The following is a 127,500-nucleotide window of genomic DNA, read 5'->3' as shown; positions in this document are numbered from 1 at the left end:
TGACAGTTATCTCATAATCAAGCACCAGTATTTAGCCGCCACCTCACACACCAGTCAGACGCCAGATTGTTACGCGTGTACTCACCACTTGCCAGCAGCACTTCGGATTCCTGCCTGCCTCTTGCCTGTACTTTTGCTGTGGAAAGACTGGTAACCTACCTGACCATTTGACCAAGATTAGAACCTGATCCTTACCTGCACCGCTGCCGTGTTCACCTGATAACGAAACCTTGCCTGTCCCTGGATTTTGATTCTGCCTGCTCTTTTGGTGCTCACGTCAGAGAGCACCTGTGTATAACTCTGCTTACCTTGCCTTAAGTTACGTAATAAAGACTGTCACCTCTTAAAACACCAACCTGTCCACGCTGTGCATGTGGGTCCGATATCTGCAAAGGCCTGTCAATTAAAGCAGCAGTCCTTTTTTTTTACAAAAATTTGTAGTCAGAACTGCCCATATGATTTTTAACCAATGTTTATTTACTAAGTTTAAATCTGCCAACTCACAAAATCTTCAACATCTTCAAGGCTGAACTTTATAGAACATGTGAAATGTAATATTATCTATCAGCATAGAAACATATAAAACAATGGCTTAATTATTTGAAAACAAGTTGCTAAAAGAGCTACAGACTGTTTTCCTCAGATCAGGATGACAGATGAATCAGAAACAACAGTGCATCCTGGAACACTGTGGGTTCACCTCTTAAAATGCAGTCCTATGACCTATATGAGGCAGAGAGACAGTCATCATTGACACGAATGTCCTCTTTTGGCCAAAATCCCTTCCACACCCCAGAAGAACAACAGCCTGCAGGGCTATGACTTGGGACTGCAATACAGGAGGTGAACCCACAGTGTTCCAGGATGCACTGTTGTTTCTGATTCATCTGTCATCTGCACATAAGATGTTCAATGCAAGGTATGATGACTACTAAACCAATACCGAAGGTAGGTGGTGGAAAATAAAAACACCCTGTGCAGGCACTCATCTGCTCTGTACATACAGTAACACCTTGTTGCATGACATATCATCTGATCACACACACTTTGCCACAGAATCTGCCTCACAAAGATGATGCGATGCAAATTAGGGCAGTCATGGCTCACAATGAGTTCAGTTATTGTGAGGCAGGTTGAGTGGCTGTTTTTCTCCCGCAGGTAAAGCAGGCTCTGAGACAGGAAGTCCAATGATGGAGCATGTCTAAACAACAGCAATAAACTGTAATAAATCACTGTTTAGAATACTTGCAAAGATATTTTACCCACTCAGCGAAACACCTGCTGAGAAACCCACTCTGATCATTGGTGACTCTATAGTCTGAAATGTGACGTTAGAGAATCCAGCGGTCATAGTTAAGTGTTTGCCTGGGGCCAGAGCGGGCGACATAGAGTCTTATCTTAAGCTCCTGTCTAAGGATAAACGTAAGTACGCTAAGATCGTAATACACGCAGGAGCTAATGACGCCCAGTTACGCCAATCGGAAGTCCTCTCTCCAATGTGACCAGCGATGACAAGTATAGCCGGCTGTCATTGCTCCACCGCTGGTTGTCTAGGTGGTGTCCTGCAAACGATGTGGGCTTTGTGGCTAATTGGAGCAGTTTTTGGGGAAAACCTGGGCCGATTATAAGAGACGGCGTCCATCCCACGTTGGATAGAGCCTCTGTGCTCTCTAGTAACATGGACATATTGCTTAAGAATAAGAATAAGAAAACCTTTAATAGTCCCGCAGTGGGGAAATTACCTCTCACAACAGCAGTACAGATGAGCAAGAATACAGGTACAGAACAGTTTGTGTTGGCACAGTACAAAGCAGTACAGTACAGTTAGAGTGAGTATGAGGTCATTGCAGGGTTATTGCACAGTAATGGGTATAAGATTTGTACCGGTAACAATATACATGATTGTTCACAGATTTACACAAATATTGTGCAGAGCAGGTTGCTATATAAACCACTGATGCAGTGGGTGAGTGACTGTGGTGGGATGTGGTCAACAGTTCTGATTGTACAGTCTGACAGCAGCAGGTAGGAAGGATCTACGATATCTCTCCTTCACACAGCGAGGGTGGATCAGTTTGCTACTGAAGCTGCTCTCCAGAGCAGGACAGTGAGTCCTCCAGTGGGTGAGAGACCTGGTCCATGATGGATGTCAGTTTAGCCAGGACCCTTCTCTCACCCACCCTCCTGCACCGTGTCCAGAGTGCAGCCCAGGACAGAGCTGGACTTCTTGCATGATTCTGTCCAGTCTTCTTCCTGTCCCTCGCTGTGATGCTGCTGCCCCCAGCCAGACCACAAACCGTACAGGATGGCTGATGCCACCACAGAGTCATAGAAGGGTCTTCATGAGTGGCCCCTTCACTCCAAAAGACCGCAGTCTCCTCAGCAGGTAGAGTCTGCTCTGACCCTTCCTGTACAGTGCAATCCGTGTTATGAGTCCAGTCCAGTTTATTGTTCAGATGCACTCCCAGGTACTTGTAAGAGTCCACTCTCTCAATGTCCCTTCCCTGGATGTGCATCGGTGGTATGACAGCAGGCTGCTGTTCTGCGGAAATCCACCACCATCTCCTTCGTTTTCCCTGCAATTGATCAGGAAGGTGGTTCCGCTGGCACCATTCCACAAAGTTCTGAGTGAGTCCTCTGTACTCTGCATCGTCATCATCGGTGATCAGTCCGACGATCGCAGAGTCATCAGAGAACTTCTGCAGAAACACCAGAGTCCGTGTTGTGTCCTGAAGTCTGACGTGTAGAGGGTGAAAAGGAAGGGGGCCAGTACAGTCCCCTGTGGGGCCCCCACACTGCAGGTCAGAGTGTCAGACACACAGTCCCTGGCTCTCACAAGCTGAGGCCTGTTTGTGAGATAGTCCATAATCCACTCCGTCAGATGAAGGTCCACACCAGCCTCCTCCAGTTTGTGTTTCAGAAGCATCGGCTGGATGGTGTTGAAGGCACTGGAGAAGTCAAAGAACATGATCCTCACAGTGCTGCCTGTCCAGGTAGGTTCCCACCGCAGAGCGGAGGTGACCCAGGTCCAGTCTCTCCAGTGTCTTCATCAGGTGTGATGTCAGAGCCACTGGTCTGAAGCTGCTGGGGTCTTTGGCGTGCGGTGTCTTGGGCACTGGTACCACGCAGGAGGTCTTCCTTAGCTCCTGTGTTTTCTTATATCTTTTCTATCCAATGACCTCCCATCATTGTATCCTACAGGTATCATCAGACTCAGTGCTTTGTGTCTAAAGCTTCACAGTGTTTGTTTGTTTTGATGTATTTGACGTTTTCATTATGTGTGTGTGCAGCCAGTGTGGTATTATTATTTGACATTATGTCATCCATTAATTTATGTACCTGTGTTTTTTTCTTAATGATAAATGCTTAGTGTGTTACGTATATGTTGTAGTTTGACGGTGGATTTTGGTGGATGACATAAGAAAATAAGGAGCAACACTTAGCCACTACTTACTAGGTCCAAACATTAAATTGATTCCGTCTTACACTAGTGAACTTGATAGATCGATAGATCAATTGACAGACAGACAGACAGACAGACAGACAAGCATGTACATATTTACAGCTCAGGCGTGTAGTACACAAAGTCCTTGATGATTGACTTGTATTCTAGCTCGTTCCCCTTTGACACAGCCAACGATGGCCAAGTCATTTGAAAACTTCTGGATGTGAGCTGTTGGTGTTACATGTGTACATGTCAAGTCCGAGGTGTAGAGGGTGAAGAGGAACGATGAGAGCACCGTCCCCTGAGGGGCCCCAGTGCTGGAAACCACCACCCAAGACACACAGTTGCGCAGCCTCATGTACTCCCGCCTCCTCCAGCTGTACTTCTTCTCATAAGTGCCGGCCTTATAGTGTTGAAGGCATCGGAGAAGTCAAAGAACATCACCCTCACAGTGGATCCAGCAGTCTCCAGGTAAGTCAGCGCCCGGTGCAGCAGGTAGATGTCAGGGTCATTCACCCCGTTGTTCGGTCTGTAGACAAACTGCAGCGGGTCCATCGCTGTCTCTACCACAGAGCGAAGGTTGATGAGGATGAGCTCTAGTTTTTGGAGGGGGGTACCTGCCTCTGGCTCCGTCCATGTGGGCTGACTGGATCCTGGAATATGAAGTAGAGATGCTGGTGCCCGAGGTAGAAATCAGACTTCATGATGAGCAAGAGCATGGGGCTGGAGTCTCAGTTCCTGTTTTTGTAACATCTCACATGTTTGTGTAATTTATGCATTACAATTAGTGCTTGGTACGTGCACAGTTTATTTTCATTATTAATATTTGGAAAGTCTGTTGCTCACTAGCTCTAAAAACAAATACAAACAAAGAAAGGGACAGTTGATAAGTACTGGCCTAAGATACGCTTCTCAGCCAATCAGAGCCTTCCTGGGGGCGGGGCCTAAGCCGATTGCAGCCCTCACTGAACTGGAACCGAATAGAATAAAAGGTGTCTTACTTTGACATTATCAGTTTAAATCTTTTCCGAATTTCGGAGTTTGTGGAAACAAGTCCTCGCGGTAAAGCTGACCCTGAGTCAGCCGAATCATCGTAATACTTTGAGTTTTAAGTATCACTTAAATGCAATACATACTGTTGATGCCAGCAAATCCCCCACCTAAACAAACAGTGGAGGGAGACTTCGGCAGACTACATTGAATGCAGCGTGTGGGATAAACTAAAGCAAGGCAAGCTAACAAATGTCATAGCTAAGTGGTTAGCTACAAAATGCAGGCGATTAGTGTTGGAAGATGTCAGTCTGAGGAACGTTAATAGAGTCGTAACGAATGACGGCACCTGTGAGCCTCCATCAAGATGCACCATCACAGGAAGAATACACGAGTTGTATGAAAAGGGGAGGAGTAGTTTTAAAATAAAAAATGAGCAATATACTACCTTTGAATTCATTACTGAATGCTTCTCATAATAATGCGTTAATCACGATTCATCACAGAAAACCCATGCAGTTAACGCGATTAAGGTTTTTAATCGCTGCCCAGCAGTAGTTACAATAAAATGTTTCAACATTATTCTGGAAAAAGCCTCAGTGGGAAATGTTCACCATCACTGAGGCTGATCTATCATTCTACTGATGAAGGCTAACAAAGGCTGTGCTCCATCAGCCCCTCACAACACAACCTCTGCCAAGGTCGGAGTACAGCACGCTAGAACAACAGTGGCTCAGTCCTCCTACAAACCAGAATGCTCGTTCTCCTAACGACCGTCCAGGCTCCACATCGATTTTCTTATAATTGCTGTGGGAGGAAAGCAGCACTGGCTCAGAGGAAAGACGCAAAGCTCCCCACAGAAAGCTTCAGAGGCGTGAATGTCACTGATCCAAGCCTGGGATGTTGATCAGACATAATCCATATTCATCAAAAGGTGCATCACAGATTGGACTGAAGGGACTTGTGTGTTGTTTAACATGCTTAAAGGCCAGAGGACGCTTTGACAACCAAAACACAGCAAGACCTCTTAGAGGAGGCGATGAGCAGAATCGGTGCAGATCAATGTCCTGGAGACGAATCACAGCAGCTGAGACCCAGAGGCAGGTATGGATTTCATGGGATGAATTATAGATTAGTCCCATCATACCAGAGTCCTGGGTTTCTGCTGTGCGGCAGATTGATGCCTGAGCGTGACCGGACACTGTAATTATTATTGAAGCTAAACACGGCGTAAACTGCTACCACTGCTGCACATTTACACACCCCCTTCCAACCCTGTCGACCTGCAGGACTCCGTTCGTTCGTTATGCAGCGGCTGACATTACTAGGGTGTGTCTGGGAGCGTTACAGCCTGTGACTGACGTTTCCAGGCCAGTGCTGCTCCCTCTGCTGCCTCAGAGCCACAGCACCATCTGCTGACGTACCAGCTCTACAACTGCAGCCTCGTGTGCGGGGGTGTGGTCGGCTCATGATTTATACTGCACAGAGGCGACAATCAAAACCCAGTCTGCATGTCTACAATGTCCTCAAGGTGACAGTTTACCCCATTAACAGGCTCAGAGGAAGTAGAATAGGAAGATGTCTTGCTGGCGTGGTTGGCGGTCCTGTCTACTGACATTTAGCCACAGTGACACTGGAGCTTATCTTAGAGACCTGCTGTTCCTTTATTGTTTTCTATTCATCTCCTGATTTGTTCAGTGCAGACACGTAGCAGGGCAGCGGTTTCTGAGGCAAAACAGTCAAACTGTACAAGGAAGCGGTGAATCATCTCACATCCATTGACTAATACTAACACCGAAACAAACAACAGTGTCAAATTCAAATGAACCTAGAGCTCCTCTACTTTCAATTCAAACAGGGTGACATTAAATTGAATAAATGAATAAATACAGTAAAAAGGTTAGATATTAAAAAAAACATGTTTGTTTGGATTCCATGAAGGCACATAAACACACTGGTGGGTGTAACTTTTCTGGCAGCCATCTCTCCTGGGATCAACGACCTAGGGAGGAAGAAGAGATGCTGTTATCTGGGTGGGGGGGGGGGCAACTATGTAACATCTGCTTCTCAGACAGTTAGTCTTTCACATCAGGACGTTCTCCTCCAGTTGTGGTTCTTATTTTTATACTGTTACCAATACTGAGCTCTGTCCTACACACCACAAATGCTCACCAAGGTTAAATGCTTCACAGATTCACAGCCTAAAGCCAACATGGCCGACACAAGAATAAGGGTTCCATTTCAGGCCGTTGGAACCACATATAATTCACCTGAAGTGGTTGAAGTAGATGGCCGCCCATGAAGAGCCTTTGCTTTCACTCGCTGCATGGACAGTGGAGCGTGAGTGGATGAAACAGTCACACCTCTTACAGCTTCTCCCACCCAATTAGAGAGGAGCAGAGTGAGGAGCAGCCTAAATGCTTTTTGAGGATAGCTGAAGCAGCAGCATGAAACAAATTGTGTCCAAGGCCTCCACCTCAGAGAGAGTAGACTCCTCCATGTGCAGGTCGAGCATCTCTAATGCCGCACGTCCAGTGGACATTGTTGGTTCTTTAGGATGAAGAGAAACAGCTGATTCTAGCAGCGGCTTCGAACTTTATCACGCCATTCAATGGTCGTTATCAGTGGTTATCAGCCCATACGTATGGGCCGGTAGGTGCCCATCTACCTGCTGGCAGCGGTGAATAGGTGCAGTAGGTCTTCATCATTTATCCGTAAGGTTGATCACAGCTCGGATGATTTAACCAGCAGAGTCAGTAGGGGCGCTGTTGAACAGTTGTTGTTCAGACGGGAGGATCGAAGTTTTTGATTTTAATTTATTAGCGAGCATAACTTAGCACGTAGCTAGCTGTATTGTGTCCGCTAACTGCAACCTGAACCCCCCACCCGTTATCCAGCCCTAACCCTAACCACAATAACCTCTAAAGCTGCTTAACATAGCAACTTAGCTAGCTGCTAGCTGTTCGCGAGGAGGCAGAGCAGGCACCTACTGGCCCGTACGAATGCGCTGATAAGTTCCGATCAGCCCATTCGTTATGGCTGATAACATCCGAAGCGCGTGATTCTAGTCACTGGACTGCAAACCTTATACAGCTTCTTCTAGTGTACAGTCATTTCAACATTGACTACTACAGTCGCAGCTGTTATGTAAATGTATATATAAATAAGCACCTCATCCCTCCCCAATACCAAAATAGTTTCACAGAAGTCAAATTGGATAATTTTAATGTTGGATTAAAGCATCCACTAGCCTCAACTTCATGAATAAATGGTTCTTCTGTAGGTATTTTCCATTGCTTAAGCAAAATAAATGCGAAGACTTCCGGAAGCTCAAACCTATCGACTGGGGAAACTGCTTGTCATGTTATTTTACTTTTTAATAAATTTCATTTATTAAACGTCTTGGCGTGCGTTGTCTTGGGCACTAGTAACACGCAGGAGGTCTTCCAGAGCTGTGGTACCACCCTCAGCTTGAGGCTCAAGTTAGGGACATGCTCCATAACTCCACACAGTTCGCCTGCGCAGGACTTTAGGAGTCTGGAGCTGATGCCGTCTGGTCCAGCTGCTTTCTTGGCCTTGATCTTCCTGAGCTCTCTTCTCACCTGGGTGCTGGAGAAGGATAGGGGTTGAGGGAGTGTCTCAGTGTGGTGTGAAGTGAGGGGGTACTGTTGGGATGAGTCACCAGTCATCAGGGCTGAGGGTAGAGGGCTTTGTGTAAAGGTGTGAAGGGCTGTGGGGGCTGGTAATCCAGTGGTATGAGGTGACAAGAGGTTTGGAGGCAGCTGCTGGGGGGGGGGGGTGAGTGGGTGCTTGGTCAAACCTATTAAAGTATGAGTTCCGCTCGTTGACCCAGCTCAGGTCCCCCTCAGCCTCTGGGTTTGGAGCTTTGAGATGATTTTCAGGCTTCTCCACACCTCACTGACATTGTTCTGCTGCAGCTGCTCCTCCATCTTCCTCCTGTAGCTGGACTTCCCCTCACGGATTTTCCTCCTCAGCTCCTTCTGCACCCTCCTCAGCTCCTCCCTGTCCCTAATTTAAATGCTCTCTTCTTCTCCTTTAGTAGAGCTTTAATATCAGGGGTGACCCACGGCTTGTTGTTGATGAAACACCAAACCCGCCTGGTGGGAACAGTGTAAGTGTTGAAGTTGATGTAGTCCGTTACACAGTCTGTTATTGCGTTAATGTCCTCCCCATGTGGGTCGCAGAGCTCCATCCACACAGTGGTGTTAAAACAGTCCCTGAGAGCCTCCTCGCTCTCAGCTGTCCACCTCTTCACTGTGCGGGGCACCACCGGCTGCCTGTGTACAACAGGTTTATACACAGGCAGGAGATGCAGGATGTTGTGGTCAGCTCTGCCCAGCGGTGGGAGGGAGGATGCAGCGTAGGCCTCTTTGGTGTTGGCATAGAATAAGTCCAGTGTTTTATTGTCTCTGGTGGGGCAGGTCACATACTGGGTGTATGTGGGCAGAGCAGCTGAAGGAGGTGCATGGTTAAAGTCCCCAGAGATCAGGAAGAGGGCCTGTGGGTGCTGTGTTTGCAGCCTGCTGGTGACTGAGAGCAGGGTCTCAGAAGCTGTGTCAGCGTTAGCGGAGGGTGGGACGTACACAGCAATTATCATGAGTGAACTCCTGTGGCAGGTAGAATGGCCTCATGCCCACCGCTAACAGCTCAATGTCTCTGTTACACGGCTTCATTTTGACAGTGCAATGTCGTGGCATACACCACCTCATGTTCACAAACACAGCCAGACCCCCTCCCTTCCTCTTACCGCTGTTCTCCGTTCTGTCCGCACGTAGCAGATGAAAATTGTCCAGTGCGACAGTCAAGTCCGGGATGAGTGACGTCAGCCAGGTCTCCGTGAACAGCAGGACGCTGCTCGTTCTGTACTCCGGCTGGTACCGTGTGAGCGCCGCAAGCTCGTCGATCTTGTTGGCGAGAGATCTCACGTTCCCCATGATAACGGAGGGGACAGCGGGCCTGAAGCGTCTCGTTTTCTCCCGTCGTAGTTTTCCGGCGCGGCGCCCACGTCGGGACTTCACCAGCACCTCAGCGGTGATCTCGTGTCTGTCTCTGGGCAGAACTACGGCGCTGCGCAGCGCGATCAGCTGCTCCGCGGTGTAAACAATGCGAGCTCTGACCCCGACGCACATCGTAGCTTTAAAAACAGCGTTTGTACTGCGCCAAACTTAGAAAAACTATATAAAAGCTGTGCACAGGTTGTGTACAATAATGCAACTAACAAAACACTAGAGAGATAAACTTAAATAAGTGAAGAAACTAATAAATAGAAGTAAGAGGACAGGAGCTGTTGTGACTAGCAGCTCGACCGGCGCCGGAGAAAAAAAACGTTAGTTTCACGTTGACGTTAGTTACTTTAGGTAGAACCCTTATGTTTATTTGCACAGATTCTAGATGTTACGTTAATAGAAGCAAGGAAACAGTCCATCAGCACAGTCTGGAAACTGGCTCATCTAGAAGTCACAGCCCATTCAGGGCCATCAGACCAACATCTGGAAGGTAAAAAGGCAACTTCAATCCAACTAATGTTATTGTGTGTCTGTGGATGACGGCACCAGTGGATAAAACAAAAGACAAACACACGGAAAGGTATTTTGTAAGGAAACTTTTATGTGTGCTTTGTGAAACTCACTCATCATTAGAGACAGAAGGCGTTGCAGTTTCCAGTACAGCAGATAAGGTTTGATATTAAAGAGTACAAAAAAAGGAAAATCACAATTCCAGAGCTCAAGCCTTTCCAAACTCGCAGGAAAATAAAGAGGAAGAAAACAGAAACAAGCTTTTGGTCTGAGATGTTTTGTTCTCAGTTCCTTCCCAGCCCCTCCGCCCGTCTTCCTACTCTAACCTCGCAGCCAACTCACTGGAGAAATCTGTCCTTCTCTTTAATTTGATCCACGCCCACAGCTTCTGCCATGAGTCTGATATTGAACACATAATCATTGCATAGGTTTTTCCACCGTTTGTATTTTATATATATTTTCACGTAGCTGAACGTGCACATAAAGATCTTTCCCTGATCCTTTCCCTTCCTTCTTTCTTGTAGTAAACGTCTGTCTCTTGTCTTCAACAAAAGATGAAGGAATGGAAGGATGGGGGAGGAGGAGGAAATGGGAGGGGGGGGGGGGGGGGGGGGGGGGGGGGGGGCAGGGCTGTAGCCACCAAAAGGCAAATTTTATTTTTTAAGAGGAGCTGTCCACAGTGCTGCTGCCTAAAAATCCTCGAAGAACCTTTATTCAGCCAATCAAAGACGTGTGTACAATAATGTATAGAAAACTGCTTCAACGTTGACTACTACAGTCGCAGCTGTCATGTAAATGTATATTTAAATATAGCACCTCATCCCTCCCCAAGATCAAAATAGTTTCACAGAAGCCAAATTGGATGTTTCTAGCATTGGATTAAAACGTCCACTAGCCTCAACGTCATGGCTACATTGTTCTTCTGTAGGTATTTTCCATTGCCAAAGCAAAATAAATGTGAAGACTTCCGGAAGCTCAAACTTATCGACTGGAGAAACTGCTTGTCATGTTATTTTACTTTTTAATAAAGTTCATTCTACTCCACCATACAGTAAAGCCTGCGATCGATTATGCTGTACAACTGGGATTTAGCTTGTCATTCTTCGCACTGAAAAAATAAGTTTGCACAGCACTGAACCCACTCCCATGCGCTCCGAACCCCCCCCTCCCTCCCGGACTCAAACCCACCATGTAAGAGAATAATCCAGAAAAAAGTCAGGAGGAGTAAAAGAGCTGAGGTTAGACAGGTCATCTTATCCAGCAACACGGGAATCGCAGGTAAATTTCATTTCATCTGTTGTCCCCCACCATGAGCTCGGGGTTAGGGCTAACCCCTAACCCCCGGCCACATCAAAGCCAACACCATCCACCTGACACCTTGAACCCTCCCTGGCAAGACAAAAGAAATCATCATAAAAAAAAATGAAATTAGCATAAGTATCAGATCACCTTGTGCCAAACCCCCTCCCCTCCCCAATGTGACCCCTGTTAAAGGCAGAGAGGGTGAAGCTAACAACCTGCACAACAGAGCATCTGCCCCCCCTGTAGTAAAGGGGCCTTGGACTCCAGCACACACAGGGGACCTTTACCACCAACAGCAGACTCCTGGAGTCATCTCTGTGCACAGCACAACTCTCTACCTTCCCCTCCCTTATTCCTCCCTCATATATCCAGCCCTCCTCTTCTCGCCTTCATCTACAGGTCACTCTCTCCGTACAGGGCGGTGGAGAAAGACATGTAGTCAAGGGCTCCAGGTATGGTGTCAGGGCCTGTGTAAGGCGCCATGCGAGCGATGCAGTACTCTGCCTGGTCAGGGGGGAGCTCCCTCCTCAGCTCGTCGGCTGTGATGTAGTTCTGAAACAGTGAATGAAGACAGTTTATACATCTTTTATAACTTTGTTTTGATGTCCTGAACCCAATTATCCGATATCACAGACAGCCCCATCGCCGTGCACGCTCAGTCTCACCTTGTCAGCAGCCAGGATCTTGAAGGAGGCGATGACTTGGTCTGCAGTGTCCGTGTCTGTTGTTTCCGTGGACATGAAGTCAATAAAGGCCTGGAAAGTGACTGCACCGGTACCGTTGGGGTCCACTATGCCCATGATGCGAGTGAATTCCCCATCGCCCTGGCAACAGAGACACAAAAAGGGTTAACCCAAAAAATACGCAGACAGTGATAACAGAACTTGAAGTGAGTAGAGCAAAAAAGACAGGAGAGGAATTGTGATGGTGTTCCTCATATACGTCACATTTAACACATGCAGGATATGTTAGTAGGTTACGGTCACAGAGGACAATTATAATGACAAATGCAGCCCCTCACCAACTATGGCAGACTGCAGGAAGCAACACAGATGTGACAAGACGAGAGCAGGCTGTCTGCAGGCCAGATTTACAACCACGTAATGATTGTTAAAATCTCTGCAAATGGGAAACACCCATGACTCTAAACGGCAATAAAAACATGAACCTGCAGACACCCTGTGAGAGCATCATGGCAGCAGCAGTACCAGGCTGTTTCCTGTAGAAATGAGTAGAGCCCGGAAATCATCCGAGACCATCTGTCCTGATCGCTTCTGGTCGCCATAGCACAGCAAAGGGCGAGAGGAAAGAGAGAAAAAAGAAGAAGAGACAGATGAAGAGAGTGACAAACAGGAATAAAGACACAGAGGTCCAGGGAAGTGAGTTATGTTTAGAGAAATGGAAATACAAATGATAAAAATAAAAAAGCACAAACAGTTAAGCCCTGGAGCACAGGAGCAGGGTCAAGCTAAGCCGTACAAAGCAACAGAGACCCCTGGTGGACAAACAGAAGCACAACATCTCTCTGCCCTTCATGCTGACAGACTGAGTTCAGAGTTCATCAGGAGACACGGAGCAGAAGCCCCAACCGATCACTGGCTTCAAAACCAGGGTTCCAAAATCAAAATACACAAAAAAAAGGTAAAGTAGCAACCCAACCCCCAAAACGGTAAAGGGTTGAAATGTAATCTGCTGCAATGTTTGCGTAGTTTAGTTTGGCCAGTTTTAGAGAGTAATAAATAAATTCAAGCTAAAACAAAGCTGACTGGCAGCGATCTCTGCTCCGCTCTCCTGTTGGTGCTCTGACGAACTCCAACTCTCTGGAGCCTCCTACCTGCTTGTCGCTTTCCACATCATAGCCCAGACTGATCAAACAGGCCTTGAACTCCTCGGCCATCAGGGCACCACTGTGGTCCTGAGGTTGGCCAAACATCATGACAGGTCATGAGGATGAAGCGCAACACAGGAATGGAGGTGGATGGCGTGATCCACCATGCAAGGAATACGTGAGGAGGTGGAGGATGGAGGGACAGACAGGTTTGGTAGACAGGGAGACAGACATTCAGGGATGTTTAACCTCAGCACAGAACAGTGGCTATAAGACCCACACACCCACATGCATGTGTCTGTATGAGAAAACCGATGTATAAAAAAAAAAAAAAAAGTTGTGAAGGATCTGAACCAAGTCAGACGCACGCACGCACGTGGTGCTGTGAGATGGTGGTGAACCCCTCACGTTTATGAATATGGGTCAATTTTCGAACGTGAGAATAATTACATTATAACATTATTTTGATGATTCATCACTTGAACCTAGCTCACACAACCAGAGTGATCAGAGACTCCTACATAGACACTTCAGGAGGCTCCAGCACAAAAAGATGCACAACACATATTTAACCTATTTACTCCTTTACTTAACATTGTACTTTATGAACAGCTTCTGCTCCCAGCTGTAACACTACACTCCAAGAGCACAGTGACTTATGACAAATACGGAGAAAAGCAGAAACCTGCTCCCTGGAGGAAATCGTGAAAACCTCACCAACATAGGAAAAATGTTATTTTTCCTCCTGAGAGCAACTTGACCTGACCTTGTCAAAGTGGTTGAAGGAGGCACGGTACTCGTACAGCTGCTCCTGGCTGATGCCCTTGGCATCACGTGTCAGGATCTGGTTTTCAACCTCATTGATGGTTCTGGCAATGGTGGTGAGTAGTTGCTCCCAACCCACACGAAGATGCTGCAGAGAGGAAAGCAAGGGAGAATGTAGGAGCAGGTGAGACTGGGCCTTGAGCAGCTCAGAGGCAAGTGAGGGTGTGCTTCATGTGCATCACCTCCATTGAGTAGGAAGTGTACTGGTTGTCAAAGATGAGTGCTTCCTGGATGTGCTGGTGGAAGCCTTCCAGCTTGTTAATTTCAGGCATGTAGGACATGATGGTCTTCTGGTATTCCTTCAGGTGGGTCAGCTGGTCCTCCAGAGTGCCATTCATTTCAATAGATATCCTTCCAACTTCCTGCCAAGCCAAGTGCAGATCACCTTGACTCAAGTCCACATTTATAAAAACCTGTTTACAGTTGCTGCAGCAGCAGGTCAACATCAAAGTTGTGCTCCTCACCAACTCTGGAACACGGAGAAACGCTCCCAACCGGTTTTACAATGTTTGTGTGAAAACTGTGGCAAACTTTAAGCAATAGGCAACAAGCAAGCTGAGGCTCAACCATTACCTCCATTTTCTCTTGTATATAAGCACCGACTGCGTTAGCCTGAGTGGCGAACTTGGCTCTCAGGGAGTCATTGGAATTCTGCTTGTTGAGCTCATCCTGCAGGGCGGTGTCACGCAGTGGCACCATGGCCATTGCCTACAAAAGAAGAAACATGCACATGCGGTCAATTTGAAACACTCAGCACTAACTAAACAATAAAAACCTTTGTAGAGACCAGGCCCCACCTTCTCCCACTTTGTGTCAATGCTCTCAGGTGTGATACTGGTGTACGGGTTGCCTCCACTCAGCTTGATGCCGTTGCTCTGGGCGATCTTCTGCACTTGGGCCTGGATAGATTGGATGGCCTCACGCTCTTTGTTGGCCTCTGGCAGGGTGGACTTGAACTGCTCGTGGGCTGTGATCAGACCCTGAGGAAGAAACCACATGTTTGGTTTTGTCTCCATCTCTTTACCGCCTACTGTTAATTTATCTTAGTTTTAAATGCTTAGTGTTGCATGCTTGCATAATGTCTCTGAGATGCTGTGCAGTTACCTGAATCTCCTCAATATTGTGGACAATAAACATGTCCTGCAGGTCCTCCATAGCGCCCTCCATCCAATTGTTGAAGGGTGCTGCTCTCTTTGCGTACTCAAGGTAAAGCTCATCTATTGTCTCCAGCTGCTTCTCTGTCCTCTGTGGAAAAGAAACCAGAGTCTCTGATTATGTTAGATTTGAGCCCAGTAGCATCATATACACACACGCTGAGCAAGCGAGCGAGCGAGCCGTACCTCCAGTGACTCCTTGCGGCTGTGGGTGAGGGCTCCCAGGACGTCCCACTGATCACAGATCTTTTGACAGCGTGCGTTGACGCTGGCCGAGTCATAGTAGTCCAACTCACTAAAAGCACAGGAGAGGAGTAAGGTGTCATGGCCACAAAGGCACAACGTCTCCCTCCCAGTGTTACTCTACGTTCTGTTTATTCTCACTTGAGCTCCTGTGCAATAGCAGCGATCTGCTCAACTCTATCCTGATGGGCCGCCAGGTCACTCTCGAAGGCCTCGTGTTTTCGTAGCAGCGCCTTGACTTCTGATAGGGTGGAGGTCGCGTAGTCTTTCTGGGTCAGCATGGCCTCCTTACCTGCATACAAAGTAAAGGCAAATTAAAAAAAAAAACAAAAAAACACCAGAGTAACCAAATCCATCCTTTGTGCTTTTGTTTGCGCACCGTCGGTCCAGCACTCATGGATGGCAGCCTTCTGGTGGAATTTCTCAGCCAGATGTTCCAGTCTCTCCAGACGTCTGATCTCACTGAGGATCCACTCCTCGTAGCCCTTCTCTGCTCCCTCAAGAGTGTGCCATGCTCCGTTAATATCCTGAGTATTTGGGGGAATTAAAAAAAAAAAACAACACTAAACACCAGTGTACAAATAATTATTTATTAAGTCTTTAAGTCTAAGAGGAATACATACGCCCATCATGCGTCCCTCTGATGGCATGAAGGCAGGTCTGTTGCTCAGTCTCAGTTTAGTCTGCAGAGTGTTGAAGCTGATCTCCAGCTGACATTTCTCTTGGACCTGCAGGGACGGATTCAGTTTACAGCATTAGGGCACAAAGGTGGAAGAGGGCAGAAAGGAAGCAGAGGCAGTGCTTTTTTGAACCTTAGGTGGTTTGTGGACACAGCGGTAGTCTCTGAAGTCCTCCTGCTTTGCCTGCATATCGTTGACCGTCTTCTCTTGGGTTCTGTTCTCCAGCCAGGGGATGGTCCGACGGATCCACTCCAGCAGCTGGAGGCAGAGAAAGTAAAGGGGGCAGCTTTATAGAAAAAAATCATCTGCATAAACATGTGGTGAAAGTCTTTGAAAGTGTTGCTGGACTCACATCACTGGCGAGTTTCTCGTAGTCCTCCATCATTTGCTCGTTCTCCTGGTTGACAGCCAGCACTTTGCAGATACGATTGGCGGCTGTTTCAGCCTATCAGAGAACACACTGATGAGTGACCCACACAGTCCACTCAGTGTCCAAAGCTTAGTGAGATCCACAGGATGCTGCATGTTAGATTAACTCTTTATTAACTGCGTGTCTCATTAATGCCCTGTCCTAAGCTGTCACTACGGCCAGAATCTGCTGTTCTTACTGGTGTGTACAGCTTCACACACACACACAGGCAGTGAACTGGAGTTTAACCATAGTAAAACATGCTGCTGCTGTTTAACGTTAGTTCAACGTGTTTAAAGCTTCATGCGTTTCCTGTCACAAGCCAGGGGTCGGATCACACGTATATTTACAGGTTCACGTAGCGCTGAGCTCCACATCAGTCTCTAGACATTACTCTACTGAACCACTGCAAGAAAAAAACAACAGCACAGACTATGACAAGCTGATTTACAGCAAGTTATGCATTTGTTTTGCCACAAATACTAACAAACATGTTCCTTTGGAAAGTATCACAATATTTAAATCTACAATAATTCCATAAATCTAAACTGTCAAAACAAAGACCAAGAAAAAAAAAGTGTGAGTAGGTGAAGAGAAAGTACAGATTTAACATTCTTCTCTTATTCTCAAGAGTGATTGTGGTGGAAGTGTGAGAGCATGTGAAAGTATGTTGTATCTTATTCAGTCCATCTGATAAATACAAGTACACATGATTCTTAGATGCAACATACTGTGTAGCGCTTCAACTCAGAGCCGACGGCTACAGTGCTAATATGAATTTGGGAATTTAAACATAGTCAGGACCACAAGCAGCAAAACAGAAGCATCAGAAAAGGCTTTTTTGGTTTTCCTCTTTTTACTTTCCTCATAATGCTGATCTGTAAACACTTGTCGTTGTATTCACTGATGGATTTGACATGGAAAATTGAAGGAATATGAAAATCCTTGCTGAAGAGAAGCATTCATGTGAATCAGAACCATGAGCTCACCTTCTGTGCGCCAGAGAAGGCGTGATAGAAGCAGGACACATAGGTCATTATGGCCTTCTCATCCGGCCTCAGCGTGCCCACGATGTCTATGCATCACCCAGCACCAAGCAGACAGGGAAAGGTAAACACAGAGAGAGAGAGAGAGAGAGAGAGAGAGAGAGAGAGAGAGTGAAGCCAAAGCTGCGTGTTCTTGCTCGCTACAGGAGGCGAGAGCAAGGAGGAGACGGCTCTCTCTTCAGAGCCACGGCTTCAAATTCCCACCGTTCCCTCACAAATAATGTGAAGAGGACGGGCCTCCTACCAAAGAGACACTAGCGTCCCGAGTCAACATTGGGACACAAACACACGGCATCTACTATATCAAGCTAAAAACTAGCTAACGTAGAGAAACTACTTTCGTCTCATTGTTACCTTTCACCATTTCACAGGTGTGCTGTTTGCTGATCCTGAGTGTTTGACTCTAAGCCTCAGGGCTGTGTAATCATCATCGTCCTCACAAAACCAACACATTAAGTGTTTTACTAACTTTTCAAAAAATGTTTGACATCATTTATTTAGTGCTTTGAAAGTTTAAGGATGTGTAACGCTGGCAAAAGCAGTAGGTTTAGAAAGTTTAGGCCTGAAACTTTAGTGTTCACTACAAATCTAAACTTTCTCTGCAGTAGTGACTGTAAAAAATTTAAGGTCCAGAAGGAGAACCGGCTGGACATGGAACATGCAGCGACCACCTGCAACACAAACAGATTCTAAAAGAGCCAGACGACAAAGACGCTTTGACTGGATCCCGTCTACAGCAGCAATAAAGACTTGCGACGGGAGGAGAGTAAAACAGAGAAAAATTCTAAATGACCTGAGATTTTTAATTTCTTTTGTTTAAACTTTGGCTGAGTACAAACAAAATGAATGTAAACACACATTTGGCAGTATCTCAGCCACACTACCTACTGCATTTGCCAGCTCTCTTACATCCAGGCTGCACTTGCTAGTGTGCTAGTGTGTTTGTGTCCCAACAAATCCTGTGTCTGTGTTGAGGCCCGGCACTTAGCAGCACTGTGGAGAGAAGGAGGCCATGCTGGGCAGGAAGCAGCACCTTGTTAGTAACAGGGGGTTAGATGTCAGGGTGGTGAGGTCAGAGGACAGGGGGTACCTTCTGTGCTCCAGAGAAGGCATGGTAATAAGAGGATACGTAAGTCATTATGGCTTTCTCATCCGGACGGGCAGTGTTCACAATGTCTACAAGGGGAAGAACGTGGTTATGAGGACATCCACAAACAGGAAGGACAGAGGACACAATGTCAATAAACAAACAAGTCACTGTAGCCAGGAGCCATTAGCAGTCAGTCACAAAAACAGTTAGTAAACCTTCAAAAAGTTTCATTAACATTTTAAATAACAAAAGTACAAATTCTCTAATGATTTACAGAGCAAATAATCAATATTGTCACACTACCCATTTTTATAACAGACCATTGCACAAAAGAGACCAGCATAGCCCAAACATGGCACATTTGGTGATCATTGGCCACAACAACACTACAAGGAGAACGGGATAAAGGTTCAGTCAAAAGCCTGATTGGGGTTTTTTGGGTCTCTTTTACACAGTAAAAGAGACAGTCAGTTAGAGTAGTTGCTGGGGGTGAACAGCAGCTGACTGTCTGACCTACCGTCACCTCGTGTGCATGCATCAGCACGGTATCAGTTACAAACAAACGTCTCTTCTAGACAGTTCAAGCTTACCTTCTGCATCCAACATCTTGGGGATGTCCAGGTACTTCTCAGCCACTTCAAACGCATTGTTGAGATTGGTCACTGGGTCATCCTAAACAACCATAAAGACTCTATTCATTTATGAGCTTTGAGTTTTTCTGTTATCAGTCAGTCACTTCAAACTGGGATAAAAGTAGTGCAGGTCTATTCATATTGTTCTACCTTTCTAAGACTGTCGTAGTCAATGAGATCTGGTCTGTGTCTGTGGATCAGAGCGTTGAAGGCGAGACCATCCTTCCAGCTAAGACATCAACAAGTCAGTTTACCATAAGGCATCGAGACAAACAGAAACAGGTCAACATCACTTCTGCCATTACCAACAGGTTCCATTTAACCAGGTGAAAAGGACAAAGGACAAACATTTTCTAACACATTGACCCTGGAGTTTCCCTCAGTCCTGAACAGTTTCACAGGACGCAAACTTAAAAAACAATTAATAGCACAGATTGTTGGATTAAAAGTAAATCTGAGTCCAGACCAATGGATGTTACCTGATGTGAAAGTTCTGCACATTAACATTCTTGTAGGGAGCAGTCTTCCTCTGGCACCACAGGAGAAGACCCTCCTTCGCAGAGGTCTCTGCAGAGGAGAAGAGTCTTAGCAGGGCCGCTAGTTTCGATTAACGCTCACACAAACAGACAGAAAAATATGAATGTGCTAAGTATAGACTCTTTCAAGTCTCAACAGTAAAAACATGGAGAATGTTTGTTTTCTGCAACTGCCCAAAGAAACATGCAACAGCTACTGTAGTAGAACAATACTGGATATCTTATGATCTAATATTTCTTGTGGGGATCCAAACTCACAATAGTTAAATTTAGCACAGACAGATTTAATTAACCATCAGTTATTAGAGCTCCAACAGAGAAAATGGTTCTACTCAACATTCATCAACACAAACTATTTGCAGAAATATAGATCATCCTGGAACTGGAAGTGACGATGCGTAAACAGTGTTTATGATTAATATGTCAATTGGCTCATTGTCAGAGCATTTCTACTGTAAATAATCTAAATGTACTACCCAAGAAAAAACAATCAATTCATAGAACTGATTATGTGCACTTATACCAGTAAAATGTAACACTAAAGTGCCAATAACTGGCAAGAGAAATCATGTAAACCCAAGCGTTTTTCTGTGGGCTGTATTCCAGCACTGTGTGTGTCTAGTCTCGTTACTTCCACTCTTTCCCTCAATGCATCCTCAACCTGCTCCACTGCCACCAGGGAGTCGCTTTTGCTTCTGCAGGTTGTACCTTCTACAGAGATGTCCTGAATGGCAAAGCGGAGGATGATGGTCCAGATCATTCCCAGGGTCATCTTTGCATTCCCATCCACGATTTCTGTCCAACACGCAAAAAAACAACAAAAAAACCCCAAAAACAATCATTAATTAGAACCACAATTTCTTTCTTTAATGCAGATCCACTTCCTCTCTATTCCTGGTTCTACAATTTTATGTTTTTTTTTTTAAATATAATAATGCTAACACACCCACACAGCTACACTTAATGCCCCCCCGCTAATCCGCCAGTATTTCCAAGAAAAGTGTAATGTCGGAACAATGCAAAGCTTTGTCTTGATTGTACTGTTTCTAACAAGAATAAACTAGAGAACTTGTCTTTAGAGAAGGGACATTGGCATAAAATCATACCTTTCTATTCCACACACACTCACAGCTTTGCTCACCTAACATGCTGGAGGATGCTTCAGACACTATAATAATTTGTATGTGACCAAGAACCAACTGATGCTGAGGTATATTATGAGCTAAATGCATTTTACGCCTTACCAAGCAGCTTTAGCTGGTGATTAATGTATTTACAGCATGATACATGGAAAGCTGACTGTTCCTGTTATGGTTATGTAAACGTTCCTACTACAACCCAGAAAGAACAAAGACAGAGTCACAATAGAGCAGCAGTCTGGGTCAAATTCCACTCATAGCGAGACTATTAGTGCATTCATTCCTCACCTTCACCTCCAAATGATCAGATACAAACTCTCAACTTTCACCTGCAGGTTCACACAGCACAGACTAAATATACAACTAGTGTTTCTTTGTTTCACATTCCTGTGAACAATCCTTATATCCTCCCTGTTAACCGCTCGGAAGGGAACAAGCGTAGGATGCTCTCCTATGTTGGCATTTTTCATTCTTCCCTCTGTCCACTAGTTGACAACCTTTAGCTCCTTCCACAGAACTGAAAATAATGAGCGTTCCAGCATGAATGCATTCACATCCTGTAGAGTGTGTGTGCGTCCTCGTTGACCTCAGACTCAGTAATGCCATGCTGCATGAATGTCATGTTTGCGCTGACAGAGTAGGAGAAAGGTCATAATGAAAGTCTTTGGTGAAACATTTTCTTTGCAGGACTGAGGACTTCAAGGTTTGTTCTTATCTGCAGGTCATGAAGAATTTGTCTATGTTTAATGTTTATTTCCCAGTTCTGCTTGTGTGAATGCTTACCCTCTGCTCCAATAGAGACCAGTTTCACCCCCTTGCTGGCGATGAAGTCCAGAGCTTTGTTCACATTGTTGATCTTGTGGACCCTCATCTTGCCTCGCTCAGGCTTAGGTAACCGTTCGCCTGCAGACGTAAACAGACACAGTACCTTAAGACAGTGAGGACATTTCCACAGGCTCAACAGAACAATGATCAGTTACAGGGACCAAGTTACAGCTGCTCATAGCAGAAAATAATTGTGAATGTGAAAAAGGAATCTGAAGGCAAGTCTGGATTCCAGCAATTCAAACTGCGCCATTAGGAGCAGCTTCCCCTTATACAACCTGTAATTAAAGCAAGGAGGAATGCTGCCGTGCACAGTGACAGACTCTGCTCCTCGTGTCTTGTGGCGGAGGAAATGGCCACGCCCGGCTACGGGCGAGCTGCACATCTGTAACATCTGAAAACAATCAGGCCAAAGCTCAAACGACTGAGTGTCAGTGTGTATGACCGAAGTACCTGCAGCTTCTGTGTGAAGCCTCTCACAATTTAGACACTACAGCAACTGCTTTAATTAAAACCTCATTTTCTGCAGAAGTATTCGGTTAGTTACCTGAGATGACCTCCAGCAGCAGCATGAGTTTGAGCCCATCCCTGAAGTCCTCCTCGATGTTTTCAATCTGCGTACCAGCTTTCCGCAAGTGGGAATTGCACCAGGCCGTGAACGTCTGCACAGTGAAACAAACAGGACCCAGTGGTGAAATTGCAGGAACTGGGGATAATGTTTTTCTAGGTTTATGCCAAGAAACAACTTTGAATAAAAACAAATAAAACCTGAAAATGAAGCTGAACGGACAGGAAGGGAGGTGCTCTGCAAGACAGGAAGTAGTAGGGGAGAGTAGAGAATCACTGTACTATACAGCTTTTATCTCAGATTGTGTCAGCCTCTGTGCTTCTCCTGCATTTTTCTACAGTAACACAAGGTTTCACATGCAGACAGAAACACATTGGATGAACCCAGCATCACCAAAAGCGAAAACACACACAAACCACACTCCGTCACGCCAGCAGCTACCAGAGCAACTCCACTCCAGGAGTAAAGTCTGAAGACACTTATCATCCTGAAAATCTGACAAAAATCTAAAACGGCATCTGTTATGCATGTAATTAAAAATCAAAATGGTCGACCAAATCATAAACACCGGCATCTGGAAAAGAAACTTCACACATCAGTAGCCGTTTGTTTCTATGTTTCTGTGCTTGTAGTTACGGAGCATTCTTCAGAAATCAGTTTTGAATCATTTTATTTTAGTCAGGTTGGCACGGGGATGTGGACAGGCCATCACGCTGCTCTGCAGAGAACCCCGGTTATGGCACATTGTCCGTCAAAGTAACAGAAACACTGAAACAATTTCTGACAGATTCAGAATGTGGTGGAAATACCAAGTGAACAGAAAACGAGAGCCTCAGTGCAGCCACAAAAGACAAATGTAATGCAAATAAATTTCATTTACATTTCCACCGGTAAATGTCATTGTAACAGGTAAAAAGGATCATGCAAACATCTTTCCCTCGTTCACTTCTGCACACAAACATTATGACTGGGCACCACTCGCTGCCCAGCACAAAGCGCCTATTGAACCTCACTGATAATGGCACCCTTCAGCCCCCTGCACTCACTCAGCCCAATAACAGCCCCCAAGCCACACGCATTAGAGGGCAGGGCTCCCCCTCCCTGAGGTAGGACACGCGCACGCATGATTTCAGGCCATGACTCCAACCACTAGACGCTGTAGCACAAAACATTCCTGCCTTTTTATTTGGCCATTCCAAGTTCAAACATTTTTAATTTAAATCACAAATTCCTCAGAGTCATCACTGAGCAATAAATGCCAGTTTTATGTTTAGTAGTGACTTGTGGGTTACGTATGCTCATTTCAGGCAGAAGATCATCAGATGATGCAGAAGATCGTCAGATGGTGTGGACCTCCATCTGACGAAGTGGATTATGGACTACCTCACAAACAGGCCTCAGTTTGTGAGAGCCAGCGCCTGTGTGTGTCTGACACTCTGACCTGCAGTGTGGGGGCCCCACAGGGGACTGTACTGGCCCCTTCCTCCTCAACCTCTATATGTCAGACTTCAGACACAACACTGACAGCTGTGTTCTACAGAGGTTCTCTGATGACTGTGCGATCGTCTGATTCATCACCGATGCAGAGTACAGAGTACTTTTTGGACTTTGTGGACTGGTGCCAGCGGAACCACCTCCTGATCAACACCAGAAAAACGAAGGATATGGTGGTGGATTTCTGCATATGGCAGCCTGCTGGCATCCCACCGATGCACATCCAGGGAAGGGACATTGAGAGAGTGGACTCTTACATGTACCTGGGTGTGCTTCTGAACAATTAACTGGACTGGACTCATAACACGGATGCAATGTACAGGAAGGGTCAGAGCAGACCTGCTGAGGAGACTGAGTCTTTTGGAATGAGGGGGCCACTCCTGAAGACCTTCTATGACTCTGTGGTGGCATCAGCCGTCCTGTACGTATGTTCTGCTGGAGCAGCAGCATCACAGTGAGGGACAGGAAGAGACTGGACAGAGTCATCAACAAGTCCAGCTCTGTCGTGGGCTGCACTCTGGACACAGTACAGGAGGTGGGTGAGAGAAGGGTCCTGGCTAAACTCACATCCATCCTGGACCAGGACTCTCACCAAAGAGGACTCACTGTCTGCTCTGGAGAGCAGCTTCAGTGACAGACTGATGCACCCTCACTGTGTGAGATCGCAGAGCTTTCCCACCTGCTGCAATCAGACTCTACAATCAGAACTGCTAACTGCATTTGCTCTATTATGGGTGTGTATTTGTATGGTATGCATGGTTTCTGTTTTTCTGTCCTGCTGCTGTTGTGAGGTGCAATTTCCCCGTTGTGGGACTAATAAAGGCATTCTTATCTTATTCTTATCTGTGTTTAAGCAGGCTGCTTGTAGACACAAGCTGAGACTTGCAGAAGATGCCTTCACATCATACAGTTGATCACAGAAGGGGTGTGTACCACAACTCAGGTAGATAAAAGTTCACCACAATGCTTTGCACTGCTGAACACTGTTGGCTATTCATACTGGAGCAGTGAAGCCTCGGTGTGGTGCTGCTGTGTGGCTGATACCGGCACAGACACACACTCAGAGCCTGAACCATGTGGACTAAGCGGTGGAGCAGGAAGCATGTCATGATGCAGATCAGATGCTCTCATTCATTTACAGCATTTCTGACCTGAAAGGCAGAAACAGCAAAGCTGGATGTAAAAGTTTAGATGGTTTAGATCAGGGGTGTCAAACTCAAACCAGTCCCTTGGTCGTTTTCCAGCTCTCCCCTCCCCAGAGCCTGCAGATCACCATGATCAGGTGTGTTCAGTCCATCAGCAGCTGGATAAGATAACTGACACACCTGTTCAAGGTGATCAGCAGAGACACCGGCCTTCAAAGACCGCAGTTTGACACCCATGGTTAAGATTTTAAGCATCAGGAGCGGGCTCTTATTTAGTAGTGAAGGAGTTAAAGTGTTGCATCTCTGCCAGAAACCTTGTCCGATGTTTCAACCTTTAACACATCATGTTGTTGACGTGTTTAAAAGCTCTCAGGTCATATGTGTGTTTGGAGGAGGACGAGTTAATTTTGCATCATTATCTTTACATAACTGTGGCTTTGAAGAAAGTGGATCACAAAAAAGTTGACTCCAATCTGGCATGACCAAATGAAAAATCGTTAGCCACTTACATTTAAGTGGAATCCATTTCAGAGTAATTTTAACCAGGACCAAGTTGGTCATTATCTGTGCAGAGAAAACATTATAGTGTTCTCCTCATTATTTTCTCACACATGAGCCCAGTGTTTCCCTCACTCCTGTAGTAGGTATTATGGGAAGATGTGTGAGCGGGAATCTGGGCTGTCTGAGTTGAGGGGAGTGTCTGGGTGTGGCTATGTTCTATACACATGGCAAACATACAGTGGTACCAAGTCTGTACCCTCTTGGACGATGACCATCTTTATACATACACCCATTCCTCAGTGCACAGGCAGTCGTCTCCTACACGTGCAAGCAAATAAAAACATGCAGATGAAGGGTGTGTCGTCCTTCACCTGAGGAAGATGAGTTATGCTGAAAACTATGTTCCTGCTCAGCTGGCTCTCTGCATGACATCATGTGTGGGTGTGAGCATGTTCTGGGTGACACACCCTCCTTTTTGATGAGCTCAAGCCACCACACACACACACCACAGACAAAAAACAATTTTTTTTTTAAATTTAGTGCTAAAGACAATGTGTCTTTAGAGACTGTGCCAAGCCGTGAACATCACACTAATCTGTGTGCCTGTCACAACAAGTCTCACACCTTGAAGCCATGGATCCTATTTTAGGCTTTCTCTATATTCTAGATGAGCTGTATTCTCAGCACGTGTCACTTTCTCACAGCCAAGGTCCATCCATCTATTAACCACACAAACACAGGGTAGATGTCAGTTACTCAGATGAAAGATGCAGCAAGGTAAGCTCAGGACAAAAAAAGACAAGCTGGCCTGGCTGGTACACATGCGATGAACTGCTCGATGTCTCAAATGTTCCTATGAAACTGTCACTTAGTAGAGTCAGAGCATTGTTTAAAATAATCAAGCAGCTGTGTTTCTGCTTTCACAGTACACATCTGACTTTTAAAATTCAGGCATAATAACCAAGAAAAAAAACAAACAGGGAGTGGTTATTAAGGCACCGAATAGAGGAAATGCAAAAGAGGACGTACCACAATGGTGAGGTTGCGCCGACTTAGGTAAATACCAAAACAACACTGTGGTAGGTAAAGGACTTATGGGAGAACCTGGTAAATACCAAAACAACACTGTGGTAGGTAAAGGACTTATGGGAGAACCTGCTGGCAGGAGAAACAACCCAGGAGACTTTGAGAGAGTCTTACAGGACTGGACTGGCTGCACCAGACTCGGCTCAGCCATAACCATGCAGGCCTGGCCCGTTGAACAAAGCCCAGCAACTAGTCTGCTCTGGCATGCAGCAAGTCAGGACAGTGTCATGTCAGTGTCATACTCACAGCTCCTTTACAAAGCATCATCACTTGATGTTGTGCTTATTGGCAGTTAAAGCTTCTAGTTCCCCATTTTACAATCATGCCTACACCACGGGAACAAAAAACTTCATGGCAGCATATTCTACAACAAGTTCAGATGTGGAACATGTTGAAACACACACGTACACCGAAAAATACATGGCTGTGCTTCTCATTCAGCCACTGTGTACTAGTACAGAACTGGTGTAACGGGATATGCAGCCTGCTACAGGTTAGTCACAATGCAGGAATTTGAAACTGTGGGGCTCATGGCAGAGCTGTGTGTGCGTTTGAACAAAAGGAACCAGCCTGGAGTTAAACAACTGAACAGCTGTAAGGTCAACACGCATGCACGGACGGACAGCAGCTTCTCATACAGAGAAATAATAAATGATAGACATGAATGTTCAGAATACTAGTGGTCACCAATCATGAGTAAAGTTACAGAAATCTAGAGAATAAAGACAGAGCAGGGATCTGCTGCTAGAGCCTCGACAGGTGATCATTAATGTGCACAAACAGGGAGACTCCCTCTGCTCATGTGCTGACAGGTAGTCAGTAAAGGAGTCTTAAGGTGAGGAAAATCTCTCCACGCACCCGCCCCAGTGGAGCATACAGTGGCTCTCAAATGACTCTGAGCCAGTCAACCGCTCACGACACACATACAGCAGCTCCCTGGAGAAGACTTAATATAGCAGCTAAGAGAAACAAAGGAAAGGGAGGCGCAGGGGGGAGGAGGGAAGTACAAGGGGAGGAAGTTTGTAGTTCACGACGAGGAGGAGGAGACAAGAGCAGAGAAGTGACGAGTAAAAACAAAAAAAAAAAAAAAAACTGGTTAAAAAAAAACTGAATGACCTTCAGTCTCATATGTTGGGGAGAGGAAACAGAAGAGGGAGGGAGAAAGTGAGGGAGGGGCTAAAGTGTCAAGCAATGCGGGTGCTTGTTCATTTATTTATGCGCCTTCCTGTCTTTGTTGCTGGAGGAGTCGGGCCCAGGGTCAGATTGCAGTGCCTCTGACACAGAGCCGTGTGTTATTCAGTAGCTGGAGCCAAAGAGTTTCACTTCTATATTGTGTAAAATCTGTTATTCTTTTTGCTGGTTGAGAAAAATGAAGCTGGGAGATTTTTAATGCCGCTCCAACCCCATAAAACACACTTCTCCCATGTTCAGGCTGTTATGGCTCTGCCCACCTACTGTACAGGTCCTCCTGCGGGTAACTCTGAGGCTTATGGCTCCACATCATAAAGATCCAATGCTGAATAACTGTGTGTTGATGCTGGCCACCACAAAAACACCACGCTCATTTCTCAATACACTGCGTTTACACTTTAGGCTTCCAGCAGTAAAAGTTGTAGTTTGTCTCATCCTTAATAACAGATGAATAATCAGTGTAAAATGCTGTTTGTGGATCACGAAGAGGAGCAGTGAGGCGAGGCTGCGCAGAGAAGATCACAGAAGCTGTGACTCCAAGACAGGAAGAGGAAGGGGTTTGTGTGCCCTTTGATCTTCACCTCAACATGAGGGGTAGGTCACACAAAGACAAAAGCAGCAGTACAAGTCCTTAAAATAAAGACCAACACAAACTTCTAATGCCTGTGTAAGGGAAGTCAAAGGGCCTTCAAATTTTTGTTACTTTTCCCTTCTTTTACCAAGTTGCAGCAGACAAATCAAAGCACTTAGTTATCTCAGGAAGCTTCAGCTTAGCAAAACAACCCCAAACGGGTTCAGAGACAGAAATAGTTTAGGTTACGCTAACAAGGAAAGCAAATGCAGTTTGTGTCCGGAATTGCGGACATCTAAAATCTGACTTTGCTTCATCTCTGTTCTCTCTCTCCTTTACCTCAACACACAGGCTGAAGACATAAGGTAATGCAGCAAGGCCTAGAGTCAGCTTGGATTTACCTCAAGGAAAAACCTTCTCATGTTTTCACAGGGTAAGCATGTAAGGTGAGCACAATTCTCAGGTCAACTTGTTTATTTTTGCCCTTCAGTGATTTCAGGGCTGCTTTCATAGGCTTTAGCATGAGACAAATGAGTGTACTACAAAAAAAAAAAAAATACTGTCACACATTCCTCCAACCCAGATAAGAATATGTGGCATATGATGCCCATCACACCAGGTAAAATATTTGTAGCTACAAGAAGACAGATGCTATCGGCACAAAGATGCAGTGAGAGCAGGCACAGAACCAGGACAAAAAGTTTGTGTTGTGTCTGTTACATTTTCTCCTCGCCATTCAGCATCCAGCAAATCTACTTTAGGGGCAGAGGGCATCTATGTTAATTCTGAAGGAATGCAGCAAACGGGTCCAAGTGTAAGATGTAAAACACTGAACCCTGAGCAAAGGGTGAAGACTGAGAATTTACAACTGGAGGTCCCGTAGGACGAAGGTCGGCCACACCGCAAAAAGTCCATCCAAACTAAGGGGACTCCTGGTGAAAGCTGAGTCAAGTCTGAAGGAAGTTAAGTAAGGTGCGGCTGAACAGCCTACAGAGGTCAAAGGCCAGGTAGTACCACTGTGTTCATTGAGCAAAACTACAGCAGGAAAACAACCTATATTAATGCCACCCATAAACAACAATTCTGACAAACGAGAAGCATAATTAGTATTATTCAGAAATTGAACCACTTCCTTGAAATAATCATATATCACATGATTCTTTCATTACATCAAAGGTCAATGTTTTCATGAAGCCCAAGAACTAAACTCCTTCACATATAAGCCACGCCTCAAGAACTGAAAAACACAGAATAAGTGTGCAACCGAAGTAACGAGGACAGGTGTCGCAATGCACCGTTTTACAATCAAAGAATTTCAATTCCACCCAAGAGCTGCAATAAATGAGTCATTTCCCAACCACCATGTGAGAGTTTGGAAACCTTCTCACATTTCTGAGAAACTAGAAAAAATAAAAAAAATAAAAAAAAACTGTGTCACGCTTGGTTTAGGCCAACAAGCAGCGCTGTGGTTATTACAGATCAGGAAATTCTAACAAATTCTCTAAAATGAAACTCAACCCAGTTTTTTTTAAAAAAGGAACATTTTAAACAAGCATTTCCAGAAGAAAAGTTGATGGATGCTGAGTGCAGGGAGAAAGGCTTCGTTAAGACGCAGACAGGTTTTTGTTTGTTTTAGAAACCTTTGACTTATTTTGTTCTGAATATGTGGTTTGCGTCCGAGTCATGAACAGAATCGCGATGGAGAGAAGACCTTGACTTCATCATCAGAGAAACAAAACCAAACAGCAGACAAGACCTGATTAAGGCCACCAACGTCTCCTAGAACCTTGATGTGAAGTACAAGTGGCTCCTTTCTGGTCTCACAGACTCAAATGCAGGAGGTGGTCAGGGCAGCCAGAACCAGTAGCCAGCGCTGCGTTTCCCCTCCTTCCAGCAGCATGGCTCACTCAGCGAGCTGAGGTCATTATTACTACTCACCCACTTCTGTGTGCATGTGTTTTTACAGTCCCCATCAGGCATTTCGTAGGTCTGATAGCAGCTGGCAGAGCAGAGCGTCAGCTGTTCGTTTTGCTCTTTCAATGAAAGAGCGGCTGAATCTTTCCAAAGCTGCCCTACAGTTTTGCAGTTCTGTTGTTGATCATCTCATGCAAAAGAAGCAAAGTGACTAAAGCAAAGAGTTTGTGCACCAGTCCAACAGGCGACACTGTTGGGACGAGACAAAACAGACCACAGGAGCCAGTTATGAAATCCACCCTGGACCACTTGTTGTGTTGTTTTAGTTAATAGTGAATACTAAAAACAGCTACATCTACAAACATTAAACATCACCTTGCATGTGTCATTCTGAGACTCTGTTCATATTTGAACACTGAACTGTACAATGTAGTCTGGCTTCATTAAAACCATTCCTACAGATGCACAGACAATAAATGTTGTATAATGTAAAAATAAAACAACACTACAGCTACTGATTGTGGTGTCTTTGCCAACAATGACATAGAAACCACCTGAAACCAGCTTGCGGCTGCTGGAGGAAGTTATTGGTGAAAACAGGGAAGTCATTATTGTTAAATGGATGCTTATTCACAAATCATTTAAAAGATTCTGTAGGGAAATGAAACTATGACAACCATATGCAATAATGTTTTAAGGCTGTAACTTAGCAAGCTGAACGCCTGCCACTGTGTGACTAAACACATCTACAACCAGAAGGAGGAGGCACTGGGTTCTATTTATTAAGGGAAAAAAAGTGTCTTTTCCCAGAAGCTCAGCTGGCAGCAGCGCCTCACCTGCCTCCCTGGCAGCTCTGGTCGTACACAGCAGATAAAGCATAAAGCCAAGGCCACAGCAGGTTGGCATGGGGGGAATGAGAATAGAAGAATGGAAAGAGGAGGAAAAGAAAGGAAAAACAAAAGAAAGGAGCAGCGTGCGTGAACAAATATAGCAAGCTGCAAGTGTGTGGAATGACAAACACGCCATTTCAGGAGATGCTATAAATCTTCATTCCTGACATTCCCCACTAGTGCAGGAGTCTGTTGCTTGTGTGCCACTAATCTCTCCTATGACCACAACCAACGTTCATGCACGGGGGTTAATAAAGAGATAAAAAAAGAAACAAAAATATTTCTTGTATAGTAAGTCTTAAATAAATAAATTACGTGGATTGAGAAATTAGTAAGATAAAGAAGAGAAAATAAAAAGCAATGTGTGTGTGTGTGTGTGTGTGTGTGTGTGTGTGCGTGCGCGTTTAAAATGCAGCCAAACAGGAGTTTCAGGCCGTCCCAGTTGCCCAGCAGCATTGTCGCGGTAACAGGCTCTTCCTGCCCCTCCTTCTGTCCACCCACCTCGTGTGCTCTTACCTTATAAGGCAACATATTTTACTGGCTGTCACAGCGGCAGTGATGGTGTAAGAGGGCAGCAAGGTGCACGCAATCACGCATGCACACACACCCTTGTACATCCATTGAAGCAAGGATCATCATTGACATAATGCCTTCCCTAGCCCCTCACTCTTACCATCACAATTAAAGGCAGACGTCTATTCTTTGCTATATTCTGAACCAAAACTCTAACCTCAGCCCTAAAAATCACATATTAACCCTCAAACATGCCGTCAAAGAAGTGAGGACCGGTCAAAGTGTCCTCCCTTTGGTAGGAAAGTACATTTGAGGTTACCTCAAGGAGGATTTGAGGCAAGGTGAAGCACACTGCTTATTCCTGTGCTTCCGCTTGTTGTTGATTCATATATATAATACACACAAAAATGGCTCTTATCCCCTCCGCCCAGCTCTCACACTCCATAGCTCACCCTTCACGGTCTTCATGACTCATGACCGTACTCCGCTGATACATGCACAGCCGAGCGGATGCCAAGGCAAAACAGCATGCAAATAGAAATTAAATCAACCACAGAGTGTCACAGAGATGGGATCGCTACGAGTGGCGCTCTGGGATTAGCTCTGGAACAACTGGGTTACTATGGAGTGTTTTTACTTTCTTAAATATTCTGTTGGCTAAAAGACATTTCATCTATAAGATAGGCTTGACCTTTATTCTCCTACATGTTTGACTAAGATTTAATTACGTAAAAGTTGGTGATCATGACTGCGCTGCATATTTAGACGCAAACACATTCCTCCCTCACTAACCTAAAACCTTAACTTGATTTAATGCAGTGATCCTCGTGCCCTAGATAGACTCTTAAAACACACTCCCCCATCGGAGCCCCTCCAGGTCCAAGTCTCGCTCATGGAAGCTACCACTGAGCCATTCAGGGCTGGGGGTAACCAGGTCACTGCTGCAGATCAGTGTAATCCCTTTAAAATGACTTTTGAAATATGGTCCCTCTCCTCTTTGCACATCCTGCCTGCTCCATGTAGACAGTGAATCAGTGAGTCTGATCCTCTCAATCACTTTCACTCTGTGTACAAGCAACTAACAATGAGACGACCATCAACATCTCATTCTCATTCTGTAAGCACAGAATGAAGAAAAATGTGTTTGCACATCAGCTTCATTTTTGAGCATTGTCAGGCTCTTCCTGAAAGCTTTGAGGGCCCATATATGGTCAACGCTAAATGCAAGGAAACTGAAATGCTCAACTTCCTGCTGCACAGCCACAGTGTGGTTTAAATAACCTTTCCTCTAAATATTGAGTTTCCTCCACTTCCGATACTGGTGCAAGAACAGCCAAGGTCTAAACCTGCACTGGCGTCTTAACAACGTTCAACAGGATATTACACACATCAGAAATAACGGATCTACATCTGTGCGTTTCTCTTGCACTTCACCAGCCGCCATCTTCTAGTAGAGGTGCTTTTATTGCATTCAGGCCTTTTGCAACCACACGTGAAAACAGACATTGGTCTACACAGCAGGATGCCACAACAGCTTCACAACCCTGCTTCAGGGCTGTTGCTAAGCAGCCTAAGAGCACAGCATCTTTTTTAAAATGCATCTTAGCACCTGGTGTTTGTAGAATAAACCACTGCATGGCTCCTTTTGTTAAAACCACTGTTTACTATCGCACTCCCCCTCCATTAGAACTCTGCAGACCATTATTAGTGGTGTTTCTTCCTCTTACTCCTGCTTCTCCGAATCATTTAGAATCAACTGAAACCAGGTTACGTTGTGTGAACATCAGACTGAAAACAAAAATAAACCACCAGCCATTAGCGCAGAAAAATGGTGCTGAAGGTGACGAGCTCAGCAGGAAACACTTGAAGCGTGGTTCTCACGGAGCAATGACGAGCCAATACGTCTCCAAAACCAGTGCGCCGAGATGATGCACACGCCAAAGACAAAGCTGAGCTGGTTCTGAAGCTGCTGCAGCACACAACTCCCTGCAGTGCTGCAAGTCAGAGGAGGCACAAGGAGCCTTTGTTAACTGGGGGAATGGTAGCTAAATAATCCTCCGCAGGCTGGCTTTGATTGGATTAGACAGGATAGTGGGCTTGTGGTTGTTGGTGGAGAGGGCAGAGGACTTCCCCGACCCACATCCACAGCAGCAGTAGCACAGAGAAGGGTCATGCTTTGCTACAACAGCTGGTTTAGCGGCATTAAAATCTAAAAACTATTTGAAATACTGTAAAACCTACAGGTTAGATGGTTTGAAATGCACCACTCTTTAAAACTGTCCTTTAAAATGTCCTGCTTCGACCCTGCAGTTATCTGTTTATAGTAACTGAAACTGTCTATAGTGAAACTAGTGTCAAACACATTATTAACAACAGTTGGAGACAAATCATCCCTTCATCAGTAAACAAACAGGGCAGGCATTCCCTAGTCTTTGGCTAGACATCTGGTCCATTAAGGCGGGGGTGACACACAAACCGTGATCTGTCTGTCTGTTCAGTCTGACTCAGAGGGCTTTGCTGGACTGTTTGCATGTGTGGTGACTATATTCATTCCCAGATTTAAATCTAAAGGGAAAAAAAACCCACAAACCTCAGAGCCGTCTTTTCCTTTTCTTCTACTACTATGACTTTGACTCCCAGGGAAATACACATTGCCTGCAGTCACTGCCCAACGCCACCTCCTGAGTCACACTAGTCTATTTTCTACTTCTTTGATGAGATAAGAAATTTCTCAAAGTGCAAAGAAAATAATACTTGTACTTTCGACTTTTATTCCAAACCCTGAGGCCAAGTGTTTGACACACCTGTTTTTGCAGTTGCATAAACTGTTGGTAAAGCTGCAGTGTTAATATCAGACACCTGTCTCATGTAATTGCGCCCACTGTAGTAAAGCAAATAATAACCAATGATATCATTTTATTTTGTTAAGGTTACACAAACAGATTTATTGTTTTTTCTTTGTGTGGTAGGACAAGATCTTTTCATACATCCCAGGTATTGCTATAGAAAAGCTCTGGACTAACTCAAAGGAACAAAACAAAGAGAGGAAAATAGTTATGAACAGTCCTCAGGCTGGTCTTGGAGATCCCTGACCAGCAATGTGTCCAACAGTACAGACAGAAACCAAATAAACAGACAAAATTTTCAGCTTTTCAAAAATGCCGTGGCCAAACAAAAACAGAGCAACAAATGGCAACACACTCAGTAGTTTCTGTCTGAGCCTGTTGACTTCATAGGTCAAATACTAGAAGCTAATGCAGAAAAGAAACAAATATGGACAGTGAGCGACTGACAGAAGGAGTGATACGTGGGATTCTCTGGTGAGCAGAGCATTGCTGCTATGAATGAGAACAGAGAAACCTGAAGGCCCAACACAATCATTTAATGCTGCCTTGAAAGCAACATAACACAGACTCTACCCATAACCCACAAAAACGCTCTTGCTTCAGGTGCATTGTCCTGCACGCTCACATATTCACATTTAAGCCAGAAAAGGTTGTCTCTGTGCTCTAATTTCTTCTGTGATGTGATGGTCCATTATTTAATGGTGCTCAAACTGCGGCACTGGGCAAAGAGGAACACAGGCCTACACAATTTAAATTCTGGCAGACTGGCTTGTCGTCACCTGTGTTACATTTGAAAAGCCACTGTAATACAAGCCATTTGTCTGGAGACCAATAGGCAACATCTGCCAGTAGTCTCATCAGGTTAAACTCTGATCCAGGTACCCGGCGTGTAAGATAAAGGCTTTAGCATCTGAGCGCAGCCTTTGTTACCAGACAAGCGCTGTCTGGTTGGTTTTCTCTCGTTCCGTCTCTCTCACACACCCACCTCAGAGGAAGAATAACCTGTCTAGGTGTGGCCTTGCATGCAGACACACATGAGGCTGTATTCTAGTTTTACCCTCATGAAACACTGAAGGAACCAAGTGTGAATATATGTGTTTACATCAGTTATGCATCATTCAGCTCCATGCTAAACATCCTGGAGATTTTGATCTCTGGAGGCTGAGCCTATGCTGGTTTTATTTTCTCTCCTGCTCTTATGGGCATGAAATGTATCTGCTGGGATCAAACAGATTGAAAAAAAGACTACAGGTTTCAAAACAAGATTTGTTTAATGTATAACAAAGGGACAATGAAGTGTTATCGTTACATCCATCCATTTTTTGATTATTGCATCAGAGTCTCTGTTCCATGCTACCTAACTTTCTGATGACTCAAAGTCAAACGTGTGAGATCTGGATCTAATCTCTCATCTGCGCTGGGATATAATCTGTGGGAGACTACAGCAGTGGTGCTGCGGTCTATCCCACTCTGACTGCACAGCTTCAAGAGCATATGACTAGTTGGTGTCTTAAACTATTAGAGGTAGACCTGAGTCTACCTCTGACAAAATTGAAGCATTTTAGGCAATCATCTTGTGATAACTGTTAATCCCTGGTATGGACCAACCCCCAAAAGTCTGTTGATCCTTAAGTGGCTGTATCAAGGACTAACCGAAGGCAAGTAATTAGGAATAACACTTGGCCAATAAAGTGACAAGTGAAAACTGCTGTGGAACAAATGTTTTAGGATCAATGAAGCATCTGCTGTACAATCATCAAGTTAGACCTTACTGACTTGTTAAACAGGTCAAATCAAGGGAAATACACAAAAAACAAAATAATAAGATATATAATAAGATGAATGAATTACAGATTTAAAAAAAAAGTCTAAAAATAGGAACAGCTGGTAAGAGTCAGGCTCCCATCATAAGTAGATCCCGAGCTTCCTATCAAGTTACCTGTAAGGTATCTTCTCCCTCAGACCTAGCGTGGGTGATGTGGCCTTTGGACCAGGTCATAAAGACCGTCCGTCCACCTTTACTGTTACCAATGTAATGAAAAGAAGTCTGCAGCCATGCACATACTGTAACAACGGCTTTTGTGAAACACATCCATCAATATGCCGGCCTACAAAGCAATTGGGTGCGTTGGTCTGCTTCAAAACCAGAGGTCAGCAGTAAACATGAAAAAGGGCTTGTTTGTTTTTCTATTTATGTGATGTATTCTTGCTGAAATTGAACTCTCGTTCTCTGTCAGATGTAGAACGATGGCACTGTTCTAAAGTAGTGTTTCCAAAAATACAGAGCGCTGCAGCTTCAAAGATAGAGTAGATGTGCGAACGCTGACTGCACTCTGCAACCATGGATACAGAGCAGGGACGCACAGTCTGTGAGGAGGCACGATTGCAGAGTCGGTTTTTCCTGTAGATTGTTAATATGATCATGTCTTCCTGTCCTCATATTTCCATGTCCTTACTGCTACTGCAGAACTCACTGTTTTTTAGACAGTGATTGCAGCGTTTCCCCATCACTCATGTATCAACAGTGGGGGTGTGATGAGGTTACAGTAATCCTTCCATTTAAACAATGCCATGCTGTTTATGAGGAACTTGCTAAAAAATGAACTGCAGATTTTCAATTATATTGTTTTGTCTTGTTTATATTGTTATAAGTGTTCCTTATTTTATTTAACTTTTTTTATGCTAAATGGACCATAGAAGATGGACACCAAGCTCAAACACACTGTTAGCTTTACCGGACAAACCCCTGGTGGGGACGCTCGAACCCTCTTTGCATGTAAAAAAACAAAAACAAAAAAAAACAAGCTCTACAACATTGATCAAGGAGAAAACATACGTCTGGTCAGTCACCAACATTAGCGCTGGGAGTCAACCAAAACGAAATTCTTAGTCCCTATTGTTGCCAGTTTCAATTTTTCAGTGGGAAATGCTATTTACTAATCCCCATAACTACACACAGCCAAGAAAAGGCTCAACAACAGCCACAATTAGGAGGGAGGGCAGTAGTTGTGTCAGCCATGAAATAAATCCATAAATTCAACTCGCCTGGGTCCTGCTTGCAGTCTAAACTGCACAAAGAGAGTGGGAGCTCAAGGGCAAACATCTCAGCATAAGATACTTTATAGAAAAGATTAGCGAATTAGCGTCACGACTTTTAGAATCAGCTGAAAACGTTTCTTCACACACCCAGAGGAGGATTTGCTTTCTGAAGTCCTGCAACTCCCCCTCCCAGCCTTTTGTCTACTGTCAAAGAAAGAGGACAGCCCACCCCCCTTTAGAAAACACCCCCTCCCGCAGCCTAGAAAGTTTTTGCCACCAAAGGAATGTCTCCTCCTGTGTGCTCCCTCACCACCGCTGAGGCAGAGCAGTGGAGGGAGCAGAGGGGGTTACATTCCTGTCTGCTCTGTCCTCACATTGGCTGGGTTTCTGTTTAGATCCACAAGCTGAGTCTGTGAACAGTCAGCTGGGGTGGAGGGCTTTCCCCACAGCTGACCTGGAATCAGCTGGCACTGAGGGACCGCCTAGAAGCTGCATTCACAGCCACGTCCCAAACTGCACACAGACAACGAAAAGCTTGATATGCAAAACTTTCCTCCATTAAGTGACTTTAATGTCACAGACCAAAACGCTCTGAGACCGGACAGCTTATTGTCCATCTAGGCGACAACAACACGTTACATTGTTCCAACCATTTGTCCTGACAAAATGTCAGTCACAGCTCATCAAGCCAGACCAGGCAATGTGAACCGGCTTCGCCTGCTCATCAGCTAGTCACAAAGAAGCATGTGAAAGTGGGCGGCAAAAGAACAAACCAGCATTGTGCCCAGCTGCCCACCTTCCCAATATGAGAGTGTGAGTGTGTGCGTCTTGGCGCTGTGTCGGGGGAGAAACAAACTCTGCTGACTTTGTGTTCACTGTACATATGTACTGTTCTGTACACTTTAGTTACAAATAACTGTAACATTGTACTAAAGGGCCTCACCTTGGGTTGGGTGACCAAAAACACATCCTGATATAATGCACTCCATCTCCCACAGTGACCTCAGGAGAAAACCTCCAGCAAAATCTGACAAACTTTGTTAAAGCATAATTCATGACAGCGATGCTGCATTTATGCTTTATGAGGAAAATAGCCTAAGCACTAATCACTCATGCAAAAAAGAAAATGTACCTCCAGTTAATTCTAATGACAGCATCAACTTTCAGATTTCTAATAATCAGAGTTTAGCTCCAATCACTGCAAACAGACTGTGACAGCTGCTTGTATAGGAAAATAAAGCGAGATAAGCATCAGATCCAGAAACCACAAGTGCTGCAGTAACAGCAGATTTATGAGAGGAAACATTCCACAATTAGTGATACACACGCCTCATAGAAGCGACGGAGAAACTTGACAACTCTGATGTGATTCCAGGAGGAAATTTCTCCCATCGTATTCTTGGGAGCACATCTGGTTTTCTGCAGATCCTAAAGCTGCTGCGATTTGCATGATCATATCAGGTTATTTACTTGTTTGCATATGACAGTTGGATTCTTCAGCGTTTTTTGAGACCTAACCAAAGATTACTGCAGAAAAACTAGGAAAATAGACAATGAGACTTCAAGCGTCCTCCCTGACAGATAAGAACAACCAGTTATCTGTGATGCCTCCAGGCTCGTTGGCTTCCGCCCACCTCATGGCCTAACTGCTGCTGCGAGCTGGCTCGGCTTGTACTGTGTAAACCTGCAGACTGTCACAATGAGAACTACATACTTTGACATGTTCCAACATGCAGCAGTGACACAGGCCTAATAACATGTTTGCCTGGCAAGAAGCTTTGAATGCAACACACTGCAGTTAACTGGACACGCTGGGTTCACTCAGTGAACCAGAGGGCGAAACCCTGAAAGTGGTACATAAAAATGACATTTTGTTTAGACTTTGCAGTGTTGTAACTGACTGACCCTTCTCAATCAAGTCCTGTCCCACAAATTCCACATATTTCTTTACCCACTTCTTTTACTCTCAAGAGTCTATGACATTACACTACCACACATCTTATCCACTTGCTCTCAATCCCCCGGTGAGAGACATTTGCTCACTTTTGTGCAATAACTGGCACAGTGAGCATGAATACACAGCTGGAATTTGCTCTTGGTTCCCCTGCATCTCTGAGCCAACAGCTTTCAGAGTCCACTACAGATTCAGCACCGAAGAAAAACAGCCCATGTTTGCACAACAGCCACACTCTGTTAATGATTGGTTACTGGGTTTATTCAAACACACAAACTTTGACCTTTGTTATCTCGGCAAAAATGCTCTGCGTCCCCACAGTCGACTGAATGGCAGCAGCTGACACCAGAGGACTGGACCTGCCAGGTTCCACAGAAATCAATGGCAGGAATGTGTGATGGTGACGACTAAACCGCTGAGTGGCCAAATGAAAATGTGTGATTGTACGCTTGGCATGCTGTCACACCACTAGAAGGAATGCCAGTCATCTAGGCTAGTTAGTGACTAAAGTCGGGTGTACAGTCTGGCTGGGGCTGCGCACACACCCTCTTCATCATTCTGTCAAAGAAGGAAGCACACAAGAAATTTCCTTTTCATCCATCCCCAATTCAAAATCAGCATGAATGGCTTCTAGAAGATAATTATTAAGTGTGAAAGGAGTTCAGCCAGGTATTCTGTACACTAGGATGACTTTCACTGGGGTCCTTGGAGAAAGTTGCACCCAAGCAGCCCAAATATTGGCAGAGCCTTCAGCACTGAGCTTATCTGCTGAAAGATGTCAAGAGAACTAGGGGTCAGACACTGGAGCACAGGGACCAATAACAGCGGTGTAGTGTTAGACTTGATGCTCCCTATAGTTCATCCATGTGCTTTAAAAGCTGAATAAACAGCATGCGGAAGTTTCTTTCTGCTCAGTGAGATGAGAAACGGTAATTTCTTAGAGATGTGTCTAGATCGTAATCACAGGCGCAAGTCATAAATCAGACATGAATCAGTGAATAATAATCACCCAGACATCAGGTCTCCACGTCTAGGACACTCTTCTAGCACTCATGTCTAGTCAAGTCGAGTCAACCAACACAGTTTAAGATAATTTAAGAATGCCTTTATTAGTAACTTCCTCCACAACCCACACGATCAGACGCGACTGTGCGCCACCATGATACTAGTTTTTACAACAACGTGGCGTCCTTTTCCGCCAGGTAAAGCAAAAACTAACACGTTTGACAGGGTGGGAGCAGCAGCTAAGGTTACACACGCAGCGAAGACTCAGAGCTGAGAGGCGGCCACGCTCACAGGAAAGTGGGCCACTGTGTGAAGCCGCGGGGATCCTAGGCCCCGCAGCCGTCTCTGACCTCCACTCCTCATCCCACCCGGTCCCATCCCTCCCCTGCCATTTTCTTTCTGCCCGCCGTCTCATTCTCTCAGTCCGGCTCGACGCGGCCCTGTTGGGCCCTGCTCCGGTTCTGCTTACCTTCCTCTGCTGCTTCTCCCAGGCCGGGTCCAGCAGCAGGTCTCGGTCCCAGGCGTCTTCCTGCCCCATGTAGGTCTGCGCCCCGCCGGCCGAAGACTGGTTATTGGCAGCGTGATAATCTACCATGACGGCAAATGAAACCCGAGCGCGCCACGGAGAAGCTGTCACAAGACAGAAATGTACAAAAATAAAAAAATAAAAACGGGAAGAGCAACGACGGCCAAGAGGTTTGACGGGGAGGGATACACGACGGAGGAAAGCGTCCTGTTGTCGCCGCTTTCAGCCGCGAGTGTGTTTTATGTAATGAATATCCGGTGTGAGGAAATCCGCGCTACCGCTGCTGCGAGAAGAAAAGCTTCGCTGCGGACGTAGTGGCTGCTGGGAGGAACCGGCCGCTCCTACTCCTCTGCTACTGCCGCTCCATCGAGCGCCACGCCGTAGGGAGCGCCGTTTCCGCTGCTGCCTTTCAAAAGAAAGCCTGAGTACAGTTTAATGTGGCGAGCACATCACCTGCAGCGTCTGTCAGTCAGTTAGCTTTCAAAGAAATCTTTTTTATTTTTGTTGATCAATATTATTTACATTTAACGCTTGTTTGCCCTTTTACCATCTTATACTTAATAGCAAATAGGTATTCGAAATAGGTCAAATGAAATAGGAAACATGTTTAATCAATACACTGAGTATTTATTGTTTATGCTGTAATTTGAATGGGGTTCAAACGATGATTTAAGACTATAAAAGTCATTTTTTTCTGTAAGCCTGCTCCTTACTAGGTTATTAATCTTATTTTGAAGGCGCCCTGGTTTCTTTTCCGCTGTGTCTAGCTCACAGACAGTTTATGAATATTCCGACTTAAACGTGAACTGATGAAACGACGCCCTCTAAATTTGGAACAACCAATATGTTGGAACTTTATAAACTGATTTGTTCTTTTACTTTATTTTGTGCAATAACCACAAAGTGATATAGTGAGCTGCAGTTTATTTATTTATTTTGTGTACATAACTATAATAAAAATTGTAAATAATTTGTGTTCGTGCCACAAGAAGGAACAAAGACGGATGTTTTCCCGAGTATGGCTTCATCGCTACAGGCAAGTTATATTATATTTGTGTACAACGTGTACAACTATACCTGCTAACCTTTTTGTAAAACATGCTGCTATGTTTAATTAACCTCTTCTATCTAATACTCTAATATCTAATCCATTTGGTTTCTTTTCTGTCCAGTGTGGACATTAGCATAACAATAACGCTTGAAGTTTAACCATGTTTCAATTTAATTTCATAAATAAAGGACACAAATGGCAGCGTGGAACAGAAGCAAACAGTTGCCATTTACAGGCCACATGGTTTTCACTCACAATTGCACAATTAGTGCTCAAAATCCAGGCCCTGAAATGGGAGCATGCATTCAGCACACAAAGACCTGTGGTTAATCTAGACCAACCTCAAATAAGAGCCTTTAATAGGAGCACATTGTTATTAACTATGCAATAATGGTAAACCCATGGCTAGTTATGAACCTGTGGGTTTGGGGTCAGATTATGAGGAAATTATGTCAGGAACAGGCGAGTAGCAACTTACTAAAGTAGGTCATGCTCTGGTTGTCCTGGTTGATTAGCATCACAGTGGCAGCGGCATGTAGACTGGAGCAGTGCTTCTGCCGTTGGGTTGCCCTATACAGTAAGACAGCTGTGACGCCAACAGCTGATTGGTCACAGCTGTCAATCGTTTACATACATTTATATGAGAGTGAACCCTAACCCCAAACTATAAATTGTTGTTAAATGCAATTTGTCTGTCATAAAGGTTTATTATCAATAACTGGGGCCATAGCAACATATCCGTTGCTCATAATGACTTTGTACTGAATGTACTCCTCCAAAAGAGTGATCACAAATTTTTATCAACGGGAGATGTTTTTATGAAAATAAAGATGCTATTAAAACATTTAAATGTTAATTTCAAAGCAGCATAAAATAAATTCAATTCACAGAGGCAGGAAACATCTGCAAAAGCAGAAGTACTGTAATTTCACCAGATTTCATCATTGCATGTAAATCCTGTGTGTCACAATGGCACAACGGTGGAAGGACCCAAATGCACAGCGGGGCTTGAGTAAATGAGTGTTTTAAATAAGAACGTAGTCAGGCAGGCAATGGTCATACATAGGTTGGCAAAAACAAGGTCCGACAAGGCATGGGCAAGGACGTGGTCAAAAAACAGGCAGAGGTCAAACACACTAGACTGGACTATCAGAGACTGGGCTAGAATCAAAACGGTATTACCAAACTGGGTCATGCACGGGAACTGGAGACTCGACAACGCTGGAATGCTGGTCATGGAATGAACGCAGACAATCTGGCAAGGTGCTGGGGTGAGAGGTGGTGATTAATTACTGAACTACTGATTACTGATGATGTGCAGGTCAGCTTAGCAAGGGCCGGAAATAAAGCTGGACTGACTGGATATGGGAGTTAAACAGGAAGTGGTGACAAAATAAAACCGGAAATGACTAAGACAGTGAAGTAGTTGACTGAGGTTGTGACAGAACCCCCTCGTCTAGGACAGATTCCTAGACGGCCCAGGGAGGTCCGGGTGAGCTTGGTGGAACTCTTGGATGAGGCTGTGGTCCAGAATGTCCCGGGCGGGAACCCATGATCGTTTCTCCAGACCGTATCCCTCCCTGTCCACAAGGTACTGAAGTCCGCGGCCTCAGCAGCGACTGTTTAGCAGGGAACGGACGGTGTAGACTGGACCGCCATCGACTAGGCGGGGTGGAGGTGGTAGTGGAGTGGGCGGTACCAGTGGACTTGACAGGAACGGCTTGATTCGGCTTACGTGAAAGGTAGGGTGAATCCTCATGGTCCTGGGAAGAGTGAGTCTGACCGATGTGGGATTAATAATGCGTTCAATGGCAAATGGTCCGATGAATTTCTGTGACAACTTACGTGACTGGGTTTTGATTTGCAGGTTCGAGAGGATAACCAGACCCGCTGGCTGACGGTGTAAGTAGGTGCTTGGGATCGATGTTGATCTCTTGTAGCAAGCCTGGGACTGAATCATGGTTCTCCTGGCCTGGGCCAAGTATGCCGGCAGCGTCTAAGCAAGGCATGAGCTGAGGGGATGATTACTTCTTTCTCCAGGGATGGAAACAGAGGAGGTTGGTAGCCGTATGCGCACTGGAAGGGTGACATTCCGGTGGATGTGCATGGTAATGTGTTGTGTGCATACTCTACCCAGAGGAGCTGCTGGGACCACGTAGATGGGTTGGTTGATGCCAGGAGACGGAGACCGGTTTCAAGTTGTTGGTTAGTGCGTTCGGTTTGGCCATTGGACTCAGGGTGATACCCGGATGTCAGGCTGACCTGGGCCCCCAATAGGTTGCAGAACTCGTTCCAGAAACGTGACACGAACTGTGGACCTCGGTCAGACACAACATCTTTCGGGAACCCATGTAGCCGAAAAACGTGCTCCAGGACTGCTTGGGCTGTCTGCTTAGCTGTGGGAAGCTTCGGCCTCTGGATGGGGGAAGTCCGTCACGAAATCCAGGGCGATGTGGGACCAAGGACGATGCGGAATGGGAAGCGGCTGGAGGAACCCAGGAGGTGGTCTTTAAGAGGGTTTGTGGACTGAACAGACAGGACAGGCGGTTACATATTCTCGAACATGACAATGACGAAGGCAGTCCGCTGGACCCCAGGGTGGCAACTGAAAGAGGATGTGTGGGCCCTGTGGACTACCTCCCCCCGAAGCTCCGGAGGGACGAACAGCCGGTTAGGTGGACAGGCTGGTGGAACTGGCAGACCCCTCGTCGCTTCTTGGACTCAACCTTCTATGTAACTGCCCCTACTAGGCATGACGCGGGGAGGATTCAATTCAATTCAATTTTATTTATATAGCTCCAAATCACAACAAAGTTATCTCAAGGCACTTTACAAAGTAAGGTTTAAGACCTTACACAACTAAACCCAACAGATCCCAAATACAGCAAGCCTTTAATTACAATTAGACAGCAACAGTGGAGAGGAAAAACTTCCTCTCTAACGAGGAAGAAACCTCCAGCAGAACCAGGCTGGATGTGGGCGGCCATCTGCCTCGACCGGTTGGGGTGAGAGGATTGAGAGAGAGAAAAGCACAGCAACAACAACAAGCAACAACAGAGCACAGGCAGGATGGTTGGACCAGGGACTGGATACAGGCAGGATGGTTGGATCCGCAGCTGCCCATCACAGACACCAAACTTTGAGTCCAATGATACCTGTAGGTGAGGACAGAGTGGAGGAGAGAGAGAGAGAGAGAGAGAGAGAGAGGGAGAGAGAGAGAGAGAGAGAGGGAGAGAAGCACAATTACTGGAGAGAAAGAGACAAGGTTAGTTAAACATGGGACAATGATGGGAGGTTATTGGACAGAAGAAGTAGAAGGAAACAGAGGAGCTCAGTGTATAAATTAAGTCCCCCAGCAGTCTATGTCTATTGCAACTTAACTAAGAGATGGTTCCTGTGACTAACAATCATTGCCAGTGACCTGAACCATCTCTAACTATAAGCTTTATCAAAAAGGAAGGTTTTAAGCCTAATCTTAAAGGTGGAGAGTGTGTCAGCTTCTCGAACCTGAAGAGGGAGCTGGTTCCAGAGGAGAGGAGCTTGGTAGCTAACAGCTCTGCCCCCCGTTCTACATTTAAACACTCTAGGAACCACAAGTAGCCCAGCGCACTGAGAACGAAGTGTTCTGCTGGGAGCATAAGGAACTATGAGGTCTTTAAGATAAGAAGGAGCTTTATCATTGAGCACTTTGTAGGTGAGTAGGAGAATTTTAAATTCTATCCTACACTTTACAGGCAGCGAAGCTAATGTAGGAGAAATGTGATCTCTCTTTCTAAGTCCTTTCAGAACTCTGGCTGCAGCATTTTAAATAAGCTGTAGGCTTTTTAAGGAGCTGTTAGGACATCCTATGAGTAAGGAGTTACAGTAGTCCAGCCTAGAGGTAACAAATGCATAGATCAGTTTGTCTGCATCACTCTGAGAGAGGATGCTTCTGATTTTAGCTATATTTCTAAGATGGAAGTAGGCGGTTCTGGAGATTTGTTTAATGTATGATGTAAAGGGAGATCCTGGTCAAAGATGACACCAAGGTTCCTCACAGTAGAATTTGAAGCTAATGTTATGCCATCTAGGGTGGCTATCTGACTCAATAGTGTCTCTCTCAGATTTTTAGGCCCAACAATAAGAATTTCAGTTTTATCTGAATTTAGTTAAAGGAAGTTTTGGGACATCCAGGATTTGATGTCTTTTAAACAACCCTGAATTTTGACTAGTTGATCTGTTTCATTTGGTTCCAAGGACATATATAGCTGAGTATCATCTGCGTAAAAATGAAAATTAATAGAATGCTTTCTAATAATCTCACCTAGAGGAGACATGTATAGGCTAAACAGAATTGGACCAAGCACAGATCCTGTGGTACTCCATAGCTAATCCTTGTGCATGTGGAGAATTCCTCATTAACATGAACAAACTGGAATCTGTTCAACAAATAGGATTTAAACCATCCCAATGCTGTTCCTTTAATCCCGATTCTATGTTCTAGTGTCTGTAATAGAATGTTATGATCAATTGTATCAAATGCAGCACTAAGCTCTAACAGGACAAGGACAGAAACTAGACCATTGTCCGAAGCTAATAGAAGATCATTAGTGACTCTAACCAGAGCTGTTTCTGTGCTATGATGTTTTCTAAATCTTGACTGAAAATCTTTGTACAGGTTATTCCCACTCAGGTGGTCAGATAATTGTTTAGCCACGATTTTTTTAAGAATCTTGGAAATAAAGGGTAAATTTGAAATGGGCCTATAGTTGGCTAGTTGTCCAGGGTCAAGGGTTGTTTTTTTCAATAGAGGTTTGACCACAGCCACCTTAAAAGCCTGTGGTACATAGCCTAGTTGTAAAGATTGGTTGATTTGATTTAGTATGGACGAGCTCATTAAAGGTAGAACTTCTTTGAGTAATCTGGTTGGGATTGGATCTAAAAGACAAGTGAACGACTTGGAAGAGTTGATTGTTGAGGTTAACTCCATATGAGTTATGGGGAAGAAGCTGTCTAGGTAAGACAGAGGATTTGGTATATTTGAAGTTGATGGATCTAGACAGTGCTCTCTGTCGTTTGGAAGAAGTCGCTGCTGAATGTTTTTTCTAATGATGATAATTTTATTAGTAAAGTAGTTCATAAAGTCATTGCTGCTGAGATTTAAGGGGATAGTAGACTTAACACAGCTATGACTCTTTGTCAGCCTGGCTACAGTGCTGAAAAGAAACCTAGGGTTGTTTTTGTTTTCTTCAATTAGGGAGGAATGTTTTTCTAGCAGCACAAGTGCTTTTTTATATTTTATTAGACTGTCCTTCCATGCAATGCAGTTTACATTTATTTTGTTGGAACGCCACTGTCTTTCTAGTTGTCTAGTCCTTTGCTTTAGGCTGCGGAGCTAACCTCCTCTGATTCCCTGCCTTCTTCTTCAGAGGAGCCACTTTGTCTAACATTGTACGTAGAGAAGCTGCAGCATCATCTAAAAGACAGTCAACCTGTTCATAAGGATTAAGGTGACTGTTCTCTGTGTATCTACAAGGCATTGAGGCAAAAGATGATGAAATCATCTGCTTGAATCTGGCAACAGCGTTGTCAGATAAACATCTGCTATAGTAACATTTCTTTCGAGTTATTGTAAGGTCAATTGTGCTAAATTCAAAAGTTAATAAGAAATGGTCAGATAACAGAGGGTTTTGGGGAAGAACTATTAAATTATCAATTTCAACCCCATATGTCAGGACAAGATCGAGGGTGTGGTTAAAACGATGAGTGGGTTCATTTACCTGCTGTGTAAAACCAATAGTGTTTATTAAGGAGTTAAAAGCAGTGCTGAGACAGTTGCTGTCAACATCTACATGAATGTTAAAGTCTCCCACAACAATGACTTTATCTGTGCTAAGAACTAGGTCAGATAAGAATTCAGAGAATTCAGTTAAGGTCAGGAGGACGGTAAACAATACAAAACACAACTGGCTTCTGGGTTTTAGAGTCTGGGTGAAAAAGGCTCAGAGTGAGGCTCTCAAATAAGTTTTAACTATGTTTAGGTATAGGAGTAATTAATAAATCTGATTTATAAATTGCTGCTACTCCTCCACCTCTACCTGTACATCTTGGAACATGATAGTTTATGTGACTCTTTGGAGTCGACTCATTTAAAGTAACATATTCATCCTGCTGCAGCCAGGTTTCAGTGAGACAGAACAGATCTATGTGATGGTCACTTATCAAGTCATTTATTAACAAGGATTTAGATGAGAGAGATCTGATATTTATTAAACCACACTTTATTAACTTACTGTTACTTTGTTCTGTAAGTGGAACTGTTTTGATGTTTATTAAATTCTGGTAAGTCACTCCTCTTTGATTTGCTTGTGACTTGTATAGTTTAGGTGGTCGGGGAGCAGACACAGTCTCTATGCAATAACTAAGACTAAGAGTGGGTGGCGGCTGTAGAGAACATGCAGAGAGGCGTGTAAGACTGCGACTCTGCGTCCTGGGCTCCACTCTGAGTTGTCACGGAGTCGGGAGACTAAACAACATGGCCATGTTACTAGAGAGCAGAGAGGCTCCGTTCAACGTGGGATGGACGCCATCTCTTCTAATCAGCCCAGGTTTTCCCCAAAAAGTGTTCCAATTAGCCACAAAGCCCACATCGGTTGCAGGACACCACCTAGACAACCAGCAGTGGAGCGATGACAGCCGGCTATACATGTCATCGCTGGTCACATTGGGGAGGGGTCCAGAGAAAACTACGGAGTCCGACATTGTTTTGGCGAACGAACACACCGACTCAATGTTAGTTTTAGTGACTTCCGATTGGCGTAACCGGGCGTCATTAGCTCCTGCGTGTATTACGATCTCAGCGTACTTACGCTTATCCTTGGACTGTTGTGACTCGGCTTCCACGCCACCAGGGGCAGCCTGGTTTCACCCTTTTGGTTTTGTGTCCTTGTTTTTGTCTTGTGTTTCCTGTATTAGTTTGATTGGGTTCACCTGTCTTGTCTTGTATTTAAGGTCTCAGTTTGTGCACAGTCTTTGTTGGTGCATTGCGTGTTACGTGTTATGTGTTACGTATTACGTGTTACGTGTCACAGTGTCATCGTGCTTTTGTGCTCTGTCCAGGTTTGTGTGTTTGTTCACTGTTTGTGTTAGGTACTGTTGTTTGCATGTTTGGTGTTCTTAGTATGGTTTATTTAGTTTCCTGCTCAGCAGTGATCTTCAGTTGACCAGTGAGTACTCCTGTTAGTTTTGTGCTACTTAGGTTTTGAGCTTAGCTACAGTTTGCATGTTTTATGTTTTTGGATGGTAATTTAGTTTCCTGCTCTGCCGTGATCTTTAGTTTACCTGTGAGTTATATGTGTTAGTTTGCATTATTTATTTCCGGCCTATCCTGCATACGCAGCGTCCTTAGTTTGTATTGTCCTCTGTCTGTATGTTCTATTTATTTATTAAATCATTTATTGTCAGTCCTGTCTGTGGGTCGTGCATTTGGGTCCTCCCTCCAGTTCAGTTTGTAGGCCATTGTAGTCTGTCTCCCCGCTCAAGGAGCGTGTTTTAGAATACCGTTCAGTCTAGTTTGACCCTCGCCCGGTAACATAGACAGGAGCTTAAGATAAGACTCAATGTCGCCCGCTCTGGCCCCAGGCAAACACTTAACTATGACCGCTGGATTCTCTAACTTGACCTTCGGACTATGGAGTCACCAATGATCAGAGTGGGTTTCTCAGCGGGTGTGTCGCTGAGTGGGTAAAATCTGTTTGAAACGTGAAGCTGTTGGTGGTGAACCGTGGGCGCCTGCCTAAAGCTACGTTTCTTACGAGCGGTCACCCAGTCGTTACCCAGCTGCCTGGGACCGGCCGGGGTACTGGTAGCAGCTAAGCTAGGAGGCTCCGCACCGGCTAAAGGGACCTGGCTAGCTGGCCTGTTTTCTAAAGTGCGAAGCCGAGACTCTAAGTCTTTAGTCCATCACTAAAGGAGGCAGAGGATAAGCAAAACATAAGACACACGAGCACCGAACAGAGCGAGAGGGAGAGGAAAAGGGGGGAGCCATAGCAGGAAAGTAAGCTAGGAGCTACGCTAGCGGAGAAAACACTTGGATAACAGTGAAAATTAGCAGGACGTTTAATGAAAGGAAAGGATGCTTGAGTGTTACAAGCTTGTTTTGCAACAAATGGTGGTGGGTTCCTTTGCTTTGGATTCGGCCTCATGAATACGGGACAAGGCATCGGGCTTGGCATTTCTTGATCCGGGGCGATATGACAGGTGAAAGTTGAAACGGGCGAAGAGTAGCGCCCACTGGGCTTGTTGAGAGTTCAGACGTTTGGCGGTGTTCTTGTGGTCTGTAAACACGTGAAATGGCTGTTCTGCCCCCTCCAGGCACTCCTCCAGGGCCACTTTGACAGCCAGAAGTTCCTTATTTCCAATGTCGTAGTTTCGCTCGGCAGGGGACAGTTTCCTGGACAAGAAAGCACAAGGATGTAATCGCCCACCTTCCATGGTTCGCTGGGACAGGACTGCTCCGATTCCAGAGTCCGAGGTGTCCACTTCCACCACAAACTGCCTACGAGGGTCCGACATCCGAAGGATGGGTGCTGTGGTGAAGGCTACTTTGAGCTGCTGGAAGGCGGCCTCGGCCTCTGGCGACCACTGAAAGGTGACTCGGGATGAAGTCAGAACGTCAAGAGGTGATGCGATAGTGCTGAACTGATGAATAAAACAACGGTAGAAGTTAGCAAAACCAAGGAAACGTTGCACATCTCGGCGACACTGTGGTTGTGGCCAATTTGCTACGGCCTCGGTCTTGGCTGGATCCATCTGGATTCCTTCGGGAGATACAATGAAACCCAGAAACGAGATAGTGGAGACGTAAAACTCACATTTCTCTGCTTTAACATAAAGGTTATGTTCCAGGAGTTTTTTCAGAACTTGACGGACATGGCTCTTGTGTTCTTCTTCGTCTCGGGAGAAAACCAAGGTGTCATCCAGGTATACAAAAACAAACATATTTATCATGGGACTCAGGATGTCGTTTACCATGGCTTGGAAAGTTGCTGGAGCATTGGTGAGGCCGAAAGGCATGACAAGATATTCATAACGTCCGGTAGGGGTGTTGAAGGCTGTCTTCCATTCGTCGCCCTTACGAATGCGGCCCAGATAGTAGGCGTTTCGAAGGTCGAGCTTGGTGAATATCCTTGCATCTGCAAGGAGTTCGAAAGCCGATGAAAGCAAAAAGTAAGGGATAAGAGTCTCGTACCGTGATGGCATTCAGTCCCCGGTAATCGATGCATGGGCGGAGTGAACCATCTTTCTTGCCGACAAAGAAGAAACCAGCTCCGGCGGGTGAGGACGAGTGCCGAATGATCCCTGCAGCCAAGGACTGCTCGATATACTCCGACATGGCCTTGTGTTCTGGACCTGAAAGGGAAAACAGTCTCCCCTTGGGGGGTGTGGTGCCTGGGCGTAACTCAATGCAGCAGTTATATGATCGATGCGGTGGCAAGGTGGAAGCCCTCATCTTGCTGAAAACACTGCTAAGGTCATGATAACAGGATGGAACTGTGGATAGGTCGATCTCCTCCTCCAATGGAGCAGGGTCTGGGCTAGACGGGGGCTCTGAACTTGACGAAAAACATGAATCTTGGCAGGATGCTCCCCAGCCCGTCACCTCCCTGGTCCTCCAGTCGAGGGTGGGGTTGTGACGTCTAAGCCAGGTATACCCCAGCACAACCGGAAATGCAGAAGACTCAACCACGTGGAAATGGATCTGCTCGGCATGAGAATCTGGAAAGATGGTAATTTGGCCGGTGCTGTGTGTTACCTTCCACAGGTGATGACCATCTAGAGCTGTGGCCTCCATTGAAGTAGGTAAGGGGACCAGGGGAACTCCCAGGCAATTAACCAGGTCAGCGTCCATGAGGCTAGCATCAGCGCTCGAATCCACGAGCACCGCCTGCTGGACAGACTGGTCACCTACAGTGAAGGTGGCAACAGGTAACGGTCGAGCGGAGGCCTTACACATGGCTGACTGCCTCACCACTATCCTCCATGCTAGTGGTGAGCGTTGTCTTTTACCTGGGCATTACACGGCGATGTGACCAGGTTGGCCACAGTATAAGCATAGGCCTGAAACTCTTCGTTGCTCCTTGTCTGTGTTGGTTAGGCAAATCCTTCCAAGCTCCATGGGTTGGGCCGCAGGGACAGCGTCAGCTGACTTCGCGGTTACTTCGGCTCGAGCGTGGAAAGGCGGCGTTTGTTGCCGGAAGGATTGCCCGGTGGTGTGTTCAGGTGTGCTGGGAACTCTGGACATTGACTGTAGCGCAGTTCTGGAGCATCTCGATGACGCCGCACGTTCCTCTTTGCGGTGTTCACTGACGCTGATCCACAATCGTCGATCGACTTTGATTGCAAGTGCGATTAACTCGTCTAAATTGGCTGGAGGTTCAGTTGCTGCTAAACTGTCCTTGACACAACAAGACAAACCCTTGATAAATACGTCAAATAGTGCGGTGGAGTCCCAGCCTGCCTCCGCGGCGAGAGTGCACTCAATGGCATACGCTGACGCAGACCGATCTCCTTGGCGGAGACTCACCAGTCTCTGGGCTGCTTCTCTGCCTGGCGACCTCTTGAAAAATGTGCTTTAGTGCCGTGGAAAAATCATCGAATGTTGCTAGGCAAGCAGATTTATTTGGCCATTCTCCCGTGGCCCAGGCCTCAGCCTTTCCGGCCAGATGAGACGCAGCAAAAGCAACTTTAGCTCGCTCCGTGGGGAATGACGGAGCGTGAAGTTTGAACTGGATTTCGCATTGGGTTAAAAAAGCTCTACAGTCACCTGTGTCACCGGAGAAGTGGGTTGGAGCTCCCAGTTGGATATGAGGAGCAACTGAGCTTGGCGTTGGTGCGACGGTGACTGCAGGTGCTGGCGCTGGCTTCACACGCTGGGTAAGTACGGCTAACTGCTCCCCGTACGCCGTCATGAGGTTTTCCTGTCGGGCGGCGTATCTGAAGAGCTCCTGTAGCATAATAGTAGTAATTCATTCCTCCTGTGTCCGGATCCGTGCCTCCTCGTGCAACTCGGTCTTAATCGACTTGGCGCCGGCTGGGTCCATGTTTGGGCAGATTGTTCTGTCACAATGGCACAATGGTGGAAGGACCCAAATGCACAGCAAGGCTTGAGTAAATGAGTGCTATAATAAGAACGTTGTCAGGCAGGCAATGGTCATACACAGGTTGGCAAAAACAAGATCCGACAAAGCGTGGGCAAGGACGTGGTCAAAAAACAGGAAGTGGTGACAAAATCAGACCGGAAATGACTAAGACAGTGAAGTAGTTGACTGAGGTTGTGACACTGTGTTAAAATAGCTCCGGTTTCATGCTATGTTTTGGTCTAAAGTTTTGTACTGAGAACAAAATGTGTAACAGGAACTTTAGTAATACAGAGTGGTGACAGACGCAGGACGAGGGTGTGGCTGATATGTGACAGCATCACTTGTCAACAGAGGCATTGTCAGTAAACACAACAGGATATTAAGGACAGATGCTGGAGTGTATGTAACAGCTCTTCGTGTGTGTTCTGTGGTCAACCACATGATTAGGAACAATGACCAGACACCAAACAAGACATGTGGACATTAAATAAGACATGAACGTGAACTTCATATAATGGCGTAATTTTAATTTCAGCATTGATGGCGTGAATTTTTATTTATGTCCCAACGTGTGACTTTACTTGCATAATCACAAATACAGCACAAATCACAGACAAAAGAAACAAAAGTAATCATTCTAAAACAAAAGAGTGAAATGTACATGGCCTGCTGTCAGATAAACTGGCAAGATGATCATTCCAGTGAGTTATAAACACATGTGTGAGAGAGCTTCATCCTAATTACTGAACCATCTTGGAGAATGCAGCATAGATGTTCAGAGTGTACTGCCCCAAACTTAGGACGGTTAGAAATCAATGACGAACAGGTTGCATAAGAAAAGGCTTTTTGTGGTGTGAGGGAAACAATAATTTGAGCTCTGACACCTTATTATCAAGAGTCATAAAAAGCTTCACATTACGAAAAAAACAAACAACAAAACCATCAAAAGAGCAGTGTAATAACAAATGAAACCCATCTCGGTGGCTCTGTCCGACTGGACCGGTCTGCTCAGTTGTACATGGTCATTTGAAGCCACTGAAAGCAAAGATAGAAACAAAATGATCAGCCTGCACTGCTAAAGTTCATTTGTTGCATGTGTCAGTGTTGTGTGCAGACCTGTCTGTAGCTGACAGTGATTGTTCCCATTCCTACCACGTTGTATGCATGAAATCTGGCTGCAAACAAAAACAACAACGTTGGATGTAAGTGAACTTTGATGCCCAGGGTCCTGCCTGTGATAACAGGGTGGTACTAACAGCATCATTTTATGGCTTCAGACTTCAATTGTTCTCTCCTCTAAGTCGGGTTTATCAGGTTATTACAAATGTTAAATATCATGTTGAACTAAAATGTTAAATCTGCAGATTTGCTGTCAAAGCCAATTTTTATGTTGTGGTGAGAGATTTTGACAAGACATTCCATAAACTATAAAAATGATCTGTTCTCTGTCTTCTTGTACACAAAATATTCCAATCTATTTTCAGCTTTTCTTGTTTCTCTATTCTGTATTAAGTTGCACATACAAACATTTGACCCCTCTCTCTTATCTTTTCATCTCACATCTCCTCAATCATTTCCCCATTTTCCCAAGGCGCCTCTGTCGCTCCTTCTTTCTCCTCCCGTTTCTCCTCTTTTGTCCTATTGCATATCCTCCCCTGCTTCTATCTGTGACTGTTTCACATGTTCCCATCATATCAGTGATGTGACACAAACTCCATGTAACTACAATGTACGCACAATGTAACTAATGTTATTTTATGTGTTTTGTATATAATCATAATCCTCTTTCTATTCAGCCTCTCTCCCCTTTCCCTTTCTTACAAATCATGGTCTCTAGTTTCATTAGCAGGTACAGGAAGCCGGGATAACTGATGGTCATGTCAGGCTCAGTGTATCTCAGTCCAACCAGCTGCATCACCAAGTCATCCACCATGATGCCTACAGCAAAGAGAATAAATCAGAAAACATCATATTATCTAGGTGGAAAAAATGCAGGACATCTCTGGTGACACATCGGACTGTGTGTGTGTGTGTGTGTGTGTGTGTGTGTGTGTACTTTCCGTTCAGTGACTGAATAACTTGTGTTTTACACAAGTTTAACATTGATCTACTGAAATAATAGCAAAGCAAAGTGTGACTGTTTAGGATTAATTCTTACTGGATTTTTAACTTTGGAAGTGTGAGAAAAAGAGTTTGCAAAATTAAAACAAAACCACCAACCTAAAAAGGACCTACGGTTAATCTCCCACTCCGTTCATATATGTATATATGTATGTATCCTCAGATGACTGAAAAGGTAAACTGCATTTTCTAAATTTACTTATCTTATCTGTATGTTAAGGTGGTGGAAGAGGAGGCTGTAAAAAGGTTTGGCTCCCTCTGCTGGTCAGAGGGTTCTACTAAACCTACCTATTTGATTTATAGGTGTAAGTTTTGAATTCCTTTGAATCGCAAAGGAAAATCTTTGAAAAAAACTTTGATGAAGAATTGAACTGAACACGGTGCGTCTAAAGAACAGAGCCTGCAAAGCTTAGTGAATAGAGAGTTGGACTTTTTGTGTCAATTGGCCTTTCGCACAGCTAGAGGCACTCTTGTTTGGCTCCTCCACGTTCTTAGTTTTGTTTCCTGAAGTCACTTTCTGTTTGAGGTTTGTAATTAGTTCAGTGTGATGCACCTGTGTTGTATGTATTTAAGCCCAACTTTTGTTTGTAGTGATTGCTGGGGAAGAGGTGTTTTTGGCAGAGGTGGTAGTTGACCCAGTTCGAGGCGGGGTTTTGCAAACTCCTAGAAATCAAGGTCAGCCTGTCTTCCGGGTTTCATCCCCAGTCCAACAGTCAGACCGAGAGGCTAAACCAGGAATTAGAGAGGGGCCTGCTGACCGTGTGTGTTGATAGCCCCTCCTACTGGGCAGAGTACCTGACATAGATACAGTATGCACATGTATTTATGCACATCAGCGCTGCCATAGAACATGGAAGACAGCTCGACAATACCTGCTGAGAAATGTTTTATCGTATGAAAGACAGACGAATAAGAAAAGGAGACCTGCTCCTCGTTACCTTGTCGGTTAACATGTCTGGCTATCCACAAAGGACGTTCCACTATGGGTAGACTCCTTCAAGTTGGCACCGCGATTCATCGGCCCTTTTCCCATTGTTAGAATCATCACTCCAGCAGCGGTGCACATCAAATTGCCCAAGACTTTATGGGTGCACCCCACCTTCCACATATCACGCATCAAACGTGTCATGGCCAGCCATTTGTTTTCACCTGTGGTTAATTTTCCTTTGCACCTAATCTCCTGTTCTCCCTCCGTTACCTGCCAGATCGTCTGCCATTGCCTTGCGAAGCACCTCCGACACCAGGTGAAATTTTGTTTACACGGTTAGTGAGGTTTTCTAGCTGGTGTTATTTTTTTGGGAAGTTTTCAGAAAAACTTTGCTGTAGGCGGTACTTGTCTGATAAGGCGGTCAGTGCGGTTTTTTGTCTTTAGACAGGAAACCTTACTGTCCTTGACTGACTGTTGCTATTGTCACGGCGTGTCTCCCCTGTGCCTTACAGCCCTTCTGTAGTGCACTTTCATGTGTTAGGAGTTTTTTGTTGCGTGCCATTAGGAACTGTGTGGTTTCCGAGCAAACCTCCTTCTCCAGCGATCGCCTCTTTGTCTCTAAGGAAGCAAGAGACTGCATGGCGCTTCAACATGCTATACAGACTGCATGGCGCTTCAACATGCTATACAGCAGCGCAATTCTCCGTATGAGGCGGGTTGCATGTTAGCGTCAAGATAACTTTGACAAAAAGCCCGGCACCAGCTCTTGCCACACTTCCTGGAGCCATCCCCATAACTTTTAGTTATACCCCACTAAACATTTAAAATGAGCACAGCTTGAGTCCTGCATCATTAAAGAAGCCCTTAGTAGGTTAAGAATATCAAAAAGAATGTAGGGGTAGGTGGAGGACTAGGTGGACAGGGAAGAAGAGAACAGGTTATTTTAAGTAGATTCAAGAATTAGACACATGTATTAGAATAGCACTTTACGTTTCATGGGGAGACACGTGGATGGGAGGTGAGAGATTTGTGGTGAGGTGAAGGAAGTGGAACATGTAATAATGGAGTGTGACAAGTATAGGAGGGAAAGGGAAGGAATGGTGAGGAGGAGTATGAGGGAAGCAGGAATGAAAGATGTGTGCTTGAGGAGTGTGCTGGAAAGTGGAGGAATAGGGAAAGAGGTAGAAGCCTTGTTTAAGTTTTTAAAGGTTACTGGGCTGGGTAAAAGAATATGAGGGGTAGAGAAATTGATAGGTGGTGGTAGTACAACAATGTGGATGCAAGCTGCCGTTAAACACAACAGAAGAAGAAGAAGAAGTAGTGATTGCTGGTGTGTTTTAAGTTGTGAGCATGACAGTAACAGCCCACGTTAAAGAGAGGAGTTTTGAAGAAGTGGAGTTTTGGTTTCTTGGTGTCCTGTCTTCTGTCCTTGAGGTCTGTACTGTGTTTTGTCTTCTGTGTCTAGAGATTTAGTTTAACCTGTAGTTTACAGTGTTGCGTTTTAGGATTGTTGCTTAGGCTGTTAGTACAGAGCGGTTTGTGTTTCATGTTTCATGTTTAGGATTAGGGTTCCAGGAGCTACACAATAGCTTCAGGATGCCCGGAAGAAACTGGAAAAACAGCCGGGACAGAACGATTGAATGAGCCTCGGTGTGAACAGCACTTCTTTATTTTCTTAATCACAAAAGCAGGGTGACAACAGGTCTCTCAACAGTCTTCAATCACCCGGAACTACCAGAAACAAAACTTCCGCCTCTTTCTCCCGGTACCCTTCCCCCCCAGAAGCACACCTGACGTCACGGAACTATATGCGCTTCAAAATAAAACAGCCACATAACACACAACACGAACTGGAACAGTCAACCAAACTCCCCCCCGATCGCTACACAGCCCCCCGCCAAGAGGTTTAAGTGTGCCCACTAACCTCAGTCCCGGTGACAAAGTCCATTAAATGATCAGGCCGGCACCGTTGCCGCACCGGCCTCCCCCGATCCCCACCCCCAGGGTCCAAAATTGTCCCAAGTCCATTAGTGTCTCTGTCACTGTCACCAGAAATGACAGGTTGAGAGTTGTCCTCACCCATGTCATTATCTCCAGTCGGGGCAAGCGGGTGGTAGGGTGCCAGCCGATCCCGGTGCAAGACCACCCTCCGCCCAGGCATCTGGACCTGAAAAACCACCTCCGAGAGCCGCTCCAACACTTCCCCCGGCCCTTGCCAGTGGTTGCAGAGCTTTGGTGAGATCCCCCTCTTCCTCACCGGGCAATACACCCACACTTTGTCCCCGGGTGTAAATGTGTGCCCTTTGCAGCGGGCGTCATATGCTCTTTTTTGTTTGACCCCAGCGTCCTTCTGTGCACGTCGGGTCAAATTGTGCACCAGTCTGAGTCTCTCTCTCAGGCACCTGTAATAGTCCATCTCCGGGCCGCCAGCTATCTCCGGTTCTGGCAGTGATCCAAAGACCAAGTCGACTGGGGTGCGGAGCTCTCATCAGTGCAGCAGGTGTGCACTGGCTGGACTCCTGTACAGCAATCCTGTATGACCAGAGGACCAGAGGCAGGTGCTGGTCTCAATCTCGCTGGTGATGGCTGGTCAAAATGGCAAGCTGGGTGGCCAGGGTTCGGTTGAACCGCTCCACCAGCCCGTTGCTCTGTGGGTGCAGTAAAGTGGTCCGTGTTTTCCTCACCACTATCCGCTGGCACACCTCACCAAACAGCCGGCTCTCAAAGTTACGCCCCTGGTCACTGTGGAGCTCTGCGGGAACCCCAAAACTGGTGAACATCTCGTCCACCAGTTTCTGTGCTGATGTGATGGCACTCTGGTCCGGCACCGCATACGCCTCTGGCCACTTAGTGAAATAATCCATTGCAACAAGTACGTAGCGGTTACCGGACTCCGTGAGGGGAAACGGCCCTAAACGTCCACCCCGACCCTCTCCATCGGGGCCCCCAACAGCTGCAGCGGACCCTTGGAGCGCTGACAGGGTCCTTTCTGAGTGGTGCAGGTGTCACAGCACTGGACGTGGAGCTCCACATCCTGTCGACAGCCAGGCCAGTAGAACCTCTGCCTCAGACAGCGAATCGTATTGGTGTTGCCGTAGTGACTAGCCCCTGCCTTTCCATGGACCAGCTGGAGGACCTTGGGCCGCAGGGCGTGAGGAACCAGAAGCTGTAGTTTGTCCAATCCTTGGTCTGGCGCTCGCCACTGCGGTACAGCACTCCGCCGTGCAGCTCCAAGTTGCCCCACTGAGAATAGAGGACCTTCACCTCAGGCTCCTCTGCAGACACTGCTGTCCAGTCTGGACGCTGCAGAGCTTAAACCAAGGCCGCCTTAAGTTGCTGGAAGGCAGTGGTGCAGGTGCTAGACCACTCTAACCGCTTGCTCTTCTCCGTTAGTCGATGTAGTGGGCTGGCGATAGTGGCGAAACCCCGAACGAACCTCCGGTAATAGAACTTGAGTGCGTTGGCCTCAGTGCGCCGACGAGCCCGGCGTCCCCTGGGTTTGACACTCCCTCCCCGGCCCGACTGAAGTGGCACGGTCTCTGTGCCGAAGCATAGGGCTAGCCCCGACACATCAACACACGCACCCCAGCAGGTTAAGAGGTCTAGGCCGATGATGCAGTCGTCGCAGATGTCAGCAAGCCAAAACTCCACTTCTCAGTAAGCGCTCCTCAGGTCCAGGGAACTGAACCAGCATGACCTCGCGACATAATCCAGAGTGTCATCGATGCGGGGTAGTGGGTAAGAGTCTTTCAGAGTGACGGCGTTAAGGCGTCTGTAGTCCACACAGAGTCGCCAGCTACCCGGTGTTGATGTAGTGTTGCACCAGCCCTGTTTTGTTGCAATCTTCGTCACGTGCAGCGAAAATGTCCACGAACTCCGCTAACAACCGCTGTAGCTGCTTTGTCTGCTGCTCTCCCAGATGTGCACTGCTCCACTGACCCAGCTCCCTCACAGCGTCGGTGGTCTCTGTTGTCGGGATGCTGGCTAATGGAGGTGACGACTTGAGTGCGTTGGCCTCAGTGCGCCGATGGTAAAAGCCGTTTTGGCTCGATCCTCCGAGGCCAGCTCCACTTGCCACTAACTGCTCCTCAGGTCCAGGGAACTGAACCAGCACAACCCCGCGACATGATCCAGAGTGTCATCGATGCGGGGTAGTGGGTAAGAGTCTTTCAGAGTGACGGCGTTAAGGCGTCTGTAGTCCACACAGAGTCGCCAGCTACCCGGTGTTGATGTAGTGTTGCACCAGCCCTGTTTTGTTGCAATCTTCGTCACGTGCAGCGAAAATGTCCACGAACTCCGCTAACAACCGCTGTAGCTGCTTTGTCTGCTGCTCTCCCAGATGTGCACTGCTCCACTGACCCAGCTCCCTCACAGCGTCGGTGGTCTCTGTTGTCAGGATGCTGGCTAATGGAGGTGACGACTTGAGTGCGTTGGCCTCAGTGCGCCGATGGTAAAAGCCGTTTTGGCTCGATTGTCCGAGGCCAGCTCCACTTGCCACTAACTGCTCCTCAGGTCCAGGGAACTGAACCAGCACAACCCCGCGACATGATCCAGAGCGTCATCGATGCGGGGTAGTGGGTAAGAATCTTTCAGAGTGACAGCGTTAAGGCGTCTGTAGTCCATACAGAGTCGCCAGCTACCCCCTTTCTTCCTCACCATCACCACCGGGGCGACGACTTGAGTGCGTTGGCCTCAGTGCGCCGACGAGCCCGGCGTCCCCTGGGTTTGACACTCCCTCCCCGGCCCGACTGAAGTGGCACGGTCTCTGTGCCGAAGCATAGGGCTAGCCCCGACACATCAACACACGCACCCCAGCAGGTTAAGAGGTCTAGGCCGATGATGCAGTCGTCGCAGATGTCAGCAAGCCAAAACTCATGGCTCACCTCTAGCTCCCTCACAGCGACCAGTCTTTTCCCTAGTAACAGTCACTAATTCTGTTGTAGTGGGGGTCCACCCCTCCGGGAGTGGACCGGTTGTCCCCGGGAGAAACCCTGTTTAATGGAGGTGACGACTTTAGTGCGTTGGCCTCAGTGCGCCAATGGTAAAAGCCATTTTGGCTCGATCCTCCGGGGCCAGCTCCACTTGCCAGTAACCGCTCCTCAGGTCCAGGGAACTGAACCAGCACGACCCTGCGACATGATCCAGAGCGTCATCGATGCGGGGTAGTGCGATGGGGGGAGAAACCCCCGTCGCAGCAAGCGGATGGTAGATCCTGTATCCACCAGGGCATAACATTGCTGATTCTCTATAACACAGTCCACATATAGTCCTTTAACAAATCCACAGCGACCCACTGTGTGAAAGTTCCCGGAGAGGGGTGTGTCTGATTGGAGTGAGTGTCCCCTCACCACCTCACTCCGCTCCCGTTTCCCGATGGTGACCCGGCCTTAGCTTTCGGCGAGGGGGCGGGGCAATCACGAGCAAGATGTCTCCGTTCGCCACAACGGAAACAGCCGCTGTCCTCCCGGCGAGGCCAACACGCCGGAACGGCAGCCAGTTGGGCTTGGCTGACGTTCTCCTCTGACGCCTCTGTCTCATCGCTGTCGATATCCGCTGTCCGAAGCGTCTCTTCAGCGTCGGTGATCACCGGTAACTCCTGCCGTTGCTCCGGTGCGACATCAATTAGCACCTGCAGAGCGGGACCCTCCAGAGCCAGGGGCAGCTGCGTCGCCATGTCTTTGCCGCTCCAACCGCCATGCAGCGCTGCAAGCTGGACCTGAGCAAGCTCGGGAGCTTGTCCGGTGTTTTGGGTGTCGGGCTCGGTGCAGCGCTTTCCGGGACTGTCTCTGTTTGTGACGGTTGTTCATCACCACGGGCTTTGCTCGTTTTATGCAGAGGAAACCTGGTATGCTGGAGCGATCGGGTGGGTCTGGATCGCGGCCGCCCCGCGTTGGCCTCGCCCGCATCAGGTTATGCGGAAGGAGGCTGCTTTCCAGCACAGCTTGCTCCAGATCCCGCAGTTCTCCTTCCATTGCTCCTCTTTCTGGTCTTACAAGACAGGTTAAAGATCTTCCGACAACAATGTTACGAGCCTCGGTGTGAACAGCACTCCTTTATTTTCTTAATCACAAAGCAGGGTGACAACAGGTCTCTCAACAGTCTTCAATCACCCGGAGCTACCAGAAACAAAACTCCCGCCTCTTTCTCCCGGGACCCTTCCCCCCCGGAAGCACACCTGACGTCACGCAACTATGCGCTTCAAAATAAAAGAGCCACATAACAATATTACAATAATTGTATAATATATAATCACGAGCTGCTGTTTTAGACTGTTAGAAGTAATGTTAGCTTATGTTGCTAACACTAGCTTGTGTATGTGCTCCCAGTGGCTGGCAGCAACTAATTCAATACTACTACTTCATTTTGTAGGTAATATCAGCTTCATCGCTGCAGATTCGTCTTGGGTGAAGTGGGGAATCTGCTGATGAGAGAATGTGTGTGTTCTGGATCATTAGTTTAAACAAGCAACAGTCAAAGTAACATCAGAAGACCAAGGACAAACCAGAAAAAAACAGCCGGGACAGAATGGTGGAATGAGCCCAGGGTAAGGAATGTATTCGACCGTTTACTGTTTTAGTTTGCTCTGTGAAGTTTGAGCACTGTTACAAGCTGCTGCTTCTTGTGTTGTGGACTGTTGGGGATAGCATTAGCTTGCGTTGCTAAAGTTAGACTGTGTGTGTGTTAGCTTGGCTAGCAGCAACCCTAATACTAATAAAATAATTAATTTACGACTGGATATTGTGAATCCTCAGACTCCGTGAAGGGACAACCGTCTTGTTTTGCCAGCCACTAACAGCAGATTAAGAAAAGAAGAGGGTTTTGGTTAAATAAAGAATCTGTGGCTTTCTAACAACTGTGCTTTGATTCCAAATAAAAAGCTGCTGAACGATTTCTTTACGATGTCTTTATTCAAACACACCTTTATATATTATAACCTTTTGTCTATTAAATTCTAAACATCACGTGCGTGCTATGTGCTGTGCTTTCCATAGGGACAATATGTTTCTCGGGATCTCGAGATAGTTCACCTATTTTTTTTCCCCCACTATTTTTTTGTCTTTTCAGGGGCTCCGTATAGCAGAGATTTTCAGTTTTTACATTTTTGTTAGAGCTTTAGCCCTGCCTTGCAGTGAGTTTGTGTTTTATTTGTTACCTGCTTAAATGTAGCAGTGAGTTTGTGTTTGTGTTTAATAAATCATTTCATCTTTACTTTACTTCCTTTGTGTTCGGGTAATGCAAATGGTTTCTTCCCCCCTCCATATTCCCCTGCGACCTGGTCAGCGGATGCAGCCAGGGAAGCATATAGGTTTAGTGCTAAACCGAGAGTTTTTAGTAGTGCGACGTGGTCGCAGCTGTGTGCAACAAGTGTTGTACCTAAGCTCTGTGAGAGTAATAGTTTCCTGCTTGGTGCGGGCGTGCGTATTACCGTTCCGCCTCCACATCATCTTCTCTCCTGTCATGACTAACATTTAAAACTCTTTCTCCTTATTCTTACTGTAGATGCAGTATAGGAATCAGATCTCAAAGTAATGCATGTGCGAAGTGATGTAAATCAGATCTGGGAGTCACCAAAGACTGATATGGTTTGTTTTCACATATAATTATGATAGATAACTGGCTGATGGCTCATGGATGAGAAATTTGCAAAGCAATGTACAGTAGATGGTGATGTTTCAACCAGCAGTGTCTGTATACTTATGAAATGTTAGTATTTATAGTGGAATGTTGCAAAGACTATGTCTTTACATTTAAGTGACTATGTGTTCTGGTTCTACCTGCAGCTCCCAGAGCTGGGCCAACCTCCTTATACTCAAGTTGGTGAGTGTTGTTCTTATCAAACACGAGGAATATATCCTGGAAAGAGGGTAGAGACAGCAAACTGAATGCATGAAGGACACAAAGTCTGCCTCACTGAGAAGTAAGACTGAAACTTTATACTATGATACTCATTCTAGCTACAATCTAACAAAAACCTTAATGTTGATGCTGAAGTAGTTCTGTACTGTACTGTGGTTGATTGACTGAATATCTTGTTGCCTGACATGAGATGCAGCTATGTTTACCGTCCACCTCTTGATCTTGTCCCACAGATTCTGGAATTCTAGCCAGTTCAGCTGAGCGATGTCTTGGCTCTGGGGAAAACAATGAGGTCAAGAAAAGACCTAAAACTCACCACTAATCTGACAAAGGCAGAGTGATACGCTGTTCAGGTTTGCATAAATTAACACATTCATTCTGAACAAGCTGCATAATTACTATAAATAATTAAAAAACAGCAGCATCTTGTATGTGGCAGGCCACAGCAAAAGGAAAGAGAAACTTTAGAACCCAGAGGTAGAGTATCAGGACTTTAATCTGAGGGTTCAGGGTCCTAGAGTTTTGACATGCTTTCCCAATTGTCGTAGAAAATTGTCGATAAAAAAAGTTTAAACGCTGCTTCCAGTGCTACTGTTCTTCTTATTCCGTGCTTGGCATTTAAAGCTGCTATGCCATTTAGAGTCACTTTGACACTTTTATTTGAGTTGTTGTTGTTTAAGGATACATCCATGAGCACCACCAGACTCTTGCAGTGCTCCAGAGCCAAGTTCTTCTCACTGCCAGCCAATGCTGAAGGTAAAAAGAAACAGTATTAGTGGACAAATAAATAAGAAATCATAATGTGAATACATTAAAGAAAAGTAAAATGATGTGGTGAGCTATAATAGATGCAATTATTACTAATGCAGGGGTTGTGCTTGTGGTAGACTATATAGTATGTCATGTCAGTAGTAGGTCTGGACGCCAGTAAAAACTTCACAGACAACTTATGACAACAACACTGTAAAAGGGACAAGACTGAACAAGTCTACCGCACCCACCTCCTCCCTTTATGGCCTCGGTCAGCAGGTGGTGGAGATGAACTGGTTTGCAAAAACCCTTCTGATGACACAGAACAAAAAACATTAAAAACACAACCGTCTACAATGCAACCACAGCCAGCAACAGTATTACACCAGTAATTACAAATAATACTAGAATTTGTTCAAACTTAGGGTTGTAGAAAACTTCCTGCAGCCAGGCACCATAAATACAGAGATAACATTTTTATGAACTTTTGTGATGCTTGTCTACATTGGAACATGTCATCTTGAGTTAGGCTGGTGTTCAAATGTATTTGCAGAAGTCAGTAAACTTGACTGGTCTGGATGTAGAGCTCACCGAGCTGCAGTGCTTCTCAAACAGCTGTCTGATCGATGCAGATGAAGGAAGAACCGTTTGATGAGGATACGAAAGCTGCAGGAGAAACAGAATGGATTCAAAAAGAAAAAAAACTAATGGAAAAAAACACATTTATTCTAGCTTTGCAGTTTGTAACATGTATGTAATTAAAGCTTGATCCTGAGATTGTGAAAAAACACAGTGGGAAGCAAACATTTAAAAGAGTCAACTTGAGTTCCTGTTAAGGTCGACTAAGAATCTGATGATTTACATACTAAGCTATATGAAAGAGATGAACCAACTGAGCCTTTAAACATAACAGGGGTTTAACTCATACAAAAAAGTACTAAAAGTAGAGTTGTGGTAATTAAAGGTTTTAGCAGCTGAATCTTGCAGCTCTGAAACAGTGAAATATTAAAGCTTCTCAGCAGAGTCATACTCCCGACAATTAAAGCATCTGTGAGCTGTTTGGGTTTATTGGTTGCATGCCTGATCTCTCCTATGCAGCGATATAATGGTTCCATGTAGTATTTAATTAAACCTTGAGGTAACTGCTGTCAATGTCACTGTTTTAATAGCTTTCATGTACAATGTATGTACCTCAGCCTGTGGACGTAAATATTTGTTTATTTTTTTCCTAAATCTGTTGCCTACCTCTTTGATTGCAGAGGCATCTTGAGGAGGTTTCTTTGCTGGACTGAAAAGAAAATACACAAACATAATAGAGAAAGTCAAAGCCTGTAACAAGCAGTTAAACTGTTCATTTGAAGCTTGTCTTTTAGCGGGACATATGTAAAATATTTTGATGATGCCCAATGAAGCGGTTTCAACAGAATGATACATGACTCACGTGGCAACGTTGCCGTGCTCTGTCAGCACTCGGAGGAGGAACGATCCCTCCTGGTTGGGCTCGATGGTTGAGGGAATGATTACATAGGAACCTGGTGAAAGGGAGCCGCGAAGAACAACCTCCCGGCGCGAGGAGTACTGAGGGCTGTAGAGGAGCGGACGAACTGCACTCAGGTCCTCAGGCGACAGGTACGTATTCTTAGGATGGGCCTAAAGAAACAACAAATCGTACCCGTGCTCATTCTGACACCAGTAACTGGGCTAATGTCCAAACTGGACTCCCCCTCCCACGATCGCGAGCCGGGAGGGGGCCTTCCGGCGACCGCCCAGTTTGCTTATGTCCAGAGCTGGCCCTGGGGGTGGCCAACCAGAGAGCCACAGTCCTGCTGGTTTTCCACCTGACTGAACACACCTGGTCAAAGTAATCAGTATTAGCTGGGACAGGGAGAGGTGGAAAACCAGCAGCAATGTGGCTCTTTAGGACCAGGGTTGGCCACTCCTGCCCTACATGCTGTAACTGAGATGAGGATGCTGGTCAAACTCCTCTTTATCCTAAACAACACCTCCCACCCCCTATCTGTGAGAGCAATCAATCATAAGTGGACAGAGCAATTCCCCTCAGGGATTAATAAAGTTTTTTGAATCTTAAATCTTGAATATTTAAGAATGGAAATGGTTTGCTGTCACTTTCAAAAAATGCAAAAAATTGGACTTGTGTCACTTCACATCAACATGTTTACCGGGTATATGTGCAGAGCTATTGAAAGGGTGATGCCTCTGCGTCGCTGGTGTTTCTGCATTAGAGCCAAAACAAAGGAGCACGTCTTCTGAGAATCTGCTCGGCCACTGTCCACCTCAGACAGAATGAAGTAGAACTGAGGATTCTGCCAGAAAAAACCTGGACCCACAAAACCTTCATTACTACACGGTTATTTACAATGCATTCATGTGTTTAACAAGAATATGAATGCAAACATGAAGGATTTTCTCTTTTATCTCATCAGCACTAACACGTGAAATCTCTTTTCTGTCGCTCATGCTGAGCTTAATGACTAATGAATTGAATGAAAGGCACACTGAACAATACATTGTCTAACCTCCTTGTGGAGATCCTCCTGCTGTTATACTTGGCACCCAATTCCCATGATGCAATGCACAGGACCATGGTACTACACTGGAGCCTGACTGAGTGGGGTATTCAGTCAGGTGACATACCTCCATCAGCTCAAAGTTCTGTCTGAAGTCTGACACAGACATCCTGATGAAAAGAGAAACACAAGCCCATTAAATCATTTGATATTGTTAGTCAGCTTCCATGCCACCAGAAGGCAATCCGACTTCCTTTGTGTTAGCACCCTCTTGGTTCATTCTTTGTCTTTTCATTTCCTGGTATTTCATTCATGTGATTAGTGTCGCCTGTTTCAGTTAGTATTTAAGCTCTCAGTTTTTGTTGGTTCGTTTTTAGAGGTTACCCTTGTTTCAGATGAGTTCATAGTTCGTGTTCAGGTTTGTTTGTTTGTCTGTCTTTGTATTAACTCAGATGTTTAGTTCCTTTTGTTTTAGCTTGCCTGCTCATGCAGGGATTTTTAGTTAGTTTCATTTGGATATTAGTTTGAATGCATTATTATCTACCCTGATTATACAGTGTTTGTATGTCTCTTTGTGTTTACTAATTAAAATGTTTCATAACTGGAGTGTATCTCTGCGTTTTGGCGTTTGGGTCCTCATCTCTTGTAGGTCAGGTTTGCCCTGCATCTAAAAAGGTTGTAACATTTAACTTCTTTTACAAATCATTGGAAAATCACTGCACTGAAAAGATTTTTTTACAGTTTCAGCCCATCAGTTTTAGATTTGGCACAATATTAAAGCAATACAACACAATGTTGCAGCATCTGGAATTACATATCTTTGTGTTGCTGTCTGTCATGAGGTCAATGAAGCTGACAGAGCATTATTCTTTAACTACTGAGAGTAAAAAGTGTGTGTGTGAAAGAGTTGCTGTCATGGATAAGTTGGCTTGCTTGCCTCGGGCCTCAAGTACAAAGACTTGCATAGATTTCTTAATAAACTTGGGGTAAGTTCAAATTCAGAAAACTGCCTAAGTAGAAATGTATCAACCTCCACTAAGTATAAATCTAGTACGAAGCAGACTCCTCCTGTGACACGCCTCCATATAAATATGTTAATTCATTTAAATACGTTCTTTGTCTGCGCAGTAGCCGAGCGGGAACGTGTGTGCAGGTGTTAATGCTGCAGGTTCCGCACAGGAGCGGAAATAAAAAAAATAAATGTGGTCTGTCTTAAAAATGGACGTGAAACAAGCGTCACCATAACAGACGTGAGAGGTGAAGAAGGAGAAGAAGATCTGACCCCCTGAAACTGTATTCAGAAACTAATAGGAAGTCTCTTTAATAAACCAGAGACTAGTCTTGACGCTAAAGACAGGATGATGTTACAGGGAACACAGGTTTTCAAATAACTTCCTGTGGCGGTATAGTTTTTTTTTTTATAGGTTCCACAAAACCTCACCAGAATTCTCCGTCATCTTGGTTGACTCTGTTTAGCCTTTTCTGCTCCTCTACGCTTACTTCATTCCACTCTGGACTGAGAGAGACACAAAGACAAAGGAGCCGGATGAAGGTCTGAATGCCAAATACAAACTGTCAAAGTTTTATTATTCTTTAAGGAAAATTTAATTTTGCTGGAGCTAAAAGGGTTGCAACTGAGGGCTTCGAATGGCAGACATCAAGTTTATTGTCCAAATAAAACGACTTTGCATACACTCACACATTAAAGCCGGACTATAGTTTGTTCATCATAATTTGAATCATGGCCTGACATTTAGTGGTATTAGAGTCAACTGGAGCTGCATGGGCAAAAGGCTGCTGCTTTGTTTATGAAGGGAAGCGGAAGGCCTTCAACCCTGTCCCACAATAACACACGATGGTGGGAGCATAATGCTGTGGGGCTGTTTTGTTCTGTCAGGCACAGGAAACCTTCTTGAGCTGCATGAGATCATGAAGAAATAATATTATTATGGGTTTTTTGAGATAAATCTGCTGCTAGGTCTCAAGGTACACATTCAAGCTGATGCAAACGTTTTTAACTGACTAAAATGAAGGCCCTACAGAAGCGCTCTCTAAGTCCAGATGCCAGTGTCATTGAGAACATGTGGCTGTACCAACCCTTTCTTGTCACTCCATGGCCCTTCCCACTCAGTGTTGCCCCAGGGGTTGAGGATTCTCACCAAAGCCACAAGGCCATGTTTTGTCTTCACCTGACAAGGGAGGAGAAAAGACCAGTGAGAATTATAGTCACATTTAATCTGAAAAAACTCTCTCAACATGGCAGCTATTTCAACCTTTAGCCTCAGTTCAAGTGGTCGGACCAGTTCTCTACAAGTGTGTCCTTTAAGTAGTTTTATACTTAACTAATTGTATTATTTTTCTCTTAGTTAAATGGAAACTAAAGCTCTATGTCATAAAAGGAATCTTTTTTTCTAAAGGGACATTTACCTTTTCTACAGCAGTGAGAGAGTAGGCGTGGCGGAACATGATCCCCAGTCCATTACTCTGCTCCAGAGGGCCCTGGTAGGTAAGGAGCATCGATCCAGGTCACGGGGAAAATAAAACAACAGCATGACTTTAACACCACAGCCAACAGCTAGATCTCTCTGTTCTTTAACCACCTCAGTCTGCAAACTGTACCTGACAGTTGGCACAGTTAATGAGAGCTCCTTTAGACAACAGGTATGTGAGAAAGGCTGGCAGGTCTTTGGACAGAGAGGAGATGGTCAGAACCTCAGTGATCCCGCCTGTCATATCAACCATGGCCTCGTGAGGGAAGCCCATGTCCAGGGCTCTGTAACCACCTTTCAACCTGAGGCAGAAGACATTTGATAATTCCCAGTCCCTAGATGTAAAGCACAGATCACCTACAGAATTAGATAAACATTTTACTGCACACACACTCAGTATGACTAGGGCTCACTTGGCATAGGCCTTTTCCAGTAGTGAGCTCCAGAACTCGTTTCTGTCTGGGGAGCTGAGATAAATCAGAGTGTGGTCTTTAGCAGGTAACAGGTCGTCTATCATCACCTTTTCCCACTGCCCGTACTGCCAGAACTACAGAGACAAAGAAATTAATTGATATTCAATTTATGTTGAGAAGTGACTATCAGGTCTACAGCAGTTATATTCAAGCCTTTATTGAGACAAAGACAAAGGAAACTGCCAGTAGCATGTGGTGCATAGACAATGTTCAAGTTTTACCCTGAAGGTGAAGCAACCGTTGTATCCATTTTGGAAGCTCTGTCCTAGAGGCACAACCTTGTTGAGCAGGAACTGGTTCATGGAGAGTGAAGCGATTGTAGAAAGTAACCAGCAGTCACCTAAAGAAACGAGTGAAAGGTTAGGATGTATTTCAAAGCAGGAGACCTGAGCTATTTAACTTTAGCTGTTCTAAACGCTCTTCCATATGCTAATTTTATATTTTTGGTACCCAACCCAACCTCATGTGTCACTCCTTCATCAGGTTTTTCTCTGTCTTACTGCATATGCTTGTGATCTTTGAAGCTGTATTATGTTGAACGTCCACATCAAAGTGCTGACTGTCATTTTCTTCTACAGTGGATAAACAGTGCTGGTTTGTATTAGTTGAATGTAGCCTCCATGTGTGTAACCAGCTGAGCTGCAACCACCTTCCATCTTACCTTTGACCAAGAACTGGTGATAGAAGGCCCTGTAGCTAGACAGACCATCTAAGACACAACCTGCCCTGTGATGAGATAATAAATCTCCTTCACAATTGTGCATTTTGTACATTTTGTGATTTTTTTGTATTCAGCTCTCTTTATATTGCATGTGCAATGAATCCTTTTGTCTCACCTACGTAAGCAGATGAGATACACAACAGATGAGTATATAAAGTGTCATGGGAGCCTACACACATTAGTTTGTTCAGGCAGCACCATGAGCCAATTGTCCTGTGATTATTCCCATTGTAGTTAATCTTACACAATACATTTAAAAATGTTTAAAACACCTGTGTTTGAGGTAAAGTAATGTTAAAGACCATTATGTTTTGCAGACCTATGGTCCCTAGAACTCTTTTTTGTGCATCACTGTGGTAGATGTCTACTTACTGAGTTTTCCCTGGCAGATGTCCAGACGTGTAGCTCCATTAACTATGAATTGAGGTGATGAACAGAGTTCCTAGAAGCAGAAAGGAGTTTTGTGGTTGGTAAAAAAAACAAGACAAGAAATGAGAGAGGAGTGGAAAGAGAAATGGTCAGTGAACAAAAATTGAATCAACATTTAGTATTAGGGAGTGGCCAAAGGGAGTGGCAGCTGAAAATTAAATCGCGTTCACCAGGAAGCTGTGACACAGACTGACCTCAGTTCAGGTTTTTATCAGATGTGTTTAGTCTGTAATCTTTAGTTACACTACATGTATGCACAGTAAGTAAGTAATACACATTTCATGCATGTGTGTCACTTATTAACTTCTGGTAACTGGACGATTTCTCAAATATTTAATGAAGCTGTAATATGTGACACTCATGATCTGCAACTTGTGGGCTTAAAGCTTGTTTACTCCTACATTCATGTTAAGATGTTTATGAACTATTAAAAGGTGGACCGAGTGAACTGTATAAGAGACGTTACACAACACAACATACACACGTTATCATTCATGTTAGTTCATGTTACTAGTTCAACAGGCCTGCTGTGTATTCAGGAGATTAACTGGCTCCATGAATGTAGGAGTCATATTACACAGTAATGACAGTGACGGGTCTGAACCTTCACACTGCGATTATCAGCTAACACGGCGTAGAAGCATTGTTTGCGTTGGTGTAATAGATTTGGTCAGCAGACTGGTAAAACTGCCCATCTCTCCTGTAGTTTTAAACCCATGTATGAGACACAACTACTTGAAGAAGCCGTATGTAGAAGGAGCTGGATTTCAAAACAAAACGCCACACCCAGCAAGTCAACTCCTACAGGTGCAGCTAATCAAACACAGATTAACGATAAATGACAGGAGGCGTGACGTTTCCTTACATACTGTAGTGTCAGTTTGCTAAGAGGAAAGCCAGCACTTTAGTTTAAGACACAAAAGACAAAAATTGATAATGTGATTACAATTGAAATGCCTAAATATAATGATATATAAAATCTCACTCAAAGTAGAGCAGCATTTGATATACAGGTGCTTGTTATATAATTAGGATATCATCAAGAAGTTGATTTATTTCACTAATTCCTAATTCCATTCATTCATTCCACACAGACCGATATATTTCAATTGTTTATTTCTTTTAATTGTGATTATTAGAACTGACATGAAAACCCCAAATTCAGTATCTCAGATTGATCTCAGAAATAGAAAAAATTTAATTGAATTGAACAGAATATGAAAAGTATGAGCACACGGGCAGCACGGTGGTGCAGTGGGTAGTACTCCCCATGTTCGTGTGGGTTGTCTCCGGCTCCCACAGACCAAAAACATTGGTAACTCTTCATTGGTCACTCTAGATTCCTCAAAGGTGTGTGAATGGATGGGTGTCTCTGTGTGTTGCCCTGCGATGGACTGGCGACCTGTCCAGGGTGTACCTACTGTACCTACGCTTCTGACGCTGTCTGTTGTTCCAGTGTGGCTTGACATATGGAATGCAAGAGCCGAAACCCAGGTCTGCATGTCTGTGCGTGGTGGTTCTTGAAGCACTGACTACTGCTGCAGTCCACTCTTTGTGAATCTCCCACACAAGACAACTCTCTCATCAGCTTCTTCATTATAAATTTCCACGACACCAGCAGCTGTATATTCCCAGTCAACAGGTCGCTCACACTGTCTGTGCGGCTTCAGTCTTTAACAAGTTGGTAAACCTTCCCCTGGTATGTTGGGCTGTCTCAACATGAGGAGAAATACTGTGGTCGGGTGGCTGGCAAAGGTGAATGTCAAACACTCATTCCAACAGATTCAACAGATTCCAAATGACTTTAAAGCAGTGAAACAAGGATTTTGTAAAGTGACTGTAAAGTGACCACATCAACACAATGCAGTGTTGAATCAAATTAAATTTAAAATTTGCAGTCAAATTTAACTAAATGACACAACATGTTTTCTCACATTTAGTTAAATGTGCAAAAGTCTAAATGTAAATGTGAAATGTTAAATGTAAATGTTATTTTATGTCTAGATGTTACATTTAGATTTAACATTTAGATTTAACATTTACATTTAACATTTACATTTAGACTTTTGCACATTTAACTAAATGTGAGAAAACGTGTCATTTAGTTAAATGTGAGAAAACTAGTTATAGGTGCTTCTTTTACATTCAGCACCCCCCTATTATTCAAGTACAGCACATAGGTCTTTGCTTTATATGCCACAGTCCCCATTGGGCTTTAGCTTCAGTCCTGCCCTTCCCTTATGTCTTAGAGGTCTTTGTCTATATATTCACGTAACTTCTCTGAAATGGGATCAACCTGTACTTTTCTGCTCTTCCCACTGTGTTGTGTAATTTCAAACTGAAAGCTTATCCCTTTTAATATTCTGTTTTCTGCAATGGTTCCAATCTGTGACCAGAACCTCCACCTGCTGCAACCTGATGTTTTATGTCTACATATGTTTCACATGATGATAGTGTATTATTACACTATTACCGAACTATTATCAAATGAGCAAAGCAGAAACACTGTTAATATTGCATCAAATACAACAGTGTTTAAAGCTCATAAATAGATATTAGAAAGCTAGAATATTATTACTCTATTTTTACAACGATCAAGCTGTTTAACAAATTCAACCTATAGTTATTTAACTGGATGCTTGAGTAATTCATCACCCTTATATTTAGTGCAGGCTTTTACATGTTATGACTTTGGACCTGGAGAGGTAAAAAGTATAGCGAGTGTAATATTAAAATACTGCAGAGTTTAGATAAACCAGCAATAAAATTTAGTTTATGAGCATGTTATTGAGTTTAAAATGCAAATACGTCGAAGCGCTGCTGTTTGTATCAGTTTGATTAAGTTATGAAACGTGATTTTTTTTTCTCCCTTGCAGTTACATAAAACAAGCTTTTATATAACTGAGTTTTACCCGCGGTCGTTTCCACTGGATTCCGGACTGCAGTTCCAGCTCGCCCACAGGGAAGCACTTGTCCACGAACAGTCCATCTGGCCCGGTCGTGAAGACGTCTCCGCTGGATGACGGGCGCCGGGTAAGGAGGTCCGACAGCCAGAGGGAGGACTGCGAACCCAGCAGCTCGTCGGAGCAGACCGGGTCTGCGGCGTCTTCCAGCGGTGGAAGGGAGCTAGTAGACGAGAGCCTGGGTAACCTGTTCATGTCAAGTCTCGTCTGCTCTTTACTGAACTTTAACAGCTGAGAATTGAGCTTCCTCTTTACCTGTCTGCGAAGCTTTAATACTCAAGCCACGCCCACTGAGACACCAGCGGGCGCTCACCTGAGCAGCGAGAGCGCGCTTTGCTAAATGTGCTCCATCAGGGTTGTTAAGACACTTCCAAACATTATGGACACAGAACCCATGGGAATTGGAGCAAACACACGAATGTAATTTCAAGAGGCAAAAATATTGATCGAGAAATGAGCCTAGTGCCATAATAAACATGTTAATGTCAGATTTCTTTATGCAAAACGAGAATATAGATTGAAGTAAATATTTCCCAAGCCATTAAAAAATGACCTTAAGAGTGCAACTGTTTTTTTGCTTATAATTTACTTTGTGTACATCCACTACCTCCAGCGGTGCAGGAAACAATCCAGCTGTCACTGAGCTCTAGGCACGATGCACCTGGAACAAGCCACTACTGCATCCTGGTGCTAGGACACAGATGTCAAAGAAGCAGCTCCACACACCATTGTTTATTTCGCACAACAGTGAAAACCGCAGCAACATCCCATTGTGCCTAGGATATGGTTGGCCTGTTTCTGGGAAGAACTCAAATTGTTTATCTCATAAACCTAAAAGTAATTAGGCAACACAAATTAAAAAAAGTAAAAACCAGCTGTAAATGTAACATTATTTTAATGATAAAAGGGAGTTTCTGTTGATTCTGGTATGAGTGTGTATCACTGAGATGTAGCCATGATACTTGATACACCTGTAAAAAAAAAAAAAAAAAAAGAGAAAGAGAAAATATACATTATTGACATCATTTGCCTACATGAGACAGGCAGGTTGTATTAAATTGAAGATTGACCCCAAATCCCAAAGATATAATCAGTTTAAGTAATAGCACTCACTCTCAAAGTCGATCTTTTCAACTATATTCTTGGGCTTCACGCTCTCCTCCTGGTTGTATATGAAGATCTGTCCATCCTCGTTCTCCGTCCATCCATATTTATGCATCCACATCTTCACCTGCGTATCTGGGCAAACAGAGGAAGAGAGAATGCGTACATTCAATTACTCACTAATCATGTTCAATGTGATTTAGTTCTGTAGGGAGATTGCAGATGCAATTAATAAATGTTGAATAAAGCAGGTGTTACCCAGGGGGTCTCCTAGCATCTCAGCCAGTAACCGGTGCTCAATGGTCTGGTAGGTTATGCCCACAACATGGCAGATGACTGAAAAATAATAATGAAATGATGTACATATATATCCATTTATTCAAGGTGTGGCTACTTCCTCTTGTCTGTCAGGTTGTTGAATTAAATATTAAGAAATAAAAACGTGTTTGTATTTACAATAACCCCACTAACCAACTTTAGTGAGTCACAACATGACACTCACACTTGCGAACAGAGTCCTCGAAGCCCGTGATGCCGTCGATGAGTTCTCTGTTCTCCTCAAGACTTGTCTGTTAGAAAAACAAATGAGAGGGAGACATTATTGATGATGTAACACATGTCTGATCCAGTATAATCAAGGATCGTATTTAAACATTAACAGCCTTGAATTATGCATTAGTAATGTATAAAATGCTGTGAGCTAATCATCCACATTGTGCGCTAAATAAAGGCAGTCTAACTTTATAAAATGCAAATTTATGATTGTGTAAGTATGTGTCTTGCACCCAGAAGCTCTGAAAGTGGCACGTCTCCAGCAGGTTCCCCAGGTAGAGGATCTGTCTGATGGGGCGCTCCTCTTGCTGCGACACAGTAGTCAAGGAAACACCCCACATACCCCCAGAAAGTGACAGTAATCCATCTACCTTACAGGTTGTGTATAGCAGATAGTGACGTGATATTCCGTATCGAGGCTAAGAAGCATGTGCCGAGCAGAGGAGGTCGCTTCATTTAGGGGCAGAGCTGAAAATGATGACACGCAAAGCCTTGCAGTCCAGCTGTACCATGTGACTGATTCAGTAAGCGGTTCGGATTTTGCCGCGAGCTCAAATACTGGGAGAAACAGAAATATGTCTATTCCCATTTATGTAAGTTAGCAGCGGCAAAACCCTATAAGAGGGTTCAGTGACCATTTAATTCAGACTCATCGCTAAAAACAGAGGTGTGTGCATTAGTCCAGCTACATACCAAATTTCTGGACTTTAAGCTGCTACTTTTTTCATGAACTTTGAACGCACAGAAAACAATTGCCACCGTAAAATAAGTAGAGTCGATAACGCCTGTCAATTAGTTTACGGATGACCCTGTGGCAGCAGCTCTCTCCGCTACGAGGGGAAAAAATGCCATGATCTGTATGCAAAATCTTATCCTGTCAGGGCATTTCTACCGAGCTTTGCCATTAAACCCCAACATTATCGGTCAGTGTGACATTGTGACAGCCTTTACATATTAACAAAGGGAGGCTCTTAGAGAGTTAATGACTGGATGAATGAAACAGCACCAAAAGGATACGTGTGTTTGGTCAATCATGCACTTGCAGAGAGTGAAGTCGGTGTGTGGCAGGTTCGTCAAAGCCTTGAGCAAAATCTGTGAGGTCACCTGGGTCTGGAAGTAGGCTGGGTTAAATTGGTACCTGCATAAACAAATGTATTTAAGAAAGCTTTTTTCCACTTACTGACATCAGTGAATTAGTGGAAAAGTTAGAATCAAACACACTCATACTGTAACAACAGAAACACCAAAAAGCATGTTCTATTGTGATACAAAATAATTTTACTCTTAACTTTATTTTTTGTACTAAAATATGTATTTGTTTATTTTCTAATTAACAGATGCAGTATTGCTACGTAGTATAGGTGTAACTTACAGTTTAAGAACAGCCAGGTTGGCCTCCAGGTCATAGGCGTTCTCTCTAGCCTGTGTTTCCACATAGCGCTCCAGTGTAGCCAGGTTTTCTGGGTTGTACCTGAGAGGTCAAAGAAAAGCAATTTCACTTGGGCCACAGCTGGCTAAAGCGTTGAGCAATATTCAAATAATCACACAAACGTCTCCAGCTTTGGCAGAGGACGTAGCGTTCTGCGTCGCAGTACAGATGAATAAATACTATAATATTTGTAATCTTCCTAATAAGCTTTTCAGCCAAAGTTTGCTGTAGTATTTCTCGTTTCTTTTACGCAATGTTTTCAACGTTACCTACCCGATGTGACAAAAATTTGCTAACGTTAACTGTGGCAGAACACGACACACACAGAAAGCTTAATCAATTGTAATGCTGTCAGACTGCCAAAGTAATTAAATTAACACTATTGGCACGACTGAAAAAAATGAAACAGTGAATGTAACCATCGCGAGCGTTAGCATGAAGAATTAGCAAACAGGCTAAATTGTCGTTTGCTTGACCATCGGATAAATCATAAATCAATCATCCGCACCTATCGATTCCTCGCAGGAGCTTCCCCACGTTCGCCCTCATCTGCTCGAACGACGACATTTGCTCTACAGTTTCACCGTAAGGGCATACGTTGAAACAAGAAATAACTACACACGTGGGCCTCGTACTGGAATCAGCACCGGAGAGACGGAAGAAAAGTCACACACGCCGGAAGCTACACGGACCCAAATAATTGAAGGACCGCTGCCAGGCATTTCTTTTTTCTTTATTGGACAATAACAATTTACATACTCAAATGTAGAATGCAATTATACAAATGGAAAAATACACATTTTACTAAATTAAAATTTTAGTGATAGTGAGGAGAAGCCTCATGAGGCATTAAATCACTTGAGCCGAGAAAGGGTTCATTTCTTGCCACCTAATGGCCTTGAATGGCATTGAATTGAATTTTGCTGGACAGTATGGAGTCAAATTATTATCCCATTAGATTTGTGCATGCGTAAACCGATCTGTGCGTGCGTAATCAGATGCATGTGTGCATAGCCAGATGTAGTGTTTGTCCACTAACATGCAGATCAGCATAAGGAACACCCGGTTTTCTTCTCTTTCCAGGTTGTTTGGTGAAGTCGCCTACAATGACGTTGGAAATGTGTGCTGGCAGCCTTCAAGCCTACAATTATCCCCGAGTTTGACAACAATGCACACTTCTGCACTTCACGTGAAAAAATTCCACCATCTGAAACTCTCTTTCTGTTCAGGATCCCAGCATGTTCCTCAGGTTTGTGCTTCACATGCTGCAGTTTGTGTCATTAAATCTGCAGAGTGCAGCAAAATTCCTGTTGGTGCCTACATCGCTTCCCAGGTCTTAAGCACCAGAACCTACATGAGGTGTGAACTCTGTCAGAAATTACTTCTTAAATTGATGCAGACATGTAATAATTCAACCTATGAATTGTTGTTGTGCAAATGTGGATGGCAGTACACCATCGAATATGACAGCTCCACCTTTTGATCTTGGACTGTCAGATCAGCATTCAGTGAAGACATAGACGTATTCAGTTAAACATTGTCAACGTTTACACAGTAAAACTTTCTGTCACTCACATCATCACCTCCATATTGTGTCCAAACCATGCATTTATTACTCACCACTGCTCCACCCCACTCAAAGTGTTGCATTCAGCAAATTGATGAACTGCTACAGAAAAAAGAATTAAATGGGTAGACACCCGACTGTGTTGTACAGCAGGTGTAACAATCTGCTGCTGAAGGAGATGGTCAGAGCCTCTACAGTGTGGTGAAGGGGTGGGAGGGGTTATCCATGATGGATGTTACTTTTACCAACATCATTCTGTCCACCACCTCTTCGATGGACTCCAATGTGCAGCTCAGGACAGAGCCAGCTTTCTTAACCTGTTTGTTCAGTCTCTTCCTGTCTTGTCCACCATAGAGATATGGTGTGAGGGAAGATTTTGACACAGTGGGCATTTTACATGATCGGTTGAGGTTAGAAGACCATTGGATTTTGTAATGATTTTGAAAGATGTATTAGTGTTGACTGGGAAACACTACTGTATATTAATGTCTTACTGTCAGCAACCCCTTATTTTCTCCTCTGTTCCACTCACCTGACCCTTTACCTGTACCACCACCTTGAATACTTACCCGGCCTGTCAGTCTGTGATGGGTCATCATAACATTCAGTGCTTGGAGAGAGACCGGTTTTAATCTTCAAGCCATGCAAGAGAGCTCTGCCTTGTTTCCTTTTCTGTTAAGAGACTTATTCAAAGAAGATGTACTCAAGTCATGCACACTTTGCTTTGCCTTTTACTGTGTTAGCCATGTGTTGTAAACCATAAAAGCTTTTACCACAGTAGCCATGGCCCTAAATTTAAAAAAAAAAAACTGTATTGGATTACATACATAGTCGTGTAAAATTAAACTATGGGGCAATAAATATAGGTGTAAACTGTAAACATTTCAGTTTTTATTACATTAGTAAACAAGAACAGCTATTATTTAATATACTTAAACTTGTATTTACAGTTGTTCACATGGAAACAATCCAACCAGGGTATTGTTTGGATCAAACAGGTCTGCCAGTTCAATAGTCAAATGTTCAGTCAGGTAAGGCTCAAGACAAATGTCCTGTGGGAGAAGGTGGTTACGAATGGCAACAACTGGGGCGTGTCGTCATCTAGAGGTCTGCTAGCCTGCTGTTGGACAATATTGTTATTCAAACTGTTAAAAGAGCGAGTGGGAGCGAGAGTTGAAAGTGTTTCCCTCTTTATCCTCCTCAGGAAGGACCTGGAGTACCCCCTCTGCCGGAGGCTTCGAAACAATTCCTGTATGGCCGCTATGGTGTCTGTGTGTCTAGAGCAAATCCTGTGGAAGCGAATGATTTGTGACTTCACTATGCCTCTGAAGGTATGTTTTGGATGGTAGCTGGTTTTGTGGAGGAGAGCATGCGTGTCTGTTGTCTTAAAGTAGACTTTAGTCAACATGATCTTCTCCCCAGCTGTTGTAGGTGCAAAAAATACTGTTGTGTCCAGAAAGTTAACCTGCTCTGCGTGTAACGTGTACTGCAACTTAATGGAGGGGTGATGGTTGTTTAATGTGTGGAAAAACTCTGAAAAGCTATTCAGGTCATGTGTCCAGACCCCCACGATGTCGTCCAGGAATCTGTAATACAAGGCTGGTTTGTGTCGGCACTTTGCCAAAGCCTCTCGCTCCCACTCGCTCATGTAGAGGTTTGCGTATGAGGGGGCGTATCGCTGTCCCATGGCTGTCCCCTGTACCTGTAAGTAGAGATTTGTGCCAAACTGAAAATCATTATTTTTCAAGCAGATTGCTAGTAGCTCCAGGAGGTGTCGATCGGGTCTCCTGGGGTCGGGAAATCTAGCAAAAATGTCCCTGACTGCTCTAAGGCCCATGTCTGTGTTGATGTTGGTGTAAAGGCTCTCTACATCTATAGTAAAAAGTCTCGCATTGCTTGGGAGCTTGACATTCCGGGTGACCTCCAGAAAGTGGTAGGTGTCTTTAAGGTAACTAGGATGTCTGCTGGAGAGAGGACCGAGGAAAGAGTCGATGTACTGTGAAATGTGGTAAGTTCAGCTGTTACAGTCCGACACTATGGGTCTGCCTGGAGGCACCTCGTGAGGGACTGTCCATGTTTGAGGGTCCTTGTGTATTTTTGGCAGAAGGTAGAATTGTCTGCTCCTTGGGTCATTGGGGCCATAGAGATAATCTCTTTGTTTGCTCTTGATGTAGCCCTCAATGTACAGTTGCTGTATGATGGAGCGGATCCTGGTCTGTATTTGTGACTGCAGGCTGGCTGTGATAGGTATGTAATGCTGTTTATTGCTCAGCTGTCTTTGTGCCTCCAACAGGTATTGCTGTTTGTCCATAATCACTATCTTAGAGCCTTTATCGGCCGGTTTAATGATTATCTGAGCATTAGTCTGCAGCTCCCTCAAGGCCTGTTGCTCACTGACAGAGAGGTTGCTAATGGCGCCCTCTTGTGGCCGATTTAAGGCCAAGCATCGTCTGTCCTGTTTAATTAATTTCTGGACCCCTTTGCTGAGCTGTGTCCATTTTGGTTCCCAGCTGGACGCATGGGTGAATGGCACAAAGTGTGGTTGCACAGTGTCAAAGTAGTCTATGATCTTGATGCGTCTGTGGTAGGAGTGCAGGTCTTTACGCAATTCCTCTATGTCTGTGTGTGTGTCTTGTGGAACAAATGTCAGGCCCCTCTCCAGCAGGCTCAGCTGTGCGGCAGTTGGCCAAAAGAGCTCAGAAAGGTTGAGGACATTTGAGTGGGAAGAGCCACTGTCCTCCCTTCTGTTGTGCGTGTGTGAGGCAGGAGGCTCGAGCCTCCTGACCTCAGTGCTCTGGTTGGAGTTGGGGCCTACTGTAAATTTAAGCTCAGCTTTTGACACCAGAGGTCGAAGATGCTGTGTGCCGTGGCCGTGGTCCAATGGATGTTATCTGCTCTGGTTCTGAACCGGTCCTGTGGGATTCTAGACAATGAAGGTAAGTAGTTAGTAATATACGTATTAATGGTGTCCAGGTTCTGTTTCTGTATCTGTGTGAGGGATGGTGAGTAATTAATGAGGGGGAAAAAGATGCTGGCATTTGGAAATGCGACTCTGGATGCTACCGAGGTGTTTTTGGAGGTATCAGAGTGGATTTGTCCAGTTTGTTCAACTTGGATGTTTTTCCATTTTCTCGTCCTTTTTCCTCCCACCTCTTTGTTTTTTAATTTTAGCCTGGACCGATCAAGGTGTCTGGGCGGCTGACTCCCTGGCAGGGGGGCGGATGGCACGGCTGAGTGACCTGGAGGACAGAGGTCAGCAGAGGATGGGGAAAGCTGGTCAATGTCACCTGTGGTGAGTGTTGCCACATTTGTTAAGTCCCTGGCCTGTCGTACCTGTAAGCCCTGTTTACGATTCGTTGCCTGTGGTTGGTAAATTTCCCCTCCGGGATCACAGACACTGGACTTAATGGGGTGGTATGGCGTCTGTTCTGTAAAGGAAGGATCCTTAATTACACTCGGTGCCGGAGGAGAGTCTAATGAAAAGTGAAGGGTCAGCTGGGATATTGAAAACTGGTCCTGATCAGGGCCCTGTGGAGAAAGGTTGGTGACAGGCGAAGGGGAGGAGGCAGCAAGTGGAGGAGGACGGTGATGACGAGGAGGAAGTCGAGAGCAGGGAGCAGACTCCAGCACCTTTAAAGGGGAGAGAGTCTTTAAAGCTGAGCTATTATGAGACTTGAAATTCCTCCTGGTCAGTTTGGAGGTTTGTTGCAGCACATAGTGGGTCTGGTTAGACCGTGTGTCCGTGCTTGTGGTGGCTGATTCAGCTTGTGGCTGGTTCTGGATTTGAGTTTGTGGAGCTGCCATCACCTGCTGCTGCAGAGTGGGCCTATTGCCCAGACAGAGAGTTTGTAAATTCCTACTGGGCCTGGGTAGCGGTGGAAATTGCTCCCTGCTCTTTACGTCCAGTGGCTTGGAGACTGTTGGTGGTTCCTCTTCTGAATCTCTGTTGGAAAGCAAAGGCTGGTTTGACAATAAGACAGAAGGAGGAGTGTAATGAGGATCTGGGTTCTGCACTGCTGTTGCTGCTGCGGCCAGTACCCGCTCAACTGTCGTGGCTGTAGTGGGAGCAAGCCTGCCCCTGTACCGTTTTTCAGCCCAGTTTACTGCCACTTGAAGTGCAATATTGTTTCTATTTATTGGGCTATATTGAGAAATGATGTTAGCGTAGTGATCCCGTAAAATAACCAGGTTTTCCTCCATCCACTTGTTGGTGTTAGTGGTGATTTTTAACCCTAACCTAACCCTACCCCAACCCTAACACTAACCTTAACCCTAACCCAACGCTAACCCTACCCTAACACAAACAGAAAAATAAAAAGTAAAACGAAAAATAAAAAAGAACATAAAAATAAACATAACAATAAACTAAAAAACACTAAACAATAAAAATTAAAAATAAAAATAAAATAACAAAACACTAACCACATAACCTAAACAATAAAACCTAAAACCCTAAACCAACCCTAACATAAACAAACCAGAAAAATAAACATAAACCATAAACATAAAAATCACCACTAAACCCTAAACCTAACCCCTGAACCCTACCTAACTAACCCTAACCCGACCTAACCACCCCTAACACTACTAACACACTAACGCAGACTAACCCTAACCCAACACTACTAACCACCGAACCCAATAACCCTAACCCTAACCCTAACCCTAACCCTAACCCTCACCATAACCCTAACCCTATACCCTAACCACTAACCCTAACCCTACCCCTTAACCCCTAACACCCGAACCCCTAACCCTAACCCTAACCCCCTAACCCAACCTAAACCCTAACCCCTAACCCTAACCCCTAACCCTAACCCTAACCCTAACCTAACCCTAACCCCTAACCCTAACCCTAACCCTAACCCCCTAACCCTAACCCTAACCCTAACCCCCTAACCCTAACCCTAACTTGGGTCGCCGCCTCCACCCCAAGACCCTGCAGGAGGCAGAGACTTTCCTGACGGACAACCTCGACACTCAACATGCAATGGATTCACCTGAGAGCCCCTCCTCAGCCCAATCAGATGACTCTCTTTCATCAACACCATCCCAGGCAATCTCTTCAGCATTCCCCCTCTCCCACACATCATCACAAGCTCCTGCACTCAAACGCAGCACTGCAGCTCAAACACATTTATTTGCTGCAGCCAGCACTGCATCTCCTCTCCCACCTCGACCAGCTACCACTGTTTCCATAGGCACCATGACTGAGGAACAGCTGGGAGAAGGCAAGAGCATGTCTGAGGAAGAGAAAAATAATGAAAAAGATAACAATAACAACAATCATCATCATCATCATCATCATCGTGATGATGGGGAGAAGGAGGATGATCTTGATGAGAAGGATGAGAATGCGGGAGATGATAACGATCCTCACCTGTTCTCCCACCGCTCTCCTGCTCTTTCCATCTCTACTGACACGTTGCCATCTCCCAAACCCCAGAGGGAACCCAGGATCCACTCCAGATCCAGATTCAGCACAGGCCATTCTGAGGAGACAGACAAGACATCCACAGCGCAGCCTCACACCCGGAGGTCTGCACAGAAGTCCTCCAGCATCACAGTGCGACCCATCAGCTCCCGCACTACACAGAGACCTCCACCATCCTCCAGACGCCCACGCACTCCTACACAAAGACAGTCATTACCCAAAGCACATCCTTAGGTAATTGACTTAGCTACAACCATTTAGATTTTATATGATCTGCACATGACGGGTAGGTCTCACATATGCCACCAAAATTTTGTTTGCCGTTTTGGCCACTGGGGTGTACTCCAGGACCTTTTTCTGGGCCTCCTTAGATTCCTTTTGAAAATTATTTATTATAAGCGACCTGCTCAGAGCCCAGGTATAACATCTAGACCTGATTCGGCCCCAAAATATAATTATTTTAAACAAATTTAATTCAATTTGAAAACTAATTAAATTTACAAATGCTATTAAGTAATTACTATTGATAAAAACATTGTTTTGGAACAATAACAATAACAACAGTCATAATGGGTACTGTAAAGGTCATGATTTAATTCCTTTTTCATCCTAACCTCCCCCAGACCCATTTTTCCTAACCCTAACCATCCTCGGACCTACGCCTAATCACAACCAGTCACAGGCTTTTGCCTAACCCTAACCAATTCTTGGTTATTAGCCTTTTTTGTTTCTGGACCCAGACCTCAGAATCATGCCTATGATAACCACCCGATGACCCCATGTCTTATTTCAATCACCTTCAAACTCATCTGTCAACATAAAACCAAGATACTTATACAAAATATGTGTATAAAATGTTTACAAATTAATAAGAAAGAGAACACAGATGGGTTTATGTTTCTGTTTGAGATATGTGTGAATATAGTTGCATAGGCTCATTTAAATTACCATAATGAAGGTCATTTTCAATCATGCTTTTGTAGTCATGAGGTCCATGAATGATACTGTGTGGGATGCTGGGGATGCGGCCGGTGGATGTGGGCCTCCCGTTGCCCGCCTGGATGGAGCGTGCATCTGATCCCTCCATCTTTTGTGGATGGTGGGATCCAATCTTTTATTTTCTAACCCAGCCAGTGCCTGCAGGTGGGTTTGGTGGGTCTCCACGTCCCCTGGCTGCTCCCCTCGTCCCCCTTGGGAGAATGTTTCCTCCCTTCTTACTCCAGGTTCCTGAGGAAAGAAGTGTTTCTGTGATATTTGTACACAATTGTAATTACCATTAACAGAATAATCCGCATACTGTTTCATCAATAACTTCATTTTATGGTATGTTTATGTGGATTAATACCTTATTTGTATTTCATCCTTGCAGAATGTTTAAAGTTGGTTTTTGATCCTTATATTTCTGCTATTTACTCACCCGGGCTGTGATTTAAGGCCTCGCAGTTCCCGGCGTGGCCGTTAGGGGTGCTCTCAAGAATCAACAAATATAACAAAACCAAGAGCAAGAAAATTTTCAGACCGCTCAGTAAAAGGGGAATATTTTGACCGGAGAGCACCCACGCCATTTTGTTGCTAACTCAAAGGTAATTTTGTGCAAGCTAACCTGAAGAAGGTCCAAAAAGGACCGAAACGTCGTTATTTTGCTTGCTTTAGTACTTTTACCTGTCCATATATAAATAAATGTTTCAAGGACAGCACCAAAGAAAAGTCTTCTTCCTCTCGTTTTTTCACCGCATTTGAAAAACCTTTAGAAGAGCCTCATATTTTATTCTCACCATTATTATTCTTATTTCCATCCTCTCTTGTTGGATATTTTAGCGAAACTTTGGTCATAGTGTAATTAAAGTTTTTTCTTTCACCGCTCCGTCCGGCCGTTCATTACATGGCCCCTTACGGGCACGAGGAGTTTTTTGAAACGGGCCGCTATGAAAGAGAGGACCATTACATAGCCTCTGAACGCCATCCGGACCACAGGAGGTACCGTTCTGACTCCTATTATGAGCAGAGACTCCCTCGCTGTCATGCAGAAGTTATCAGGTACGGCCGCCACCGAGACGATGACCGCTATCAGAGGCGCGCCCCCGCTCAACGTGACCACGCTCCTCAGAGACCGTGGGATGGACGTAGAGACGATGAGCAGAATAAAAGGCAGCCCGCTCGCGCTTTTCACGCGCAACAGCTACGGTATCGGACTCCTCATTACAGTCATTCATCAAGCTCCAGCTATGACTCTTCACAGCTGGACCGCTCACCGCTCCGCCAACCACGACGTCATGCAGCATACGGCAGACGCGCGTCACCGCAGCAGTGGAGGGATTCCCCCATGGAGAGAGTCGGACCACAACGTCACGGAAGGCCGTCCCGCCAGCCACAGGGGAGAGTACAGCAGCTCCACAGGATCCAGTCTGATGATCCTCATTTCAGGGAGAAGGTTCGAGCCCTACATAAGATCATTGTGTCATTCCATCACCTCCGGAACTGGTCCGGAGCCCGGGCTCCATCCCAGGTAAGCAGGATGACAGAGACTCTTGCCACCTTCATTAAACCAGCGGCTCCAACACACGAAACATTTCTCCTAATTGAAGACAATGCTAGGGCTTGGGAGCATAATAACATGATTATTATGAAGCAACACTATGAGGATGTGATGCAACAGCATCTCCTGGAGATGGCTGACCCTCAGCATCAGGATTGGAGAGGCCCCTTTGAAGTAGCATCAGGTTGGGCCCGTCGCAACTTGGGTCGCCGCCTCCACCCCAAGACCCTGCAGGAGGCAGAGACTTTCCTGACGGACAACCTCGACACTCAACATGCAATGGATTCACCTGAGAGCCCCTCCTCAGCCCAATCAGATGACTCTCTTTCATCAACACCATCCCAGGCAATCTCTTCAGCATTCCCCCTCTCCCACACATCATCACAAGCTCCTGCACTCAAACGCAGCACTGCAGCTCAAACACATTTATTTGCTGCAGCCAGCACTGCATCTCCTCTCCCACCTCGACCAGCTACCACTGTTTCCATAGGCACCATGACTGAGGAACAGCTGGGAGAAGGCAAGAGCATGTCTGAGGAAGAGAAAAATAATGAAAAAGATAACAATAACAACAATCATCATCATCATCATCATCATCGTGATGATGGGGAGAAGGAGGATGATCTTGATGAGAAGGATGAGAATGCGGGAGATGATAACGATCCTCACCTGTTCTCCCACCGCTCTCCTGCTCTTTCCATCTCTACTGACACGTTGCCATCTCCCAAACCCCAGAGGGAACCCAGGATCCACTCCAGATCCAGATTCAGCAGACCCCATGTCTTATTTCAATCACCTTCAAACTCATCTGTCAACATAAAACCAAGATACTTATACAAAATATGTGTATAAAATGTTTACAAATTAATAAGAAAGAGAACACAGATGGGTTTATGTTTCTGTTTGAGATATGTGTGAATATAGTTGCATAGGCTCATTTAAATTACCATAATGAAGGTCATTTTCAATTATGCTTTTGTAGTCATGAGGTCCATGAATGATACTGTGTGGGATGCTGGGGATGCGGCCGGTGGATGTGGGCCTCCCGTTGCCCGCCTGGATGGAGCGTGCATCTGATCCCTCCATCTTTTGTGGATGGTGGGATCCAATCTTTTATTTTCTAACCCTAACCCTAACCCTAAAGTCTCTCTTCAACATTCCCTAACCTCAACCTCCATCTCCATCCCTTCCTCACCATAACCCCTCTCTTCATCCCCCTCCCTAACCACAACCTCCCCTCTCCCCTTTCCTAACCCTAAAGTCTCTCTTCAACATTCCCTAACCTCAACCTCCATCTCCATCCCTTCCTAATCATAACCTCATCCTCATCTTGCCCCCGACCCCCTACACACCCTCTCTGCATCTTCTCCCTCCACCATAACCTCCATCTTTCCCCCTCCTCCTACAATACCCAATCCACCAACTCCATCCTTCCAAGCTACCTTAGCCTTCCTTCTCCCTTCTCTTTTTCGGTCTTCTTCTTCTCCTTCTCTCAACCACTCTGTTTTTGTCACACACAATCTACAAAATACAAGTGCAAGTGTACATATATCTGCATATACACAAGTTGCGTGTAATATAATCACTCATACACCTACTTTACCTACACATGGCCTGTACTTACAATTACACCTACCTATCTTTTCATACATGAACTGGAGGGGTCCATTGGAGAACCGGGAGGGGGCAACCCACCTAATAGGGAGCCGAGTCAAAGTACTGTACATGACTTTGCATGATTTTCTTGTGTGGTTTTATTGATGGGGTCTGTATATGAATTACACACGACCCTAGTCTCTTCTCTTATATATCGCGACATATTTATTCCACTTTCATATGGTTATGCATGATTTTATAACCTCTAAAAGCACTTTAAAGAAAGCACTTACCTTGGTACTTGATCCCCATTATGAATTTCTACATGTATATAAGAATGTTATTTATTCCTATTTATTACAGTATTTATTATGACCTACCATGACCTTGTTGCTCGGCTCGGGTGCAGGGACGCCACCCTGGGATCCTCTCCTCTTCCTCCTCCTCCTCCTCCTTTCTTCTTCTTCTTCTCCTCCTCCTCCTCCTCTTCCTCCTGGCAGCATCAGCAAGGGACCCGGTAATCTCTACCTTTCTGGGGAAGAAACAGAAGCAGAGCAGGGGAGAAGAAAGTAAACACGTGTATACAAAAGGAAAACAAACAAAGGTAAAACCAACAAATAAAATAAAAATAAACAGACTGATGTGTACTTGTTTGATAAGCTGACATGGACCCCTGCATGCCAGTGCACTTAAACCACAATTGTGGCTGACTTTATAATTATTTTCCCCTAACCTAACCCCCTAAATAATTTACCCTCTTCTTGCTCCCTTCTTACAGAAAAGAAACTGCAACTCAACTCCACATACATGACAGCCTCAAAAAATAAAATAATAACAGCTACTATGGGCATACTGTCCCTGCGATATAAGACAGACTGCTAGAATAGCTTTGGTTCATTTCCCTATATCCTGTCAAAAAAGAACTGACCTCCGCTGCCCATCCAAAAGGGACCTGCTGAGAGGACCACAACCTGGGGGAGACCATCCCACTGCCCCACGGTCGATCTGAGCAGCACCTCTGGAGAAAGGTTTGGTGATTTCTTGGTGCTACCTGCAATGAGTAAAGCACAACAAGATACATGAAATGACCATACGGTTAATACTCACCTAGTTATGCCTCATTCTCATCCTACTCTCCTTCTCAAACCTGAAAATGGAACACTCCATGACGGAGTATACCATTATTACCCTCAGTCAGAGAAACCTCCCCAACCCAAACAGGAAGTTTGAATTACCCAGATCGTTTGGGGGGCGGGACAACCATGTGGTCTCTCTCATATAGATGTGTGAGCCCTCAAGCCACTTCCCTTAGTCCCTCTGATGAAGCAGCATGCACTCTGCGAAAACGTTAGGGAGTCTTAGATCATATTGAGTAAACTGCTCTCCTATTTAAGTTTTTTTAAAAGTTTTTTATTCTTGTTTTAACTTTTTATCTAAATAAAAGTGAGTTTTTAACACGCCGTCTTATGGAGGTTTTTAACCTTTAGTTACCTTTCACACTGAGTGGATTTTTATTCAACCACCATTGTGGATATGCGTTTAACCTTGGATTGGACATTTACCTGAGGACATTGGAAACCCCTTATGCCTCTGGGAGCGTTTTTTTTCTGCTCCAGAAACCAGAATGGACAGGAACGGACCTGGAAGCACACCGACAGCCGGACAATGAGCCACAGGGAAGTGAGGCCTACAGACCTGAGGCCTAAGAAGCAGAGACTCCACGTCACCAGGCCCAGGACAAACCACATGGCGCAATCCTTCCACAACAAGGCTTAAATAAAGGTAGGGACCCTCCAATATGGACGGTGTGTGTGGGGGGGGCTCACTATGGGGAGAAGACTGTTGCTCAATGTGACCTAGGCCACAGAGAGGAAAATCCAGAGGGCTCACAACAATAACACTTACAACCCACAACTCCTTACCTGAGGAGAGAGGTAGAGTTAAAAGACAAACTAAGATAAAACAGGTGCTAGATCCTAATACAAGAGACCTGGCTAAAAAGTATTTTAAACTCATCCAAGCCATTCATCATAAAAACATTACTGACCGGGCCATATCTTACCGGCACTCCTCCCGCAGGCATGATGAGGCAGGTCAGAAAGCTGTCCGGGTTCATCAAACCAGCAAGTCCTCCAGAGGAAGTTAAAAACGATTTATTGCATTCTGATTCTCATTTATAACTGCCTCCTAAAGTTCCTTTGATTTGTGGGACATTGAGCTGATGTAGAGGTTCTGTTCTCGCTGAAACAACCCGACCCCAGTGATGAGTCCAAACCCTGCTTTGATTCTGATGAAGCTCCGCTCAGACCAAACTGCTTCCTGTGGCTTTCGGAGAAGCTTGTCCAGGAGTGAAAAAGTCACTGGGATTCGTGGAACCTGCAGCGAGTTGAACAGGTCGGTTCTGTGATCGGCCGGCGTCATGTTTCCTCTGAGCCACGGACCTGGATCCGGGCTCCTGGGAACAGCTGTAATTACCTTCAGCCTGTGAAAACATGGAGGCCGAGCTGGAAAAGTGGCTTCTTCCGTGCAGTTGTCTGATACAGAACCTCCTGGTGCTGTTACGTTGACAGGATTTGGATCAGGTGAAGACTGAAGCTCTTGGCATGTTTTAGGCCCAGTTTCTGGAAGCATGGCTGAATGCTTGGTTTTGCTCACGTCTGCAGAAGAGATCAGTGCTCTGCTGACGAGCGTCTGGAGGACGGCGCTCCTTTCCCCCAGCGTTACCTTGACCTCCTTCTCCCGTCCTGGTTCCGACTTCCTCTACGCTCCTCCCTCATTGGCTTCGTCTGTGATGAAGCGTCGCGTCTGGACAGCCTTTCCTTCCCCTGCTCTCCATCCTTTCTGTAGGACGATCATACTTTCTTTGTCGTCCTCATTTTCTCTCTCCGCCTTAGTCTTCGTCGGTTCCTTTCTTCCTTTGTTCAAGCTGTGATGAATGTTGACCTGAACATTTCTTCTCACAGACGCCCCTCGTCCTCCTCGCTTTCTCTTCCCCGTTCATAAACTCCTAATGACTGTTTGTCCAGGGTCCGGCAGCTGCAGAGCCCCTTCCCTCCGTAACGTCTCACATCTGTCCTCCGTCCATCCTCCGTTGCCGAGGGTTTCATGCTTTTCTCTGCTCTCCTGTGTCTCCTCCACCATTGCTCTCTTCCTGTTAGGCGGTTTTAACCTGTACTACGCTTCCTGACCATGACTGGGTGAATGTGTCCACAGCTCCGTGGCCGTTCTGAGGGACTGCACCAAGCACCAGAGTCTGGCTCGCTTCTTCCAGGAGCGACAGGCGACTCTGAACCACTCCTTGCCTCTGGAGACCTACCTGCTCAAACCAGTGCAGAGGATCCTCAAGTACCACCTGCTGCTACAGGTCCGTCGCGCGTTTCATGTCACACATCAGATCATGTGTGTCGCACTCTAAGTACATGTTAAACTACAGGAATGCTCTTCCAGAGTATGTGCAACGCTTTAAACATCCCTCAAAGCTACAACTACCGTCTGAAACAGTGCTTATCGCATACAGTCGATCACCTGCTGCTGCAGAAAACCATCACCTGCCTCTAGAGCACATTCCTTATGATGATCATGTTTGAGGATGTTGGTAATGGCTGATGTCTCCAGACACGCACACACGCACGCACGCGCACACACACACACACACACACACACACACACACACAGAAACGCACACACACGCACAGAAACGCACACACACAGACACGCACGCACACACACACACGCACGCGCGCGCACACACACACACACACACACACACAGAAACGCACACACACGCACACACACGCACAGAAACGCACACACACAGACACGCACGCACACACACACACGCACACACACACACACACACACACACACACACACACACACACACTTCCTTTAAGGTTTGTGTTGCTACTTGCTGCTTACGGTTTCCTGATCTGTGTCTGTGCTTTGTGTCGTAGGAACTTTCCAAGCACTTTGACAAGAGCGAACCTGGATATGAGGTGGTGGAGGACGCCATCATCACCATGACGGCCGTGGCGTGGTACATCAACGACATGAAGAGGAAGCAGGAGCACGCGGTGCGGCTGCAGGTAACGAGTCGGCACTGAGCGAGCGTCACCCTGCTTCCTGCTCAGGAACAGACAGGTCGACCCGGCAGAACTCCGCCCATCGCTGCTCCTTCTCTGCACCTTATAATTGTCATAAACGATGATTTGACCATTAACAGGATTATTGCAAGATCTACATCTGAGCACCTGACTGTGTGATGGCTTAAATGTAGGAAGGTCGGTTCAGTCAATACATGATGGAAGCGAACTCTGATGAGAAGGACTAAAACCCAAATCAATAAGATCACACTGAAACGGGTTCGCCTAACGGGTTTCGGATCGATGAGGCAGAGACTGAGTCTGTTCAGCCTTTCCCTTTCCCTTGTGCTGCAGGAGATCGAGTCCCTGCTGGTGAACTGGAGCGGGCCGGACCTGGGCGGCTTTGGGGAGCTTGTCCTGGAGGGTTCCTTTAAGGTCCACAGAGTCAAGAAAGAGAGAGCGTTCTTCCTGTTCGATAAGATGCTGCTGATCGCCAAGAAGAAGCTGGAGCACTTTGTCTACAGCACGCACATATTCGTAGGACATTTATCTGTTATATTTCCACTAAGACTTATTTTGAAGCCAGTGGCTAAATGTTCGTGTGCCGCGTCGTCTTTCCGCTGCAGTGTTGCAACCTGCTGCTCGTAGAGTCTCTGAAGGATCCGCTGTGCTTCAAGGTGTCAGACCAGACCATCCCCAAACAGCAGCACATGGTCCAGGTGAGCGATGGCTTCAGCAGGAGCAGGTGTTTGAACGGCAGCTGTGCCGAGCTAAAGCGTGAGCCTGTACCTGTCCTGCAGACGAAGAACCAGGAGGAGAAGAGGCTGTGGGTTCACTACCTCAAGAGACTGATCGTAGAAAACCACCCTGCCTCGCTTCCACAGAAGGTGAGTGGAGGAGACTGCAGGTCAGACAGTCAACAGTCAAGGGACTAAAGCAATGGTCAGAAGTACAAGTACCACATAAGAACACATCAACTAAGTGAAAGAACTAGTCAAGGTAGAAGCTACACCAGAGAGGCTGCTCCAGCCTAAACTAATGAACTAAACTAAGCTAGCTCAACTTAAAGCCATGAAGATGAACAGATGAAGGGCCTGACTAACAGAAAGCACAAAGCATCACGAGTAACAACCAACTGACGATGTGGTGTGTGAGGAGGAGCTGAACAGACAAGCTATGGACACATGATTACAGACAGGAAGCAGACAGGAAGTGACCCACACCACAGACAGAACAAAGCCACAGCACAGCGGCTGGAGGGCTGCTGGTCACACTTAACTCTACATGAGGAATGTGTGATCACAATGTGTTGACTCAAACCAACAACACACATGCCCAGGTACGACAGTGGCAGCGGTACTGCTGTCACTGGAACGCCTGAGCTCGTGCTCAGAGCTCGTGCTCAGAGCTCGTGCTCAGAGCTCGTGCTCAGAGCTCTGCTGCCCCCTGCTGGTTTGTGCCTAAACATCTGCAGTCATGTCAGTCATTCATGTTTGCGTTGACCTGAACAGCGCCACCCGCTGGAGGCCGCTGGCTGCATAACGGACGCACTGAACGGTGTTTCTATTTTTTAGCTGGTATATCAGATGTAGATGTTCTAGTTCTAAACTCTTGTCTGTGATTTGCCTTTTTTCCTTGTTTCCAGGCAAGGCAGGTTCTGGGAGACAACTTCTGTCACTGTGAGTTCCAATGTTCATCAGGGGAAACATGTCTTTTAGTTGTTGATGGGATTACATCTCCTGATGTGCTTCACGTTCTTCACATTCTTCACGTTCATCACGTTCTTTGCGTTCTTCGTGTTCTTCATCTTCCTTATCTTCCAGCTCCACAATTTGAGCAGGACGACCTAAAGAAGATGGTGGCGTCGCCTCGCCTAGACGATGTGCACGGCTTCCACCGAGGCCGACGCCAGTCAAGTCAGGGTCAGTTGGAGCTAACGCCGGTCACAGTGTGGACTAGAGTCATATCACATTAAATAACAAACATTTACACGACAGAGCAAATGAGGAAATAAACCAAATTTCTCTTTGTTTCCTTAGAGTCTTCAGATCAGCTGATCTACACACCAGACAAGTCCAGGAAGAGTCTGCCACTGTTGCTGGACGGAAACCTGTCTTACAGACGCACCAGGAGACAGTCAGGTAGACAGAGACAGAGTGGTAAACAGAGACAGACAGGTAGACAGAAAGGTAGACAGAGACAGACAGGTAGACAGAGAAAGACAGGTAGACAGAGACAGACAGGCATACAGAGACAGACAGGTAGACATACAGGTAAACTGAGACAGACAGGTATACAGAGACAGACTGGTATACAGAGACAGATAGGTAAACAGAGACAGAGCGGTAGACAGAAACAGACAATTAGACATACAGGTAGTCAGACAGGTAGACAGAGAAAGACAGGTAGACAGAGACAGACAGTTAGACACAGACAGACAGGTAGACAGGGACAGGCAAGTAGACAGAAACAGACAATTAGACATACAGGTAAACAGAGTCAGACAGGTAGACAGAGAAAGACAGGTAGACAGAGACAGACAGTTAGACACAGACAGACAGGTAGACATACAGGTAGACAGAGACAGACAGGTAGACAGAGAAAGACAGGTAGACAGAGAAAGACAGGTAGACAGAGACAGACAGTTAGACACAGACAGACTGGTAGACATACAGGTAGACAGAGACAGACAGGTAGACAGAGAAAGACAGGTAGACAGAGAAAGACAGGTAGACAGAGACAGACAGGTAGACAGACAGGTAGACAGAGACAGACAGGTAGACAGAGACAGACAAGTAGACAGAGACAGACAGGTAGACAGAGACAGACAGGTAGACAGAGAAAGACAGGTAGACAAAGACAGACAAGTAGATAGAAACAGACAATTAGACATACAGGTAGACAGAGACAGACAGGTAGACAGAGACATACAGGTAGACAGAGACAGACAAGTAGACAGAGACAGACAGGTAGACAGACAGGTAGACCGAGACAGACAGGTAGACAGAGACAGACAAGTAGACAGAGACAGACAGGTAGACAGAGACAGACAGGTAGACAGAGACAGACAGGTAGACATAAAGGTAGACAGAGACAGACAGGTAGACAGAGACAGACAAGTAGACAGAGACTGACAGGTAGACAGAGACAGACAGGTAGACAGAGACAGACATGCATACAGAGACAGACAGGCATACAGAGACAGATAGATGGACAGAGACAGACAGGCATACAGAGACAGACAGGCATACAGAGACAGACAGAGACAGACAGGTAGACATACAGGTAGACAGAGACAGACAGGTAGACAGAGAAAGACAGGTAGACAGAGACAGACAGTTAGACACAGACAGACTGGTAGACATACAGGTAGACAGAGAAAGACAGGTAGACAGAGAAAGACAGGTAGACAGAGACAGACAGGTAGACATACAGGTAGACAGAGAGACAGACAGGTAGACAGAGACAGACAGGTAAACAGAGACAGACAGGTAGACAGAGACAGACAGGTAGACAGAGAAAGACAGGTAGACAAAGACAGACAAGTAGATAGAAACAGACAATTAGACATACAGGTAGACAGAGACAGACAGGTAGACAGAGACATACAGGTAGACAGAGACAGACAAGTGGACAGAGACAGACAGGTAGACAGACAGGTAGACCGAGACAGACAGGTAGACAGAGACAGACAGGTAGACAGAGACAGACAAGTAGACAGAGACAGACAGGTAGACAGAGACAGACAGGTAGACAGAGACAGACAGGCATACAGAGACAGACAGGTAGACATAAAGGTAGACAGAGACAGACAGGTAGACAGAGACAGACAAGTAGACAGAGACTGACAGGTAGACAGAGACAGACAGGTAGACAGAGACAGACAGGCATACAGAGACAGACAGGCATACAGAGACAGATAGATGGACAGAGACAGACAGGCATACAGAGACAGACAGAGACAGACAGGTAGACATACAGGTAGACAGAGACAGACAGGTAGACAAAGAAAGACAGGTAGACCGAGACAGACAGGTAGACAGAGACAGACAAGTAGACAGAGACAGACAAGTAGACAGAGACAGACAGGTAGACAGAGACAGACAGGTAGACATACAGGTAAACTGAGACAGACAGGCATACAGAGACAGACAGGTAAACAGAGACAGATAGATAGACAGACAGGCAGTTGGTGTGAATCCAGACCAGTTGGTCTGTCCGTCCGCTTCAGAGCAGATGCAGACATATTTGTTTGCTCATTATCTGGCTCAGTTTGCAGATAGAAAGCGAGAGGATGATTTAGGAGTTGATTAGATCAATCAGTCAGCACACGCAGCTCTGCCAGAACTTCATGTTAGGACTAGAAACATTCCTGTTGTCCTGAGATCCTTTGATAATTAGACCTCCTACATACAAGTATGCCATTACTGGCACAGTCTAATATGCAAATCCCCGGCTGTGGCATGAACCAGCACATTGACTCCTCTGATTGTTTGTGTTGCAGCTCCAGCTAAAGACATCGAGGCAGCGTTTCATCCCAACGGTGAGAACAAGTCTTAATCAAACGCTGACCAGCTCCAGACATGTGTCATGTTGTCTATGTCAGTGACATCACAGTAACATGTCCATCTCTCTGCTCCTTCATGCATCCACCCCCCCTGCCCATCGACCCACAGCTTTAAAGGTAAGACCACGCCTAAGCTGCACAGACTCTCTCTGAGCTTCTAAAGCTGCAACCAATGGTTATGGGTTTATAATGTGTCGACGTGAAATGAACATCTTCTGTAGTACTTACGCCAGACTCCTGTTACACTCTGATGATGGTGCCATGTTGTTTGCAGCAGGCGGGCAGTGAGGGCGAGCTGTGCCAAGCAGGGAGTCTGGGCTCAGCAGGCAGCAGCAGCACTCTCGCATCCTCCGTAATTGAGGTGGAGACCGAGCGGGAACCTCGGCTCACAAAGCCGAAGGAGGAGGTATGTTTGTCCGTAGCACAGCCCTGCTCCCTCTGTGGCACTCAGCTGTTTTTGGAATGCTGACGGCATCCTAGTGCTCATAAATCTACTGTTTCATTACTTCTGATTGACAAGGAAGAGGAATTGACACCTCTCAGCCCTCCCCCCACTCTGTCCATCACCGAGGAGATCCTGGAGTTCATCAACCAGAGCAGAGCCAAGGAAGGACTGGCCTCTATCCACACCGACCCCGTGGTTAGAATACACTCAGCTTCCATCTAGCAACCCAACATGAACAGGAAGGTGTGATGTCGGTTATTTTGACTAATATCATCATCATCGCCTCTCTCTTTCCCCAGGAACAGGTCCAGGATGAACCCAGAGGTGAGCAGCCTCAATCCATCAGCACAAACTCCACCTGCCCACTTTCACCAGTCTCCTGCGCCTCAAACCCAGAGCAGGCCACTTCAGTTCAACAGCAGCTAGAAAGGTTGGACATCGACACCCAAGGTCATTCTGAAGAAGACGACACCAGGAACGAGACAACAACGTCAGAAAACATAACAGATGACACATGTCAAGTGGAAAAGGGACTCAACGCAGTTAAAGAAGAAGAAGGTAGAGAAACGGAGAACAGACCGAGCACAGGTGGTGAAGAGCAAGGAGAGAGCATCAGTCCTGCAGCACCTCCTCAAACCTCCATCTCAGCAGAGACAGAAAGACCTAACAGCACCAGCGGTCCGGTATCAGGCCAGGAGACAAACCTGGAAGCCAGCGTGTCCTCCTCAAACCCTGATCTCCTTCACCCCGTCGAGAAACGCCAGGCGCCCACGAGAGGTTCCCACCTCTCCAAGCGTGACAAAAAGATCATTGAGAAGATCAGAAGTTACTATGAAGCAGCAGCAGAAGCAGAAGAGGACGAGGATGACGACCAACAGGAAGCAGAAGTAGCGCCCAGGAGAAGAAGCAGCTTCTCTCAGATCCCATCTGGTTTGGTGAAGGACTCTGTGTCTCGCTTTGATGTGAGTGGAAACCAGGACCCGATCGAAAGCAGACAATCTAAGAATGAGCTGAGCAGCGAAGTGGATAGGGAGACAGCTGAGGAAAAGGAACCCATCACCCCACGTCCTGCTGCAACCTCCACTGACGTAGAGGAGGAAGGACAGGAATCACTCGGTTTCATGGACACAGAAAGCTCTCCCTCTGTCATAACACAAGATGAGGAGACTCTAATCCCACTCAGCTCTGCTGAGGACCTTCACGAAGCACAGGAGGAACGACAGGACGGGAGGCAGGAGGACACATCAGAGGAGCATGTGGTTCCAGATGTTCCAGGAGGAACGTCAGCACAGGGAGAAGCACTGAGCAGAACCCAACTGCACAACAGCAGGGATGACACGACCCAAAGCCCTGAACAGAACATAACACACAAGAAAATCACACCTCCGCCCCATTCTGAGCCATGGGAGCCAGTCGAGACCAAAGCACAGTCCACTTGGATCAGAACCAAACACAGAGTGGGCAGTGGGAACCTTGAGGCTCTTCCCAGTCAGATGAAAGTGGGCCGATGGTCCCGCCACTCCAGGATTGTAACTGCTAATCGGGCCTTTTTTGAAGGGATGGCGTCGGATGTGGTCAGCATAAGGTTATTTGAGGCTACTCCTGTAGTCGACCCTGTGCTAATGGAAAACTCCGAAAGGATCCTGAGCAAAGTCCAAACACTGGCCCAGATGTACAGTGCCAAGGCCAGCAACATGAGGGTCCCACTCCATCATAAACGGGCCAGCTTCACCTGGAACCATTTGTGGGGCTCAAGTAAACTGTCTGGACAACCGACACATACTGAACCTAAAAGCCTGACACAACAAACCACAGCTAAGAACCAACAGGAAACACGGCCCCAAGAGGACCGTCAATCAGAACCAGACCCAGAAACCAAACACGAGCCCCAAGCTGACTCCAAGACTGAAGTTCCGAACCAAACCACAACAGGATCCAGGAAGCAGAGACAAGCTGGAAACCAAACATGGAATCCAATCCAAAGCACAAAGTGGGATGAGAAGATGGTAAAGAAAACTGAGAGTCCGACAGACGGTAGGTTGGTTCTGAAAACGATGCAGTAGAGATTCAAGCGTCTGCATCTAATGGCATGTTATATGTTTCTCTTCTACTTTAGATTTTCAGGAGACTGCGGTGAACCCCTGTGAAGCCTCACACCTCCACTTCAGGGCTCAGGCTGAACTTCATAGCTCATGTGGGTCAACCAGCCCCTCCATCTCACTGGATGATACCGTGGAAGTCTTCTCTGCCCTACAGTCAAATGAAGAGTCCGATGCTTTGGACGCAGCAGGAGGGTAAGTTGATGATACTGGTTCCTCTAACGGAATGAAAGCAAACGAAAAATCTTGATGATGGGAAGAAAGTTGCAGCGGCTATAGCGTGGAGCTGCTCCCATTAGCTCAGCTGCTTTTTTAAGTCTGGAAAAACTGTTTATTTTCATGTTCCAGATCTGAGCAGCGAGCTGATCAACTGCTCTCCACAGTCAGCCAAGAATGTGTGGATGTCATGAGCCAGCCAAGTCCTGTGGAGCCAGATTCTCGTGCTCTCTGGCTTCCTCAGGGGACCTTTTCCAAAGATGGAGATGAACAACACAAGTATGACCAGGAAGAAGAGTACGAACGAGAGGCTTCACCCACCAGCGTGAGGTGTGAAAACCTGTTCTCCTCAAAAACCCTCAGTGAAGAAGCATGTTTCACAGCGTCTGCACAGAGGCCGGCCCGAGCGGACACTCTTCACCTGGAAGAGGGAGTCGAAGATGTAAAGTATGAACTGATTAATGGTTCCCCTTCACAAACCAAAGCAGCTCCGCCCATTTTCACGCTGGACTCCTCCTCACACAACAAACCTTTAGGGGAAGTGTTTGTTCCACCACCGAGTCAGGCTTCGCACTTTTTTAAGCACTCACAAAGTCCTGGGAAGCATGAAGCAGGAGGAGCATCAACCACAGACCAAGGACTCAGTTCAGGATCACTGTCTGAAGACCAGGAACCAGACCCTCCATTGGAGCTGCCAGATTCACCTACTAACACCTGGAATGTCAGTGAAAACAGGTATGACTGTAACAGAGTAACATGGGCTGCTGTTGTTTCAGTGTAAAACGTCCTGGCTTTGACACTGGTACTACCTGTCACCCAGACCTAAGCCCTGACACAGGCCCTGACCTAAAACCTGACACCAGCCCTGACCCAAGTCCTGACCTAAGTCCTGACACCAGCCCTGACCTAAGCCCCGACCTAAGTCCTGACACCAGCCCTGACCTAAGCCCCGACCTAAGTCCTGACCTAAGTCCTGACACCAGCCCTGACCTAAGTCCTGACACCAGCCCTGACCTAAGTCCTGACCTAAGTCCTGACCTAAGTTCTGACACCAGCCCTGACCTAAGTCCTGACCTAAGTCCTGACACCAGCCCTGATCTAAGTTCTGACACCAGCCCTGACCCAAGTCCTGACCTAAGTCCTGACCCAAGTCCTGACCCGAGTTCTGACCTAAGTCCTGACACCAGCCCTGATCTAAGTTCTGACCCCAGCCCTGACCCAAGTCCTGACCCAAGTCCTGACCCAAGTCCTGACACCAGCCCTGACCCAAGTCCTGACCTAAGCCCTGACACAGGCCCTGACCCAAGTCCTGACACCAGCCCTGACCCAAGTCCTGACCTAAGCCCTGACACAGGCCCTGACACCAGCCCTGACCCAAGTCCTGACCTAAGTCCTGACCCAAGTCCTGACCTAAGTCCTGACACAAGTCCTGACACCAGCCCTGATCTAAGTCCTGACCTAAGTCCTGACACCAGCCCTGATCTAAGTACTGATACCAAATCTCAAAACAGTTACTTCACCCGTAGAATAATCCCAAACTGCAGCACAGATACCCCTAAATGTTGTGTTTGTCTTGGTTACAGGGAGCCACAGCAGCAGGCATCATTCCATGTGCTGGTGCCACCCAACCCAGGTCTCAACACCTCCCACCAGGACCCAGAACCTACCCCAGACTGCAGGAAACACTCCGCTTCCCCTACTAGAGCTCCCTCCATCTCTTCCCATGTGGCACCACCCTTTTTCTCACCATTTAGGGCTCTTCAGTCTTCTCCCACGCTGTTTTCACCAGCTCTCTCTTGTTTATCACCAACTTTCCCTTCTAGCAGAGGCTCCACCATGAAAGCTCAGCCTGCATCCTCACCTACAGCTGCCTCCTTCTCCACCTCCTCCTCTGACAGGCCTTCATTAGTAAAAGCAGGTCCTTCTACCTCCCCTACACTGTCTCCCTCCTTCTGTTCCTCTTCTTCTGCATTCACTCGTTCCTTAGCTGCTTCCTGTATCAGCCAGTCCATCAGCCAGAACATGGCTCGCCAGCAACCCAGCCCCACAATGAATCAGAGCCCCTGCTCCCCTCCCTCTCTACCCACCTCTCTACGACAGCGCTCCCCTTCTTCCAGGTGTGCTCCCACTCACCAGGGCTGTGGTTTACCTGCCTATAGCCAACATCCACAGAATCCACCATCCTCTCTCTGCTTGTCCTGCCCTTCACCGTCGTTCACTCAGTCCCACTCTCAGTACCTTCCTCCTCCATCGACAGGTCAGTCCCTTTGTCAGCCTCCAGGCGCTCCGGCCTCCTCCCCTCGACCCTCATTTCTTCACAGCAAACCTCATTCATCACAGAATATAAACAACAACAACAACAACGTTAGCTTAGATGGAATAACATCCATCTGCAATATAGGCGGCAGTGTTGCTGTCAGTAATGGAGACTGGCCAGTGAGCCAGAGTAATGGTGGCACTCATGCCTCCATGCAGCAGATGTGGCCGGGCTCACACAACCGGGTGGCTCGACCCTTCTCTGCATCTGAGCCCAGCTCTCGAGTTCAGTCCCCATCACCTTCTCCAACCTCTGCTTCATTTGGTCGCCTCTGCTCCCCAACCCCCCAGCACAACTACTCCTCCCCGCTGGCCAATAAACCTCCCAACCCCCGCAGCGTCCGGCTCGGAAAAGCCTCTCAGAATCCAATGGGCCTCACTCTGGAGCTACCGGGGAGCGCTTCTGCGCAGCCATCATTGTGTCTGAGCCCCCGTATCCTTTCTCCACCTCCCATTGGCGTATCCGTCAATGTGTGGACAAATGTTGCCGCCCCTCAGCCTAGAAAGCCTAGATTTGCTTCTTCCTCTCCTTCGTTCTCTTCCTCCTCAGGGACACAAGTGTTGGAGAATGGCTCCTACCCTTTACCTCCTGGTCAGCTGCACAACTCTAGTGGATCTTGTTCCCCTGATTTCCACCCAACCTTCCAAACTCTGCAGAGGTCTTTCTCCTCCAGTTTGGCAGAGAGACCCCCGAGCCCAGCTCGCAGCACCTCTGCTGGACTGCGCCGCTCCTGGGCAGAGAGCAGCCGCAGAGGCGATTGTAGAAGTGTTCCAGGTTCCTTTGACCCGCAGGAGTCGTGTCCAACTAGTCCGAGGAGTGGATGGTCCTCATACAGCGGCTCACCTTCCTGCCTCAGCCCCCGAGCTGGGCTTCAGTCCCCGCTCTTACCCAGCAGGCTTAGTCTGGGGAAAAGCCCCCTGGGTGGGCAGCATTTCACCAGCGTGCCGTGGCCGGATGTTCGGGAGCTTTCTAATAAGTACAAGAGCACCGACAGTCTTAATACAAGCGCTACGAGCGCTGCTCCTGTGGAGGCGTCTGCTCCGGCTCCTCTGCCCTCGCTGTCCCACACCCTCCTCCTGGCTCCTGACAGCCACATCGACTGGGGAGGCTCAGAGCTGGAGGAGGGGAACTGCCGTAGTCAGCTAATCTGTGCTTATATTGCTCGACCCTCTGGGGAACAAAGTCTCTCCTCCTCATGTGTGGTCCTTTCCTCCACCCCTCCCCCTGTCCCGTACCAGCACCAGGTCAAACCACAACCACAGGCCCAAGTCTCACCCAGACTCTCTCCTGTGACCTCAGGGTCACGCTCCTCACCTCTGCCCTTTGGCCACTCCTCTCCTACCAAGGCTGGCAACCAAAAGACCAGCTATGCCACCACGGTCAACCTCCGGATTGCTGGAAGTGGACGGATTACTTCTTTCAGCACCGCCCAAGTTAGCCTCAAACAAACTCTGCAGGGTGGAGTTGGAGGAGTGGCACAGGGGCAGACGGCAAGGAGAGTAAGCGTTAATGGGCTTTCACATCTTCCCTCTCCGCTTTCGCAGAACTGTAGCAGACTGTAAAGAACTGGTTCTTTAAAGGCCCCATGAAACCAGACGGGATGAGACGCTGCTTGTGTGTTGCCCAGACCCTCAAACAGTCGTACAGCTTCCCGTGGACCTGGAGGCAGGTTCAGATGCACGATGAGGTGCTGTAGACGAGAATTATTGGACTTCTACCTGCACACATGGGTTAATGAATGAACAGAGTCTAATGGAGTTGTTGTAGAAGCCTAATAGGAATGAGAGGGATGAGCTGCTAAGTGTTGCAGCCTGGGTCACAGCTCACACAGGAAAACCTGCTGCCAGTCAAAACTAGCATTATTGTATTATTATGATTTGTATGTTTGTTCTTCTTTTTCCTACTTTGTATTATTCTGATGAATACATCTGCTCTCTGAGGTCAGTGCTTAAGGCTGGTGTTAACTGTGGACATTACTAATCTGTCTTTTTTTTCTTTTGTTCTAAGCTTTATTTATGAAGGTAGTTGTGTTGGCACTTTCTATCCTGAAGCCATGGTGTTTTGCACAGTGTCTCAGCTCAGAGTGTTTGTGTGACGTGTCTGATTAACTTCCCATTAACTCAGACAAATCTTGTTATTAATGATGTAACCTGTCACTTCCTCCAGAATGGTTTAAAACAGTGTCACTGTGAAATATTTGAGTTCGTGGGAACATGCGTTGAAGCCCGAACGTTCCACATCCTGAATGTCGACAGTCCAGTTCAGACCATGTTTAACATTCTACAGTAACGATATGGGAAATAAACATGTGAAGCAGATTAAAGTGACTCGTGATTTTAATCCTTACACATTTACTAATAAGATCAATGGAAGTTGATCCACGATCCTGCTCAGTGACTGGTGGTGTCTAACTGTCATCTGGTGTCTGGAAGCAGGAAGCTCTGGGATGTGCTCATTAACAGCCAGAACCTGATGATCAGGATGATCAGGGTGCTGCTTGGTTCTGCTTGTATCGACGTGAATTTGCAACAAAGCAGCTGCGCTGACGGTGAGTATCACAGCTCCTGATGCAGACCGGTACCAGAGTCCGGACGCTCTCCACGCGTGGCCTTTGTGACATGACTCAGTCACTTTCAGTTTCGTCTCCACTGCTCCTGTGCACTTTGATTCTGCTGCAGCTCCGTCTTCACTCGTCTCCAGGTGAGAGCTTTACTCAGCTCCGTGTGCTTCTCTTCCAGTTGTGACCTTCCTTATACAAACGTTAATGCTGTCGATTAGAGCTTTATGAGTAAGATGCAACAGATTAACAGACAGTTAGGAATAAACACACTGACTCACGGAGGAAACTGAAGGTTGTACTTTAAACGCTGACACTATCAGCAGAAGCAGCGTGATAAGCAAACATGTCTGTGGTTGGAAGGAAGGAACACTGGACCATGGGCTTCGCCTTTGAAGTCAAGACCTCCTGGTGTTGGACCAGAACCACACCTCAGATCACAAAGGAGAGAGGGGAGGCTGTTAATGGGTCTGGTACCTGCTCCGTACATAGTGGGTTGTGTTTCTGAGGATCCAGCTTAAGCTTCCCTCCAGTACAGGTCGTCATCCAGATGTTCTGGACGAGTCTCTAGAGGAGGGTTTGTTCGGGTCCGAACGCCAGACGACTCGTTTGGGGTTGAGGTAGAAGGTGTTTTTGGTCTGAGACAGCGATCGGTGCTGGTGGCCTCTGGGTCACAGGAACACAGGTTCTAATCTTGCTTAACAGACCCACAGTCAGCTCTGCACAAAAACACTGTTGCCTCTGACAAAGTAACAAAGTGTTGGGACGTTCAGTAAACAAAGAATCATGGGTTTAATTAGCAGCAGCTGTGCAGGCTGATGACATTAAATGTGCTGCATGACACTCACATTACCCTTCAACTAGACTCTGAATGATGAATAATTTCACTTCTGTGCAGGGCTGTGATGAGGAGACCATTGTTCCAAAGAGGGAGAATAAGCTGAGGAGGGGTTAAAGAAAAGCTGGGAGGCTTCATACCGAGGGGAGGGGTGGGAGGACGCGTGAGATGCAAAAACAAGGGGGACAGTGAGGAGAGCGTCAGAGGAGGAGGAGGTTCCGTGGAGAGCGCTGGCACCCGCAGCATGCATCCATCTGGACCCTCCCTCCAACCAGCAGGAGACGCCTGCTCCTGAACATGTGGAGGAGCTGCAGCAGCTCCTGCACAGAAGCCTTGTCCTTGTGCATCGTCCCAGCTCGGCCGTGATGAAGCTGCTGCTGCTGCTGACGACTGAGATTCTTCTCACTCTGGAAACTTCCTACTAAGGCGTTGACTGAACTGCTCAGCTGCTCAGGGACTCCAACTGACATCCTGAAGTTGCCGTGTTGAGCTGGGGCTGAAGGCTGGGGTCCGAGGCGCTGGGCGCCCCCTGACCGCGTCGTGGGAGGAGCTGGAGGATGCCGTTGCTATGCTGAGAGGGGGAGCAGCTCTCGCCACTGTGTTTCTGTGCTCTGTCCTTGTGCTCACCAAGAAGGACCCTGAGCGCTGTGGCCAGGACGTGATCATCAGGGTCAGAGACTTAATCCAGAAAGCCCCCAAACTGGTAGGAACTGCTTTTTCTTGAACTTCACTCACCGTGTCTGAGCTTGCACACAGAAGCACACGCTGGATAAGATCTGGAACAAAACTCACTCACGCATTCATTTATCTGATCTGGGTCCAAACTCCACTCCACGAGATGCTTGCCAGCTGAAGTTATGCCAGTCATTCCAAAGTTGCAGAAAATGAGTCATTTTTGATTTGCAGAGATGATGAGTCATAAAAAAGAAACCGCCAGCGTGCGGCAGGTTCAGACTGCACATTCTCTGCTCACACTCGTGCAGTGGCATTCTTTAAGTAAAGCTGCTCTCAGGCAGTTTGTCGCAGCTTGGACCGACATGACTAGACTGCAGCGAACACGCAGCAGCTGAAGGTGCAGACAAAGCTGATGTGCATGAACTGCCTCAACAGCCTGGTACGTGGTTCTTAAGGCTTCGTCATGTACAGACGCAGACTCACTGCTGGTCTGGTCCAACATGGACGGCTCATGTTCTGCCTGCTCATGCCTCTTTATGCTTCATAATGAACCCTGGTATGTTGTATAGCTGCAGTGTAGACGGTGCCGTTTCAGTATCACACCAACACCTGCCAGAGCAGATCCTCATCAGGCGTCACATTAAAGAGCATGACTACTTCACCCACAGCCTGAGAGTCTGGCTCGTCACACAACATGTGACACTTTGCTCTGAGTCTGAGAGACGCAGGCACTGTAGGAGGCAAACAGCAGAAATGTTTTCCTCTGACGAAACGCCAGACAGGATATAAGACCACAACAGTAATAAAACCTGACACCAACTCTTTAATGATGCTCCCTGCTGAGGATGTGTTCCCTGAGTTCACACTAATAAACCTCCCATGCACCCTGACGCTTGCCGTAGTGTTGGTAGGGAGCTGCTCCACATCCACATCTAGATCCAGGAATCAGAGCCAGGTCATGGACACGTGGGAGACCTGGAACCAATATCTCTGTTAGGCCCTGGTTCACTTATACTTAATGTGTGAAAGCTGCAGCCAGCGGTTACATAATGTGCCTGTTGACCCTTATCCCAGAGGGAGGATTAACTGTACCTGGTTTCATGTTTATGAGTCAACTCATCACTTCTCTCTCTCCTCAGAAGTGGCTGGACACCAGGCTGTACACTCCCAGCACCGCAGACTCGCAGGTACCAGCCCCCTCCGGCTGTGTTTATCTCTATTTCCACTCAAGCATCCGTTAAACTCACATCAGCCAATTGAAGTGTTTAGAGAGAACAGCTGCTCAGCCTTTAAAAGGCTGGACCGTTTAGCAGATTACAAGTAGAAATTAGAATTTCTCCAGTGTGAGGAGCGGCCGTTGGCCTGGTTTCATAGTTGTACGAGCAGAACAGAATGAACAGATGAAAAACAGATGATGCATGAAAGTAAAGAGTCCAGCTGAACAAAGAGGACTGTTACTTTAAATGCGGCTCGAGTGCATTGATGACGTCACTCTGCGTCTGTTTCTGTCTCACCAGCCCAACTGCATCGCCTCCAACCTCAACTGTTTTGCTGCTGAAGCTAATGTTCTGCATAAAGAGTGGGAGAAAGTTGGAGAGGAGATGCAGGATGAACTGGAAAAAATGCTCCAGACCCTCGCCACATCAGTCAACAAGGTAGGAAGACACGAAACACTGGATCAAAGTACAAGATGAACGTTTACAGGTGCTTTCAGCAGCTGCTCCTCGAAGAGAAAAGGCCTAAAACCAGGTCTGGGACAGTGTGACACACTAACAAACAACAGTCTCCTGTCCTGGAAGCACGTCCTCATTACACCACTTCACTCAGAACCAGGTTCCCTTGGAGTACGAGTCATGGGCTCATGTGAAGTGACACTCGCCAGGTTTCGTGTCCTCTAACGCTGACTCGTCTCTCACAGATCGTGAGCCCGGACTCGACCTGCCTCCAGTGTGAGCTGCTCCAGGAGAAGAACGCAGAGACATTCCTTTCTGAGCTTCTCTCCACTCTTCAATCTGTGCAGAGTCGTTTCTGCCACTGACGGATCCTGGTGAGCACCGGCAGCTCCTTTCCTTCGCCAGGACTTCACACGGCAGGATGTGTATTTATTTCACAATCAAATGGACACAACATAAGCTTGTTTGGGAGTCACATCAGTAGGATGGAACCTTCAGGGGGTCTGTGATTTCTGAGCCAGCAGAGCTTCCTGTTTACATTCAGTTACTCACTCATATGCAGCGTCACTAAGGTCTGACAAACATGTACACAGACGAGCTGCGTCAGCAACAGCTACCAGATTCTGTGAGATTGGAGGACGAGGGGAGATGTTCCCGGACGTGGAAACCGTCACAAGCATCTGTGGTCTGTAGAGGCCACGGTTCTGGCAAACATTATTTATTGCTCTCATCAATGATAGGCAGAAACTGCTTGTTAATGGGAATCTGGTGAAGCAAACATGAGGAGTGTGTAAAGCTCAAACATTCATTCCTTTTGTTTCCACATTCATCTGATGGTTTCTGGCATTTTGTAAATTCCAGTCACACGCTGTGGAAACAGGACAAACTAAAACTATGTCAACCCCAGAATCAACTTGTTTCCTTCCAGCTTTTATCTCACTGTAGAAACTGTCAAAGTTCTTCCATCAGCAAAGACTGTTTCCTCCCCAGCAGCGAAACAAGTCGAGCTGTGAGGACTTGCTCTCAGTAATAACAGGTTTCAGCCTTTGACCTACGTCTGTGTTTCCTTATCTTGAAAACTTGGAGCAGAGCTTCTGTGACACCTGCAGGCCTGGAAAGGTTTGGGTCGCTGTTGCTATGGGAGGAACAGGAGGATCAGCTATAATTCATTCCTAACTGAGTATATGTTCTTTCAGTATTTACTCTAACTTGACGTGTTTATGCTGTTTCTGAGCCATATAAGAGATGCTCAGACTGTAACTGAGGACGTCATCATCAGGAGCTTTTCAGCTCACACTTATCCTACAATTACATAGGTTCAGGTGCAGATCCGGGTACACAGCATAATTAATAACATCTTTATGAAAATATAAGCTCAAAGCACATCAAGACGAGCTGAAGGATAGTCCTTGTGGCAGCTTCTTAATGTTTTACCATACAAATTGTGTTCAACAATACACAACCAGGAGGTTTCTGAGTGAGACTGCGTCTGTGAATCTTCTGTGTATTTTTGCAGAATGTACCAATGTAAAGGGAAAAAAAAGAAATTTACAACAAGCCTTTTAATAAAAAGCTCATGAACACACTTTACACTATATCCTGATGTGTTCATTGTACTGAACTATTTGTCGTTCCGTAGTTTACAGCCACAGGTGCAGCCTTGAACATTAGTCACTTCTCTGGTCATCTGAGTTTAAACAGTTCCAGCTGGACGAGTACCTTAAAACGTTCATCGTGTTGCACTAAGCCTAAAAGAAGCACTAAACAGGAAACCAGTCCAGAAAAGAGCCCGGTTCAGGTTCTGCCTTCTCTTTGCGGCCGTCCCGCATGTGCGCATGCTCAGTGGGCCTCGTAGCCAAACTCCCATCAGCGTGCTGTATCGATATCGGCACCGATGATCGGCGCGAGTTTCTACGGTTTGTCTTTGTTGGGACCCATAAACTCCACCCCGTCGATCGGGATCTCCTTCTCCTTGATGGCCCTCTGAACGCAGCGCTGATACTTCTGGAAAGTCTCGGTGCACGGGTCGCCGCTTCGGTCCCCCTTCAGGAACTTCTCGGCAAACCAGCGGTTGAAGCACTGGTCATATTCCCGCTTTAAGTCGGTGCAGGCCTCGCCGACACTGTTCATGTTCGCTGAAAAGCCCCGGAGATGAGGGACAAACAAAATAGGGAGAATTAGTCAAGTATTTTCACAGCAACACGCAGCTTCCACACCAGGAAGTGACACGCGACTCTCCTTGAATCACAAAATGCGATTGGCTCGTTTGATTCTAACGTCGAACGCTTCTTCTTCTTTGGTGTTTTACGGCGGTTTGCATTGTTAAAGTTGCACTACCGCCATCTACCGTATTCTACACCCCTCACCAATTCTGAGGCTGTTATTTATTCACAAAGGACAAATAAAATAAAACATAAAGCATTAATCAAATAAGACCAGTACATGCTGCTTGTCAAACTGCTGAACAGGACACAAAGTGTTTGACATTGAGGGTCCCAGTCAGGTGAGTGTTAACGGGAACACGTAGCTGGATAGGCTGGAGAGAAAAACGGAGCAGGAGGTTGAAGAAAATGTTAAACTGTCAAAGGGTGAAGGGAAAAACATAGTTTGGGAGAATATTGTGAAGGAGAGGCAGGAGGAGTGGGATCAAGATGGTAAAGGACAGAAGCTTTATAGTGTTCAGGAGAAGGTGGGGAAAGTTGGAGGAACAGGTGGGAAAAGGAGAAGAGAGCAAGTCGTTTTAAGCAGGTTAAGGATCGGACACACTCATCCGAATATCACTTGACATTTGATGGGGAAACGTGTGGATCGGTGATGTGAGTTCTGTGGTGAGGTGGAGGGAGTGGAGCACGTCATTCTCAAAGGGGGGAAGTACAGGAGGGAAAGAGAAATAATGAGGGTGTGAGGGGTGTAGGATACGATAGATGGCGGTAGTGCAACTTAAAGAATGCCAGCCACTGTAAAACACCAAAGAAGAAGAAGAAGAAGTAAAACGGAACGTGAGGACCAGAGGAAAAGAACAAGCCGATATTTACATTTTTCTTTTAATATAGCACGAAATAAATCACCGTCGGAAAGAAAGGGAGGTAATGAAAGGTTGCGGCGCCCATTTGATAGCACTGGATTGCAGTTGTTACCGTCTTTAGATCCATGCTAAATGTTAGCGTGCTTTGCTAGCCCACCGTGATTGTTATTACCGGTTGCTGTAGCGCCGCTAGCTGAACGTTGTCTGAACGTAAACTTTAATGAATTGTTATTTATTACTATCCCGACACGTTTTGTTTTGGGCAGCACGATGTCTGACAGCGAGGACAGTGACTTTTCTGACAACCAGAGTGACCGGAGCAGCGACGGGGAGGCAGAAGAGGTAGAGGAGAATGAGGTACGCTAGCCGGTAGCTGCTAACAGCTCAGTTATGGTTCATAAATTGTAAAGACCCTGATAAAACGAACTCAAACAAAACTGCTCTAGTTTAACGCCACACATCAAACACATTATATACACGATGGAGGTTATTACACTCACTGGGGAACTGTAGAAATGATCCAGTTCGGTTCAGCTGTCTTAGTTTTCTTAACGGTGATAATTCTACCACAGGTTGATTCTTGTGGTCACAGCGGGTGGCGTGTGTTTCCAATGATCTGGACATCCTTAACATGTATTTTGACCTTTGCTGTCCTAGGTAGCATTCGATTGTGGTCTTAAAAAGTGTTATAAAGTGTATTTATTTTTAAAATCGTTTCTCTTGCTTGCACCAGGACGAGGCGGGCAGCCCCGTGGGCAGTGACAAGGTAGCAGACGAAGAAGGAGAGGACTTGGATGATGAGGAGGAGTATGACGAAGAGGAGGAGGAGGATGACGACGACCGCCCCAGGAAAAAGGCCAGACACGGGGGATTTATCTTGGACGAAGCCGGTAAGAACAAAGAGCTCTCTCCTCATCAGCTTTTTGTGTGTGGCTCTTTAATAAAGCGTCAGTCAAAGGTAGACATGAAAATAGCTTTATTTTTTGCTAAAAATCAAAAACCACTTTGTTTCTGTGCCTAGATGTGGATGATGAATATGAGGATGAAGAAGATCAGTGGGAGGATGGAGCTGGGGACATTCTGGAGAAAGGTGAGGAGCTGTGAACAGTGTTTGGAATTGTGTTGGTGGTCATTGCTCCTATTTTGCCCAGACAACCACGCCATGAGGCCCGGCACAAATGCAGAGCCCATTCTCCTCGTGCTCTGCCTTTCCTCTTTTAGAATGAATTAAACAGCAGCAGTTTGAACGCTGGATTTGCAACAGAAAACAAAGCCTTCTCCTTTTTTTGGCGAAGCCTGAATGTGTCAGGTTTGCCAGTCAACAAGCTGGAGTGTTGGCAGCCACAGCAGCTGAGAATTATGAGTAATAGTAATAATGATATCAATAAATAATCACAGGTAATGATGTAATAGGTGTTGTGAAAACATCGAACATTCAACCTGTCATGGGACTTTGGTTAGGACAAGCTCGCCAGTGACTACAAATCATTAGTGGAACACGAAATATGTAATGTTTCTGTTCTTGACATGAACAGTGTCACTTACATATATGTTGGCAGGGTTTGCGTGGCAAGGCAACAGTTTTGTTGTGTCTGCCTGATGGAAGCAATTGATGCCTTAGTGTTTCTAGAGTTGTTCAGGGACTATACAGTTGAGTACATTAGCGATGTAGTGATATTTTGGCCATATCAATGTACTCCATAACTCTAAAATTGTAGCTTTGTTACAGTTAAATTGTTTTTTAGTGCAAAAAAGTCAAACATCAAAGGCCAAGTCAGGTTTACTCGTGATGATAAATTAAATGCTGCTTTTAGCAGTCAAACAAATTCTTTTTTAATGGGTTGGGACATGTAGTATGGCTAAAAGGTGCGTTGGACCATGCATCACCTCACTACATGGATGGAGAAACATTTTAGTTGTTTTCCCACAGTCTTTTGGGGAATAGAAACTATAGAGCATTTATTGTTGGACCTTTGCCTACTCTAGCAAGTTATGAAGAGTAAAAATAGCTCTAGAAGCTCTAGCTCTAGCCTGTCTGTGCTGATATTTGTTAGCTACCGCTTATGGGCTGTTTTCTGCTCTGGAGGCCGTAGCAACCAGAAGTCTGACCTATCGAATTTTGTGCCAGTCAATTTTAGACACGTTGGTTTACTTTGCTGAGGTGAGCAATAAAAGTTTTTTCTTGCTCATAAAACTCAACTGATGTTGCCTTTTCTGTCACTGGTTGGTCACACATTCTCCCAGTCATTGTTTGGGGTTGTGCTCAGCGATGCCTTAGGCTCATCTTGGCAGCGGTGATCACTTCATACGGTTAAACAGTACTGTGTGTAAAAAAGACCCAGAGCACAGAGAGTGGACCACTCTACCTGTAGGACCAGCACTTGATTAAACCAGCATGTTAACCTGTGGTGCTTTATTACTTTATTGAAAATCAGTTAGTTTTGCAACAGTGCTGAGCAGTGTTTAATCAATATGTCATTGTGATTAAGAGTGTGGTCCATAAAGTGTTGTACTGTAGGCTGTGAAGACATGACCGCTTCAGTCTGACTGGACTCTCTCTCTTATTGATGTTCCTCTCTGTCATGCATGTCGTCTTCAGTTAACGGTAATTCTACTCAAAATACTTTCCTCCTCTAGTGTTTCCATTTATATCCATGTGTATCCAAACAGAAGGACTATTAGTCTCATCCATTCGATTAAACAACCATGTCCCAGAATGTCTTAACCCCACCTCATTTCAGCACAGCTGTCCTGTGTGCAGTTCAACGAGCGGAAGCACTGAGGGCAAATCCATTTTTGGCTTCTTGACAGCAGTACCTCACTGAACAAGATCAGCAACTAGACACATAAGTATTTGGATTCTGCTCATCTTCGGTTTGGGAAGAGCTGATGTGGAAACTTCCTTACATGAGGTCTACACAAATATTTGAACATGACAAATTTATTTATTCACCCAGTGGTTTGACAGTAAGGAGAAGAAATGTAGAAAATATTCCATTTAGTCATTATTAATTTGATGTGGTAGTAATTCATCCACCAGAGAACCAAGCGTGACCATTTGCCCGAGCCTGCTCCCTGGTAGAAGACTCATGTTGCTTTTTTTTTATTTGTGGACTAAGATGTGGTCGAAGCTTTTTTATGTGGCATATGAATATTCACAGGATCACTAAAGGCAGAAGTGCAATAGAAACACAATCCTCCAAATCAAAGGCTCCTCAGGACCCTCCAGTCATACAATTCCCTGCCTCTTACATTAATATTAACATGTGTTGCCATTTGGCCTGAACATCTGTCTCCTGATGTGGAGGCAGGCTTGTCCTCTGGTTTTCCATAGCTCTTCAATGAGGCATTTCATTGTGTGTGTGTGTGTGTGTGTGTGTGTGTGTGTGTGTGTGTGTGTGTGTGTGTGTGTGTGTGTGTGTGTGTGTGTGTGTGTGTGTGTGTGTGTGTGTGTGTGTGTGTGTGTGTGTGTGTGTGTGTGTGTGTGTGTGTGTGTGTGTGTGTGTGTGTGTGTGTGTGTGTGTGTGTGTGTGTGTGTGTATATTTATTATTATTATTTCCAACTGAGTGGATGAGCATGGCTTTCCTCGCCACATTATTCCTGTTTTTGTGTTTGTTAGTGAGTCTATCAACTTTAGCTGCCTTGTTAGTGAAGATGGCTCCATTGTGATGTTGACCAGCATTTGAGATGGTTTTGTTTCTGCTGAACTGCTGCCTTAAACCACATTTAAAGACCTCACTCACTTATATTTGTTAGTGCTGTACGTCGCCATTAATCAGTCTTTTTCTGTTGTTTTTTCTTTCTCCCATCATGCTTTGTGTTGCTGCTGCCTGACTCTGGTCCTGTGTGCTCTGCCCTGATGACAATGTCTGTTGACTCCTGTCTTTACTTTCGCTCTCGGTTTCTTGCTTTGTCATTTTCATTTTTCTCTTCTCGCTACCTTTACTTCTCCTCTCGGCCTTGTTCCGTCCCCGTCTTGCTCTCATCTCTGTCACTGGTTGGTCCTGAGCAGAGGAGGCTGAAGGTACGTCTAATCTTTCCACCCATAAATCGCTAATGACGTTTCCGTTCGCTTTCAACTAACCCCTCTTTCCTGTTCTCTTTCCACCAGTGTCCAATATTGACCATGTGGTTTTGGATGAAGACCACTCAGGCTCCAGAAGGCTGCAAAACCTCTGGAGGTAACAAATGCACACTCTGGCAAACTAAATGTTTGACCAATCAGCCCTAGCATCAAACTCCTACATGACAAAAGTCAGGTTTAGGAAGGATTCATTTGTACCATTTACTCCACTGCCTGAATGAGTGTGTGTTGTGTTTCAGAGACTCCAGGGAGGAGGCGCTTGGTGAATACTACATGAGGAAATATGCCAAGTCCTCAGCAGGAGAACAGTAAGTGACTTTGTCCCTTGGCCTGGTAAAACATTCCAGTCTGTGAACAGCTACAGTGTTAACTTTATTATTCCTGTAGTCAGAATTCCAATCCTGCTGTTTTTTCCTCTGTGGTATGCAGTTACTCCGGAGGGTCAGAGGAGCTGTCTGATGACATCACCCAGCAGCAGCTGCTTCCTGGCGTCAAGTATGTGAACACCACCGTATGATGAGCATCAGGACATCTGCAGATCCCGATAAGATGTGGATGTAGTGGCTTAGTGACTTTAATGTCTGTGTGTTTGTTTTTAACAGGGATCCAAATCTCTGGACAGTCAAGTGTAAGGTGTGTTTCCTCTGTTATTTTCTTTCCATGAAAAATACACACACAGTTAGTGAACTGCAGAATCAGACTTGAAATGAGCCTGTTTTATTTTCAACCCACTGATGTGAGTGGGCGCATGTTTTTGTTCAGTTAATGTTAAGTTAAGCTGTCAATCAAAATGACTGCATAATGTTACTAAACACACTGAAGGAATAGGTTACACACAAGCTTGATAGGAACTAAACTCTCTGAACTCTGAGCCAGCCAGAATGTCTGTATTCAAAACATACTCTTGTTCTGTGTTCAGATTGGAGAGGAGCGGGCGACGGCCATTGCCTTGATGAGGAAATTCATTGCCTACCAATTCACAGACACAGTAAGAAAGTGCATGTTACTTTATAATGTATGTTTACACACCAGAGCATTCGGCTAAATGTGAAACAGTGTTCAGTGGTGTGACTTCTCAGACTTGCTGCGTTGTGGATTCCTGAGCAGTTTGAGCCTTAAAGCAAATCACTGTTTCCTTTTTAAAGTGAGATGTAAGGCTACCACAAGGCTTATTAACCTGTGAAGATAGGCTCAATGTGCCTTCAGTTTTAAAGAAGTGGACACAGTCAGGTCTGCTGTTGTTGCCCATGTCAGAGCAGCAGTGGACTGATGTTTTACATGCTCTAAAGGATGGCACTGCCTCAGATGATAGAAGTAATAGGTGGTGTTGCCTGTCATCTGCTTCTCAGATCTATCTCACAGGGACTGTCTTTTTATAAGCTGGAGTTGTGCCTTCTTAGCTTTGTTTTTTCTGGAGTGGCTCTTCTAAAGTCTTCTCCGACTCCTGATGTTCTGCAGTAGCCCATACATTAGTCGGCTGCTGCTCCTGTGCATCAGCCTGACCTGACTGTAACTCAGATCCACATGATGGTTTCAGCACTGTGCTAATGTCATTATCACGTTTTCGTGTTGTCTGTCAAAACGTGGTTAAACAATGTTAACAATGTGGAAAAGATATGATAGAAACATATTTTATTAGAAATCTTTGATTCCTTATGGTATTTTTGCATGACAGTGATGGTTTAAGTACCAATGCTGTCTCAGGTCCCCTGTGCACATGTTGAGTTGGTTGACCCTCCATGCCGTTGTGAACACTATAACATTGCTCTACCCCACAGCCTCTCCAGATTAAGTCAGTAGTTGCCCCGGATCACGTTAAAGGCTACATCTACGTGGAGTCGTACAAGCAGACGCACGTGAAGGCAGCCATCGAAGGCATAGGGAATCTTAGGATGGGCCTCTGGAACCAGCAGATGGTTCCCATCAAAGAGATGACAGACGTGCTGAAGAACGTCAAAGAGGTCACTAACCTGAAGCCAAAGTCTTGGGTCAGGCTGAAGAGAGGCCTGTACAAAGATGACATCGCTCAGGTACTGTCTGATGACTGGCAGATCAGGTACAAGCAGTCAGCTGTGAATATTAATGACCTGCTAATGTTGATTAATAACGGGATTCTAAAAACTATTTTTACCAAGATGTAGAATAAAACTCTCAAAGCATCTCCATTGTTGGGCTTTTCTTCACTCCAGGTGGACTATGTGGAGCCAAGTCAAAACACCATTTCCTTAAAGATGATCCCTCGAATAGACCTGGACCGCATCAAGGCTAAGATGAGCTTGGTATGACAGTCACAATATTAACACAATTCAACTTGATTGAGTGTGTTGTGACTGACTCGGGTGTCTGTGCCGCAGAAAGACTGGTTCGCCAAGAGGAAGAAGTTCAAGAGACCTGCTCAGAGGCTGTTTGATGCTGAGAAGATCAGGTATGTGTTAATGAAGTAGGATTTGTCAACATTATCTGAAATGATAAGGTTATGTAACAGGTGTTTATATGACTGACAGGTCTCTTGGGGGAGAGGTCAGCCATGATGGAGACTTCATGATCTTTGAGGGAAACCGTTACAGCCGCAAAGGATTTCTGTTTAAGAGCTTTGCTATGTCAGCAGTGGTGAGGATCCTCTAGCTCATTCACCACATTCACCTATGTATGTTTGTCTGATTAGCCGCTGGTTCTTGTTTGTTTGACAGATCACAGATGGAGTGAAACCTACTCTGTCGGAGCTGGAGAAGTTTGAAGACCAGCCAGAAGGAATCGACTTGGAGGTGGTCACTGAGTCCGGTACACTGTTTCTCCTTGTGCTGCTGTGTATCCTGATGCCACTAAAGTGGTCTTAGCTGTTGCTACACAAACGTGCGCGTGTGCATGCAGGAAAGGAACGTGAACACAACTTGCAGGCTGGAGACAATGTGGAGGTGTGTGAGGGAGAGTTAATCAACCTTCAGGGAAAAATCCTCAGCGTGGACGGCAACAAGATCACCATCATGCCAAAACATGAAGACTTAAAGGTACACACAAAGCGTGCACGCCAAGATGCAAGCGTCTGCAGTGACGACACCATCATTGCTTCTTTGCTTGCTTCTGCTATTATTTTGTGTGTTTTCATGCAGGATCCTCTGGAGTTCCCAGCTCACGAGTTAAAGAAGTACTTCCGGATGGGCGACCATGTGAAGGTGATCGCTGGGCGATATGAGGGCGACACCGGCCTCATCGTCCGAGTGGAGGAGAACTTTGTCATTCTCTTCTCTGACCTCACAATGCACGAGGTACTGGCTCTGTCCAAATAATGATCCTGAAGCAAAGTCTCAGATGTAAAACTAAAAAAAACTATGTGTATGTGTATATATATATATATATAATCTGACAGATGACAGTGAACATTGTGTTCTCATTAAGATGCACAGCTTACAACCTCACTAGGTTAGGTAACTAGTTTGAAGTGAGAAGGACAGTCCACTAAATATACACACACGTATTACAAAACGTTGGTTACAGATATGTGTGAATGAGTGTGTATGCGTGTTTACAGGCTGCTGTTAAGACATTGTGTTTGTGTGTGCTCACAGTTGAAGGTGTTGCCCAGAGACCTGCAGCTTTGCTCAGAGACTGCGTCGGGTGTGGATGCAGGGGGGCAGCACGAGTGGGGGGAGCTGGTCCAACTGGACCCACAGACTGTTGGGGTCATAGTCCGACTGGAGAGAGAGACCTTCCAGGTAACGGCCTCCTACAGGATCCTCACAGCGAACTCAGCCCACCAGCAGTAATCGCTTTTTAAGGCAGAGCGATCAGAAGGTAAAACTGAGCTCTGTGCCGCAGGTATTGAACATGCATGGGAAGGTGATGACGGTGCGTCACCAGGCAGTGAACCGAAGGAAGGACAACCGCTTTGCTGTGGCCTTGGACTCGGAGCAGAACAACATCCACGTCAAGGACATTGTGAAGGTCATCGATGGGCCGCACTCGGTGAGAACAGCAGGCTTCATCTGTTGCTAACTGTTAATGTCTTTGAGTCTCAGAATCAAGAGAAGCACAGAATAGGTTCAGGACTATCATCAGGGATTCATGGGGTTTTGGAATAAAGTTGTCAAACAATATTATATAGTTTGATTTATTAATTTTTAAGAATTTTTTTACAACTTCCCTAAATTGTTCCGTGTGTTTGTCCCGTAGGGCCGTGAAGGTGAGATCCGTCACCTGTTTCGAGGCTTCGCCTTCCTCCACTGTAAGAAGCTGGTGGAAAATGGAGGCATGTTCGTCTGCAAGACCAGACACCTGGTGCTGGCTGGCGGATCTAAGGTTCGATTAGTCACTGTGGAGGAAGTTTTAGTTTAGATTAAACTCCAAAATACTAAATTAGTATTAGTCTGATTTAATGCATCATGAATTTTGAGGTTTTCTTCTGTGCTTTCAGCCCAGAGACGTGACCAACTTCACAGTGGGAGGATTTGCTCCCATGAGTCCTCGCATCAGCAGCCCAATGCATCACGGTGGAGGGGGTGAGTGTCAAACAGCTCAACAACACATACCAGCTCGATCCAGGATAAACATCAAGTGTTTCTGGCAGCTATACGACCAACACCTGCTAAACATTTACCTTACATCAGACACTAAGTAGATTAAAAAGATTCAACCTTTTCTTGCTTTTATATTTAAAAGTAACACAACAGAATAGTTTGTACATAGTCGTAGCAATGTCTTCTCTGGGCTCCCCAGGTGCTCAGCAGAGAGGAGGAGGAGGAGGTGGTGGAGGAGGAATGGGCCGCGGCAGAGGACGTAGAGACAATGAGTTGATCGGGCAGACGGTCCGCATCTCCCAGGGTCCTTACAAAGGTACGAGGCATGAGAGCCGTCGCTCTGCTCGCTCTGGTTCTGTTCAGTGGGACTGGTTCTGGACGGATCTTCAAGCAGAACAAGCAGAAGTTTATTACTCCTTATTTGCTCATTACAGGGTACATCGGAGTGGTGAAGGATGCAACCGAGTCTACAGCCAGAGTGGAGCTGCATTCCACCTGTCAGACGATCTCTGTGGACAGGCAGCGTTTAACCACCATGTACGTAGCCACCACACGCACACTCATCACAGCTTCGTGAATTTGCTTTGATCTTAAATGCCTGTCGTACTCCTTTTCTCCAGGGGAGCGAAGAGACACAGTGGGATGACTTCAACTCATGGACGCACGCCCATGTACGGTTCCCAGACTCCGATGTACGGAACTGGCTCCAGGACGCCCATGTACGGATCACAGACACCGCTGCATGACGGTAAGACGTGGGTGGGTTCAGTGTGACTGGGAAGTCCCCCTCTGTCTCACATTTAATATTGTCTAAATCAACTGGGAAAGAATGTTGTCTCACACACACAAAAAATGTATGTTTAACAGGCTCCATTGGGACCATTTTCGAGTTCAGTTTCTGTGTAGTTTCAGTGAAGATCAGAGACGCACACATCAGTGAAGCAACATAATGTCACTGTAGATCCAGGATCATCAGCCATGTAGGCAGTGTTGATGTTTTTAACTGGGATGTGTGTTCATGACAGGTTTGGAGTAAAAGTAAATAAATACAGAATGTGGCTCCAGATTCACACACTGATGACCACAGGGCTGGACTCACATAGTGTTTGCAGTAACAGAGGTGTCATGGCACTAGTCCAACTTTCGCCTTCTAACAGGAAGCCGTACGCCTCACTATGGCTCTCAGACCCCGCTACACGATGGGAGCAGGACACCGGGTCAGAGCGGAGCCTGGGATCCAAACAACCCCAACACACCTTCCAGGTAAAACAGACTCCTGTCTGTTGTTGTGTGTGTTGGTTAATGGACGTGCTAAATGTTTTTACCTTTTCTCTCCAGAAACGAGGAGGAGTACGACTTTGGCTATGATGACGAGCCCTCCCCATCTCCTCAGGGCTACAGTGGGACCCCTAATCCTCAGACCCCTGGTTACCCAGAAGCCCCTTCTCCCCAGGTCAACCCTCAGTACAACCCTCAGACACCTGGCACGCCTGCTATGTGAGTGTCGGCCCTACACGTGCTACACGACGACAAAAGGATCCTTTTTCAACCCTTTTGCTTTTCCATGCGTTTGTCTGAGTCAGGTACAACACCGAGCAGTATTCTCCTTATGCGGCCCCATCCCCTCAAGGCTCCTATCAGCCCAGTCCCAGCCCCCAGAGCTACCACCAGGTGGCGCCATCACCTGTCGGCTACCAAAACACACATTCTCCAGCAAGCTACCATCCGACACCCTCCCCCATGGCTTACCAGGTAGGTGAAAACATCCGATGGCAACATTTAGTGCGGCAGTGCGGTGGGTAGCACCGTCGCCTCACAGCAAGAAGGTTCTGGGTTCAATTCCCGGAGGCGGCCCTAGTGCCTTTCTGTGTGGGTCTCCCCGTGTTAGCGTGGGTTCTCTCTGGGTTCTCCGGCTTCCTCCCACAATCCAAAGACTTGCATTAGTTGATTGGACTCTCTCTATTGCCCTTAGGTGTGTGTGAATGGTTGTCTGTCTCTGTGTTGCCCTGCGATGGACTTGCGACCCGTCCAGGGTGTACCCTGCCTCTTGCCCATAGCCAGCTGGGTTAGGCTCCAGCACCCCCGCGACCCCAAATATGGGAATAAGTGGCTTGGAAAATGGATGGATGGAGGTCTATGAATGAGTCATAGCTCTGCTAAACACGGCTGCTTCTTTAACTGCCATGGGTTGTTTATTTCCTCCTGGGTTCTCTGGTATCTCCACAGGCCAGTCCCAGTCCCAGCCCTGTGGGCTACAGCCCCATGACGCCTGGGGCCCCTTCCCCAGGAGGCTACAACCCTCACACCCCCGGCTCCAACATCGAGCAGGGAGGCAGCGACTGGGTCACCACTGACATTCTGGTCCGAGTGAAGGATTCCTTCATGGACCTGATGGGCCAGACGGGCGTCATCAGGAGCATCACGGTAACGGACGAACACAGACGTTAAAGCTGCTACTGCACTGTTGAAGCAGGATTTAGACAGAGCCATAGTAGAGGTACACCACAAGTGGGACAAATGCGTTAACTGAGCTGTAAGTCTCAAAAAAACGCGAGCTGTTACATCGAAACTTATACGATTCAAGGACCAAACGATAAAATCCCTGCGTTGAATTGGTTAAGTTCCACACGTCTAGTCTGAAAGCGGTGATCAGTTAATATTAACGAGGTCAGAGGAATCACGGTCACGGTGACGTAGCTGACCGGTGTCTGTGTGTTTGCAGGGAGGCATGTGTTCAGTGTTCATGCAGGAGTCGGAGAAGGTGGTCAGCGTCAGCAGTGACCACCTGGAGCCCGTGACTCCCACCAAAAACAACAAGGTAACGTCCTCTGAGCTCTGTGAAATAAACAGAGGAGGCGGTTGATGAACTGAAGCATTGCACACAGCTGTTGGTAACATTGTCATAACGGCTGTTTCCACCTAATCTGAACACAAATTAATGTGCTCATCTTCATGATGGTGAATGAATATCGGACCGTTAGAGGTGAACGGGTCCAGAAGTCAAAGCTGTGGTTGTTCTGCGTGTGCAGGTGAAGGTGATCCTGGGAGAGGACCGCGAGGCCACAGGGATCCTGCTGAGCATCGACGGGGACGACGGCATCGTGCGCATGGAGCTGGACGACCAGCTGAAGATCCTCAACCTGAGGTTTCTGGGGCGGCTGGAGCACTGAGGCACCAGGACCCATGGTTCTATCGCCCATTGTGTGTGGCCCCGATCCCTCGCCCCTTTGTGTGTCTCACTTTTTCCAAAACCCATTGTTGGTCCGGTTTGTTTCTGTTGTTTTAGATTTTTTCCCCATTGTCTTTATTTTTACAAATGATCTTGATCTGTTTTTAGCTGCAGGAGCATAAAGAAATGTTGGTGGAACATGTTAATAAACTGATGAACCAGTTGAAGTCCACGTGTGTTTTTAATGCTCTACACGCATCGGGCTCTGATCCACACTGAACCTGATGGAGGTGAAGGTAAAGTCAAGTCTAAAAGCTCAGTGTATCAGGAATGGACCTGAATTGGTAGAGTCAGATTCGTTTGCAGTTTATAATTGAACGTCATCCAACGTTGACTGACTCCTGGAGGAGAACCGTGGGAGGCGCAGACGTGGTGCCTGGTGACTTTATAGGAATGTTCCTGATGAACGGGAAGGTGGAATCAGGTTGCACGCGAGCAGTTCCGCGTGCACATGTAACGCGCGTGGCCGCAGCCGTCTGGTTTGGCCTGTGCCGCGCGTCGTAGCTTGGCTCAGAGTGCGAGCGGATGCGTCCTTGTGAGGGTGACACCGCCGCAGACATGAACCAGCTTCTGGTAACGTCGCTGTCATTCTGTTCGCTTGGCTTTGGCTTTTCTGATCCGCTTCAGCTGAGGAAGCGCTTAAATGAGGAGGAGAGCGGTCGGAGAAGCGGGTGTTTCTGTGTAGTTCACGCTGTGGAGGTGACGTCGAGCCGTGGAGGACACGAAGGTCCGCGCGGACCGAAGGCAACGTTTATCCCCGTATTTACGGCGCGTGGGTCGTTTCACACGCGCCGCAGCAGGTGCCGAGGAGCACACAATGCAGATCAGCACGTACGCGATGGCACGCGGCCACGCGCCCAGCGGCCACGCACGCGCACTGGTCACTTCCCTGTAACTCAAAGACGAACTTCAACGCGGTGTCGTAAATCCCGCTTAAAGCTGAACCTTTCAAGAACAAGAGCACAGCGCGGATAAGAGTAGTTTATACTTGGAGTCCGACGTGTGTTAACCGTGGCTCGTTCATTTTCTCGTAGCTCATAAGTCATAGACATTCCGCGTCGGGAACAACCTGGTGTTTTTCCCCACATGCGTTCATGCTGTGGTCTTAGTGGTTTCGGCCCCTCAGAGAATCAAGCATTAGACGTCTGAAGGTCAGAGTTCAGCTCATGACGTCACTGACAGGAAACAAACTCCGTCCTCTCGTCACCTCATTGGAAGCGGTGCCGGGTCTGAGGCAGTGATTGGCTGATAGAAGTGCCGGTCAGTCGTTTGTTCGACCTTAAAGTTAAAGAATCAAACAACTGTTAATGACACGCTGCTGCAAATTGAGCTGAATAGAGGAAATTTCGCACATTTTCTATTTCTCGTTTTGAATATTACTGTTTCTGTAGCTGCTCTCATAATTGAATTATCTCACTGTGGGATCAATAAAGTTTATCCTAAACCTGAGCTGTCCGTCATAGGAGCTTTCTTAAAGCATCACAGTCGCTCATGTAGACGCTGAGCCTCTGTGGGAGTTAAAGTGGTGATTCCTCTTGTCACTGAGCCACAGGATGGAAGCTACAGCCACAGTTAGATTTCATTGCACAATTATAGACATTTTCTTGCTTTTAAAATGTTTTTGTTCTCACAAGAAATAAAGAAAAAGCAGAACTGATGAACAACAGTAACAAAAATATAAAATCATGTGAAATGAAAAGCTGAACCTTGGTTCACGTGATGCATCCTGAGCTGCCTCTTCTGTTTTTCAGAGAGTTCCAGTTGTGTTGAGCCGGGCCTTCAGCAGCTCTGCCAGGCAACTGAAGAACAGAGTCCCAGAGGCCCAGAAACTCTTCCAGGTAAAACAAAGACCGAGCGTGGGATCTGAAGTGCTGACTTTCAGCCACTAATCTGAAATCAGAGAACCCCACAAAAATCCCCACAGTTTGAAATTTGGCAGCAAGTTGTCCTCAAACAAAGGGTTCTCAGGAAATTCCATGAAAGTGTCTGAGACGGACTTTTCTGGGCTCTGATGTTGTGAGGTCGTAAACTCTTAAACCCTGTCAATTTGCCGCAGGCCGACAACAGGCTGCCCGTCCACATCAAAGGAGGCACCGGCGACATGCTGCTCTACCGGGCCACCATGACGCTGGCCATCGCAGGTAAAGTGCAGATGCCTCGGGTTCATGGTCCAGTGCCAAGTTGAGTTAGACCTCACAACTACATGCGAGGATTCTTCCACTTTTCTCCTGCTTGTGAACAACAAGGCTGCACAGGAAAACAGACACTTCCATTAGTAATAATAAGAATATATTTTATTTATAGGCACCTTTCATGGCACTCAAGGTCATCGTATAGTTAAAACATACGTTAAATACAACAAATATCACATGAATTACCAAATAAAAACAGAACTAATATAATTACACCAAGGATAAAATAACTATTAAAAGATGGGCTTCTTCTCAGGAGTAGAGTGTGATATTACCAAGTTCTGGGGGTAGGCAATTCCATGGAGCGACTGAATGCTCTGACCCCATAGTTGTGAGTTGGGCAGAAAGGATGACGAGGATCTGAGGGTGCTTACGCTAAAAGGAGAAGAAGGGGCCAGGTTGTGTGTGGATGTGAGTATTTTAATTTGAATGCAGTAAGTGATAGGACGCCAGTGCAGATGATGCAAAACCGGTGTAATAGGACAGTGTGATAGAGTTCTAGTAATAATTCGGGCTCTGAATTTTGTACTAGCTGTAGTTTATGAAGGGTTTTCTGGGAAGAACAAAACAAAACAAAAGGGAGTTACAAAAATCCAGACGAGAAGTGACAGCGAAGAATTAAGGCAGTGGAGTGATTAGAAAGAGATGAGTCTGAAGATCAATAACCGTCTTGTACCCACAATGCACCTGGTGACATGACATCAGCCAGACACTCAGTTTGGCTCACGAACGTCTCTGTACGAGCACATGTACTGGAGCTCCAACGCATCCACGCGCTGTTTTTCTGTGATTTCTGCCGACTTCTTTTCTCCTGTGTTTGTCTTGATTTTGTGATTCTCCCAAACACGAGGAGCTGGAAACATCAGCTGTATGTTCTACTACTTCACTTGAGAAGGAGATGTTGAAGCTGAATGTGACTAACCTGTCATTTCCTGACAGGAACCGGGTACTCTCTGTACTGGGTGCTCATCGCGTCCTTTCCTCGGAAAAATGTGTAGAAGATGCTCTGTAGCACATGGAGGTGCTAACACCAGTTTGTTGTGCAAAGCTCTGATTTCATTGTGATCTATTATTATTTTATCATGACAATGGTGAAAATGTAAAATCTGCAAAATTAAAGGTGTTTCCATCCACAAACTGCAGCAGTGGTTTTCTAATACATGCGGCGAGTGGACCTGGAGATTCTGGAGCCATTTTGCAAACTATTGTGTCTGCTTTGAGGTGGACATTAATCATTTGTCTTCAGTGGATCTCCCAATGTTCGGGGGTCTGGTCCAGACCGAGGCAAGGCTCAGCTCGGTGCCGAGCGGTGCCAGAAGCAGTTAGAGGACGCAGCAGGGGAAAAGTCTCACACCCACAATAAAACCGAACCTTCATCCCAACTGGAGCAACAGGTTCAGAAGCTGCTTGTGGTGGTAGAACAGTAGAACAGCAGGTGTGACTGGGCCTCAGTAATAAACACACAGCAGAACCTTCACCGCTCTGACCACAGAACCACTAATAAAGTGGCCACCGGGTCACAGTTCCAAGTAAAAGAGAGCTGGCGTGGAGAAAACAACGCAGCAGAGTAATAAGAAAGTTTGATGTGAGGTTTCTTCAGGCTGCCAGATCCACAGCACACGCTTAACAACAGCACCACCAAGTGGGTCACACACAGAACTGCGGTGACTTAAGTGGTTCTAAGGCAGAACCGACTGGGTTGGAGCCAAAACAAAAGTAGGGAAATAAGAATGTGCCGTAACCTCCGCTGCTTGGACCGTGGACGTGGACGTGGACCAGCTGGGTCCCGCTGAATGAAGCTGCAACCACCAGTCCAGGACACAAGATGGCGCCAGTGCCACGTTCTTAAGGGTCGGTTTTAGGTTGAAGGCGAGTAGTTAAAAAATAAATAACAAGTCATCTTTGGTTTAGAACTTTATAGATGAACAAACGTTCTGTGTTTGCACTTGCGTCTAATTAAAGACAGTGGAACTTTCTAACGAGGCCTTTGACAGCATTAGTGGCTGGCGGTCGGTTCTGGTTTCACACGCTCGGTTCTGCTATCAGCCTCCGATCTGCTCTCTGAACTTTAACCAAGTTTAAGTTGACAGTACACACACGGCGCTGGCAGCTCGGCCGAGCCACATTCCTGCTCGGTAACATCTGCGGTTCTTTATCTGTTTATCTGAACAGAGCTCCACTTCACTCAGATCCACTTTCACCACAACCCACAGAAGAAAAAGCTTCAACAACTGCGGCTTTAAACGAGCTTCTGCCTTTTCACCTGACAACACGTGGTTCTGTGAAAGCCCAAACCACAGCTGAGCTGCTGACACGGTTCCTTTGACTGGAGCCCAGAACCGATGCCTGGATTCCCCCTTATCTTACCTGAGCCATGTGACACTGAACGCATCACAGGAACTTAATTATCTGAA

At 46.0% G+C, this 127,500-nt stretch overlaps 9 protein-coding genes and 2 long non-coding RNA genes across 21 annotated transcripts; 6 read left to right on the top strand and 5 right to left on the bottom strand.

Moving 5' to 3' along the window:
• Positions 1-10,043: 10,043 nt before the first annotated feature.
• On the bottom strand, positions 10,044-41,277 carry actn4 (actinin, alpha 4). Of its 6 annotated transcripts, none has more exons than XM_029170831.3 (23): positions 40,868-41,277; positions 22,229-22,343; positions 21,640-21,759; positions 20,426-20,512; positions 19,661-19,748; positions 19,332-19,410; positions 19,140-19,221; positions 18,550-18,635; positions 16,357-16,449; positions 16,137-16,262; positions 15,948-16,052; positions 15,704-15,851; positions 15,466-15,616; positions 15,268-15,376; positions 15,032-15,172; positions 14,725-14,907; positions 14,501-14,635; positions 14,110-14,289; positions 13,869-14,015; positions 13,109-13,189; positions 12,483-12,548; positions 11,940-12,098; positions 10,044-11,826 (listed from the first exon to the last, which is right to left on the bottom strand). In XM_029170831.3, the coding sequence occupies exons 1-23, from the start codon at positions 40,991-40,993 to the stop codon at positions 11,668-11,670; spliced, it is 2,766 nt and encodes a 921-aa protein (XP_029026664.1). In that variant the 5' UTR covers positions 40,994-41,277; the 3' UTR covers positions 10,044-11,667. The 6 variants fall into 6 exon arrangements, with proteins under 6 accessions (XP_029026664.1, XP_029026665.1, XP_029026669.1 ...); XM_029170832.3 differs by lacking the exon at positions 18,550-18,635 and adding an exon at positions 17,403-17,488; XM_029170836.3 differs by lacking the exon at positions 13,109-13,189.
• Positions 41,278-53,601: 12,324 nt separating this feature from the next.
• zgc:85932 (uncharacterized protein LOC405875 homolog) lies at positions 53,602-75,090 on the bottom strand. Of its 4 annotated transcripts, none has more exons than XM_029170951.3 (20): positions 74,304-75,090; positions 71,335-71,404; positions 70,463-70,581; positions 70,182-70,315; positions 69,899-70,070; positions 69,707-69,778; positions 69,377-69,468; positions 68,721-68,795; positions 67,289-67,449; positions 66,932-67,089; positions 66,193-66,401; positions 65,997-66,039; positions 65,343-65,417; positions 65,003-65,063; positions 64,687-64,751; positions 64,118-64,276; positions 63,920-63,998; positions 54,917-55,033; positions 54,212-54,270; positions 53,602-54,130 (listed from the first exon to the last, which is right to left on the bottom strand). In XM_029170951.3, exons 1-20 carry the CDS (start codon positions 74,547-74,549, stop codon positions 54,104-54,106), a joined length of 2,193 nt encoding a protein of 730 aa, XP_029026784.1. In that variant the 5' UTR covers positions 74,550-75,090; the 3' UTR covers positions 53,602-54,103. The 4 variants fall into 4 exon arrangements, with proteins under 4 accessions (XP_029026784.1, XP_029026785.1, XP_055369963.1 ...); XM_029170952.3 differs by having other exon boundaries at positions 64,208-64,276; XM_055513988.1 differs by lacking the exon at positions 74,304-75,090 and adding an exon at positions 70,903-70,967 and having other exon boundaries at positions 71,335-71,400.
• Positions 62,503-65,898, top strand: LOC114867866 (uncharacterized). Of its 2 annotated transcripts, none has more exons than XR_003787941.2 (4): positions 62,503-62,688; positions 63,926-64,062; positions 64,235-64,757; positions 65,305-65,898. It is a non-coding gene; the product is annotated as an uncharacterized LOC114867866 (long non-coding RNA). The 2 variants fall into 2 exon arrangements; XR_008696442.1 differs by lacking the exon at positions 62,503-62,688 and adding an exon at positions 62,695-63,727.
• Positions 75,091-75,232: 142 nt separating the features above from the next.
• On the bottom strand, positions 75,233-78,113 carry eif3k (eukaryotic translation initiation factor 3, subunit K). 2 transcript variants are annotated; one of them, XM_029170953.3, is made up of 8 exons: positions 77,948-78,113; positions 77,383-77,481; positions 77,028-77,148; positions 76,244-76,321; positions 75,961-76,027; positions 75,717-75,794; positions 75,468-75,593; positions 75,233-75,325 (listed from the first exon to the last, which is right to left on the bottom strand). In XM_029170953.3, exons 1-8 carry the CDS (start codon positions 78,004-78,006, stop codon positions 75,294-75,296), a joined length of 660 nt encoding a protein of 219 aa, XP_029026786.1. In that variant the 5' UTR covers positions 78,007-78,113; the 3' UTR covers positions 75,233-75,293. The 2 variants fall into 2 exon arrangements, with proteins under 2 accessions (XP_029026786.1, XP_029026787.1); XM_029170954.3 differs by having other exon boundaries at positions 76,244-76,318.
• Positions 78,114-91,765: 13,652 nt separating this feature from the next.
• On the top strand, positions 91,766-97,286 carry plekhg2 (pleckstrin homology domain containing, family G (with RhoGef domain) member 2; the record flags this gene model as incomplete). The annotated part of the gene is made up of 9 exons (XM_029170558.2): positions 91,766-91,936; positions 92,526-92,657; positions 93,009-93,191; positions 93,281-93,373; positions 93,455-93,541; positions 94,300-94,333; positions 94,478-94,576; positions 94,694-94,795; positions 97,159-97,286. Coding segments are annotated over 9 exons (957 nt in total), but the record flags the coding sequence as incomplete, so codon positions are not given.
• LOC114867681 (interleukin 15, like) lies at positions 97,210-109,631 on the top strand. The gene is made up of 11 exons (XM_055513857.1): positions 97,210-97,338; positions 97,496-97,627; positions 97,742-97,861; positions 97,966-99,700; positions 99,783-99,960; positions 100,114-100,716; positions 101,565-104,998; positions 105,754-106,396; positions 107,508-107,555; positions 107,886-108,023; positions 108,287-109,631. Exons 1-7 carry the CDS (start codon positions 97,276-97,278, stop codon positions 103,858-103,860), a joined length of 5,127 nt encoding a protein of 1,708 aa, XP_055369832.1. The 5' UTR covers positions 97,210-97,275; the 3' UTR covers positions 103,861-104,998; positions 105,754-106,396; positions 107,508-107,555; positions 107,886-108,023; positions 108,287-109,631.
• On the bottom strand, positions 104,285-105,764 carry LOC129604986 (uncharacterized). The gene is made up of 2 exons (XR_008696410.1): positions 105,137-105,764; positions 104,285-105,043 (listed from the first exon to the last, which is right to left on the bottom strand). It is a non-coding gene; the product is annotated as an uncharacterized LOC129604986 (long non-coding RNA).
• Positions 106,262-108,406, top strand: il15l (interleukin 15, like). The gene is made up of 4 exons (XM_055514172.1): positions 106,262-106,396; positions 107,508-107,555; positions 107,886-108,023; positions 108,287-108,406. Exons 1-4 carry the CDS (start codon positions 106,262-106,264, stop codon positions 108,404-108,406), a joined length of 441 nt encoding a protein of 146 aa, XP_055370147.1.
• triap1 (TP53 regulated inhibitor of apoptosis 1) lies at positions 109,585-110,300 on the bottom strand. Its single transcript, XM_029170565.3, has one exon. The coding sequence runs from the start codon at positions 110,169-110,171 to the stop codon at positions 109,953-109,955; it is 219 nt and encodes a 72-aa protein (XP_029026398.1). The 5' UTR covers positions 110,172-110,300; the 3' UTR covers positions 109,585-109,952.
• Positions 110,301-110,964: 664 nt separating this feature from the next.
• supt5h (SPT5 homolog, DSIF elongation factor subunit) lies at positions 110,965-123,057 on the top strand. The gene is made up of 31 exons (XM_029170559.2): positions 110,965-111,127; positions 111,333-111,423; positions 111,800-111,956; positions 112,088-112,156; positions 113,666-113,671; positions 115,080-115,091; positions 115,179-115,248; positions 115,391-115,459; positions 115,581-115,646; positions 115,754-115,784; positions 116,071-116,139; positions 116,930-117,181; positions 117,341-117,430; positions 117,506-117,576; positions 117,656-117,761; positions 117,842-117,932; positions 118,023-118,159; positions 118,262-118,417; positions 118,718-118,864; positions 118,968-119,114; positions 119,322-119,447; positions 119,563-119,647; positions 119,865-119,981; positions 120,100-120,202; positions 120,286-120,413; positions 120,823-120,928; positions 121,004-121,162; positions 121,249-121,417; positions 121,892-122,089; positions 122,388-122,483; positions 122,695-123,057. Exons 2-31 carry the CDS (start codon positions 111,337-111,339, stop codon positions 122,833-122,835), a joined length of 3,261 nt encoding a protein of 1,086 aa, XP_029026392.1. The 5' UTR covers positions 110,965-111,127; positions 111,333-111,336; the 3' UTR covers positions 122,836-123,057.
• A 250-nt stretch (positions 123,058-123,307) lies between these two features.
• LOC114867682 (cytochrome c oxidase subunit 7A1, mitochondrial) lies at positions 123,308-126,223 on the top strand. The gene is made up of 4 exons (XM_029170564.1): positions 123,308-123,467; positions 124,646-124,732; positions 124,951-125,035; positions 126,026-126,223. Exons 1-4 carry the CDS (start codon positions 123,420-123,422, stop codon positions 126,082-126,084), a joined length of 279 nt encoding a protein of 92 aa, XP_029026397.1. The 5' UTR covers positions 123,308-123,419; the 3' UTR covers positions 126,085-126,223.
• The last annotated feature ends 1,277 nt before the right edge of the window (positions 126,224-127,500 follow it).

The sequence above is a fragment of the Betta splendens genome, chromosome 13 (genome assembly GCF_900634795.4).
Source record: "Betta splendens chromosome 13, fBetSpl5.4, whole genome shotgun sequence".
Lineage (NCBI taxonomy): Eukaryota > Metazoa > Chordata > Actinopteri > Anabantiformes > Osphronemidae > Betta > Betta splendens.
Note: the sequence above shows the minus strand (reverse complement) of the source record. Positions and strands in the feature narration are given on the sequence as shown.

Excerpts from the sequence above, each read along its gene's own strand:
- actn4 (XM_029170831.3), bottom strand. The coding sequence starts at position 40,993 with ATGGTAGATTATCACGCTGCCAATAACCAGTCTTCGGCCGGCGGGGCG. Across the intron at positions 19,749-20,425 it reads TCAGGACATCTCTGTAGAAG|AGACCTCTGCGAAGGAGGGT; the intron begins GTACAACCTGCA and ends TCTCCTCTGCAG. Across the intron at positions 14,016-14,109 it reads ACACTTCCTACTCAATGGAG|CATCTTCGTGTGGGTTGGGA; the intron begins GTGATGCACATG and ends TCCTCTCTGCAG.
- zgc:85932 (XM_029170951.3), bottom strand. The coding sequence starts at position 74,549 with ATGAACAGGTTACCCAGGCTCTCGTCTACTAGCTCCCTTCCACCGCTG. Across the intron at positions 67,450-68,720 it reads CAAGATGACGGAGAATTCTG|GATGTCTGTGTCAGACTTCA; the intron begins GTGAGGTTTTGT and ends TCTTTTCATCAG. Across the intron at positions 55,034-63,919 it reads CCCAGCTCTGGGAGCTGCAG|GCATCATGGTGGATGACTTG; the intron begins GTAGAACCAGAA and ends TCTTTGCTGTAG.
- eif3k (XM_029170953.3), bottom strand. The coding sequence starts at position 78,006 with ATGTCGTCGTTCGAGCAGATGAGGGCGAACGTGGGGAAGCTCCTGCGA. Across the intron at positions 77,149-77,382 it reads AACCTGGCTGTTCTTAAACT|GTACCAATTTAACCCAGCCT; the intron begins GTAAGTTACACC and ends TTGTTTATGCAG. Across the intron at positions 75,795-75,960 it reads CGAGGACTCTGTTCGCAAGT|TCATCTGCCATGTTGTGGGC; the intron begins GTGAGTGTCATG and ends ATTATTTTTCAG.
- LOC114867681 (XM_055513857.1), top strand. The coding sequence starts at position 97,276 with ATGTCCATCTCTCTGCTCCTTCATGCATCCACCCCCCCTGCCCATCGA. Across the intron at positions 97,628-97,741 it reads TCACAAAGCCGAAGGAGGAG|GAAGAGGAATTGACACCTCT; the intron begins GTATGTTTGTCC and ends CTGATTGACAAG. Across the intron at positions 99,701-99,782 it reads AACTGAGAGTCCGACAGACG|ATTTTCAGGAGACTGCGGTG; the intron begins GTAGGTTGGTTC and ends CTTCTACTTTAG.
- il15l (XM_055514172.1), top strand. The coding sequence starts at position 106,262 with ATGCTGAGAGGGGGAGCAGCTCTCGCCACTGTGTTTCTGTGCTCTGTC. Across the intron at positions 107,556-107,885 it reads CCAGCACCGCAGACTCGCAG|CCCAACTGCATCGCCTCCAA; the intron begins GTACCAGCCCCC and ends CTGTCTCACCAG. Across the intron at positions 108,024-108,286 it reads TCGCCACATCAGTCAACAAG|ATCGTGAGCCCGGACTCGAC; the intron begins GTAGGAAGACAC and ends CGTCTCTCACAG.
- triap1 (XM_029170565.3), bottom strand. The coding sequence starts at position 110,171 with ATGAACAGTGTCGGCGAGGCCTGCACCGACTTAAAGCGGGAATATGAC.
- supt5h (XM_029170559.2), top strand. The coding sequence starts at position 111,337 with ATGTCTGACAGCGAGGACAGTGACTTTTCTGACAACCAGAGTGACCGG. Across the intron at positions 111,424-111,799 it reads AAGAGGTAGAGGAGAATGAG|GACGAGGCGGGCAGCCCCGT; the intron begins GTACGCTAGCCG and ends TGCTTGCACCAG. Across the intron at positions 119,448-119,562 it reads TGCTGGCTGGCGGATCTAAG|CCCAGAGACGTGACCAACTT; the intron begins GTTCGATTAGTC and ends CTGTGCTTTCAG.
- LOC114867682 (XM_029170564.1), top strand. The coding sequence starts at position 123,420 with ATGCGTCCTTGTGAGGGTGACACCGCCGCAGACATGAACCAGCTTCTG. Across the intron at positions 124,733-124,950 it reads AGGCCCAGAAACTCTTCCAG|GCCGACAACAGGCTGCCCGT; the intron begins GTAAAACAAAGA and ends AATTTGCCGCAG. Across the intron at positions 125,036-126,025 it reads CATGACGCTGGCCATCGCAG|GAACCGGGTACTCTCTGTAC; the intron begins GTAAAGTGCAGA and ends ATTTCCTGACAG.